Below are 108,285 nucleotides of genomic sequence, written 5' to 3'. Positions count from 1 at the left end.
ACTTTGACTTTTAATGCCCTACCGACTTATGACATCAAATGTCCCATATTAAATGTACGAGGCATACCAAGATAAAAAAATACCAAGTATCAAACGTTCGTACTAATCATATAAAAACCTAAATGTTGATCCAATTTTCCTAGGTGACATTAGGTGTTTGGGGGCTCCAGGGGCTGACCAGTGTGCAATAAGTTGATGCTTTTGATTTGATGAAGAGGTATTCATGTTTACCTGAATTGAAGTCTTTGTGTGACAGTGTTCGGAGATAATTGCCAACTAAAAAAAAATTCTTTCGTATCTCGCCAGTGAGATTTACATCTTACCGGCTTAATTTGAAATTTAATTTGACTTTTAATGCCCTACCGACTTATGACATTTAATGACCCATATAAAATGATACCATTATCAAAAAAATACCAAGTCTCAAACTTCTGTACTAATCATATAAAAACCTAAATGTTGGACCCAATTCTCATAGGTTGTATTGGATGTTTAGGGCCTTCAGGGGTTGACCAGTGTGTAATAAGTTGATGCTTTTGATTTGATGAAGTAGTTATTCATGTCTACCTGAATTGAAGCTTTTGTATGATAGTGTCCGGAGGTGTTTCCTTTTAAAAAAGATTTCTTTTGTATCTCGCAGGTAAGATGTACATCTTAATGCCCTGCCGATTTATGACATCAAATGTCGTATAGAAAATGTACAAGGCATACCATGGCTGAAAAAATACCAAGTCTTAAACCTCCGTACTAATCATATAAAAACTTAAATGTTGACCCCAATTTTCCTATGTGGCATTGGGTGTTTGGGGGGGCTTCAAGGGCTGACCAGTATGTAATAAACTGATGCTTTTAATTTGATGAAGAGGTATGCATGTCTATCTGAATTGAAGCTTTTGTGTGATAGTGTTCAGAGGTGTTTCCTTCTAAAAAAAATATCTTTCGTATGTTGCTGGTGAAATGTATATCTTACCGGTAAGATGCAAATAATTTGAACTACATCACTTAATTTAGAATTCAGTTGGACTTTTATTGCTCTACTGCTTATGACATCAAATGTCCATATAAAATTTACGAAGCATACCATGGCCAAAAAATACAAAGTCTCAAACCACCGTATTAATCATATAAAATCCTAAATGTTGGTCCCAATTTTCCTTGGTGACATTGGATGTTTGGGGGCTCCAAGGGCTGATCAATGTGCATTAACTTGATGCTTTTGATTTGATGAAGAAGTATTCATGTCTACCTGAATTGAAGTCTTCGTGTGATAGTGTTTAGAGGTGTTTTGGCTCCTAAAAAAATTTCTTTCGTATTTCACTGGTAATTTGTATATTTTACCGATAAGATGCTAATAATTTGGACTGCATCACTAAATTTGAAATTTTCTTTGATTTTTAATGCCCTACCGACTTGTGACATTAAATGTAGGATATAAAATGTTCGAGGCTTATATACCATGGCTGAAAAAATATCAAGTCTTAAACCTCCGTGCTAATCATATAAAAACCTAATTGTTGGCCTCAATTTTTCCGGGTGGCATTAGATGTTTGAGAGTTCCAGGGGTTGACCATTATAGAATAAGTTGATGCTTTTTATTTAATGAAGAGGTATTCATGTCTATCTGAATTGAAGCTTTAGTGTGACAGTGTTCGGAGATGCTTGCCTACTAAAATAAATTTCTTTTGTATCTTGCCGGTGAGATGTATATCTTACCGTTGAGATGCTAATAATTTAAACTACATCACTTAATTTGAAATTTACTTTAAATTTTAATGTTCTACCGACTTATGACATTTGATTTTCCATATAAAATGTACGAGACATGTCATGATCTAAAAAATACCAAGTCTCAATCTTCTGTACTAATCATATAAAAACCTAAATATGGGACCCAATTTTTCTTGATGGCATTGGATGTTTGGGGCCTTCAGGGACTGACCAGTGTGCAATAAGTTGATGCTTTTGATTTGATGAAGAGGTATCCATGTTTACCTGAATTGAAATTTTTGTGTGACAGTGTTCGAAAGTGTTTCCTTCTAAAAAAAATATCTTTTGTATATCGCCGGTGAGATGTACATCTTACCGACGAGATGCTAAAAATTTGAACTGCATCACTTAATTTGGAATTTACTTTGACTTTTAATGCCCTATCGACTTATGACATCAAATATCCTATAGAAAATTTACAAGGCATATCATGGCCAAAACTATACCAAGTCTTAAACCTCTGTACTAATCATCCTCAATTTTTCTGAGTAGCATTGGATGTTTGGGGGCTCTAGGGGTTGACCGGTATGCAATAATCTGTTGCTTTCGATTTGATGAAGAGGTATTCATGTCTACCTGAATTGAAGCCTTTGTGTGACATTGTTCAGAGGTGTTTCCTACAAAAAAAAAAAATCTTTCGTATCTCGTCGGTGAGATGTATATCTTACCGGCGAGATGCTAATAATTTAAATTGCATCACTTAATTTAGAATTTACTTTGATTTTTAATGTCCTGCCGAATTATGAAATTAAATGTCTCATATAAAATGTACAAAGTGTACAATGGTCGAAAAAATACAAAGTCTCAAACCTCCGTACTAATTATATAAAAACCTAAGTGCTGGTCGTAATTTTTCTATGTTGCATTGAATGTTTGGGGGCTCCAGGGGCTGAACAGTGTATAAGAAGTTGATGTTTTTGATTTGATGAAGAGGTATTCATGTTTATCTGAATTGAAGCTTTTGTGTGACAGTGTTCGAAGGTGTTTCCTTCTAAAAAAAAATATCTTTCGTATATCGTTGGTGAGATGTACATCTTACCGGCGAGATGCTAATAATTTGAACTACATTACTTAATTTGAAATTTACTTTGACTTTTAATGCTCTAACGACTTGTGACATCAAATGTCCTATATAAAATGTACAAGGCATACCATGGCCGAAAAAATACCAAGTCTCAAACCTCTGTACTAGTCATATAAAAACCTAAATGATGGTCCCAATTTTCCAGGGTGACATTGGATGTTTGAGGGCTTCAAGGGCTGACCAGTGTGCAATAAGCTAATGCTTTTGATTTGATGAAGAGGTATTCATGTCTACCTGAATTGAAGCCTTTGAATGACTATGTTCAGAGGTGTTTGACTTTCAAAAAAAATTTCTTTCGTATCTCGCTGGTGAGATGTACATCTTACCAGCGAGATGCTAATAATTTGGATTACATCATTTAATTTGAAATTTACTTAGACTTTTAATGCCTTACCGACTTGTGACATTAAATGTAACATATAAAATGTACAAGAGATATATATCATTGCCAAAAAATACCAAGTCTCAAACCTCCGAACTAATTGTATAAAATCCTAAATGTTGGCCCCAATTTTCTTGGGTGGCATTGGATGTTTGGGGGCTCTAGGGGCTGACCAGAATGCAATAAGCTGATGCTTTTGATTTGATGAAGAGGTTTTCATGTCTTCCTGAATTAAAGTCTTTGTGTGACAGGGTTCAGAGGTGTTTCCTTCTAAAAAAATATCTTTCGTACCTCGCCGGTGAGATGTACATCATACTAGTGAGATGCTAATAATTTGAACTACATCACTTAATTTAGAATTTATTTTGACTTTTAATGCCCTACCGACTTATGACATCAAATGTTCCATATAAAATATATGAGGCATACCATGACCGAAAAAAATACTAAGTCTCAAACCTTCGTACTAATCATATAAATACCTAAATGTTTGCCCCAATTCTTTTGGGTGGCATTGGATGTTCGGGGGCTCCAGAGGCTGACCAGTTTGTAATAAGTTGATACTTTTTATTAGATGAAGAGGTATTCATGTCTACCTGAATTGAAGTCTTTGTCTGACAGTGTTCGTAAGTGTTTCTTTAAAAAAAAAAAAATTTCTTTTGTATCTTGTCGGTGAGATGTACATCTTATCAATGAGATACAAATAATTTAAACTACATCAATTGATTTGAAATTTACTTAGACTTTTAATGCCCTATCGACTTATGACATTAAATGTCGCATATAAAATGTATGAAGCATTCCATGGCCAAAAAAATACAAAGTCTCAAACCTCCGTACTAATCATATAAAAACCTAAGTACTGACCCCAATTTTCTTAAGTGGCATTTGATGTTTGAGGGATCTAGGGGCTGACCAGTATGCAATAAGTTGATGCTTTTGATTTGATGAAGAGGTATCCATGTCTACCTGAATTGAAGCTTTTGTGTGACAGTGTTCGAAGGTGTTTCTTTCTAAAAAAAATACTTTTCGTATCTCGCCGGTGAGAAATATATTTTACCGACGAGATGCTAAAAATTTGAGCTACAACATTTAATTTGAAATTTATTTTGACTTTTAATGCCCTATCGACTTGTGACATCAAATGTCCCATATAAAATGTACGAGGCATACCAAGGCAAAAAAAATATCAAGTCTCAAACGTCCGTACTAATCATATAAAAACCTAAATGTTAGTCCCAATTCTCCTGGATGACATTGGGTGTTTAGGGGCTCCAGGGGCTAACCAGTGTGCAATAATTTGATGGGTTTGATTTGATGAAGAGTTATTAATGTCTACCTGAATTGAAGCATGTGTGACGGTGTTCGGAGATGCTTGCCAACTAAATTTTTTTTTCCGTATCTCGTCGGTGAGATTTACATCTTACCGGCGAGATGTTAATAATTTTAACCACATCATAATTTAGAATTTAATTTGATTTAATGCCCAACGATTTATGACATATAATGACCCATATAAAATGTACGAGGCATATCATTGCCGAAAAAAACCAAGTCCCAAACTTCTGTACTATTCATAAAAAAACCTATGTGATGGTCGCAATTTTTCTAGATGACATTGGATTTTGGGGGCTCCAGGGGCTGACCAGTATACAATAAGCTGATGCTTTTGATTTAATGAAGATGTTTTTATGTCTATCTGAATTTTAGCCTTTGTGTGACCGTGTTTAGAGTTATTTTCTTCTAAAAAAAATATCTTTCGTATCTCACCAGTGAGATGTACATTTTACCGGAGAGATGCTAATAATTTGAACTACATCACTTAATTTGGAATTTATTTTGACTTTTAATGCTTTACCAACTTATAACATAAAATGTCCCATATAAAGTATACTAGCCATACCATGGTTTAAAAAATACCAAGTCTCAAACCTCTGTACTAATCATATAAAAACCTACATGCTGGCCCCAATTTTCTCGGGTAGAATTGGATGTTTGGGGGCTCCAGGAGCTGACTAGTGTGAAATAAGTTGATGTTTTTTATTTGAAAAAGAGGTATTCATGCCTGTCTGAATTGAAGCTATTGTGTGGTAGTGTCCGGAGAAGTTTCCTTAAAAAAAAAAATTTCTTTCGTATCTTGTCGGTGAGATGTTCATCTTACGGGCGAGATGCAATAATTTGAACTACATCAATTAATTTGAAATTACTTTGACTTTTAATGTCATACTGATTTATGACATTAAATGTCGCATATAAAATTTACGATGCATACCATGATCGAAAGAATACAAAGTCTCAAACCTCCGTTCTAATCATATAAAAACCTATGTGTTGGCCCCATTTTTCCTAGGTGACATTGGATGTTTGGGGGTTCAGGTCTGACCAGTGTGCAATAAATTGATGCTTTTGATTTGATGAAGAGATATTCATGTATACCTGAATTGAAGCTTTTGTGTGACAGAGTTTGGAGTTGTTTCTTTCTAAAAAAAATATCTTTCGTATCTCACCGGCGAGATGCTAATAATTTGAACTACATTACTTAATTTAGAATTCACTTTGACTTTTAATGCCCTACCGACTTGTGACATCCAATGTCTCATATAAAATTTATGAAGAATCTATGGCCGAAAAAATACTAAGTCTCAAACCTCCGTACTAATCATATAAAAACATAAATGCTGGCCCCAATTTTTCTGGGTGACATTGGATGTTTGAGGACTCCAAGGGCTGACCAGTGTGCAATAAGTTGATGCTTTTGATTTGATGAAGAGGTATTTATGTCTACATGAATTGAAGTCTTTGTGTGACTGTGTTCAGAGGTGTTTGTCTTCTAAAATAAATTTCTTTCGTATTTTACCGGTGAGATGTTAATAATTTGGACTATATCACTTAATTTGAAATTTACTTAGACTTTTAATACCCTACTGACTTGTGACATTAATTGTAACATATAAAATATACGAGGAATATATACCATGTTAAAAAAATACCAAGTCTCAAACCTCCGTACTAATCATATAAAAACTTAAATGTTGGCCCCAATTTTCCTGGGTGACATTGGATGTTTGGGGGCTCTAGGACTGAGCAGTATGCAAGAAGGTGATGCTTTTGATTTGATGAAGTAGTTTTAATGTCTACCTGAATTGAAGCCTTTGTGGGACAGTGTTCAGAGGTATTTCATTCTAAAAAAAATATATTTTGTACCTTACCGGTGAGATATATATCTTACCAGCGAAATGCTAATAATTTAAATTACATCACTTAATTTGAAATTTATTTTGACTTTTAATGCCTTACCAACTTATGACATCAAATGTTCCATATAAAATATACGACGCATACCATGGTCGAAAAAATATCAAGTCTCAAACTTCCGTATTTATCATATAAAAACCTAAATGTTGGCCTCAATTTTCCCGGGTGACATTGGATGTTTAGGGGCTCCAGAGGCTGACCAGTGTGCAATAAGTTGATGTTTTTGATTTGATGAAGATGTATTCATGTCTACTTGAATTAAAGCCTTTGTGTGACAATGTTCAGAGGTGTTTGGCTTCTAAAAAAAATTTCTTTCGTATCTCACCGATGAGATGTACACCTTACCGGCAAGATACTAATAATTTGGACTACATCACTTAATTCGGAATTTACTTTGACTTTTAATGCCCTACTGATTTGTGACATTAAATATAACATATAAAATGTACGAGGCATATATACCATGGCTGAAAAAATACCAAGTCTCAAACCTCCGTACTAATCATATAAAAACTTAAATGTTGGTCCCAATTTTCCTGGATGACATTGGATGTGTGGGGCTCCAGGGGCTGACCAGTGTGCAATAAGTCAATGCTTTTGATTTGATGAAGTGATATTCATGTCTATCTGAATTGAAGCTTTTGTGTGACTGTGTTTGGAGATGCTTGCCAACTAAAAAATATTTCTTTCGTATCAAAAATCTCACCGACGAGATGCTAATAATTTGAACTTTATCATTTAATTTAAAATTTACTTTGACTTTCAATACCCTACCGACTTATGACATTTAATGTCTCATATAAAATGTACGAGGCATATCATGGGCGAAAAAATATCAAGTCTCAAACTTCTGTACTAATCATATAAAAACTTAAATGTTTGACCAAATTTTCCTAGATAGCATTGAATGTTTGGGGGCTTCAGGGGCTGACCAGTGTGCAATAAGTTGATGCTTTTGATTTGATGAAGAGGTATTCATGTCTACCTGAATTATAACTTTTGTGTGACAGTGTTCGACGGCGTTTCTTTCTAAACTTTTTTTTTTCGTATCTCGCTGGTGAGATGTACATCTTACCGATAATATGCTAATAATTTGAACTACATCATTTAATTAGGAATTTGCTTTGACTTTAATGCCCAACAGACTTATGACATCAAATGTCCTGTAGAAAATGTACGAGGCATACCATGACTGAAAAAACATAAAGTCTCAAACCTCCGTACTAATCATATAAAAACCTAAATGCTGGTCCCAATTTTCCTCGGTGACATTGGATGTTTAGGGGTTCCAAGGGCTGACCAGTGTGCAATAAATTGATAATTTTGATTTGATGAAGAGGTATTCATGTCTACTTGAATTGAATATTTTGTGTGACAGTGTTCAGAGGTGTTTGGATTCTGAAAAGAAAATTTTAATTTTATTTTCGAAACATAAAATCAATAGACTTTTAGCTTCTGTTAGCTTTCAATTTGTAAATTTTAATTATGCTAATAAAAAGAACCATAGATAATCGATTACTTCTTGGGCAAAAATGAAGAAGAAACCAAATAAACAATCACACACGAATACAGAGAATTCAACGTGGTTTCACAGGAATGTATACGTCCACCCCAGGAGAACCATAGAATTTCTCATTAGCTTGAAAAACTATCTAGAACACTCCTCACCTCACATTGTGATCTCCTTTGCTGATTTGCGATATCGTAGCAATGTAATCCCCTCGGTACCTCTCAAATTCTATATCAACTTTTTTATTGTATAAAAGTGACCTTATTGTTACGATCCACTTATTGTCAAATCATTTTTTCTTTCCTTTATCATAAAGAAAAAGGAGACAAGAACCAGTGTACCACCCAAAGAACACTAGACTACACTTAGTAATCATTTAAAAAACTCAAGAGTCCCGGACAAGGTTGTGGAATCGGCAATGAGGTTGACCTGCATGCACCGATTTGAGCCAGCTGGTTCAAATCGGCAATGAGATTGACCCTGCATCGATTCGAGTCAGCCGGTTCAAATTGTCTGAAATCGAACAATCGACCAATCAGATTCCGATTATTCCCAGTTAATATGCTGATTTGCCCTCCCACGACCAATCCAAACGTGACAACTGGGTTCAAATTCTCTCTCTCTCTCTCTCTCTCTCTCTCTGAAGTTCTTACAAGTTATAACTGACATTGTAATTGAATGTAACTGCAAATAACTTCCCACCAATGGATCTGGTTGGGTGGACTAAAAGAAGCAGACCAAGACTGGCCTTTTTAGTCAGTGGATCGGCTCATCCATTGTGATTTGTGAGGAAACCCAAGAAGTACGGATGCAAATGGATACTAGCCCAAAATCTGGATCTATTTTAAAAAAAAAAATTTCTAAAAAGATTTTTTTTAATGTTAAATAATTAGATATTGGATACTAGGGGGTGAAACTGACCGGGTTAAGCCGGGTTTTATAGAAACACAGTCCAACCCTGTCGGGCTCAAGCTAGCTCCACCTAGATTGACCCTAATCAAGCCAACCAAATTGACCTTGATTTTTGCCGGGGCTGGGATTAGGGGTGTAAATGAATAGTCGAGATCCGTTTTTGAATCCGTGTTCGTATCCGTTTAGCACTATCTGAATCCGTCCGAAAGCTAAACGGATGCGGATATGGATAGGCTATAGCTATCCAAGAAGCTATATTTATATGTAAACGGATAAAATATTCGATCTGTATCCGTGTCCGTATCCGTTTAGCATTATCTGAATCCGTCCGAAAGCTAATCGGATGCGGATGCGGATATAGCACTATCCGAGCCGAATCCGATCCGTTTACATCCCTAGCTGGGATGGCCATGATGACCTTGGTAGGCCTTTTTTTCTTTGTCATTTGTGTCCTTATTATATACACTAAAAATCACGTGGCCTTCCGCTTGACACAGGTGGCGCACAAAATGACCGCCACACCCCCCATGGAAAGACAAAAATCTTGTCCCCTGTGATGCTAGGGCACATGCTCCCCAATGGTTCCCGCATTGGCGTAGGAGCCATGCGACCAAGTATCGTTCTCCTGCCCTTCTTACTTGAACCACATTATATGTAATGATTGATTACAAAAATATGTAATAATTAATATATAATAATATATTTCTAAAAAAAACATAGTTATGTCAAATCAAGGTCTCTTACCAAAAATAAAAAATCAAGGTCTGGGCTGGGTGTAGCTCGAGGCTTTAGCCTAGGCCTTGTCCATGCTCAAGACACGCTCGAGTTTACAGGGCCAAACTTACACCTTTACTAGATTACAAATTTGAATATTTTGTTCCAACAATTTTTCTTTTTAATATTTTTGGTTTTGCTATCGCTTGTATGTGATGTGTACCTTTTGTTGCGTATGAATTTAAAAACAATCAAATAGATGGGTTCTTCACATAATGATGTGGCCAAATGCATGTCCACAAGGAGTGGATTAATGCAGGCAAAAATAATTAAACATTCAAAGAGGGTTATTATAATAACAACAAAACTCAGCCTTATCGAACCAAAGGGATCATCATAAAATATATATTTTACTTGTTATCTGTTAATTTTATTTAAAATATGTTTAATAAAGTTATTAACATGAACATTAGTAATCATTTAATTTCGACAATGTAAAATAAAATAAAAAGAAAATAAAATGAAGAAAGACTAGACTCCTATTCCCTCCATAACCAAACCCCGTGACGAATCAGTGGGTTGAGGAGGGAATATTACATTCTCATAAAGAAGAGCAGCAACTGCTGCACCAATTAATGGTCCAACCCAATAGACCGCTTGGTTCTTAAAATGCCCACTTACAACAGCAGATCCAAATGAGCATGCCGGGTTCATCGACCCACCCGTAAAGGGACCCGCTGCAAGGATATTGGCTCCGACTATAAGCCCGGTTACAATCGGGCCAATAATCCCAAAGAACCCTCTTCTTTGGTCACCAGCCGCATAAACCGTGTAGACCAAAGCAAATGTCATGACACTCTCCAAAACCGCCGCCCCGAAACCCGTCATCTCCTCTCCGATTGCATGCGTAGGTACAACCTGTAAAAAAACCCAAATCCATCGGTCGGGTCAGAATAAATCCGAATGATAATAAAAATTAGGGTTGATGAATTTTGTGCCGTAGCGCATGCTGCACCATACACATGCGCCTGCCATTCAGGGAGATAGGCTGATCATTTCACCCACTCCCATGTGTCTGGGCGTAACTTGCAGTACCCCCGGCAGAGAGAACATTTGTCCTAAAAATTAAGATAAAAAAATTTCATACTTGTGAGACAGTAGCCACTCTCAGGAGTACACAAGCCATGATAGAGCCCAATAACTGTGACACCCAATAGAACATGGCCGTGGGGATGCTGATGTGGCCGCCAACGGCCATTCCGAAAGTGACAGCCGGGTTTACGTGTCCGCCGGAAATGTTAGACGAGATGTAAACCGCCGTCGATAAGGCAAATGCATTTGCTACGGCTACGGTAACCAGACTGGATGGGTTTGATGTTGTATCCGGAGTTAGCCTACCTGTTAAGAAAGAAACAAGTTGCAAATTTTCACTACAAACTTAAATTGGTCCAACCAGTGATCTGAACCGGTTCATGGAAGTTTAGAGTGTTCTTCTATGAGGAAATTAAAGAAGGAAAACTCACGGGCAGACATGGTGGATCCAACAGCGGCGAAGACGAAGAGGAAAGTGGAGATGAACTCTGCAAGATAAGATCGAAGAGCGGCCATTGTTACGGATTGCTCGAAACGGGCGCCTAGTGAGGTTGAAGCCATTTTATTAGCAGTGATGGTTGAAGAGATGTGTTTCAATGTATTAGTGATTCTATTCATCTGAAACTGCTACTCAGTGGAGGCGTTTCTTTGAATACAAAATATATAAAGAGAGAGAGAAGAAGAAGAAGAAGATGGAGATGGCGAAGGAGAAGCCGAGAAGGAGACAGGTGTCTTATTTATATAATGAACGTAATCCAGGGGTTGCGATACAAAGGGCGCGACCCTCTTTTTTAAATTTCAACCGGTAGTAACTGTTGGGACACGTGGAAGCACGTAAACTGCTCATCGGTAAAGTACCGGTTTTATGGTTGATTCTCATTTATGCCCTCTCGCTACTGGCCATTCCAAATTGTCTGGAATCTGGATATCTAATCGTACATGAGGGATGTTTTGGTCAATTCGACCACCATCCACTCGGTGAATCGGAAAATCTTTTGAATTGGTGGCCTACCTAGTCTTACCACCTGGTGAAATTATGTGGCATTTTTGTTTTCATTCCCAATCATTAGTTAAAGGGAGGGATAAAGTTTTCCTCCACCCATAGAAGACTGTTCACCAACCATTCTAGGGTTTACAAACCACTCCTAGGGTTGTCCAAAATATCCTCCCAATAGCCATTTCTGCCCCTCAGTGAATGAGATTCCATTCACCATGAGTAGAGGGAAACTCGATCCTAAAGGGAGTTTCTGAATGACGATAGTGTATTTAGAACTTGACACATTTTTTTAATTATTTTCAAAAATAATTAAAAATAGCATATCATTATTTCATTATTAAAATGTGTCATTGTCATACATAGTTTTTCTGGTACGTGTGTGAAATAAATTGTTATCTTCATTGAAAAAAATTGTATGTCATACGAAAAGGGCAAAAAAGTGAGATTATAAATTATTTGACACCTTAAGGAGGATAGAAAAGAATTTGAATTTGTGGAGAGATAGACATAAATCAATCATTGTATCATCACAATTTTTGCCTTATTATGTTTTTTTTTTCCTTGGCTTCTAAACATAGCCTTAATTAAATGTGTTAAGATTGAATCAACCTCAACCATACGATGAATTCTAAACGAAAATTAATCATATGCCCGCATGTATCGAAATGCATCCTCTTCAAGTCTTGATCATGTGTACCCTCTTGGTAGTTTGGATCTTCAAATCTCTCTCTCTCTCTTTTTTAGCAACTTGGACCAATTCTCATTTGGCTAGGAGGGTTGGTTTAGATACAAAATTTGGGACTATTCGACATGCCATTTGGCATATATTATGGTCCAATTAGTTAAATCTTTCTAAGGGGGGGAACACGTACCGTAAAAAATTTGCAAGTTGAATGTTTCATTACGTCATCTGCTTACTTGATCATATTGCACAGTCGAAAGCAGTATTTTAAAAGTCTTATATAAAGAGATTTTCTTTTTGACACCCCTTAGATGTCAAATAATTTGTTGTTATATTATTTTTTGCATTCTTAGTGTAATACACTTTTACTTTTAGCGAGGATAAAATTATTTCACATGTGTACTAAAAAAAGGTACAAGACAATGATAACTCTAAACAATGGCATAATGATAATACACTTTTTAAATAATTTTGAAAATTTTACTTTTACCTTGACTTAAATAACTTTTGGAAATAAGGCATAGGCAATCAAAAGAAAATCACATATTCTTAATACACTTATAGAGGTATCATTTAGACACCCCCTTATATAAATGCACACATGAATATAAGTTTAATTATTGAAATTCCATAGGATACTTTGATTGATGAATTGCCAATTAGTAAACGTACAATGATCTCCATTCTTAGAAAAAACAATGAATAGATGAATCAGAAAAAGCATCTGAGCTGCCTTTATTCGAGTAGGTGATTACTTGTTCTTCTTTATAAAACTAATTATTTATTGGAGAAAGAATGCTGCCTGGTCGCGTGTCCCCTACACCATCCCAGCCAATGGGAACATCGAACACGGGCCATGCATCCAAAGGGGGCAGGGTGGCCATTTTACACCCCCTGTGCCTGGGTGCGTGAACACATGACCAAACATCCTCCTTTTCTCCTTTTGCTATTTTTAGAGTGGAAAATTTGCCAATCAGTCTTTTAAGAATGGAGAATATGATTGATTTTCCCAACTCTTTTCTATCTACACTTTTAAAATGTGGTTCCTCCAAATCCATGGTCGGAACAATTGGATAGAAAGATTATTCATCTAGATTAATCATCTGTCAAATTTTAGAGAGTAATTCAATCAACATCCACTGATGTATTAACATGCACCTCAATGAATGTTTTTTTTTTTTTTGGGTAAACACCCCCATGTATGTTCATGCATGCTTATATTGCTCCTGCCACCACTGTGCACTCTTATGTGGCCTTCAAAGCTCTATAGGGCTGAAACTTTAAATGTGAATAAGAGACTTAAGGGTGTATCTATACACAAAACTTGGCCTCATCTAATCTATCACGACAATTGTTGACACTTAAAAGCCAACATGTAGGAAAAGTTCTGGGGTGAGTAAGAATCTCGTTACCTAAACGGTTGTGTATGGAGTTTTGCTCAAGCCACACTGAGGGAATTTCTTCATCAATAGCCATCATTGACATTGGATGGGTGTCAAGTAACAACGGAGAGTATTTCAGACCTACAACAAATAAGGAAATTAATAACCCTAGGGAAAAAAGAACACTACCATAGGGATAAAGAACGTTACTTGATCACGTGACTCCTGCACCAGACACAGGAGCATGCAAAAGTACTGCCTTACCTAGGGATGTCAATCGATCGGTTGCGGTCGGTTTCGGTCGGGCCCAATCGGGCACCCACAATTTTAACACTTGCACCGTTCCCGATCGATTATGTAAACGGGCCTTCCTTAGCTGGGCATGGACTGATAACATTAGGTCGGTCGGTTAGCGGGCCATAAACGGGCATGGCAACTTTCAACATATGGTCATCAGCAATCATCATCATTGTCTGCAAATCAAGAAATCATAATCCACTATGAATACAACACAATTACAAACCCAAATGAAGAAAAAAAAAACGACCATAATCGACAACACATTATAGATCCAAATGGAAGAAAAACAAAAATCAATCCCTTCTCAGATTCCACACAAAGTTGGACAAACTTCAACCCAATCAAAACCAAATAATTATATAACAAAAAACCCATTCAGAGAGGGTGAAATCATATCACAGAAACGTTATGTTTTGTGACAATCGAGTGAAAAAAAAATCTCAATCTGTTCTAAGGTCTCTCATGTCAATAATTTCTCAGTTTAAGATCCAACAAATGAGAGAGTGAGAGAGAGAGTGAGAGGGATCTCAGATGCCGACTTGGGTAATCTCTTGGCCCATCATCAGTCCGGAATAACATTCTTGACGATGTGATCCAGTTTGCATTCTTCCTACATGAGACCCTGTTGGAGATTTCAATGCTTTGCATTTGGCACTGCCTTGCCGCTGCATTTGCTTCCGTTTTAGGTTTCTGATTTTGCCTCTGTTTTATCTAAAAAAGGGTTTCACACTTTCACTTTCACCTCCGTAAAATTGGAAATGAAGAGAGAGAGGAGAGAAGAGACAAAGAAAGAGATAGAATTTTGATATTTGAGTACAGTTGTACTCTTTAGTGGTGAGGTGAATAACGTGATGGGACAGGACATTAAATGTATCAATTCATGAAAAATGGTGAGTTCATTCCACCATATTAAAAATCAATTTCGGTCAGTCGGTCGGTTTCCAATCTTGCACAAGGAACGACCGATTGGTCCATAAGCCCGACTTGTTTGTAAATCGATCTGTCGGTCGCAGTTTTTGATCGATCAGTACCGGTCAGTCCTGCCGGTGCGGGCCTGTAATTGACACCCCTAGCCTTACCCCTATGAAATAAATATGGAATCTATGTTGAGCATGGCCGCGTGGGTGGCTAGGATCACAAAAATTTTGGACTTTTCCGGTCAGCACCACGCTGTCACTAAACCCTTTGTGGAATTGTACCAGTCATCAACCTGTTCCTTCGATCGGGTTCGACTTCGACACTACTGAACTGCGTCGAAGAGGATTTCTCTTCGTTCTCGAACTGGGAACAAACGACAATTGGAAAAATGCAGAGCTTGAAAGGGCTATTACTCAAGCGTTCTCTTGGAATTCCTAGATTTCTCCCTTATCACAGAAACCTCTGCTCCCATACCATCAACCCAGATGATAGCGATGAACTTAACAATCAAGTGAGCTTTCTAACTAATAATTTTTTCAATTTTAAACTATTATCGCTCATCTATATATGTCTATTTTGATGTTTCAGGTGCTAGTAGAAGGTAAAGATCATTCTCGAACAGCTATTCTCTACAGGCCCTTTGCCCTCAATGCTCTTACTACTATAATGGTGTTCTCCTTTTGCTCTATGTTTATAGTTTTGCTTTTTGGGTCTCTTTTATTTTTCTTATTCCATTAATTCTCTGGTTGTTTATGTTTATCTTCAGGCAGCGCGTTTGAAAAAACTGTATGAGTCCTGGGAAGAAAATCCTGATATTGGTTTTGTCGTGATGAAGGTTAGTAGTGGTTCTGCTCCGTTTTTGGCCTCCGGTTTCTTCCATTCCTTTCATTTCTTCTACCCTCTTATTATCTGCTATTAGTGTTTGCTTCTTTCTATTCGTGTTGTGTAAAGGCCTCATTTGGACATCATTTTTGGAACCTCAAGGGCAGTGGCAGGGCTTTTTGTGCGGGTGGAGACATCGTTACCCTCTTTCGATTACTTAATGAAGGTAAGACAAGTCATTTTCTTCCCCCTTTTTGTTTATAATTTATGACAGAGAATCTTGCACTTCAATCCGTTTTCTTTCATATGTGTTTTGAAATATTACCCAAATTCCGGTTATCGTTCGTCTTGAAAAAGGAAAAAAGGTATATTTCATTTTGTGGACTATGTCACCGATGATGTTTTTCTTCCAGGTTTATTCATTTCATTTTTGTAGATAGACAAACTTTTATTAGATTAGCAAATAATTTTTCTTGTAAACTGTTGTTCATTCTATGCAGGGAAGATGGAAGATTGTAAGGAATTCTTCAGGACATTGTACAGTTTTATATACATTCTTGGCACATATATGAAGCCACATGTAAGTATCTATCTTTCCTTCAGCATTAGAGCAATTGATATATGCAGTTGGGTTTTAGCCAGCAATTTCCCTTTTCTGAGGTTATTTGATATCAATTTAAAAAAAAAAAATAAAAAAATAACGGTAGTGCTGTGTTATGGGATTTGCCATGGGATGCTGACCTAATGGTAGTTTTTGAAGTAAAACATATTCAGCAAAAGAAATTATTTAAGTAAAAATGCAAAACATTTTGCGGGGAGGGTTTTATACAAACAAGTTTTCGTTTTTGTGCATCCTGATATCTTGTTGATACTTGATACCGTAGATATGTAGTTCTCCACTCTTAAATTTCCATTGAAATACTATTTTTGGGGCTGCAGACATTAGTTGGAGGAGCATATTTTTGGTGGAATTATTTTAAAATGTATATGCTCCGCACCCCTCTAAATAACATGCCAGTGGTAAAAAAGGGGAGAAAATAGCATTAAAAAATGCTTGATATTGAATTAAAAGATCCAGTAAAAACCAATGGGATAGGATTTACTTTCATTAGGTCTAGGACTGCTTGATCGATTGGATTAAAGTTGTGTCTATGCAGCAGGTAGACAGAACCGAGGAGAGGGAAATGAAAGAAAAGACAGAAAGGTACAATTAAATTAGAATGAGATAAGGGCTGATGGGGAGGTTTAGGTTGCCAAATTTTCAAAGTTTCTAATGAATGTAAGGCAAACAATCAAATCATTTGGCGTGTTTTTCCATGGTACTAGCTCCAAATTGTAGAATGACAATATGGCTTATGAAGTCAATCTACTTCTGCACGAGGTGTTGTCCAATTACCGAATGATGATATCAACAATTATAAATACATAAAAGCTCCCAGTCGATATGAAACATGGAGATTCCTTTTTGAAGGGCGATGTTGCAACTTTTTTTTTTTTTTTCCTTCCTTTGTTCAAATTGCATATTCTCCTATTTAAATCCCCTTTGTAGAATAAATTGTGCAATCATTAAGTACGATTTGAAATTATTTGGACCTGTTAATGAACCTCTGTCTTTTGTGTAAGCTACATAAGGGCAATGCTAACCTTCACTTATGATTTTTCCTTGTTAGGTGGCTATTTTGAATGGTGTTACCATGGGGGGTGGGGCAGGAGTTTCAATCCCAGGGACATTCCGTGTTGCAACCGAGAAGACTGTATGTATATATGAAAAATACATGGATGTAGTGTTATCTCTCTCACTCTCTCTCGTACCATGAGCATAGTTGTCAAGGTGTCACTTAGGCCCCACCTAGGCATCAAGCGGGTTTCCAAGGGCTGGGCGGTTGCCCGCCTTTTTTTTTTTGGGTGAATAAACGGTTGCCTGCCTTATTCTAACTTAACACGGCGGGTGCCTTGGTCCCTAGGCGGTCATTTTTTTTTCTCACGTTTTTTTCCCTCTAAATAATTTTGTTGGCTTGTGTATAGGTGAGAAGCATGGGATCATTTAGCACAAAAAAAAAGATAAATAAATTAAAAAAGAAATCAAACTTCTCTAGTTCACGTCTCTTGTTTACTTACGTTTCCCCCCTCTAAATAATGCAGTTTTTAGCGTAATGTTGTTGTAATGTTGTAACGATGTTGCTAGCTATATTGGCAAATTAGTGCATAGATTCAATTTGTTTTGTTGTTGCTGTAATGCTGTAAGCATAATTTTATTATGAGTAAATTACACAGACCTCCCCTGTAACTATGCCTAATTCAAGGGACACCCCTGAATTTGAAAAAACTCTAGAGACCTCCCCTTGTAACTATGCCTTGGTTACACTCAGCCCCAACTTCGTCCGTGAGTTGCTGTTAAGTAATGACGTCATATAGGAAATAAATTATAATGACTAAGTTACCCTTATTTGGAAGTAACATTACCCTTTTGCCCTTTCAAATGATTTGCCCCAAATAGCCGAGGCTTTTCGTTTTTTCACTTCCTTCTATATGCAACTCATAAGGAAACTCCTTCGAGGAAGAATATCGACCAAACTTGAAGAGCTGCAGAGCTGCTGTGTTTGTCGCCCCAGTTGGTGAAATACATCCACGAAACATTTCTCTGCAACTCCTACCTTACTTCAAATCCTTTGGATTCACCATTCATCGTCCTAAGTACCTTCCTTTAAATCGTGTGCGCCCTGCAACTGCTTCAATTCGGTCTCGATACTCTTACTATTTGGACCTGCAATCCTCAGTTCCCTACAAGCCTCTACCACTACCGCTGCAAGCCATACCCAACCCACCGCCCCTACCATCACCCTGAAATTTCTTCACCAGTTTCTATTATCATACCTAATCAGATCTAATCATATCAAGCATCAGATTAGAATTTTATTTTACCGATCCTTACTTGAGCCCATCACTAGCAGATCCATCTATTTGATCTGTATTAAATGGTGTTGCCTCTGGAGAATTGATATGTTTGAAACTGATTTCGGTGGAGGTAGATGGGTTGAGATAAAAATGAAGTTAGGATTTGGAATTAGGAACTGGGAAAGAGAGAAATGGGGAAGATGACGGTTGTGGGTGGAGTTAAAAAAAAAGGAAATAAAGAGAGGAAGATGGGTTTGGTAGAGGTTATGGTGCTGATGTGTTGGTGGTGGTTTCAGTAGGAAAGGGGGAAAACCAAAATCAAAATGAAAAAAAAAAAATGGGAGCAGAAGGAGCAGAAGAAGAGGAGAAGAAACCGTGGCAGCAATGGATTTCTTCCTGGCTCAGGGGGCTTCGGCGTTACATCGCAATGGGGGATCATCTTAGGGTTTTCAAGGAAACAACCACCCGCTCAATGAGGAAATCGCAGGTCACAGGGGGTGGTCGTCCCCGGAGAAGATGATCGGCTTAGGCCAAAGTTGTTTGATACACAGAAGGAATAGAGAGCACGGGAAGGAGAACCTCGAGAGGAAATGCAGTCAGAACCTCCGTTGATGGTGCTCATTCAGCTATTTTAGGTCGAAGTAAGGAAGAAGAAGAGAAATAGGTGTTTTAGGTTTAAGGGTGGTAGGATCATTTCATAATTTTAAGTGGTTTTGGTGTAAGGATGGTAGGGTCATTTCATTATTCAACCTAACAGAGTCTCATGTTTTGGGGCCGACTATAGTTTTTAAACTAACAGGGGTGTCCATTGAATTAGGCATAGTTACAAGGGAGGTCCGTGTAATTTACTCTAATTTTATTGCTATACTGTCATAATGGATACATAAAAAATACAAGGACGCCTTGTCGCCTAGGCGCCTAGGTGACCCTTCAACGCCGTGGGATGCCTAGGCGTCTTGACAACTATGACCATGAGCTGTTGATCTTCAAACATTTCCTTATTTATCTTTTCTCAGGAAGTCCTCAAGTCGAGTTTCTTATATTTAATATTCAGCTGAGGGGGCATGTATTCCATGTGCAAATGCTTAGCTTTCAAAGATGATCAAGAAAGTATCTAATGTGATTTCTGCATGAAGATTTGTGCTATGACATGTTGGGATTAATAATTAGTCTTTATTGAAACGAACATGTCAAACAACATGCATGGTTTATCCAGGAAGGAGTGATCTATATAAGCAAGCTGTGCAGAGGCATTGTAGTTCAGATTTAGTCGTGGAATACTTTTAAAATGGTTTTCGATATTACCTTCTGTTAATGGTGCTGCTGTGGGCTTTCTTGCTTATGATTCTTACTCTTGTTTTGTTGCTATCAGGTCATGGTCTTGACCTGTTTCTTACTTTTAGCTTTCTTTTTCCTGCATCTCAAAGAATCTCAGCGAATATAGTTGTCATGGCACCGAGGCAAGGGTAGATGCTGGCTATTAGAGAAAGGAATTTGCCCTTGCATTGTTGATACATTCTGTAGTTGAATGTTCACATTATATGTATATGTGATAGAATAAACTGTATAAACTGTGGGATTTTTGGTTCATTTTACTATGTGGCATTCTTTTTCTCCCAACATTATTGTCATTTAATTATATATGAGTTGTAGGGAGTTCCATGTTAACATTTCCTAACACCATGCAAAAAAATTGCAGGTTTTTGCCACACCAGAAACTTTAATTGGTTTCCATCCTGATGCTGGGGCTTCCTTTCACCTTTCACATTTACCTGGCTACATAGGTATTCTTGTGTGCGTTCTTTTTGTTATAATTTCCTCATAAAATTAAGTTCAGCTGCCTATATGATAGACACGGAAATTGAGATTATGTGACATGACCCCTTGTTACCTCTTATCTATATTCATTATGACTGTGGCAGTGATTCATTCCCTCTATTTCCTGTTATTTTTCTTCAAATGTGATTCTTATCTATTTTATTTCTTTGCAGGGGAATACTTGGCTCTAACAGGAGAGAAGCTGAATGGAGCAGAAATGCTGGCTTGTGGGCTTGCCACACACTATGCACTCAGTGCAGTTTGTTCTTTTGGTCTTCCTTTCATGTTTATTGTTACATCCCTGCTTTTTCTTGGCCATGTAACTAGTTGCTCTTTGTAACAGAGGCTTCCTTTGATTGAAGAACGACTGGGTACGTTAGTTACAGATGATCCTTCTGTCATAGAATCTTCTCTTGAGAAATATTGTGACCTTGTCTATCCGGAAAAGGAGAGTGCTCTTCACAGGTTTTTTATTTATTCGTTCGTTAGATGTATATCTGTATCTGTTTAAATCGTCCTTTTTATGGTTCTATTATTTGTTATTTCATAAAGTTCCTTCTATACATTGTTACCTTGACCACTAAACTCTTCATAATGTTGCAATGGGAATGATTAATGTGTCCCAAGAAATGTGCTAGAACTAATAATGGAGTCATCCCCTTCCCCCTGGTGTGTGTGTTTATTATAAGTGAATTTGATGGCTTCTAAGCTTTCGGCCTGTTCAAACCTATGTAATCCTTTGTCTCACTTCCATTCTCTTTTCTCTACTGCCTCAAAACTCCTTTTTGGGAATGGATCCTGCAAAGGTTATGTATGGGTTGTTCTGCTTTCGGCCTGTTCAAACCTGTGTAATCCTTTGTCTCACTTTCCATTCTCTTTTCTCTACTGCCTCAAAACTCCTTTTTGGGGATGGATCCTGCAAAGGTTATGTATGGGTTGATCTGATCCTGAATGGGTTTACTTTCCACTAGGAGATCTCTTAGGTGGTATTCGTTGAACAATAAGTTGGAACCCCGAGTGTGTGCAATAGATGTATGTTATGTTATTGACATTGTAGCTATGTGCAATTTTCTTCTATGATGATTTAATATATGTATGCAGCTGATCTTTTGTTTTCACTTCTGATTTTCAGGATTGAAAGAATCGATAAATGTTTTGGCCATGATACAGTTGAAGAAATTATTGATGCTCTGGTGAGGACGAATTGATTTTCATCATGACTTGTGAATACCTCCATGTTTCTTAAAATTGTGATAGAATTCCCATGATTCAACATGATTTTGGTTGATTTAACTTGGGTGTTGGGTCAAGTGTCAGGTTGTGTAGTTGAGGTCATCATACTTTCACTTCTCATGTGAGAGTAATGTTTCTTTTGTTTCACTTTTATCCTGACATGTTATACTGTCAGTAACGCTGTAATCTCATGATATCCTTGAATCACTTTTGAAGCATGTATTTCTTTCAGTAGATCAGTTTTCTCAATCAATTGATTTATTTTTCCACTTCTCATTAAAATATCTTAAAATTCCATGCAATTTTGATGTTTAAAATTTGTTGAGCTAATATCTTTTGAGTTTTCCATCTTCACACACACAAACACATCCATACATGTATACCTAGATGTGTTTTTTTTTTTTAATGGCCAGTGCATAATGTATGCTTTTTCCCTCTGTAAGAATCTCTCTCCCTCCCTCCCTCCTTGTTTTTCATTGTTTTCTTTCTTTTCTTTAAGGAAAAAATATAATAGTCGCGTCCTGTTATACTATGTTTATCTGTGTTCATATGTGCTCACATGGACTATGTATTTATATGGATACTCAATACTGTATGGCAAGTCCATAGGGCAATGATGTGGCAGCTTAGTTGGCGGCCCAAAAGGGATCCATATGTTAGCCATGCCACCCCTAGCAATTATAAATTTCATCCAAGATGTGGAAAAGTAAAGCTGACAATGGGATAAATCACTGGGTCATGTTGTTGAGGTGGATTATGAAAGTTGACAAGCGACCAATTCCGAGGTCCCTATCTTATGGTTTGGATTGGCCACACTTTCCTGGCTCAGATTGGAGGGGAATAGAATTGCAAATCAGTCTGAAATTTACTTTGTGATTATGTTTCAAATAATTGAACTTTTTCAGGAAACCGAGGGAACTGGATCAAATGATGAGTGGTGTACTTCAGCACTCAAAAAACTAAAGGAGGCCTCACCTTTGAGCTTGAAAGTTTCTTTAAGATCTGTGAGTTCCTTATTACTTGTATCTTTTTGCTTCATTCTGCACCATTAGCATGATTTTTAACATTAATCAATGTTAGCAACTGGTTTAGATACGAGAAGGTAGATTCCAGACTCTTGATCAATGCCTGATCCGTGAGTATCGAATGTCCCTCCAAGGAATATCCAGACAGCCGAATGACTTCTGTGAGGTATCACCCTCATCATTCAATTAAAACAGTTATAGTTGTTTGTATCCTGTCCATCTTATTTTCCTGTAATTTCTTAGGGAGTCCGGGCACGATTGGTGGACAAGGACCTTACACCACAGGTATTGGCGGTACATGCTCCTTTTGCATGATGAACTGACATAATTTGGAGATGATATTACTAATGTGCTGACTGTTGGAAATATGCAGTGGGAACCTCCAAGTTTGGATCAAGTGTCTGAAGGCATGGTGGACAGCTACTTTTCACCACTTAACAAGTTAGAGCCTGACCTAGAATTACCCACAAAACTCCGAGAAGCATTTACCTGATTGGAGATCCACCCTACAGTTTCCATTTTTCAGAATTGACATTTGGCATAATCAAAGAAACCATTCACCTTTGGAATACCTGCCATATGGAACTGGTAAAAAAGAATAAGAAAGAATACCTGACATATAGTGATTTTACCCAATTACCCATTGCTTGGTGTCTCCTCTGCAATTCCACCTGCAGATTATTTGTCCCAGAAGACTGATGGATAATTCATTGATAGACACTTAAAGTGATATTTACAATCTCTGCCCAATTGCTAAGATACCTGAGACCCACCTAACTGTCTTAGGTCATCCACCTTAATGTCCTCATATACTGCATGATTTGGGTTGATGCTTCCGCTGCATGTTTAGTTGGAGAAACATTCACTATTTGTTAATAGATTGTCATTTTTGGATTTTTCCTTGTACTTTGAATGTGCAGATGGACCATAAGTAGTGAAATTGAACTCTCTTTGTCAAATTCTGTGTGTGTGTGTTGGACTGAGAGTAAAACATTCCGATGCCTTTCAACTCTTCAAATTCATCCTCTTCTATTGGAAATTTTATGCCTTAGTGGCTCATAGGGAATTAGTTTTGCAAATTTTGTTGGGATTCAGCCCTGTAGTGTAGCAAACTGTAGTTTATCTCATAGGATGTGTTCAAGAGTTTAGCCAAGTGTACATTTGCAAGGGCTGACCAGGTTGCCACCATTGCAGCTTGCCTGGTCCTTGGAACAAGCTTATGCGGGTGATTATGCGCCTTTCACCCAGTTGTTGCGTTCAACCTACTCAGGCAATAGATCTGCAAACCAGATCAGATCTTCTGGTCATTCTGTGATTTCCTGAACTTTACCACAATTCTTGTTCCTGGTGTTGGGGAAAGAATGGAACTAACTGTTGAACCTGGACAAGATCTTTCCAGGTTTATTCTCTGGTCTGGTTTTTAAAATGATGCCGAGTCTCAAAAATTTACAGATAGAGAATGAACTAAAGTGAACAACAATGAATGAACTGGGAATCTAGGATTGAGGCTTGCTGATGCCAAATATTTGGAAGGTGGAATGTTTACCTTTTGTTGACTTCTACCAGAAGGACTTATGGGTGACGTAACAAGGAAAAAAGGAACATCATAAAAGATGTAAAAAAAAAAGAAGCTTTTAGTGGTGGTTGCAAGTAAGGTATCCAACATCAAACTTCTCTTTGATTACATAGTGGCTGTCACGGTCTTTAAAAGAGAAGATGTGAAGTGGCTGTCACAATCTTTAAAAGAGAATTTGTTATTAGTCTTTGTATCTTTAGCACTCGATTAATCATGCTCCACCTTCCATATCAAACAATCAATTTGGATCCTCAAGAAATTTTCTGGAACTGTTTCTTCTTTCTTGAGATGCCAAAATAGGTTTACTACATAGGAAACCAAGGACAAACTAATTGCAGTTTACGACATCATATTAAGCTGAAATGCTAAGATCTACATTTTTAGTGTAAAGGTTTGGATGAAAACTGGGTCTCAAATGACTAATAATCATCCGTAGGGGCTTTGATCGAAATGAGAATGAGCTTTAGAATATATTCCTTGCGTTGTTGAGACATGCAAAAAGATGATCATCACTTTTAATGTGGAACTGATCATTTGATGAATACGGAGCTCTGATACCATATTAAATAAAGTGGGATAACTCATTAGAAGGAGATAGCCCAATAGTATATGAACATACATCCAAGCTACGAAAGTGATTGCTTGAGCAAGATTGGCCCATCAACACTCACACAAAACCTTATATCACCATCTTTCAAACAACCCAAAATCTCAAATGAGGGAAAATTTGTTGCAGTGTCATCAGTTATGATCGGGTCCTTGTGCCACATCAACCCATAGACAGGATGTCGAGTATTCGGGTTGACCGGAAGTTTTGGAATCTGTTGGCTTGACCCCTAGTTTGACATCAGGAAGTCAAGAATCTAAATGGGTTACTCCTAGATTGGATTAGTAGTAGTTTATAAGGATTAAAGAGTTCAAGCAAAAGAAAAGCAAAGAAAACGTTTCTTTTTTTAGCTTTTCTTAGGTACCTCAAAGCCCAAGAGAGACTGATGAGAATGGAGTATGGACTGTGGGACTAGATTCATTCATTCACTCCATTTCTACTGTTGTCTCACGCTTCCAGCCACCGACAGTCATAATGCACTAAAGCCCACAAAAGACTGGAAAACAGAACCCACAAGCGTCACAAACACTTCTCTTTTACTATTACTAAAATTAAGTATATAAAATCCATACACATGGGGAGAGGTGATGTGTTGCACGAGCGGATGCCCGTATGACAAGGAGAGTGTTTTGTGGTGATTAATTTAGAATTGAATCAACCAATGAATCATTGGGTCTGCGACATTTCCTGAACTTCACCAGTCTTCAAGGTCAGATCCTTAACAAACAAGCAAAATTTATGCTGGAACACCAAGCACAAGGCTTCCTTCTCTGTTACAGAATCTAAACCTGTCCCTCTAATGTCTACTTCAACCGTTCACCTATATATACTTTCTGTAGGGAGTAACTGAAAGTAAGTAAAATTTGTCACTTCCTTGCTTTTATCAACTCTGTAGTTGATGCTCTTGATTCAGTCTTTGTTTCCAGGAAAGTTGTAGTACAGATAGAGAATTAATGGAGAGTGGTCGTTATTTGAGTTGGAAGAATAATCCTATGGGACTTCATTGGTTAGAGAGTGCACAAGAGGATGAAGAGATGGGGATACAGTCATTGTTGTCACTATCGTCTATCCCTCCACCGCAAACACCCAAAGAGCCCATGGAGTTCTTGTCGAGGTCATGGAGCCTCTCTGCTTTTGAAGTCTCCAAAGCTTTAGTTCATAGACAGAAACATCTTCTTCATGACAAGAATCCAGATACAGTCTCAATACCGGAGACGATCAAGGAGCCGCAAAGTGTAAGCTTCCCCCTACTCTCTCTCTGGCTAATATTTGAATTGCATCCATTGAGTGTAGCTAAATCTCAGAGTCCCAAACTGAGATTTCATTTGATCTATGATTTGGATGAATGGAGCATCAATTGGAATGTTAGCTTAATGGGCAAAAAAGAGATCAATTCTGTTAGTTTTCTATATTATCAGCATTAGTGGATAAACAATAGATTGTAAACTTGAATCTGATCAACTGGTTGTAAAAATCCAACTGATCCCTGTAGTGGTATTCTTTTTTCTCAGTTTCAATTAGTTCACAGTTTACCTCTTTGCAGATGAGCAAAACAGTTAACCCAGTGAATGCACGGCGAACAGCACTGGTTGGAAAATGGTTCCATCACATGGATTTTAACCATAACAAGAAGAAAGAGAAGGCACGTATAGAAAATGCTCGCGTCCATGCTACCCTTTCAGTGGCAGGAGTTGCTGCAGCCTTGGCTGCTGTGGCTGCAGCAGAGAACTCCAACGGCCAAAGTTCAAGGATGACTGCAGCTGTGGCATCAGCTACAGAGCTCTTGGCATCACACTGCATTGAGATTGCTGAATTAACAGGAGCTCATCATGATCGAGTGGCTTCTGTTGTCGGATCAGCAGTAGATGTTAGAACTCCGGGTGATCTAATGACTCTGACAGCTGCGGCTGCCACAGGTATATCTGCTACATTATTTTGATTTTTGCTATTGATCATGCAGAAATATGATAGATTTGTTCACTACTATTCTTACCTTATGTAATTTTCAACAAACATATGCTGATGAATGATCCATATAGTTTACTAGAAATTCTTCATTCACTAATGTAATTTGCTTTTTCTTAAACTAAGCTTTGCGTGGAGCTGCTGCCTTGAGAGCAAGAATTTCCAAGGAAGTGAGGAACCATGCAGCAATAACTCCTTATGATAGAGGTGCCAGTCCAACCTGTTCTGCTGCTTGTCAGAGAGAAATGGAGATCCAGAATTCTCCCTGCAAAGGTGAACTCCTTCAACGAACACGAAAAGGTATCCAATCTATCTTGAATTTCTGGAATCAATGAAGTTTGTCTGCTGACAGACGGTCTAGTACTCCCACTTATAGCTACTGTGAAAACTAAAATAGAACAGAGATGAATATTGTGTATAAGGGGTTATTACAACTCCTATGTTGAAAACGAGTTTGCATGATCATCCAATCGCGCATTCACAACAAGCTACTTGAATCACAAAGATTGCCAAGCTCTACCTAACATTCACTGTGCATGAACCAATGTAGGCTTGTTGGGAAAGATCCAGTCACATCCCTTACAGACAGATTTGTGTCATATGCTGAGTTCATTCAAACACAATTAATTCCTAATTAGTAGCAAAATTATGAATAGATTGCAGATCTGTTATTGAGTGCGAAGGTCCTTGTGCCTTGTCTAATTGAAACTTTTCCTCCACTAACAACTAATCAACAGGAAAAACTAAACCTTAAGAACTTGCTGCTGGAATTTGCAGGTGTGGTACACTGGAAGCGAGTCACTCTCTACCTCAACAAGAAGTCACAGGTAAAAGAAAAGTTCATTAAGATGAGAAAAACTCTATTAACTGATAGTTGAATACCATCCAAGAAATGCACCCAGCCTCCCTAATTCACCTCTTTATTGAACTTACAGGCCATTGTTAAGCTCAAAAGCAAACATGTCGGAGGAGCCTTCTGTAAGAGGGATAAATGTAAGCTTTCATCTCTAACTGTTTGTGCTAGATTGCTTAATTTTGATGAGAAGGCTGTGAGATTTTTGGCTCCCAATCCTCTAGTAACAAAATAACTGAGCTACATGCCTGACAAAAAGTATGGTCAAGGATTGGACTATATTATGATTCATGCTGAACATAGAATTATTTTAAATCATATCACAACGTAGATTGTAGACCAATTGACCTTATCAATGAGTCATAGACCAAAGTTGATGCTAATAGCCATTTCAGAGTATACATTACCTAGATGAACAAATAAACTATTAAGAAAAAGAAAATTTTGATGCCATTTCCAGCTTATGGCCCATCTAAGGATTCAATTATAAATTGAAGGGTACAATTAAAAGCTTATGCTATCCCTTTCTGGTATTGGAGTATTAGTATAAATCCAGGAACAGGAAAATTCACTTCTCCGAAAAACTTACCTGGTGAATGTCATTTGATCCTAACCTTCCATTGTATGCTTCTGGTACCAGGTATCATTTATGGTGTTTGTGATGAGATTCCAGCATGGCCAACGATGAAAGAGGAGAGTGTGGAAGGAGGCTACTTTGGATTGAAAACTACACAGGGTCTTCTAGAGTTCAGGTGCAAGAACAATGTCCATAAACAGAAATGGGTTGATGGCATTAGAAGTCTCCTACGCCAAGCTGGCTGTATTGAAGAAACAGAGCACTCTATGCAACTGTTAAGCATTAACTGAAGAAGTTTTCTGTATATTTGTTTCATAAAAGAGGAAACAAGTGAGAGGCTGGGACTGTAGATAACTATATACTATAGAAACTTCAGACACTTTCTGTTCTCCCAGACTATAGATCCACTTTATCTGCATTCTCCCAAATGTATTATTTGTTGGATATGCAATTGTGTGCATTTACTTATCTTTTCAACATCATTTGGCAATATTACACTGGAGTGAACACTACTTAAATGTATGTATTCAAATGTATGTCTGAGATAATAAAAAAAAAGATAGAAACCCATGAGTACTTTTGATGTAGATGATACTAGAGTGTGGGTAGTAAATTGTGCTCTCCAAGAAGTATAGTTAAGAATGTACCCAACCTTCACTTCCAATGGTTGGGGAGGCCATTATGCCATCACAAAAGCTCCAGCGAATTTCTTCACTGTCATTGCTAAAATATTGAATCGAGACAAAAGTATCTGGTCCTTCAATTGCTGTGTATCCCATCAGTCAGGGCCAAGGGCTATCCTGCAACTCTGTGATCATGTTTTAAAAACTTAGCTTGGGCCATGAAGGTGGATGCAAAGGTGGGCTTGTGCCTGGGGCCTGACCAAGTCCTAGCCCAGCAAATTGTGGTGAATATGAGGCCAAACCTGCGTTGATCAAAATCTTTCACTGAATAAAGAAGATTAATTAGCTGGTAAGAATAATGTCACCCCAATAACAATTTCCAAAGGAATAGATAGGCAAAAGCTTGATAGGACTGTGGTTTACCCAGGCTTGAACTTCAAGCACACATGGGCCTGAACTGAGTATCAGGCCTCAAAACCAAGCCCTGGACCAGTCTGGGAATATGACAATTGCACTCTAAGCCGGGCCCTGCCAGGCCCAACAGGGCGACAGACCCTGACACTGGAACTACCAGCAGAACTGGCTGATTCCAAGCTGACAAATTGGCTAAACAGCCTGTGGAACTAAGGTAGAGCTAGAAGTGGAATGTATGTTGTTCTTTTTTTTTGGTCATATGTTTTGGTTTAATGACACCATCAATTTAACTTGCTCATTGAATCACCAGATAGGATTGATTGGCCCCGTTAACTGATTCGAGCTCTACTCCAATTTAATAGGCTGCTTTGAATTGACTCTCTTTAGCTAACTTTAGATTACTCTTCCACTTCGATAATAATTCTGTTATACTACTTCCTAAGTTACTCCTTTTTTCTTTTACTTTTCCCATGAATCTGTGCTGAAATTCAAGTACTCATCCTCAACTAAGAGCTCATCCCATTGACTAAGTAAATTGACTAGGCTGAATCAAATAGCTATCCAACTGTGTTAAGACAAAAATAACATATAATTCTCAACAGGTAAGGTCAAAGATATCTTCATCCAAAATTTGCATAGTCAATGCTGATTCTTCTGGGCATTTTGCTACGAAGAGACTTATCTGGAGTGAAGATGGACTCTACAAATTCTGAAAGGGAGAAAAACTATTTACACATCAAATTTTTTTTTAATTAGTATTTAGTTAAGGCTACACAATTTCTAAGACCCTTTCTTTGAGGTTAGTAATGCTGATCGGTGCAAAAAAGTTCAGCTGAGTATTAAAACCAATGGTAGATCAGAAAATAGAAAGAGGAAACCAAACATAAACACTTTACTCCTTTTTTCTTTTACTTTTCCCATGAATCTGTGCTGAAATTCAAGTACTCATCCTCAACTAAGAGCTCATCCCATTGACTAAGATCCAAAATTTGCATAGTCAATGCTGATTCTTCTGGGCATTTTGCTACGAAGAGACTTATCTGGAGTGAAGATGGACTCTACAAATTCTGAAAGGGAGAAAAACTATTTACACATCAAATTTTTTTTTAATTAGTATTTAGTTAAGGCTACACAATTTCTAAGACCCTTTCTTTGAGGTTAGTAATGCTGATCGGTGCAAAAAAGTTCAGCTGAGTATTAAAACCAATGGTAGATCAGAAAATAGAAAGAGGAAACCAAACATAAACACTGATATTGATGAGACAATAGAAATGAGGAGAATTAACATAATGATTGGCAGCAGATACATCGCACAATTCCTCTAACTTTAAATTTTCTCCATTCCATATTCCCTTCAAAATACAACAGTCTTGATTTTTTCATAGGGTTGCACTCGAAGCTCACAATATGATTTTATCGCCTTTTCCAAGCATTGCTTCTCCAAGTTCTCTGATTTCTGAACAAAACTCCGCAGGTTATCTCGGTGGGAGACTCTCTCTACCTGCACAACAACACTGACATACTTCATAGAGTTCTTAGGTTGGACATACCATGTATACAATTCTGACAATCCTACACTCACATTTGATTAAAAGTTCAAGAACAATAAGTCAAACTGGTTTATTTCATGTGTAGGAAACTGGTATGACAGTATATAACCCAACAAACATACACAGAGGATCAAAGACAAAGCACACAAAGAAGAATACATATCTAATGCAATATCATTTGGGAGGGGGGGGGGGGGATGGTTGCACCACATATGCAATCTTAAAATGGCCCAAAACTTGAAAGCCAAAAGAGGAAAAAAGCCTAAAACTATATTATCAAAAACCCAATTTAAATTCTAAGATTTCACACCACACTGGCATTACAAAAATGGCCAAAAGTTACACTCAATTCTACCGAATTTAATCTACAAAGCATCTTCCATGGAAACAACTTTCTCATTTGGAGGGACACTGCTGTGAATGTTCAAAGATAGTGTATATGTGGAAACCAAGAATATAAGAAACCCATATCTCGGTGAAAGTGGACTCCTCTTGCTTCCAAGTTACAAGGGAAAAGGAAAAAAATGACAGAATCTGAATGACACTTGTCTCTATCCTTAAACAGTCTTCTGTCATTCAGTACCACTTAACTTTTTAGAGTTCAGAACCAATCAAATACCGACTAAGCCAACCAAATATCAATTGTTACCCTCATCCATCTTCAAGCACATACAAGGAAATAGGCAACATAGAGTTTAAGAACCAACAGAACTCCTCTCCAAACTTTACTAACACTGGAAGTTGCAAAAACAACTCATCTCAACAGTCTGCAATGGAGATCAAAGTTGACAGGGAAAATGCTGTGAATGTTTAAGAAACCCATATCTTGGTGAAAGTGGATTCCTCTTGCTTCCAAGTTACAAGGGAAAAGGAAAAAAATTGACAGAAGCTGAATGACACTAGTCACTATCCTTAAACAGTCTTCTGTCATTCATAACCAATCAAATACTGACAAAGCTAACCAAATATCAATTGGTACCCTCAATCCATCTTCAAGCACATACAAGGAAATAGGCAACATAGCGTTTAAGAACCAACAGAACTTCTCTCCAAACTTTGCAAACACTGGAAGTTGCAAAAACAACTCATCTCAACTGTCTGCAATGGAGATCAAAGTTCACAGGCCACCCCTTCATGCCATTGACCTACAGTAGCAATGATGAACAAAGAGCATAACGGGCAAGGGTATTTACTTTTCTAATCTACTTGAGAAAATCCTCAGGCTCAGGCATTCTCTGACTTCCCCTCTGTAGGCTCAGCACTCGAGCCGTTTACATCCATCACCTCGATGGGCAATTTCAATACGTTCTGTCCCAAGCTTAATGTCTTGGCATTGTCACTTTTGATGAATTTGGTTCAAGGTGATGCACAAACTACTCTACAATAATCTATTGGAATCAGTAAATTTTCAATTTTAAGGTGCTAAAGAGGGAAAATGTCCTATGGTTTAGAGTTTAAGCACCTTGTTGTATTCAGTGATGACATGCTTCTAGATTTTCCAAGTATTAAAATGATTCTACCATCTTATTAGATTCTGGAAGAAACAGGCATGTCCATATTCTCCAAAAATTTTCATGCTCCCCTTTAGCGGAAGTACATCATCTCCATGGCCTTAGACATACAGGAATTGTCATGAATAGCCTCTTGGCTGTATTAATTCTCCAATGTCCTTATTAATGTAGGGTGAATAAGACTTGTCTTTGCTACTGGGATAAGTTACTTCCACTGATTTAAGGAGCCTCCTTCAATTCCTTGATTTCTTTCTATTTTCCACTCAAAGATAAAAGCACACCCTTCATTATCATTTTCCAAAAACAAAAAGCACATTATTCTTTCTTCACTCAATATTTGATGGCAATGAGAGGTAGTTTTTCTGCAGTCAAGAATAGCTTAATCAAGAAGGCGACTGTGAAGATGCCACCTTTCCTGCTCTGCTGTATACACAGAAACACATTTAGCATACTGTAGAAGATCTGGCCCAATATTGGAAATCCTCCCCCTGTCAATTTAGTTGTATGTCATTTGAATATTCATTAGAAACATTTAAGCGTTCAAAATTTTGTGGCTTTGTGAATCTCCTGGTAAGAACTAATCCTCCCACAAATAATTGGATATTCTTCCTGTTAACATTTCAAAGATCACACAATTTTCAAGTTTTATATAAACATTTTTTAACGGAGAGGGATCTACATGCTGGCTGCTTATATTGGCATCATACCTGCCAAGCCAATAGCGGGTAGTGAAACAGTGTATCGAATGAGGCGAGAGAAGGGGTCCACATTTAATGAGGAGATGGGAGAGAGAAGAGAGGAGAGAGGAGAGAGGAAAGAGACTGAGAGGGAAGTACACACTGACAACGTGTACTTCCTTTTCCCTTTTTATAATTGACTGTTCAAAAGTAAATTAATACGTAGTTCAAGCAATAAGTAACCAGGCACAAGAATTACCATCTGCTCAATAATTGGCCCCGCATCAAGTTCTTCAGTTACAAAGTGACTTGTTGCACCAATCAACTTTACACCAGCATCAAAGGCCTGTCAAAACTGTAATGCAAATCAGACAACTACAATGACAAAGGCAGACAGTATAATTAAAATAGTTCAACTCCACAGAATACACAAAGAAGAGACAGGACCTGTCTAGCAGGATTTCCACCCTTGAATGATGGCAAAAGGCCATGGTGAATGTTAATTATGTCCTTTCCATAGTTCTCTAAAAAATTTCCAGATAAAATCTGCAGATATATACTGATGTCATGCTCACAAATAACAGAAGGAAATTAAATCAAATCATCAAATCAATACCTGCACAAAAGAGAGAGTAGCAGCAAAAAATACAAACGAGATGAAGATACCAAGATAAATGATTTATCAATTGATTTGGCAATAGAAAGGAAGATTGTCCCCCCTGCCAGTGTCATTTCAAACAACACATGCAGAGGGTTTGGAAGCCCATTCAAAAGGAAATCTTCTGTACGAAAAACTTATTCATTATAGTGCCACAGTATTCCTATGTGGACCTCCTCCCTTAACCTACCCAATCCATATAAGGGAGAAGCACCTTCATCTTAAGTAACAATATCCCAGTATCCTGCTTGATTGAATAATGGACCAGAGAGTGACAAATTTGAATGATGCAAAGACATGTGTCTCTTAATTACCTGCATATATCTAGCTAGCACTAGAAAATCAGTGTGTTGAACCAAATTCAAGATTTCACTTTCTCTTTTATTTGTTGGAGCCGTGCACAAGTAATGGTATGGAATTCCATGCCTTTCAAGAAAACGAATAACATGGGTATTTGGACCTCTGTCATGATTACTGTAGGAAGTTGAGCCCTGTAAGTTGGTACTTTTGAAGCCAAAACTTCTATCAGGAAAATAAATTTTCTTAAATATCACCTTATAACACGAGTTATATCAACAGGAAGCCTCCCGTCTTGCCATGCATGTAGCAAATCAACCAGACAGTGGTCCTGCAACAGCATAAGAATGAATAGTTCCAATAAAGTGAGTTGCAAACAACATCAAATATATTACACAGAAATTAGCTGTAATGATTTTGCCCCTTTTCTCCTTTTGAGAAGAGGTGGGGGGGGGGGGGGACAGGAAATTTACCTGCTTTGAAGCAAGAACTGCAATTTTATATTTGGGGTCAAAGTCGGGCACCCGTACAATGGATTTCATTGCATTAAACATCTTTGACAGTTTGAAAAAGTCCCCATCCATTTCTGCCCGTGGCCATCTGATGGGGTCAAAGACAAACTCGCTGCCAAGTTGTATTGGTTCAGTACTTTTTAGATTCAGTTAAATTCATGTTTAAGATTTACAACAATTTCAATCAAAATTGAACTTAAAACTGTAAAGAACAAGGATGGCACATGCGACCCCAAATTCTGAAATACCAGATATTGCAACTGTGATACCAAATGATACAAAACTCCATATTCAGTCCTTATACAAGCAGTAGTGATAAAACATTGTACTCAGCTCACATTTTATCCATGTAATTTCTTCCCCTAATATGAATTAAATTCAGGACTTGGAGAGTGATCATTTGGTTTTATCCAAGATCAAGTACAGCTTAAAGGTTAAAACCAACCCTTTCTGTTGAATTCATACAAGCTAAGCACATAAATGGATACAGTTACTAACAAAAACAATACAGAAACAGTTATGAGTAGTAAAAGTGGACCTTCGACAATAGAACTGCTTGTTTTCAGGAACAAACACGTCTACGTTGAGAATGTTTCCCCCTCTCACAGCTATGCACTCCGATAGCTTGGCGACAATCCCAACTTCATCCTATACAGTATTTATAGAAACCAATTCAATCCCATTTCAGAAGCTGAGATCCAATCCCTAAAGTCTCACCAGCAAACCGATCCTAATATAAATGATAATGCATTGGAGAAAGGTAGTAACAACACATTTAACACAGTCATTTGTCGTCCTCTTATCAAAACAAAATAAGATCTGAAATGAAGAGATAAGCTTGGAAGGGAAGAAGAGAGAGAGAGAGAGAGAGAGAGAGAACGTACAGGGCAGTGAAAGACGTGGATTCCGAGAGTAGTAGCGGACGTGGAAGGGTCGGCGGGAAATCGCCATGTGCTGACGGCCCTCCTTGTGAATCCTATAACCTGCGGGAAACTGAACAACACGTTTCGGAGAAGTTTTTGAGTCATCGCTTCTATCTCCCCTCTCCTCTTCCAGGAGAGAGACTAGAGATTGCAACTATAACTGGGAGAGGCCAGAGGGAGAGATCTCTGCGTTGCTGGTTTGGTGACCGCCGGCGTAGCTACTCACCCACCACCACAACCTCCGGCCTAACTAAATCAGTTAATTTTACATCACCAACAACTAGATACCGTTAGATTATCCAACACGTCAGGTATGAGATGGCTATTCGGGCCATCGGATATGGTGGCCCCACCACCATGTCCCCATGTGGGTCTCACTCTCACTCAATGGTGGTCCTATATCCGATGGTTTTCTTCCTCCGCGGAGTACTGAGTCTACTGAACCACCACGCTTATTTACTAAATTGCCATTCGACCAAGAGAGTCGGAGATCCCCTTCTTCCTCTTCGAAGATATTGCGAGAATCTCTTCTGTTCTACCGCTGACGTTAATGATGCCTGTAATGATCTCTCTCTCTCTCTCTCTCTCTTAGATTTTGTTTCTCATTAATTCTTCTGGAGTGAGATCTACATGTTATAGAAGAAATGAAGAAAAGCTGAAGTCTAGGGTTATGGTGTTTCTTAAATCTAATTCAGTGAAAACTGGTTTTTGTTTATTTGTGTTGCAGCTAAGGAGGATATTGGAGGTAGAATCACCGAGCCCACTGAGTTACATAATGGGAGCATTGGTTATGATTATCGGAGTCGTTTTGCCTGTTGGCTACATGATGTTCCGAAATAAGCGTGTACCCTTGTCTTCCTCCTACTCCAAGCAGACGTAGGTGTGCCTTTCCATTTCTTCTTGTATCCATTTTGAATGAATACCAAATTTAGAATCTGTACTGGATAACCTTTAGGAAGTTTGGATCTTTCCAGGCATAGTTAAGATCATGATAAGGAATTGCAGATTTTGGGGTATTTTTTCGTTTTCTTCCCTTTTGGTGTCAATAGTCCGCTTTTTTTTTTGGTGTTACACTTGAGATGTTTTCAGAATTGGATCGAGTAGTCTGAAATTTTTGAAATTTGGGTTGCAGGAGTAAAGGATTGATCTAGAGATATTGGGGCATGTTCTGTAATCCAGAATTGTTTTTTAGGCGTTGATGGAAGAACTACCGAGGCTTGTTTGGAGATGAAGAGAAAGAAAGAGAAAAAAAAAACCTGCATTAATCTGTACACTACTAGTACGACATTGTTGAACTGCAATTGTGATGTATGGATTGTGAGAAATTTGAATGCAATGATGAGCTTATTGATAATATAAACATACATATGCATTGATTCTTTTCTTTCTTCTCTTTTCCGGATCAGAGATTAACATATCATTTACCATGTATTTCCCCCTTCTTGTTTGTTCTTTTTATTTGAATAAAGTTATCATCCATCTGCCTTTCTTATTGTTCTCTGTGATGTCAATCTGTAGTTTTGTAAACTCCACAACATTTATCCGTGGGTTCGTATGAGGCAATGCTTTATAGTTTTGGCGATGTTAATATGAAATGTCTTAACTTTTCACACTTTTTGTTCAAGATATTTATACTATGGTCAGCTTCTGGATCCCTATCAAATACACCTTCTAGGACATGCCAGTTGTGCAGTGGATTACTCTCTGAGTCTCTGTGCTTGATGGGTCATAGAGATATCTTGTATGCATGAAAGTTACACTTTGCAGTTGGACAATGAAAGGGCTTCGACAGGGAGACACCAAGAGAGTAATTTGAACACTCTGGTTGTTAAATGTTTAGGATGTGCTTTGCTGCAAAGTTTTGGATGTGTTTACCTTCAGAATAGTTTTATCGCTCGGTTGTTATTTGTAGGATGTGCTTTGCTGCAAATTTTTGTATGTTTATGATTAAATTCAAGTAGTTTCCTGTGTATTGTCATTCTCTAGTTGATTTTCCACACTAATTTATATTAGTAATTTTTTTGGGGGGTTAAGGGGATTTTACTGAATTTGGGAGTGTATACAACTAGTAGCTTCATGAGCACATAACTCATGAAGCCACTGAGTGGATAAAGGCCAATCTGTCACACACACACAAAAGTGACAGGGCTTTCCTTGCTGGGGCATTGGCTCCACCATTTACAGCCCGTGGAATACAAAGGAATGATACAGAAGAGAAGAAAGTAGATAGTCTTCTAATTTGTATTAGTACGAGTCAACAAATTTTAACATTTCACTACTGCCTTACTAGAGCAAAATGAAGGTGAGATATGGAAATGTGAGAATGGACACTACTTCATATTATTAACATGGGCTTTAAAACATTCCGCATGCTTCATGTCCTGCAATTCTATAATCCTTCCTTGCTTCATTTTCGTGTAATTGTTCTGGCAGATAGAGGATTTACATGTGTTTTTCTTGGGCTGTATATGGAGATGCCTGTTATTTGAGGATTGGAGTGGCTTTTTCTATCATGGTTATCTTTGGAAATGCATGCATAATTTATGTGCTTTTACTCTGGTTTACATTTAGTAGTTTTGATTTGAAAATATTTATTTAATCCCCATAGTTAGTTATTGCTTATTGTTTCAAGAAAAAACAATATTAAACTTAAAATACCCTAATATCTCATCTTCTCTCCGTTTGTTTTTTTAACATTTTTATTCAATTCTTTTATTTTTAATCACATTTTGTGGGACCCACCACAAGTCCACAACCTCTTCCTCCTTTCTCCTCAGAAGGCCGCACCATCCCCGTCGTTGCAATCCTGCAATACCCCTTAGCTCCCTCTCATACTCTTGCTCTCACTCTCCCCTCCCCTGCAACCCCGCCTCACCGTGCTCTCATGGCAAGATGAAATTTTGGTAATCTTAAATCATAGTCCATTCGTTGTATAGAAATGTATAGAGACACCTTCATTTCTTTATACAGTCAAAGATTTAGTGTCTTTGTGATTTTGTCCTTCAATCATTCCAATTCAAATACATTTTTATCATGTTTGGATGGATTCTGGAATTCTGAAGAGATCATAGAATACAGTTCCCTTTTCTCTGAGAATCCGCACAAAACCACATACTTTGTGATTGATTAATCACCCTCGTGAATCAGCTCGAGAAACCAAGAAATTCCAAAATCATTGGCAAAATTCACCCAAATTGTGACGTTCAACTATCCAATTCTGTATCTGGCTTAGAACCCAAATTTGAATTCCATCGAAACTGGACTATAGAATAGGGCTGTAAATGGATCGGATTCGGCTCGGATAGTGCTATAGCTGCATCCGCATCCGATTAGCTATCGGACGGATTCGGATAGTGCTAAACGGATACGGATCGGATATTTTATCCATTTACATGTAAATATAGCTTTTCGGATAGCTATAGCCTATCCGTATCCACATCCGTTTAGCTTTCGGACGGATTCGGATAATGCTAAACGAATACGGACACGGATTTTGACTATTCATTTACACCCCTACTATAGAATTTGATTAAAAAATGGAGAGAGATGATGAGAGCACGGTGAGGTAGGGTTACAGGGTATGGGAGAGTAAGAGTGAGAGAAGGATAGGGAGGGGTGTTACAAGTTGGGGTTGAATTGCATGGTTGCAGCCGCGAGGAAGGTGCAGCCTTGAGGAGAAAGGAGGAGGTGATGGGTCCCACAAAATATAATTAAAAAAAAAAAATTTGAATATAAATATAAAAATGGAGAGAAGATGAGATACTAGGGTATTTTAGGAAGTTTAATTTTGTTTTTTTTTTCCTTTCTTGAAACCATAAGTAATAACAACTACGGGGATTCAAAATTAAAACTATTATGTGCTTGTTGTTTACGATAATCATTAATACATAGATTCTATAAAAAAAACCAAAACAAAATACTTAATACATAGATGGCAAACAAACCTCTATTTAACTTAGATGTCATGGAATCGTTATCGTCTCCTGTTCGTTGTTCAAATAGGACCGTCCTGTCCCCTCACATGGGAGCACAAAATGACAATCTAACCCTCTGCCTGAACACACTGTCCGAGGGAGATTAAGTCGTCATTTTACACCCCATATGAGAGGACAGGACGGTCCTGTTCGGGCAGAACAGGAGAGGATAAAAATTCTCTGTGACCATAGACCAAAGTGCATAAACAGAACAGTAAACACGTCCACCACTCCCCAAAATTAAAGTGCATAAAAAGTACATATCCCCACCACCACCACCACTTTTTTCTCTCTTTAATTGCTATCACGTTCACCTCCTTATCATGCTCAGAAGGGACCTCTGTTGAAAGCAACTACATTATTATCTCCATATCATTTAATTCATAAACCAAACCAAACCATTATTTGTCTCAAAGGTTTTTTTTCCTATAAATAGGAGGTGAAGCTTGATCAGTTTTCATAAGGTAGCTAGGTTCTAAAGAGAGAGAAAGAGAGATGGCACTATTGGAAGTTAAGCCAAGTTTGAGCACTGCCATTACCACAACTAGTAGTGTCTTTGAAACAGGAAAGTATGAAGTGAAGACCATAAATGTAGATAGTGAAGATTCATCAATCGCTACTCCTCCTCCCAAGTCATTGTTAATTTTCACACCACTGAAAGAAGGCACTTACCCTGTTCTCCTCTTTCTTCATGGCTTCGCTCTCTACAATTCCTTCTACTCACAGCTTCTCACACACGTAGCTTCCCATGGATATATATGTATAGCTCCCCAGGTTTGTCTTCTCATCATTAATATATTGACCCTATACATAGTTTTCTTCATCAGTACACTTTTAATAAGTATGTACTATATAGTACTATATAGTGGTGATTTGTAGGGGGTCTGATGTCTTATATTTCTTCGCTTGCATAAGTGGGCTGATTCCGAAGGGCCGTTAAGGGATGAAATTTTGTTACTACATAGGTTGTAGGAATTTTCCTGATACCCGGGTTCACATTCAAAGAAATGAAATCTCAAAGGGTATTTTTGAAAAATACTAAAACCTAGGATGATATTGTGAACCGAAAGGGGAAGTGAATTATTCCATTTGTTTGGCTGTAAGCCCGGGTAGTAGCAAATATTTTTTTTTCCACCCTTAAGTGTGGCTGATTCCAGAGTGCATTTCTCTTCACCTTTTTTAAGATTATTTGAGTATTACGGTAAAATTCCTGTATAGGGTTTTGATTTAAATTTGTAACGAGGGTTCTTTCTCTATAAGTAATTTGAGAAAGGTATGAGGGCAAGTTGCGGCTATAACTTATTCTTCATTTATAGTAAAGCAAATCTCGTCTCACAGTGAACATAGGCAATCTTACTGGACCACATAAAATTTATGTGTGCAACTATGTGCTTGTAGTTTACAATTTCCATTCTTTTTCTGCATCATTTTAAGTTCACGTTCTTCTACATGCACGATTCACATGAAACAGCTATACAAGCCCCAGCAGTTGTGGACTTCGGGCAGTGACAAGATAAACAATGCGGCTGAGGTCACAAAATGGTTTTCCGAAGGCCTGGAATCGTTGCTCCCTGAAAATGTTACAGCAGATCTCACCAAGCTTGCCGTTACAGGCCATAGCAGAGGTGGCAAAGCAGCTTTCTCTCTCGCATTAGAAACCCACCAAGATCAGACGACGATCAAATTGCTTTTCTGTGTTAATAGGAATCGACCCTGTTGCAGGGGGAAGTAAATCTACACAAGTGAAGCCAATAATCCTTACCTACCAAGAAGAATCTCTCGATCTTGTAATCCCTGTAATGGTGGTGGGAACAGGGTTGGGAGATAAGGGGAAGAATCCCTTACTCCCTGCTTGTGCTCCTAAGGAAGTGAATCATGAGGAGTTCTTCAAGGAATGTAAGCCCGGTAAGGGACGTCATATGGTGGTTACTGATTATGGTCATATGGATATGTTGAATGATGATACATCAGGAATTATTGAGTGGGCTATTTGGTGGCTTACAGGGATTATGTGCAAGAATGGAAGTGGTCCTAGATAGAAAATGAGAAAATGTGTTGGTGAGATTGTTGTTGCAACCATAAAAGATTATTTGGAGAGTGACACTACAGATCTTAAAGCCATAGTTGATGACCCAACCATTGCTCCTACCACGCTTCATTCAGTTGTGTTAGATGAAGCATAGTGGTCTTTCTTAATTGAGTCCTCTGCATGTAATACCTTAATGAAATTGTCTCTAGGATGGTGTGAGTGAACTATCCTTTTTTTTTTTTTTTTTTTTTTTAATATTTCTATTGTATTCTATTTCAACAATTAAGATGTACTTCTTTTTGGATTCGATGCTATAACCGCTTTGATTTCTAGTCCTACAATTAAGGTGCACTTTCATCAGATTTCACAGTTTTTTTTAAACAGTTAAATTAAGTTGGGGCAATTTTGAAAGTTTTCTTTTATTTTATTCTAACATGGCATAGTACTAAGTACTAACCAACTTTGGGGATTAAGTAAGTATTTTTAAAATAAAAGTAGTGGGGATGTAAAACAAATTTGAAACCTACTTATCTTGTAATTTTCGTTCTTATCTAATTGATTTAAGTAATTTTCCCTAAAAAAGGAACAATGACTTACCCAGGTAGGATTCACACGGCATAAGATTCCATTTACTCAAGAATGTGATTGTACTTTCTAAATTCATCTCCTGGGTTCTCCTAGGTAAATTAAGCCAAACTTCTATTAAGATTTAGGGAGAATGTTCTCTGTGCCGGGGGTGCAGGTTGCACCCAGATACATGGGGATGGACACAATGACCATCCCGCCCCCCTAAGTGGCAGGCCCATGTGCCTAGGCGCAGCCTGTGCTGCGGCACAGAGAACATGAGCCCTAAGATTTAAGATTGCTCAAGTTTGGTCACATTATATATTAGGAAATTTCAGAATAAAAATCAGTAAAATTTAAGGTGACAATTTTTTGGGGTTTCCATTTTCCCCTTGGCAAGAAAAATTTTACCCATATAAACCAGGGTTGCAATGTTATACTTCATCATAGCAAGGAAAGGATGGCAACCATTGTGTTTTGTGTTTCAAAAAATTGGTTCTAAGTAACAGAATTGATTTTTTTTATTTCTGGATTTTTGAAGTAATTCTGGACAAACAAATGCTGTATGGTAAAAAATTGTTTCTGACTCTAATGTAAGCTTGTTGTAGAGGAGCCAGAATAGGTAAGCGTGTCCTCTTAACATAAAAGCATAGAGCAGATGAGTTGCAGAAAACCTTACACGTATCGCCATGGTTGTCTCTGTTTTAATTCCGTTCACTCCTAAAAGGCTAAAACCCTGTGAAAAATGCTAAAACCCTTGGCCAGGGCCAACGGCCCAACAATGAAGTGTGAAGAATCAAAAGTCTATTATGCCCTTCAAGGTTATTGGCCTGTGCTTGTGGACTGTAAGACTGTAAGCCTGTAACCCTGTAATAAGGGCCCAAAAATTGGTCATTTCAGTCTAAAAGCTATGTCAACCAACCGAGTCGATAATACCTCAGCGCTCAGCCTCTTCCGCTTTCAGGTTCAAACTGTCTTAACGAACCTCCTTCGCTCTCTATCTCGTTCTCTGGCTTCCACTCACCCTCTTACATGAAACGAGCTCCCATCGAGGCTGCGAAGATAATAAGCAATGCACTCATTTCCGCTTCGAATCGTTCGAGACCGAGTCGTTCATGGAGCCCTTTACTCGAACAGACTCTACATCAACTCGGCTGCCGAGACTCTCTCACACCGTCACTCGTCGCCCGGGTCATCGATCCGTTTCTCCTTGACCATCATTCACTTGCAACAGGCTTCTTCAACTGGGTTTCTCAGAGGCCCGGATTCTCACACACTGCCATTACCTATCAATCTCTTCTTAAATCCCTCTCAATTTCGCGCCAATTCAACTCCGTTGATAAGCTCCTCAAACAGATCAAAACCCAGAAGATCATTGTCGACTCATCCGTCTATCGCTCTGTAATTGCTTCACTAATCATTGGTAAGAAAGCTCAGAACGCCTTTTTAGTCTTCAGTGAAGTTAGAGAATTAAGTCATGAAATAGGACCTGATACATGTAATTCGCTACTTGCTGCCCTTGCCTCCGATGGGTGCATTGATTCTGCAAAAGAGGTGTTTGATGAAATGGGTTCTAGAGGTATCCCTTTTAGTACTCTGGGATTTGGTGTGTTTATTGGGAGGTTTTGTAGAACCGCAGAATTGGATGAGACATTGGGTTTGTTAGATGAGATTAAAAGTGGCAATTGGGAGATGAATGGGTCGATTGTAGCGCTTTTGATAGTTGATGGGCTTTGCAGGGTGTCTAGGATATCAGAGGCTTTCAAGGTATTGGAGGAGCTCCGGAGCAGAGCATGTAAACCCGATTTTATGGCATATAGGATTGTGGCTGAAGCTTTTCGTTCCATAGGGGAACCAGAGGAAACCGAGGTGGTCTTGAAGAAGAAGAGAAAGCTAGGGGTGGCACCTAGGGCCAAAGATTATAGAGAATTTATCTTTGCTTTGATTTCAGAAAGACGGGTACAGGAAGTAAAAGATTTGGGTGAAGCTATTGTAAGTGGAAATTTTCCAATTGAGGAAGATGTTCTCAATGCTTTGATAGGATCAGTCTCTTCCATTGATCCTGAGTCTGCAATCATGTTCTTTAAGTCCATGCTTGGGCAAGGAAGGTTACCAACTCTTCTTACTTTGAGCAATTTGAGTAGAAATCTAAGTAAAAGAGGCAAGATTGATGAGCTGTTGGAGGTTTTTCAGGTTCTTTCTTCCAAGGATTACTTCTCAGATTTGGAGAGTTACAATTTGATGGTTTCATTTCTTTGCAAGGCAGGGAGAGTGAAAGAAGCTTACGCTGTTCTACAGGAAATGAGAAGGAAAGGTTTTGGTCCAGATGTCTGTGCTTTTAATTCTTTAATGGAAGCTTGCTGTAGAGAAGATCTCTTGCGTCCTGCAAAGAGGTTGTGGGATGAGATGTTTGCCAGTGGGTGTCCTGGAAACCTGAAGACTTACAACATTCTTATTCAGAAGTTTTCGGAAACAGGTGAGGTTGAAGAAGCTGAGCACCTTTTTCACCACATGTTAGGGAAAGGAGTGTCTCCTGATGCCACAACATACAGATCCCTCCTTGAAGAACTTTGTCGAGAAGCAAAGGTGGAAGCTGCTTATGAGATCTTCAACAAGTGTGTTGAGCAGGATGTTTTGCTTGCACGAACAATATTAAGTCGATTAGTGCTTTCTCTATGCAAAGAAGGTATGTGTCTCATGCTTTCCAGCCGTTTTTATTTCACAATATGAGTTCTTAATCAAATTCCTTACAATTGCAGTTTGCCAAGTTATATTCTTATTTTTTAGTGGTAATAGGTTTTGTTTTGTCATCACAGTGAAGATTTCACTTGATTTGTTATTGTTTCATCCAAGATTATGTTCTCCATACAGGTCACTTTGTGGCAGCCTCTAAGGTAGTCCGTGGTATGGATCCTCATCCAGAAATTTCTGACTCCCACGTAATTTTACTGAGGTGTTTAGTGGATGCTGGAGAGTTCAAGATCGCAATAGAACATGTAAAATGGGTCAGGGACACTTCACCCTCTATATTAAGAACAATATCTTCTGAACTTCAAGCATCTCTTTCTTCTTCTTTAAATCCAGAGCCGATCCTACAGCTGCTTTCAAAAATAAAGGAACCTCTAGTTTCTAATAATGATGCTTGGATGGATATATCCAAGGGAGCATTTAAAGGATACTAAAAATGAAGTGTGATTGCTCATTATTCAGTGGTTGAGTATCAACTGTAGATGCAGATCCCTTCTAAGATCAGAAAAAGGCTAATCACATTTATCTTTTTATTTTTCTGGATGAACAATGTAATTTGTATTAATTTGAGGGAAAAGAGTGGAGCAGAAAACCCAATCTGGAAGGGATTGAGCACCAGCAGAGAAAAGATGAGATAACAGCAGGTGGAGTGAGCCGCCAGATCCCATTTGAAGGCTGTATTGTGAAGTGCATTTAACTAAGAGATGAACCACTGAACTCATAGTCCTTCTAACTGGTATGAAGGATAACTTTGTTGAGTGAACTTGCAATGGACTTGAGACCCCAGACTACAATGTCAAATTTCCCAGGTAGACCTTGTTCCTGTTGTTGAGATTTGAGATTAAATGTTGCAGAATCACTTTCCATGTCAAATACTCACCCTCAAACATATACAAAGTAGAATGCCATCTCAGCAAGCTTTGACTTCTGTTTGTAGAGCAGACCAGATGGTAGCTACAATTGATGCTCTTGCAAAGTAGCAAATGTAAGCTATGATACCAGTTTTTTTTAATATACAGCATCATCGATATCTACTTTGAAGCAACCAGCCGGGGTGACTTCATTACCAATGGATGAAATCCTAGCTTTGCAAATTGGTGATGGGTTATCAAGATTTTCCCTTGCTTCTAACAGCTCAATGTGAATGGCATTGCATCTACCTGAGTTGTTTCAAATGTAATAGTATGAGACTGCAAAGGTGCAAGGATGTCTATGACTAGCAAGGATGTTCAGACTGAAAAGAAATAGGCAGACCATGAAACACTTCATGGTGGTAGTGAGTTAGCATCTCATCACCTTTCGAAGCAGAGGCAGCCAGAGGAATGGAATTGCATATATTTATGGCTAAGGTTGACAATGTGGCAACATCAAGCATCAGCAATGATAAAGCTCAAGGGGATTTGGTCCCTTTGGTAGATGAAATGCAAAGCTGGGAGTTAATTGAGGCTAAGGAAGTTGGTCTCTCTTGCATTTGATGATGCTGGTTGCTGGGCCATCATTTTTCTTGGTTGGATAGGGGCTCTTTGATTTCGTACCAGAGCTATCATTTCTATCATTCACAGAGACCAGTCAGAGAAGGGAAAGGCCAAAGGAGTAGTGGTTTTCTACTCTTCGACTGTTGATTTTTATTTTTCGGCTTATTTATTCATACATTTATCTTTGGGAGAGGGTTCCGCACGACGCTAGTGTGTGGAGGAATCTGTTTGCCGCACCAATTAGTTATTTACATGAATTAATTATTATTTTACATGTATTAATTATTATATTGTATTGTGTGAGTTAGTATTGAGTGTGAGTTAGTTATGATAACTATTAGTGTAAGTTAGTTATTTAGATGTGGAAAGAGTCATGAGTGGTAAGTTATGTAACGGCAACACAACCCTATTTAATAGTGATTGTGAATGAATAGATTAGTAGAATATCATCCCTTAAGTTATCTCTTAAGAGTTATCTTGAAAAAGGATTGGCAGCCTCTCAATTGCACCAGAACGTTCAGTGGTTGCGTTCGTAAAACCCTAAATTTATTTCTTTTCTTCTCTTTCTCTCTTTATTATTTTTTTTTTATTTTCAGATTATTTGCACGTAACACAATGCCTCGAGTGTCACATGATTTCTGCTATCTCAAATACTATGGCAACTAATGAAGGAGTAGGTCAAATATTGCTTGGGAAGAAGTGAGAAACTATATGGTGGCCTTGGGTTAAACAGAATTAAATGGCAAAACAAGATGTATGTAGCTGACCCCATTCTGTAAGGACCATGCCCAAACCCATCTTGAGATTAAACCTAGATAAAATGGACACTGGGATCTAGCCAAATCTGCTTAATGCCCTAGGCTCATATGCTACTGCTATTTCTTCTTCTTCTTCTTCTTCTTCTTCTTCTTCTTCTTCTTCTTCTCTCTCTCTCAATGTCAAAAAGACAAAAAGGCAATATATGTTGGGATTGGTTTTATGCTGGCAGTCGTTGTGTTTGTAAGTTTTTGTAACTTCTATCAGTCTTATGGTTATTTTTCACAAATTTGACCTACTTAGGTTCTTGAGCAATTGGATCATCGATGTATATTTTCATTGGGAGAAAGAAAGCCACCTAGTCACGCCAGACAGGCAGTGAGACAGGTCACCCTTGTGCCCTAACACAGGGTGTATTCGAAATGACTGCTGCATTCTTGGTCATTTCTGGGATTCCAAGGGGTACAGTGGTCATTTTGCACATCCCTGTGTTAGGGTGCAAGGGTGGCTTGCACTGCATGATCGGGAAGTGTTCTCTTTCCTATTTCATTATAGAGCCATCGCTTTAAGCTTTCAACTTACCTGACCTTTCTACCAAAAAAAATAAATAGATTTACAAGACCTTGGGGAATAAGTAAATTGACAAATTTGTAAAAATTCATTATAGCTTGTTCTCACCCTGTGCCATAAGGCACTCCTTTGCCTGTTGAAGAGTTTGACCAACCAAAACCCTATCAAATTTTTATTTATTTATTTATTTATTTATTTTTTGTGTTTGGTAGAAAAAAAGCCCTGTCAGATAACCACCAAATTGCATGAAGTGGGATCATAGCTAATTAAAATGCGTAAAATGCCCTATTTTATTTTTTGCCGGGCAAGCATTCTTTGTGGGAAGGGTGGCTCCTATGTTCATGGGACTAATGAGAGTGCACACATTGGCATTTGAGGGAGGGCATTTCTGCTTTTTATGGGGGTGAGGCGATCATTCTCCACCTTTGTCTGGGGCCTCTAGGCGTACGTACACTCCACTCTCCCACCCCCAAACAAAAAAATCTAAGGTGCGGTGCACTGCCGAGATTACAACTTACTTCTGCATCCGACGGTTATCCATCCAACTTTGCAACGGGGGACAAATGTTTTCTGCAAATGGGAAAAATTACAGGCCAGGTGAGTCGAATCCATTACCTAGTGAGATACTGCATTGTACTCGCACAGTACCAACCAACTGAGCAGGCAGTCTTCTTCGGTCTTGTTCTTCTTCTCATGTTTCTCATGTAAAACCCGTATTTTGTTTTTGATGACGATCTTCTCTTCAGTCTTCTTCTTCTTCTCTATGTTCAAGAGAGCATGCTACCGACTGCTCTGACTTAGACATCAAGGCCTGGCCTGAACACAAGTCGCCGGTCATCCTCGCCCCTTCTCTTCCGACGATGGTTTGATAAGAGTTTCAGGCTAACAGTACCGGTACTGGAGGAGGTAAAGTTCCTCTCTCTCTCTCTCTCTGCTTCCCGTCTTCGTTTCCTCAGATGTACGTTGCTGAAACCCTAAAAATGTTGTGAGTATGCTACTATTTTGTGTGATAAAAGCTAAAACCCTATAACATTTGGCAATTTTAATAGCAATCATGGTATGAATCGAAAAGTGATTCACTTTAGGGTTTCAGAGCATATGGTTCTAAATTACATTGTTTTGGCTAATTCCCTTTTGACTCCGTTACCTATCCTTAATATGGCTGAATGGTTACAGGAATGCGTAAAAGCAGAATTCAAAACCATAGTGCGCTAGTAAATTAACAGTTAGAAGAGTTCGAGAATTGAGAGCTTAAAATTGTTCACAACTAGAATCCACAACAGAACCCAATTCATGTGTGTCTCTTGGAATCCCTTCATGAATAATTGTACACCAGTTGGGCATCTCCAAACAAAATGTGAATTCTTCACTGTTACCCAGACTGTGAGTTCCATTCCAAAATGTCGTCTCACCAAAAATGAACTAGTCATTGTTAACATTGACAATCTGATTATAAATGCATTGTTCAATCAAGAAAAAACCCATTAAGGAACCTGTGGGTATATCTGTGCATGTTCCAAACTCCCAAGTCCCATTATCATTTATAAGTTAGATCAGGAATCTTGAAAAGTGTTCACTTGAGATGCATAATCCTACGAAGTAATAAGGTAATACTTAATTTCAGGTGGCAAGCAATTTTTAGGAGCATGTTTTGGTGTTTAAATGTTAGCAAATATTTATTTCAAGTGTTTTGTGATTAATGCTATTGCTATTTCAATAAGAGATTGCCAGATAAAAGTTAGGTTCTGTTTAGTGAAGATTTACTGCAGCTACACCTTTGAAAATGATCAAAGGAACACTAGAGATATCTGTGATTCTGTATTGCAATTAATAGAAAGATTTTGAATATCTTGTTTACTTCAAATGTGTCATTGAAGTTGATATACTTCTTTGATATATGATGCTTGGTCTTGGAATTTGGAATGGGTTGTGGAATTTGGAATGACTTGTGGAATTTGAAATGGGTGTTGTAGACGCTGAATTTTGTCACCCCTTGGCGATGATGACAACAGGATACGGATAGACATCGATATCTCTTTCAAGAAGGACTCTTGTCCCTACATCTGAACCAAATCACCCTAACATCCCTAAAATGACTTATCAAACCCTTTTACTAAACGCTAAAGGAGGTACTACTCACCCTCCCCCACCACGGCCGTCCCGCTAGCCGGTTAGCGGGCCATGGGGGTCTAAGGGGGCAGGCAGCCCCCCTGCGGGGGGTGTAGGGGGCAGAGCCCACGACAGAAAATTTTCTGAAGAGTCAGAAGGGAGCCAAAAACCCAAAAAATAAGGAAAAGTGGTACTGCGCCCCCACGGCGCCGTGGGCTCCTTCCCACGGCACCGTGGGGACGTGTACTTGATTTCTACGGCGCCATGAAGGGGTGTGATATCAGCCTGCTGACGTCACCCATGGCGCCGTGGAAAAGTCCCCCACGGCGCCGTGGAGGGCTTATCCGGCCAAGGGTGAGGGTCTCCCCTCCCTATAAATAGGAGGGTCCCCCTCCCTCATTTCTCAAGCTTTTCTCGGGTAGGGAGACCCTCCAGGGCTTGTTTTCCCCCCTTTTCACCCTCTTTTCCCCCGTCTTTCCCTCATGAGTATGTGAGAGAGTGGAGTTCGTCGACGTGGGTAGATCCTTCGATTACCCATCTAAGCATAGAGCGATTCTGCTCTTAGGTATGGTTATCCCGTCAGTGTACGGATAACGAAAAACCCCCTTCACAGTCGTTATTCTGTCTGTGTACAGATAATGAGAATCTCTTATATAGCTGTTACTCTGCCCGAAGTTTGAGTAGTGAAACCCATCTCATATAGTTCTTACTCTGTCCGACAAGAGAGAGACAAGCCGATCGTCCGTCTCCACCTGAGCCGTGGGACATCACATATTTTGACTCGATGCGCTTTCATTTATTTTGTGTATTTCTTGACAGGTATTTATCTCTTTCCTTCTTATTATTTTTTTGGCATAATATAGACAATTAAAGTAACTTGTTTTAGTGTACATAGTAAATGATTTTTCCTTCTTTTTCATGATTAGTGCATCATAACTTAGCCTTACATGTTAGTATAGGATATATTATCAAGGGAGAATATTCGAAAACCAGCATCTAGTAGAAAGACCGGTTTATCCGGGCGAGGTGGGTGCCTAACACCTTCTCACCCTCGTAACCTGACTACTTATCCTGAATCTTTGACCAGACCATATGGAATCACGTAGCCCTTTCCGCTGACCCCGGATGGGGGTACACCCATTGGGTCCTAGGCCCTAATCCTAGGTAGCAACTCCATTCTTTTATAAAAATATGATCCCAATCCCCATGATGATATATCGGAACAATACGCCGTTATTCATCGAAGCCAATCCTTGTCGCCAAGAGGCTGAGGAACCTTCGTCCCGAGGACCATGGTACTTACAGCTGCTTGATAATATAATTGCTTTGAACTTTGGATACAGTCATTTAGATAATAGTTTATCAATTTATGGGTTTATAATGCTTTTTTATTGTCCTGTATTTGAAAAATCTAAACGTTTAAAGCGTGTACCATCCATTTTCGTTTTTTTTATCCGATCTCAGAATGTTTGACCATCCCGAACAAAATATTTTTTCCATTCCTGTTTTAACTATGAGTGTGACTTGTGTGACTTGTACTGTAGTGCAGTGAACCTGAATATCGAGAATGGCTTTCAGCTTATCTCTTCGTCGTGCCCTCTCTCTCTTCTCTCCTCTGCAGTTCTCCTCTCGTTTTGAGATGCGGCTCTTATCCTACACCTTTCACTCAGAGGAACTCTCTGAAGCTCCAGAGGCAGAGCTAGGGTTTTCAGAGACCCCAAAACCTTCACTTCCTTCACTGCAGACCTCCACAGATGCAGACTTAGTTTCCGAGATCTTAATCCAGCACCATAATCCATTCCACACAATGGAATCCTCTCTGCAACTGAACGGAATCAGGGTTACTCCTCATCTGGTTCACCAAATTTTAATTCGACTTAAGAATGTCTCGAAGATTGCGCTTGGGTTCTTCGTTTGGGCCAAAGATCAGGCGAATTACAAGCATGATACAGCTGCCTATGATCTGATGATCGATATCTTGGGAAAAGTTCGGCAATTTGATGTCGCTTGGCAGTTAATTATTGAGATGGATCAACAAAATCTGAGACTCACTTCCAAAACTTTTGGAATTCTGATTCGTAGGTTAGTGGCTGCAGGGCTTACTCGGCAAGCGATTCGTGCCTTCGACGACATGGAGAGTTTGATAGAGAAGGAAGCAGACCCAGAAGACTTTCTTTACCTTCTTGACACCCTGTGTAAATATGGATACGTGAAGGTTGCTACGGAGATTTTCAACAAACGGAAATTCAGATTTGAACCCGACATGAAAACTTATACCGTTCTGATTTACGGATGGTGTAAGATAAAAAGACCCCAAATGGCTGAGAAATTCTTTAGAGAAATGGTGGATCGTGGATATGAACCAAATGCTGTTACCTACAATGTTTTATTAGATGGGATTTGCAGGAGGGCAAGCTTGCACCCTGATGACCGGTTTGAGAGGACCGTTCAAGCAGCAGAGAACTTGTTCGATGAAATGCGGAGGAGAGGAATAGAGCCTGATGTCACTAGCTACTCTATCGTACTTCATGTTTATAGCCGAGCTCATAAACCAGATTTAACTTTGGATAAGTTAAATCTGATGAAGGAGAAAGGAATTTGTCCAACAGTGGCAACCTACACTTCGGTTATTAAATGCCTCTGCTCCTGCAGTAGACTCGAAGATGCCGAAGAGTTGCTCAATGAGATGGTCGCTAATGGAGTAAGCCCTTCTGCTGCAACTTATAACTGTTTCTTTAAGGAATATAGAGGAAGGAAGGATGCAGATAATGCTTTGAAATTGTATAGGAAGATGAAGGATGGATCTTCGTGCACTCCAACTATGCACACATACAATATATTAGTGGGCATGTTTTCGAGGTTAAATCAGATGGAAATTGTGCAGGAGATATGGAATGATATGAAGGAAAGTGGGGCTGGTCCAGATTTGGATGCATATACCTTGTTGATTCATGGGTTGTGTGAGAAACAGAAGTGGAGGGAGGCTTGTCAGTTCTTTGTGGAGATGATAGAGAAGGGTTTTCTTCCACAGAAGGTTACATTTGAGACGCTCTATCGAGGTTTAATACAGTCTGATATGTTGAGGACCTGGAGAAGATTGAAGAAGAAACTTGAAGAAGAGTCTATAACATTCGGTTCTGAATTTCAGCTCTACCATTTCAAGCCTTATAGGAGGTGATATGCCAAGTCTAGTATGGTAGTATCTCAACTCGTCCTACAGAAAGTGCTAACCAGCTGATCCAGTTTAAAAGATTGTCAAATGGATGATGGTACTCTTGTGCTAGCTTTATCTGGATTCTGAGGTGTGAAACTAAACTGGGAATGGCTCAATCATGGCATTGCCAAGAATAGCGGTAACGAGTTCAAGCTTGGGAGAAGCTTATCATTGAATCAGTCCAAACGCAGGGAGGATTGAAGAAACGTGGCTGACAATTTTATATTGAAGAATAAATTAAGCATAGAGTATTTATATATACAACAAAAAAGAAGAGTTGTACTGCAACATTTATTGCGTGGATCTTGCACAGACACAGGAGTATAGAAAATTATCATCCCACCCCGGTGAAATAAAAAATCTCATTCAGATAAACGTGAAATTACAGCCCTATCTCATGAAATTAAAAATCCCATCCAGATGCCTTTACGCATGTTTTCATTGGATCCATGCTGATGCAGGGATTACATGATGAGGCAGCTCTCACTTGCCCTTATATGATTGTTTTCGGGATTAAGCTCCTCTCTAGGGAGCCCAGCACGCCCATGGGGTATCCAGCCATTGGGGTGTGCCGCACACATCCCTGGGTGTGCACCGAGATGTGTGCGGCACAGCCCAACCATGCCCTCAGGGCACTCCCTGGTGCTGAGCTCCCTGAAGAGGAGCCGGATCCTTGTTTTTGCAAGGTAGGTGTACTATTCATCCAACACAACGGCCAGCTTTGCTTTTCAGGTGAAATCAGGAGTTTGAGTAATGAGGAGTGAGATTCCCGTCCGCCCTCACCAACTGTTTTTGCTTTTTTTTATTCTCACAGCCGATTCGTAAAATCAGTCCAAGTTTTGGTTGATTTACTCTCTCGCGAGGTTCCCGCACTGGTTTTTCTCTCTACATGCCTTGAGAGCCAGAAGACTCTCCGATCCCACCAATGTTCTGCAGAGCAGAGCTGGGATACTACCCTCGTCAATCCATGTGTACCTGGTTTCATGTCACTTGCGGCTCCAACAACAATGTCAAATCTGGACCCTTCATGAGCGTTTACTCCTTATATGAAACCATTGCTTCAAGGTATACATACTTAAGTACTCAAAGCGAAATATACAGGAATTAATATTGCTTGGAGTATTTAAAAGTCTACCTTGTAATTTGAGTACTTAAGCAATGGCCAAATCACCAATCCTTCTTTTCAACCTCACGGCAAGATATTCTTTGCGTGGTCAACTTTAAATTGACCTTATCTTTTTGCTAATTTCTTGAAGGGAAAAGAAACGCTAGAATAATCGGCACACCTCTGTTCCTTTCCGCCTTTCCAAGGGATGTACCGATCATTTCGTACATGACTCTACCCGGGCACAGCACCGGTTAGCGTTCCCTTTCTTAAGTTAGTTGGTAAATGCCTGTTTAATCAATTTTTCTGTTAGTTATTATCATCTAGAAATAGCGGGTGTGTTTGCTACGGTACTGATCTCTTGGGTTGTCATTGGAAGTTGAAATGAGAAAGATCTAGAGGCAACTTTCATTACTATTCCAATTTTGTGTGCAATGCTGGAGATTCATATTGGTTTCATTCCATGACTTTATCTTGTAGTGAAATGACTGATGCAATTCCATTGGATGTTCAAGTATGAACAGAGATAAAAATCATGGTTCATGGCTATTGCTTCTCGGTTTAGTGAGATAAAAATCATGTTAGGGCAGGCCTCAAAAGGCCAAACTGGAGAAGGCATTTATTTTCCGGGTGCAATAACCTCACCAAGCAATCTAACTAAACCACCAAGAATAGCACGTGAACCAGGACAAATGCCAGTTTAGCCCATCACCAGTAAATCCCAGCTTTGGCCTGGTTTACATTTCAAATCATATTACATAGCACTTAGCTCATTTGATTGCTATAATGAAGACTCAGATAGGGCGGCATTCAATAACTTCTACCATTCCTTTCCTGCCGTCCAGCAGTTTGCCTTAGTTGAAGACATAGCATTTACCTTGGTTAGGTATGATGACACCATCATGCAGAATCAGTGGATGAAGGCCATGTAGAGTATCAGTTTCAAATCCTTTATAAAAGCAGATTTCTTGTCAATACAGTACATTAGTATAGTGTCATCGACCAAGAGATAGCATATATAGTGTGTCCATGCATGGTGTCCCTACCTATCATCAGTCCATCTACCCAGTGCTTCTCCTACACGGACTTTTTCCCCACGACCAACGCAGAACTTGAAATCTGATGAACCATTTTCTTGGTGTGATTTTGATGCAGGGGCTTGGAAGACAAGCACCACAGTTGATCCCATGTTGAATGCTGCCATCTGAAGGGAATAAAACATATTAATCGTAGTATCAAAGAAAGCACAAAAATAATATACAAGAACAGCAATTATCTTAACTAAAGAGCAAAACACACAATTATTAATGTTTCAGAGTATTTAGAATAGGAAATAGCCTCTCCGCAAAGCGGGTGTAAGGCTGCGTACATTATGAAACTCCCACGCCCTGGAGTGGTAGCAGCCTCGTGCACTGTATCCACCCTTTTTAGTAGTTAGGATCGGAAAACATGTAGGTGGAGTAGAACCTGAATGGATGACACCACTATAGACTCCAATAGCTAAATAATCAATGTTGATGCATGAAGCAGATCTCGGAAACATCCAAGTGGTGAAGTTTGCGAAAATAAGATATAGATGCTTAACTAACCTCTTCACCCTTCCTGAGCGTCAAACCGACACCTTCAGGTTCATAGATGCGTTCATCTGGAGGCTCTGAATGCGGCAATTTTTTTCTTGGCCTGTTTGTCTGAAGCTCTGGTTCAATGAAGAGCTGGCAAGTGAAAGTTCAAGCCAAGATCAACAACTCATAATCTGCACAACATACACTTGTAATAGAGTTTTTTAAGCAGATCTACAAATCCTGAACTTTTTCCCACATCATGAACCGTGAACACATTTGAAACCACAATCAGTGCCATGTATGGTAGATTTATTGGTTAAAAGAAATTCAAAACTGGTTTCTAATTTATTTATTTGGCAACAAAGGATGATAGCTTATTCATTTACAATTCAATAAACAAGAAAAAGATCTTGTCCTGTTTTTCTTCTCCCTTTTATTCAATCTGTATTTATTTTCATTTCAGTTTTTTAACGCCTTTACTTGCAAATGTCTTCCAGCTTATTTCTCCCATTAACTGCACAGGATCCCTATCTGGAACAACATAGTGAACCTGCACAGTCCAGAATCATTGATGCGATCTCATAACTATACTTTAGAAAGGTGTAAAACTTAAGAGGGAAGGATTGCCGGCTTCCCACACAAGATAGCTTGGCACCTAGTTCTGATGCCATGTGGCAGGTTGAATGGTGCTAAAATTGTAGACAGGTAAACCCTAAGGTCCCTGCTGACAAGTCAAATTACAACTTAATCAAAGTTGGCAATGTGGCAACCCTCCCCCCCACTAAAAGAACCAAGACTAGTAATGGGGTGCACGGTCATAAATATAAGGTATGCCACTACATGAGAAGGTAAATGATTGCATTTGCAGCTGTATTTAACAAGTAGCCAATCCAATGGCCACAATTGCTGCATCAGTATTCATGATGCAGATTCATCACCGAAATAAGCTTGTTTTATAAGGAACAAATCTAGGGTTGGGTTATATACATGTTGGGCCTTTGATCCCATGGATTTTCAATGTAATAGTCCACTCTTATGGGCCTAAACTATGGGTAATTAGGTTGCATACGGGATTAGTTGTTTTAGGCCATCTTTGGTATAGTTTTTATTTTTTATTTTTGCTTTAGAAAACATTTTTGGTTGCGTTTGGTATCGTTTATGGAGCCTGTTTCTATTTTAAAAAGATTGAAAAAAACCAAAAACCAAAAAGAGATTGAGAGCCGTTAATGATTTTTGGCCAAAAATTACTTTTGACCATTTATGCGGAGACTTTAATGAGCATGTGCTCATAAGTCTCAAAATCGAAGGGTAAGAGTGTCATTTTCTTGTTTAATTAGAAATACCGAACTTTCTTCTTCTTCTTCGTCCTGCACTCAATCATCGTTCTTGCTGCACTCAATCGTCGTTATACCCTCGCTGATCTTCTTATCCTTTGACTTCGCCGCAACGACATATGGATTATTGGATAATTTTATAGTTTTTAGTTTTGACAAAACGACCGTTAAAGACCCCATTCTAGGGTTTAAGACGTCAAACTCTGTGTCCTACTCTCCTCTGTTTTGCCCCTTCAACCTCATCGACAACCTTTTTCCTGTGTGGACCCCGAAAGAGTGTGCGTGAAGAAGCACAATGGAGCTTCGGTTCGGATTTCGGAATGAGTAACGGAGGTAGTTGATAGAATCGAAGGGCCTGTTTGCTGTTCCCATGAAATTGGCTGTAATTTATCCTTCCCCATGTTGTTCTTGTTCTGCTCCTTCATCTTCCTTATCTGTAAAGGTCAGGACCAAGAGCCGGACGCCCGACCCAGGTTCTGGTAAGGGTTCTGATCCAACTCCTCCACGGATTACATCAAATGTCAAGCAGAATTTGCAGTTTTTAAGGTTGTGGAGGGATTTCCAAAGATGAAAGTCCAATACACCTAAGCCTGCTACTAGCTACCGTAGAAAGAAGGTGTAGAAGGAGGATCTTCCAGAACATAAAATCCAACTGTTCAGTTTGCATCGTGTTCACAATTGGTAATGAAGGTTTATTTAATTTCTTGCAAACTCTCCAATTAATTTACTAAGAAGACTATCTAAAGTACATTAAACTGATTAACATAATTAATGATCTTAATTTTGCACGCTCACAAGGAGGGTGTGGACAATGCAGTCCCAGTGTTGCTTCTTGATGGGTACAATGTCTGTGGCTATTGGATGAAATTGAAGAAATATTTTATGAATGGAAGACTCGATATTGCTCGCCAAAAGCTTATCGATGAACTGATAACATTCAGTATGCTGCAAGAGGTGAAAGTGGTTGTGGTTTTTGACGCTATGATGTCTAGACTCCCTACCCACAAGGAGACATCTGGGATTGATGTAGTATTCTCAGGTGACTCGTGTGTTGATGCATGGATTGAGAAAGAGGTTATAGCTTTGAAGGAGGATGGTTGCCCAAAAGCCTGGGTCTTAAATCGCATATGGATGGATGATCTAAACCGAAAATCCCAAAATGAAATAAGGAAGACAAGTAAAAGTGGCATCTCTCCACCCACCAATTTCAAAAAACTATTATGCACATAGGTATGCCAAACATATTTCTTTGTCAAAAATCTATTATGTGTAGTGGTTACCAAACGTTTTTTATGTTTTGATCAAAAATGGTTTTCACAAATGATTTTTGTTAAATAGGCAAAAATCAAAAATAAAAAGCATACCAAAGACACCCTTAGTTCCATGCTTAGTTTTATTTTGGTGTTTTTGTTCATAAATTGAACCGGTTCAACCAATGGTTCAATTTAAGTGATTTTATTAGTTTTCTTTTAATAAGTGTTTAGTGGGGCTGGGCTAGGACTCTGTTTTGAGTCTATGTCAGTTTCCTAGTCAGTTTAAGTTACCTAACAGGTTAAGGATTGAGTTAGGCCTTTCTTTTTTAGTGTAAGAGTCTATTTTTGAGCCTTTTATATAAGATTGTAAAGGGGGCAAGTATTGGACACAAATTTTGATAATAAAAAGGTTTTTTGCTGCTCCCTTCCATTGAAGATTTGTCTTGTGTTTGATCAAGGCTGGTGGGATTAGTGTTTGAGCCAATCAACAGCTAGCTGTGTGAAGCCCGGGTGGTTCCTTTGAAGCTCTACTTTCAAGTTCTGATTTTTATTCAAGTTTTCACCATCAAACAAGTTGTTGCCAAGGATTTTCTGCAACAACAGTGAGTTTGAAGCAGACGCATCCCCTACAATTCTTCTTTTAATCCTCTCACAGCCAAACCCTAAGATTCCCCCTTTTGTTTTCAATTTTCCCAATACCTAAATTCTGTTCAAACCAAACCAGCCAGCCAAATCACACCAAACTTTGATTGAATTCTCCTCTCATACAAGGGAAAACTCAATCCAAGTTGCTCCCTCATCTGACCATACTAAACCCTAGAAATCCATCTTTTCCCTTTTCCAAAAACCTAAAACCCTAATCTCTACAGTGTTGTCGATTCTAGTTAGCATACCTAGAACCATTAGAACCTAACATAACCTTCACTGGAAGACTTCCCTACCTCAACTTAGCATAACCCTACCATCGAACCCTAGGTCCCCTTAAACCCTAACCCTAATTTAACCAAAACCCCTATTTTGACCTAACCTAACTACCCTGTTCTTAGCAGATCCTGGTTATTTGGCTCCTAGTTTGACTATTCAAACCTAGGACTACATTACTTCCATGTGGCACAACTATGTATGGCCCACCCATCCATTCCATATAGGTGTGCCCGTCCATAAAACCTTTTGCCAAAAAAGTACCAACAATTAAGATGAACTAATTCTAAAACCAGTGTGATGCTGTAGTAACTAAGGTAGTTTCTAAGAATGTAGAATTCAATTCCAGAGAAGAATGGGAACATTGTTTAGATCCAACTTTGCTAAAAAATTTCTCCAATCAATGTTGTTGTCCTAGAATGCGTAATGTGCTCGGAACATGTTCTAAGAATGCATACCAAACACTCCCTAAATTTGCTTCATGCAAGAACAAGATTTGAAAAGTCACTTAACCTCAATAGATCCAATGGTTGTTGCACCGATCGCTGCAATCGCCATATAACCTTCTGCCCATTGGCCTTCAAGAACAACCTGTTGACAAAAAGATCTTAGAAGCACAATAAATTATACCATAACTTCAATGAATTAAAATTAGAGAATAACTCCACTAAACCAATTCATATGGTTGAATGGAATAAACATACTTAAAGAAGGAACTAGAGAAATCACAACATAATAGCAGAAAAAGATGTAGAATAAATACTCAAAAATACTCAAAATAAGGTCCTTGCAAATTAAATCTGGGGAAAATGTCTTGGGACCACAGTCAGCCACCTAGAGGACCATACCTGAATTTGATTGGGCCTTATGGAATAAAAAGTTCATTAAAAAAAGCGAGAAAAGAAACACAATGCGGTGTAATACATTAGCCCAGGGGGAGAGGCGGAACGGTGGCGTCCTAAAGGCACAAAGAAACTGGTTGCAGTGGGAATTATGCCAGCAAGAGTTTACATATTGGTGATGATACTTTCAAACTCACAGCTTGGAGAATTTTCCATTACTACCTCATCAAGTCCCATAAAACCTTAAAACAGTGCAGAGCCTAACCCAGAACAATCAGACCAACTTGTCTCTAGGGTGACATGTTGAATGTGTAAGATGGTTAAACAGGCCCATTCACCCTACTAAAAAAATGACCTTAGGGACCTTGATCCAGATGGGAGGGGGATAAAACCATGTGAGGTTCATCCTAAGATTCCTCGCTCATCAACTCAGTTAAAAAAAAGTGACTTCTTGAATGCATCGGATGGTTTTAGAGAGTCCACCTTTCATAGATCAAACCATGAGACATTCAACAAGCCATGTCCAGAAATTATCACATCAGAAAATCTTACTATTACAGCAATCAACAAAAAAAATGGTTTACTAATTCAACTGCCTTCTCTTTGCTTGTTTGATCCATTGTAAAATTTTCTGTGCAAATTACATTTAACATGGAAATTTTCCTCCATATATATATACTTTTTCGGTATCTCTCTTTTTTTTTGCATTTTACGTTAAGACAAACAGTAGAAATCCTATTTTATACGGACTTTTTCCTTCACCACCTTTTCAAACGGAAACAAACAGAGCAAAAGGAACAAAGAAGAACACGTAAAGATAATTCTATAAATATTAATTACATAGTTCAATGATTCTATACAAGAACTATATTAACCAGTAAGATTACCCTTTCATTCTCAACATGGAGGTTTCTGATAGTTCTTGTAGCACGTTCATTCAAGGGGAAAAGGCGACCTGCAAACAAATTCTCCACATAGTAAGTAGACATATCATGTTCATGCCAGGGGGGTCATTGCCGGCCAAAATTCTTGTTGCAAATAAGGTAGGTAATCTGCAGCTACTTTTGGTTGCAAATAAAACATCAACCAATGAACTCATTCTCTACTCAGACATGCATTTTTAGATTTGAGATTACATTATTATTTGCCAATTCCGGTACCACTGTAAATGTCTTATACATAGTTTAAGGAACAAATGCTTGATATCTAAATTACCTGAGAAGTGGCGACGAATAAATACATTCCAATCAATGGGAGAATGTACTCGATGATAGTCCCCAGGCTTCAAATATATTACGCAGTAGAACACACCCTTCACTGGACTGCAGTTGAACATTCCAACACGTGGAAAAATTTCAGCATGATGACTAACATTAGATTGCAAAATACACTACATATTCAAGTGAACTTGTATCTGTGTGGCATGAAATATAAATCCTCTAGACCTAGAAATGGAAGGGGTGGGGGGGGACTTCAATGATTAAAACTTAAAAGAGGAGAATACGTTTAAGAGGAAGAGGAGGGGATGAACAGAGTTTCCAAGACCAAAATAAAAGAGAAAATAGACACATTGCATGGTTGCACCACCTAGGCATATATTAATCATTTGGGACTCTTCTCCTACTTACAAAGGATGATATCTAATTGGGCAAACTACATTTCCAGAAGAATGAGCATTGGGAAACTGAATAGCTAAGTCATCCCTCACAAAGAATTCTCCTACTATCAAGTTCCAAAAACCAAGAGAAAAATTCAGTGTCCCCATATAAGAGAAACTAGCATCGGCAGCAACCACATAATTACCATGCAGCTGCAGGGTTCCACATTTTAGGAGAAGCCAATGAAATTCGCCACCATGACTTTTTGCTTCTATCTTTCATAGTGCTTTTCTGCTCAGTACTTTCTCCATGTATATTCTCTTGGACTATCATTGGGAGGAATGAATTTGCACCAAGAAGCGAAGTCGCTGAATAAGAGAAGCCTTTGACTTGCTCAATCATAGCTCCTGATTCCTTCAGCTCTCCAAATCTCAAAATTGTACCATCCACAGGGCTGACCTATTGCAATGAATGGGAACTAATAGTGATTATGCATCAGTTGGCAATATCATACCGTTTGAAAACGGACGCAACACTCATAAGAAGTTGCAATAGCTGGTTACCAGTTACCAGACAATGTGGATCAGGGTCAATGGGCCTGGAGCCCTCTTTAAGAGAGTGAACAAAAAATTCCTGCAGAGATCTGTACTCATCAAGAGGCAGAGCTATTTCTTCTAAATCTGCAATAACGGACAGTTCAGGAGCTTACCCTCAGATGCTCAAGGAAGGATGCAACTTCGAACTAAAATATCATGAGTGTTCCCTTTCCTCCCCCTCACAACTCCAGGTGAATATGTGCATGTGAGTGCAAAAAATAAAAGCAAGAGTCTCCCACGAAACCAAAGTCCCAAGATAACACATACAGAATATAAATAAAGTTCAAGCCGACACAATTCCTCACCAACCTAATCAAACCTTGTATGGTCAAGGAGTTTCACCTTTCTATCATCACAAACATTCTAAAATACTGCATAAGTGGATGATGAACTAGTAATTTAAACAATAAGACTTGCATTCACTCACAATGATTAGAATAATGATACCAGAATGTCTTATACTATTAGACGGTGAGCTAAAAAACTTATCTTCTGTTTCCATATTTTCTTTCTTTGGGCTGGGGAGAATAATCATGTAAGCTAAGAAACATTCACCGCAAGCTGGTGAGAATAATCATGCCAGCTGTTCTTTTCTTTTTCTTTTTAAGTTTATAGTTTTCTTTTTGGAAAATATCTTTTACTTATCCTCACAAATAAATTACTGCCAAATACAAGGGAAACTATTCGTAATTTCACTTTGATAAAAATTAAAAAAAGGTAAGAACAACAATACTTGAATGAAATGCCCGAGCCCAAGCATTGTAGATGTAAGGACGAAAGACGACAGGGATCTCCTGAGAAAAAAAAAATTATCATGTAGAATGTTAGTAAATATACCATCAGAAACATCACAATTCAGTACCTTGAAGAGGGGAAAATTTTCCACCAAAGAGAGTGTACCTAAAGTTTTTGAAGGTTACGAAGAGATGCAGAAGAATAAATAACCATATAAATAGATATTTTAATAACAAATGATGAAATTGGAAGAATATGAAGAAGGAACAACGATGTTAACAGAAGATGATGTCAGAGTTACATAAGAATGAAAGTTCAATTATCAAGAAGGCAGAAGCAAGAATATTCAAAGTCATTGAAAGAAAACAACAGTGACAGTGTGACAGATGATAAATAAATAAAAATTACACTGGTAAGGATGCAAGTATCTTATTCCAACAAATAACTCTTCTAACTAAATATCATATTTTACTATCTCTTCAAATTCCTTGACATGTGCATTCATATGCAAGATTGCGATGATATATATATAGAAACCGAAACACTAACTCTATATATTTAGTGGAATATTTGAAACCAAGATATATTTGAATATTTCCAAAATATAACATTCCACATTCATTTCAAAAGGTGAAAGAAACAACATTGGGACTGTTTTGAGGTTCAGATGGTGAAACAGTAATTTTCGTGCCCTTGCATATTGGGCCCAAGATATATTACCTTGTTTAGGAAATAAAGCAAGTCAATGCTATGTGAAACTGAGGCACCAGACTAATTTTAAAATAAAATTGGCATAGTAAAAACATACTAGTGAATCAGATCAAAGGAAAAGATCTACTATATTAAGAACAGAAAGGAAACATCAAAACAGGACCATGTTAAAAAAAAAAAAGGTTCTATACAAGAGATGCAAAACTATGCGTCCAAAATATAACATTCCACATTCATTTCCAAAGGTGAAAGAAACTATAACATTGGGACTGTTTTGAGGTTCAGGTGGTGAAACAGTAATTTTTGTGCCCCTGCATATTGGGCCCAAGATATATATTACCTTGTTTAGGAAATAAAGCAAGTCAAAGGTATGTGAAACTGAGGCACCAGACGAAATAAAATTGGCATATTAAAAACATACAAGTGAATCAGGTCAAAGGAAAAGATCTACTATATTAAGAACAGAAAGGAAACATCAAAACAGGACCATGTTTAAACAAAAAAAGGTTCTATACAAGAGATGCAAAACTATGCGTCCTAGAGTCCAGTAATGGCCCACATGCATGTCCAAGGTGAAAACAGTGGACATCCCAAGGTGCCTCACAACATAGAAGATTACCGAGGGTGACATTTAATACTCACCAAACTTGCCATAAAACCCCAAAAACGCGAAATGGAACGCAATGGTAGCAATCTCAACAATGTGGCCTGTATTTGGAAAGATCAAAAAATTTATTTATCAGAAGCCAGACATGCAACTTTCAGCATTTTGGGAACCCAACATTAGTTAGTGAATAAAATGAAAGTTAAATGATGCAATATTAAGAAACATCAAATAAAAGAGTAGTTACTTTTAAATCAGGAGAGAACTCAAATTCAATCCCTTTCTCCTTTGCTTCTTCAACCTATCAAAAAAGAATGATACAAGTAACAAATAGACAAAAATGTGTAAAGTAATGAACAACAACTATATTTACCAAGAGCAAGAGATTCCAAATAGCAAATCAATACTTATAAAAATTTTCAACTCTCTCCATGCTAATATTCAAAAATATTTGCATGAACATATAGGTACATTTAGTTAATCTCGTTGAACTGCAAAATGTCAGTAGTTCAATTGTTTGGCATCATCCGAGTGGCTATGGCTGCAAGTCCAAAGACTGGATGAAGAAGTACAAAATTAACATGTCGAGATGTAAAAACTCCCAAACAATAAAAATTTAATTCCATCTCAAATAATGATTGTAGCAAGTAAAACCCAGTGACAAACCACTGAACAGTCTAAACCAATTCAAAAAGGAGACCAAATGGGCAAAAAGTTGGTGTATCCAACGGTAAAATTTGCACGATTATTATAACTCCATTAATGGATCTGGTACACGGTGCAACCTAGCTTTCAGGGAATCCACTCCATTTTATATATTATCAGGTACATTTGCTTCAAAATTAAATAACTATATTAAACAAAACAAATACTCCATAATCTCATGGAATGGAATACTATAACAGTGACACATCCACACACTGCAAGAGGAGTGATAGACACGGGTTTATAGCCAATTCATTGGAGAACTTGTTATTTTTAGGAACTTATTTCAAAAGACATGCACCTTGTATCAAGGCTCAACTGTCAGATTAGCATCCAACTAAGAGCCGCATTGTTACATGCATGCACCATTGCACGGGAATGTCCTACGTGGCTGAGAAGGAATGCATGGGCTTATATGTAGGATAGTAGTGGGGAGTTATTGGAAAGTTGTTTATTTATGTAATTGGGAGTAGTTTACCTATTAGTAATGGGGAGTTAGACGTAAGTGAAGGTATGATGTACAGAGGTGGGAGTAGTTACAACTCCTTTGTCATCCTTGTATATAGCCATCGTATGATAATGAAGCAAATTATTATCCCTATCCAACTACTTCGGTAGCAGAGGCCAGGCTTCCTCAATAGAGCCTTCCATTTTTATCTCCTCGTTTTTCTCTATTCTTACAACCCTATCACCATAGGGAATAAACGAGGTATCAAGTATATACCACTCATCCACATCTATTTTCATAAATGCTGTTTGTGTTCTAATTCAAAAGCATCAATACCTAGACTCACTTCATTCTCAATCACTGATGTAGTATCACTTGGCTGGTTGGACCGGCATGATAGGCTTTGGAGTCCCAAATCCAAACAGAACCGGTGTCCAATGGTTTTTAGGCCAACAAGGGTTGGAATTAGTTCATTTAGTTGTTTATTTATTTCAGTCTTTTATTTGTTTCGAATTGCATACCTAGGAGTTAAATAGAGTTTGAGTTTGAGTTGCAAGTTATTTTAGTTTCCTATTTATTTTCTTCTTTAAATACTTGCATGTAACCTAACATTGGGAACAGTGAATTGAATAGAAGTTTTTGAGTTTTACTATGTGAGATTGTGTTTGTGTGTGTGATTCCCCTTCCTCCCCTGCAACTTTGAGCTTCATCTCAGATTTCTCCCTATTCCCTACAGGCCCTCCACCAATTTGGTATTAGAGCCGAAGGATCCATCTCCTTCCCTTTTAGTCTCTCTCATCCCATTCTTCTACTTCTTCCCCGTTCCCTACCGGCCCTCCACCAACCACTAGTCTCTACTCTTTTCAAAAGCCTCCTGTTAGTGGAAAATTTGATGTTTGTGATTCAACCCCCACCCCCCCCCCCCCCCCAACACACCCACCCACCCACCCACCTCCCAAAACGAATATGGAGAACTAAACTGTAAGATATTTCAAAGTTTTCCTCATTAAAAAACAGGACAGATCTATTGGTCTACAGACATGTATACCTTTTTGTCATCATAGAGACGTCGTGCATGAAGAATACCAAGCATAAGTATAGTAGCAACAGTTGCACCAGGCACCAGAAAAGAACTACCTGAAAACACATGAGATTGTGATGACGTGTCTCACTAAATTGGGGGAAAATTTACTGAGAATTCTAATAACAAGATTGCTAGAGTCCAAGTAGAATAGAACGATTGAAATACAAGAAGCACAAACAAACTGAAATAAATCACTTGATAACAATAAACAAATTCAAAAATAAGTATTTGAGTAGAGATTTAGTAAATTTACTCTGGAATACCAGAAAAAACTATAAATGAGAAAGCAGAGACGGAGAATGAGGTTTGAAATAGTACAAATACCAAGAAGCGTTTTACGGAAGAAGAAGCTGACCTTCGGAGTTGCCAGTTCCGCCAGTGACGGATGCTCTGGTTTGGAGGTTCCTTGCGATGGAATCGAAGCAAAGACGACGAGAAAGAGGATGACGGAGATGTAAATGAGCGGGAGAGACTGGCCATTTTGGGCGAACCATAAACCTCATTCTTCTGAACTCCCTAGTTTGAACTTCAGAGTGATTTCAAATTGCAGACTCGAACGATGAGTGATAGCTTCTCTCTGGAGAGGATCCTGGTGCCTTCTAAAGTGGCTAATGGCAAGTGCGAATGTCCAATTAGGGATGCAAATAAATAGCCGAAATCCGTTTCCGTATCTGTTTAGCGCTCCGAATCCGTCGGAATGCTAAACAGATACGGATAGACTATAGCTAATCGAAAAGCTATATTCACATGTAAACAGATAAAATATCTGATCCGAATCCGTCTCAAAGCTAATCGGATGCGGATATATAGCACTATTCAAGATGAATCCGATCCATTTACATTCGTATGTCCAATGAGGTTATGCGAATTGGGTTCTGCGAAAAGTACGGTATTTTGCAGGATTCGACTCCTCTCCAGGCAACGCAGTGCCCAGGGAGTGCCAAGGGGGCATCTAAGGGTTGGCCCGTACACATCTTGGTACACACCTAGGGATGTGTGCAGCATAGCCCAACGGCTGGATGCTTCCTAGGCGTGCTAGGCTCCCCCTCAAGCCTCTTTTGTACCTAACGGTCGAAAATTAAAAAGAGTGCTTCGCTAATCTTTCTTACGCTATGTTAGGCTACAAGTTTTTGTCAACTCTTTGGTCAGGGTTTAGTTCACAGTATCAGACCAATATCAATGACCGGTTCACTGTTGATACCAAATACTAATATCGATACAGATACCGTTACCAATGCTAATATTGATCTGGATCAACCATATCGGTCTGTATTAAGCCGCAATTAGAACAAAAGGTCATTTTTTAACCAAAAATCTAGGGTTCAAGCTGATTCACCGATTCTGCATCGATCAAGTATCGATATTAGGCACGATCGACACTGTTATGAATCCATGTAGAATTAAGAGGAATTTGGGCCTAAATACGAGCTATCTGCTAAATAATGTTAAGTGAAAACTTTCATGTCCGAAAGCATGGCCTATGCAATTGCTCCCCTTTGTCTATTTCTCTCTTCCTTCCTACGGAATGACATCTTTGCCCCTATTGATATAAATGTAACAAATGGGAGTGTGACATTTGGTCATGTCAGATTGCATCACTGAATACTGATACCATTTCAATGTAATTTTCGGGTTGAACTCACTTTTAAGTTATCAACAGGTTGAATCTGGTGATTTACTGGTTTTTTTAAAAAAAAGTCGGATTAAGTTGGCTCCAATCTAATCAAAATATTGTATATAATCATATATAAATTACTGATATTGTATAATATAGCATGTCTAATACTCATCTTACATGGAACGGGTTCGAACTAACAACTGAAGCAAAATTGAAAGGCGTTCCAGTTAAATCAGTTTTAGCAACATGACTATATTTAATTGGGCCTAAATTTAATGGGCATATTGTCCTTGTCATCATCTAACCATGAGTCTATATGAAGACTTCAATTGAGTTACGGGGTAGAACCATAAAACCATTGTTTGGGTTCATTGGAATATAGCAAAACAAAATGAAAGATTACCTAGATGGAGAACCTTAACAAAGAAGTGTTGGAAATCAACTTAGACTCAAGAACAATACCTTCAACTTGGACTTGTTCGTCTAAGAGCAAGTGAAACAGCATGTTGTCACTCCGGTTTACTCAAAAGTTAGAAAACTCTGTGGAGGAGAGCTTTCTCTAAGCAAAAAACAAAAAACGAAGAAAAATCAATAGAGATCCCCTTCAACCTGAGAAGAGTGTTATTTATAGATTTAAAAGTCAAAAGAAAGAAAGATTGGCAAGCGATCATCGCACTTCCATTAGGCACTCTTGGCTAGCAGTGAAAACAAGCTAGTCGAAGCAAGAGATCAAGCACCTTTTCAGCTCAGGCTATCAATGAATCCTAAATGAAATAGTGATCAAGCTAGTCCATGAAAATTGCTATAAGTTAAACATTCCAAACAATAGATGATAATTCTCCTTGAGGTAACTGCTGGCCTAGATGGTCAGTTAAAGAGTTGTAGACAATGATGTCAATTTCCCAAAGGCTTGAAGGAAGAGAAGAGTAGGAGACAAAACAAGGGGAGATTCAACAGGGAAGGAGACAATGATGTCAATCTCTCTGTGGCACTTGCTCTGTCCGTGGAGTTGATTCAACAGTAGAGATTGGAGTAGATAATGGTGGCACTTGCTTGTAGGTGGAGTTGATTCAACATCAGTTCCCTCTACAGGCTCTTCAACTGACTGGGAAGAATCAGAACTGTTCTCTTTGAACCCAATTCCTTAAAGAAACTGAGGAGATTGAGTGTTGATTGATCATATCCGAGGGAGGATTTTATGCGATTTGAAAACATCCCAAACATTTAACTGGCACAGACATAGACATAATGACGAAGGAAGCAAAAACCATGAACCATCGCTCCAAGAGCAGCTGCACAACCAAACTCTTCATCTCTCTTTTCTAATTGATACTACCTCACTCACCACCACCACCAACCCTCGTCTTATAATGTATTTTTCCAGCTATTTGGACGGAGAGTGATCCAATATTACAGTAAGAAATTCTTTAAAATTTCAGCTAGCTTAGTTTTCTTTTATTAAACGGTTCAATTTTGGTTTTACCTTGAATAACTAGCACCTGCGTTCAACACCCTTACTTACAAGGAACGGGTTCAAACTAACAACAGAAGCAAAATTGAAAGACATTCCGATTAAAGCAGTTTTTAAGCAATATGAATATGTTTAGTGGGACTTAAATTTAATGGACATGTTGTCATCATCTCTAATCATGAGTCCATCTAAAGACAAATTTGATTCTTTCTCAATTCAGGTTTAATGCTTTAAAAAGTTTGCCTTTTGTTCTCTACACAGTCTGGTATAAGAACCATTTTTTTTTTTTTGGGGTAGAGGTATAAGAACCATTGAAAATACCTAAAATCAACATTTGTCTAAAGACATGTTGCAAAATAGTAAGATAAAACAATGAAGGTTAGTTAACTTGGATGAAAGCGTGATTAAGAGGCAGGATTTGATCAGTTAAATGTTCCAAACAATACATGATAATTCTCCTTCAGATAGCTGCGGGCCTAGATGGTTAGTTAAGGGGAGAATTGGGATTTCCACCTAAGTAACCCAGGTTTTGTATCATATTCTGTAAAGATCGCTGTTAATTGTCATTTGCAAGCCTATAATGTTGGAATGTCATAATTAAGATACCAAAAGGAAAATATGAATTCAAAACATTATAAAGGTGATGCTATCAACTGGTGCATCTGTATATATAGCTCATCTAATGTATGGCAGGTTTCTCTCCCAAGGATGCCTGCATAAGCATCCCACAGTAGGGTATAAATTTGACACAAGCAATTTAAGAAGAAAAGAACAAACACGCAAAATCTCAGTTTCTAATTTAACCTTCGTACCACATATTCTGAATCCTACAAGGCCTGCATCTCCAAATTAGAGTGTTCACTACCATTTGCTTCGGCAGATGCAGACTCCTGGTTCTCATTTGCATTCATTTCTTGTACTGGAGGAGGGTTGACAATTGTCATAGGCATTGCAAGATTATCAGACAAGCGTCCTTTCATTTCCCTGTGCTCCTGACACAATGCGCACCAGTGCATGCAGCAATGTACCATGCATGGGTCACAAGGGGAGTTCTGCACAAAGTATTAGTCAGCAAACAAAAAAGCAAGCAAAGCTATTTTGATATCAGAGAGTTGTCTACATGTTTAGGTATTGATTCCAGCATTAACAAAGACAACCTTTGAGATGATATCAAACAGGAGTTTCGGTTCACTAGATAGCATTAGTTAATGCCTGTGTTTTTTATTCACCAGTCTTACTGAACCATCAAGTCATCAACAACTAACTTTAGTAATTTTATTTAACAACTAATTGTGGGTGTCAGATCTAGATATGATTCTGGTAATTCAGAAATATTCAGAAACCAGTCTTATCAAAGATACAGGCTTTGGAACAACGAATATCCATTCATTAACTAGTTTTATTAGCTAATCTTGACATTTGAGTATCTTATTTGAGATGTCGTTTAAAGGTAAGATTTTCCATCCTTCACATGGAAGTTGCACAGGTAAATGCTATCATTGTATCAACTAAATTCCGGAAAAATGCATTTACCAAAAAACCTACAAATCTAGTTTTCTCATCGGTTTTAGTCATCTTCACGAGTCCTTTTAGCGGCTATATTTGCTTACATATTCAATAGCACCTATCACTATTGTCTCTGATGAAAATATCCTGTTGAGATTGTTAACCTCCTGAGCAGATATGTACCCAACTCCTCTTATGATTGATGCTCCACATCTTGTGAAGCGGCAATATGAAGGCACCAGAAAATCTATACTGGTAACACACAGATTCTTATCCGATACAGAATGTGTTCTCAATCCAATATTTGGTTTTTTAATGAGGTACAGTGGAAGAACTAATAGCAACTCTGTCTGCAACGCTTTGTGTTTATCCTTAAGGAGAAGACACCTGTTCCTCACAGAGCCACTGGGAGATCCAAGTCTGTCTGAAATGAAGCTCCTAATTGGGAAGGTGCTCATACAAAAGTGATTACATGTGAAATGCACCAGAGGCAACCAATCAAAGTCATCCTTCTTAAATTTGCTTCATGTGTATGACTGCCTGGCAGATGAGAAATCTGCAGCATAATTTGTTCCTTTCTGTGCCCTTACATTGAGAATCTTGCACCATTTTCTAACAGTGTGATACTTTGTTAGAATATAGACAATGGAGTTGCCGCCCAACTGATTTTTATCTTATTCTTCAACAACTGATATGGTTTAACAGATGGCTCCTTTGGTAAATGAAGAAAGTACCTAGTGGCATTGGTGTAGAACCATGAGGGATAGCCACTGTGTGGCCCATCTAGGAAGACCAGAATGCTAGATTATTCTAAGATGCCAGCGCAAATCAGAAGGTAATCAACAAGTTTATTCACTCGAGTGGTTCATCAGGAAGCAGCAATATATCTGCTCAGAGGAATACCTCCAGGGTATTTTCGGGGTTGTGAATCCAGTGATCAGACAAATCCGAGAAAATAAGCTTATATTCACTTGGGTTGGGTTATATGTGTTGGGTCTTCAGTCCAATGGGTTTTCATTGTAATAGACTACTTTAATGGGCCTAAAATATGAATAGGAGTTAGGAATGCAGGATTTACTTTATTTTAGTCTAGTTAGAGTCTTATTTCTTTATTTTAATTGTTATTAAAATGTTTAAGTTAGGCTAGAATAGGTCTTCTCTATGAGTTCAGCCTAGTTTAGGGTCTTTTTGGTATTGTTTTTCATTTTGATTTTTGTCTATTTAACAAAAATCATCAATGAAAACCATTTTTGATCAAAACATAAAAATCATTTGGCAATCAATAGACATAATAGATGGTCTACTAAGAAATAGGCTTGGTATACACAATGTGCATAATGAATTTTAATCCATCTGAGGCATCACTCTCTCTCTCTCTTCTTCCTGAATGGATGGCTGCAACTGTGGCAGCGTTGAGACAGTATGATGAAGCTCAGGATATTAAACTCGCCGGCCAGGGATGGAGATGAACTCAGGAGAGATGAGAAAGAGAGATTGAGATTGAGAGATAGAAATCGGTTTCAGAGATGAAAGAGGGAGAAGAAGAGATGATGTCGGCTGGATTTTTTAATAGAAGATAAGCAAAAGGGGAAAAGGGGGTTTGGTCATGGCTTCTGTTCCTGATTGCAGATGGATGTGATGGGATGAGAAGAAAAGCGGTTCTGAGAATAAGTGGAAAGAAAGAAGGGTTTTAACGATGGTTTTGGTCGATGTAGAAAAGAAATAATTCAAAAAAAAAGAAAGAAAAAGAGACAAAAGAATGGAGGAGGAAATGATGATGAAGATGAAAAAGGGGTTTCGGTAATGAGGGGATTTGGTTTTTGCAGATTAGAAGATGGGGAAAAAATAGGACAATGGTGATGGCGGCAGGGGGAAAGATGGTTGCTGTGGTTCGGTTTTGGTAGATGGAGGGAGAAGAAGATCAGAGCAATGGAGAGAAGCAGGTCCATATTCTTGGTCGGGTTGGAGGTTGAGCTCAGTTCTGAACTTGGACTGGGGGAGTTGCAGGGAAGGGAGAGTGGGTGAGGGTGGGGGCTGGCTTGGGTTGCAGCAAGGGGTGGGGGCAGTGGGGTTCAAGCAGCAGGAGGAGGCGGCGGGTGGGGTTGCCGGAAGAAGAAGACGAAGAAGGTCAGGACTTGTCTTCTAATTAAAGAGGAAGTGACGCTTCTACCCTTGACTTTGGGACTTTATAAGCACATGCTCATTAAAGTACCAAAAAAATGACTAAAAAAGATTTTTGGCCAAAATCAATAATAAGGTCTCAACTCTATTATGAATTTTCTATTATTTTGATGTTTTGCAAATAGAAATAGGGTCCATAAATTGTACTGAACACTTGTAAAAAGATTTGTGTCAGAAAAACAAAATGAAAAATGATACCAAAAAGACCCTTAAATTGTTTCTTTCTTATTTCATTCAAAGTTTTAGTAGTAGTAGACTACCTCCATAGAAAGCTATTGGTTGGAGAAGTTTTAGACCAACCATCGAATCTGTTTTAAGAAGTTTTATTTAAACATAGGTAAGGGTTATGCTCTATCCACAAATTTGAGAAATAGAGAAGCCTTGATTTGTTTTGGTATGTGGATTCAGGTGTGACTTGTGGATTCAAGAGTGATATTTCTGCTATGAATTCGGTCAAAGACCCTGGTGGATTCCGGATGGGGGCATTGGTGGATTCCTCATCATATCCTCTCTTCTTATCTCTTCTGTTTTCTCCATTCTATTTCCACGTCAGATCTCTGTCATTCCCATTGATGCGACCTTGGGTTCAAAAGCCCTGATTATGGGTCACTATGGGCCCAACCAATGATAAACAACTCAAGTAATAATGATAGTGGCAATCTAGTAATTAAATGGAAGTTTTAAACCAACAAAAGAAAAACAAATTGTGGCCTTAAATGGAGGTACTTATGTAAACGGCTGGTATTTTCGGAAACTAAAAATAGAAGGGTTAATAAGTGAAATAACTAAGGATTAGGGGCTTTAGTTGTAAATATAGACAATGGGTTTAACTACATTAAAAAAAAAAAAAGGGGTTGTCTTCTACTTTTTGATAGCATAACAACAGCGTGGGAGCCGGGAGAGGGGTTTGCTTCGAAGAGATCTTCCTCAAAATAGAATAGATCAAGCTGGGACTTTGGGACCTGAATCGCAACCTTGGACCTCTGAAATCCAGCTATTAGAAAACCCAATCTTCAACTCTAATCACAGTTCAGACTTCTGAGGTTCTGAAAGTGTCAGTAGCATTGGTCCTCGACTTGGATCTCACAGAATGGAGTTTCTTTGGGGATGGGATTCCAGAGATCAAATCTCCTAGGGTAGGGGTTCCTTTAGCCCAAACCTCAAGAGAAAAGGGACTGAATAACTAGAGTTCGATCCAACCTAGGGTTGCTAATATTGTTAACTACAGAGCAGAAACAGAATAGGGACAAGAGATAAAAGAAGAGGAGGGATAAAAGAGAACAATAAAATGGGAAGGAAGAAAGAAAATTGAACCAGAATGAAATGGAAAATGAAAGAGAACACCTAGAATGGAGAAAGGATAGAGAGGGCAGCAGCCGTCGACCAACTTCGACGTGCAGAACACACACACAACAATTTCACCATGATGAGGAAAGTCAACTCTATTTAAAAGAATACAAGTAATCCCCAACTAAATAAACAAGTAAATCACTACCAGTCCCCTTTGGACCAGAAACCCAGTTTAGTTCCGATTCGCCTTGGTTTGGGTCGCCAAATCCGATCGTGTTGGTCCCGCCACAATAGTGCTACTGCATCACCTACCCTGCAAATGCTATTTTCTCTACTCTTTTAAATTCTGTCTTGCTATATTGATTGCTATTCTGTTAGCTAGAGTTCTGCTTTGCTAATCCTCAGTTTTCTATTCTGTCCAGAGGTTCTCAGTTCTAGTTTAGTTACTGTTTTCAAAAACAGTAAAGCACATCGATTTTCAAGAGTCCTTCTACTAGTCTATTTCTTCTAAATCTCTGTTTTCTGGTTTTATTTTAGATTACTGTTTAAGGCTCAGACTACTGTTAATCACTAAATCAATTCATTTATTGGTAACTGTTTGAACCCTTAAAGATTCCTTCCATCAAATTCTGTACTTAATCAGAGTTTCAGTTTCCTAATTCAAGTTGGATTCTTCCATATCTCTGAACATGTCCATCAAATTTAAATCATCTTTTGCGGACCTATTATATTGATTGATTAAAGCAATTAACCAAAATTTTATGCACTACAGATTTGTTCTGGTTGAGTTATTCAATTTTTCCTAGTCTGGTTCTTATTCTTTTCCCTATGATCCTGTCGCAAGTTGATCTCCCACTGGATTTCACAGGTTCGGGATTAGCACTGCATTATGTTGACACTTGGCAGTCATTGATGGGCCCCAAACCCTTTGTGAGAAAGATAATTTTTCTACGGGCATTACTTTCAATAGGGTTTGCAAAGCAAAATTTCTATGGGTTTTAGCAGGGGACCAAGAGCCTTGTAGGATTGGATGTTTCATCAGAGCACATGATGGCACAGTGGTAGTAGGACAAACTCGGGGCCAATGGGGAAGGAGATTCTACTAGACCGGAGCTTCATTCTCTTTATCATGGGCTGGATTATGTTAGGGATAAAGGTTCACCTAGCTGATGCAGAACTGGAGGTGTACTCACATAGGAAGAATAAGGGAGCAGACCAGTATTAAGGTCCTAGGCAGAACCTGGCTCATATAGAAAACCACGGCTCTGGTTCTGGTCCTTGATTAATCCAGCCATAGGCCGTCTGTGTGTGACCAGAATAGGTTTGCGTATGGCTTGGTTATTTCTTGTGGCCCCAGTGAAGATTGTATGCATGGAATGCAGCTTATCCTGTTGGAACAATCTTAGTAGTGCTAGTATCTTAATTTTCTAATTCTATAATCAGCTAAGTTATTAGCTAACTAGCTGTTTCTATTTTATTTACCTTTTATTTCTATGTAGTAACTTTGGTCTCATTCTAGAAAATTTTAATTAGTTTTGGCAACCAAGTAACCCCGCCCCACACATAAGAGGTTACTATTTTTGCATTGGGTTGATTGCTATTATAAATAAAGAGGAGGGGCATGTTGCCTACGATTTTGGTGGAACATTATGCTCATTTGTGAGTTTTGCTGCTGTGGTGATTCAGTCGCAGGCCAAAGGTGATGATTGCTGAGGTTGGTTGGTGGTGAAGCTGACCTAGGCTTGGTGGTGATACCAAGTCATATCCCCTCTACCCTTCTTCCATATTCTCTCTTTCTCTTTCTTATTTCTCCCTACTGGCTACTGTATTGTCGATTTCCAGCAACTTCTCTCCTTTCTGTCATTGCCATCAATAGGTAACTTCAACCCTCTTTTATGTCTTTTCTTATATCTATCATATCTCTACATGTTACTCACTGTCTCTGCAGGTTATTCTCAGTTTTTCTCCTTCCTAGTTCCTACGACTTCTGGGTTAGTCTTTCTTCTATCAGTAACTTTATCATATTATTTCTCTTAATCTAACCATTGGATAGGCTTTGAACTTTCATATTATCTTCCCTTCTCTCCTCGCTACATTCGACCAGAATTTGGCAGGTATCTGATTAGTAGATTGAGAGTCATGGCTTTTTTCTTTGACCTACAAATTCTGTCTTCTTATTAGTTTCTATTTTCTGTTCTTTCCAGTTTCTCCTAATCCAAACGTTGGTTGGCCTTGATGTTTTAAACACTTATCCTGCCCGTTTGGACCTCCATTCAATCCAGGTTTCAGCCCCATCAGCAAGGAGACTTGAGAGATACTATTCTGCCCTGTATTCTCAATATTGTCTCACTGTGATTTTGATTTTCTAGTAGGTTTTCTGGTGTTGTATTTTCAGCCTAGTAAACCTCATCAAACATATAGTGGAGGACTCATCCAATGTTGGCTGGATGAAGAGACAGGTGGTAGACCATGGAGATTCTCACATCTTGTTGGACAAGCATCGCGTGTTGCTTCCGCCATGAAAAGCTTATTCAAATGTAAGATTTAGGGGTGTCAATTTGGAGGCCAAACCGAACTAAGAGACCCAAAACAGGACCGACTGAAATCCTTATTGGCCCCAGTTTTGGTTTTGATTTTAGAAAAATATTTAATATCGATCCGGTTTTAGTCTAGCCTGATTGGACCAATTAAACTGACTGAAACCAACCAAATGGACTGAAACAAAAAAAAAAAAAAACCCTGATAAAAAACCAATAGTTTTTGTTATTTATTTACTTAATCATTGGGTTATAATTGATTATAACTACTAAAATCAAGATATATGATGTATAAACCTATAAGAACACAATAAAGAGCTAACTGAAATATATATTGGTTATATGTATTTTTATATATTGATACCCGATAGGGGGCTGATAAGAGACATTAAGAGAAACCGATGGACTGAAACAGAACAGACTGATAGCTAATTGGTTGCGGTTTAGATTTTAAAGACCGATTAGCTTATCGGTTGGTTTTTCAGACTGGATCAATTTGTGCTAAGTTCTCGGTCAGCCCAACCAAAACCAGCCGATTGACATCCCCTACTAAGAGCCAATCAACTAATGACTTGGCAGCCAATTGGAAAGGCAAGAAGTTGTGAAACCAGGATTTGTAGTGTGCTTGCCATCGTGCTGTAGATCTCTTGTATTCCTTAAATTTCCAATAGCATTTCTTTTTGTATTTTACCTGGTTTAGGTGACTTTCTTTGATGTGCTTTGTACTGTACATTATTCTGATTCTTTGTAATAAAATTTGTTATTCATTAAAAAGAGAAAAGGAACAATCACGGTCAAATCCTCTGGAAAGGTCCAAAGATTCCACAGTTATCAAAGTAATGTCAGGTAACAGGCAAGATTTCATCAAATAATAACCACCAACATGAGCATGCTCCTAATCCGTAGTGACAGGCCTCATGCTCATCAATATTTGAGGCCTTCAAGAAAATAAGTAGAGCCAATGTATACATGAAGGAACAGAGATCACCTTGAGATGATATTTCTTCTGTAATGATTGTCGGAAAAGACCAGTGTAGATGCCGCACATCCACCAAGTAAACATCAAACCCTCACAAATGAGAAATGATGTCCTTGGATCGACACCATGGAAGACTGCTGTTGCTGCAGCTAGTGCAATTCCACCTTCAACACAAATGGCATGAGAAACACATGGCTGCGTCCAGGGGATATCTTCTCTCAGGCGTTCCACATTACGCCCAAACAACACACAAGGGCAAAAAAGTCCAGTCCAGCCTGTAGAAAGGAAACAAAAGGTAAAACAGGTTTCTAGGTTAGTTAATGAAGGAATACTATAAAGATCCAAATTTACGGCAGGAGAGAAGAGAAGAGAAGAGAACTTCATTGAAGAGAGAAAGGGGTTTAACTTGACAAATGAATTTGTTGACACTATTGGATTTTTTTGTTTTTCTGTGTGTTAAAAATATCTTTCTGGTATTCAAAAATCAAAACTAACTCTGATACATAACAGATGGAAGTGTGAATCTGAAAAATATACTAACAATTATATCTACTTATAGAAACTACAAAAACTGCCAATTCCGAGTACCAAAATAAAAATCAACTGGTATTCACAGCAACAGAACTAGATAAACCAGCATTTCAATTTGGAAAAAAGGGTTACAATTTGCGGAATAGAGTGAGATTAAATTATTTGCCTTTGTTGAAGGAGGTAGCACATGATGACTCCCTACTTCCCCCTCTCAGTAATTAACATTCCATTGAGTGTGACAAGAAATAAGTGAAGAAGCAAAAAGGTTCAGAACAAGAGGGGGGGGGGGGGGGGGACAAAAAAAACCCAGGTTAGCTATAAGTTCCTTATCTTCACAAAAAGAAAGTAAATCAATTAGACTTGTTTATCACTACTCAAACTCTTGAACTCTCCACAATTGGATGGCCAAAAAGAATCAAGTCCTCTAGTTTTGCAGCCACCCTTGTGCTGGGTCAGCATAATTTTTTTATGCTCTACATTTCCTTTTCTGTCGGATGCACCAGTTAGTAGCAGTTGTCAATGTTGTCCAGGACCCCCACCATTTGGACCCCAAGATAGTTTTTGCCAGATCTTGACAACCTCCACAAGCCTTATGGATTCACCCACTTTAGGACAAAACCGAAGACCCTGCACTTCTATGGGGGAGAAGAGGAAGGCACAACAACTGGTCAAAGCTATGAAACATATAATCTGGCAACTTGATCATCTTTGTTAGTCTACCATGTTATAAAATTATGGAAGAGCTAGGCAAGAATGACTGTCAAATGCTACAGTTACTCCCAAAAGTTGGATACATTGCCAAGGGATAGGCCAATAAGAAAATGATATATTATTCTAAAGGGAGGAAGCCCTAGGTCACAAGGATAGAGACATTGCCAAATGCGAAGATCTCACTCTTAAGAGGAAATAATAACTACCAAAAAACATCCTGGCACACACCTTACATTTTTTTTTTGATAGTTAGGACCCAAAGAGAGTTGAACTCATGACCTCTTAAATGTGAGGTGTTGATCTTTGCCAACTGAGGGGTTAGCTCAGTACACACCTTACATATTTTAAATCATGCTAAGAGGCTGTACAATCAAAGTACTGTTCATGAATTGAACATAAGTAGTTCTTATCCACTCTCCAGGTAAGGAAAGTCACCCTATATACCACCGTGTCTATCCCCTAAAGGTGAGAACACCAACAGCTTGTGTAACAAGAATTACAAGAAATAGAGATAGTGGATCGCCTTGGTCTAACCCTCTTGAACAGTTGAACTGGTAAAACCTATAAGAGTTTCATCAATTAGGATACAGAACTAAACATATGAATTAGAGGATTCTATCCAATTCCTCCATTTAAAGTCAAACTTCACATTTTTAATAGAATATTCGAAAAGTAAAACATTCAACCTATATGGTCAAGCCTTTGCCATCTCAATTTTGTGTACCATCCTAAGCAACACTGCAACACAAACTGAAACCCTCAAGTCAATGAATGTACTAGCTATGAAAGCTCCATCCAGCATTTGATATCCCTGAACAAATGGCTCCTTGCAATGGCAAAATAATACCATCCAGGACTGACCTCAACCTAACCACCAATACTGCAGACAAAATTTTATAAGAAGTGAAAATAAGGCAAATGGATTAGTGGTCCTTCAATTCTGCAGCCCAATCTCCTTCACGATCAGTGTGACATACTACTGTTGCGTCCTCAGTTTAAGTAGTCATCCGCTGAACTTGAAAAGACCTACACAAGATCATGCTACACTTTTCCCAAAAATAGAGGAAGAAAGCAAGAGTAACCCATCCGTGGGAGGGTTTTTCACATCCAAGTGCATCTTTACTACCCATAGTTGTCAAAGCACTAGGTGACACCTTGACAACTATGTTACTACCTGTGAAACAAATGCCATTTCCAAACAGTTCCTTTGCTCGTCAAAAAGTAAAGGTGAAATGCAGGGCTCCACCTTTTTCTCTATGGCACTGATTCCAAGTAAATACTTCTCTAAAATGATTCCATATGAGTAAAATTTCTACCTTATTTTCCAAAACATCAGCATCCACCTGAGAGTCTAGAAAAGAAATTAACTTTGCATTTGAACTGCCTCTATGAGGAAAAAACATGCATGTGTCTGTATGTGAGAGAGAGAGAGAGAGATTTCCAGCTCATTCTCTTGTTTTGAATTGTTAGAGAAATCCAACTACAAGGGTTCTGGTGCAGGTTTAACAAGAATTCGGATTGAGCGTGTCAGGAGAAAATCCTGCGGAGGATTCGACTCAGTTCAAAAATCGTTTTTCCTTAATTCAAAACTGATTTCCAAAAAGTCATCCTGGAAAAAGGCTACTGTATTAGAGGAAGCAGCATTATTTCAAGATGCAATAAATCTCAACTCAATTACTAACATGAAGACGTTATACTCAAACCACAGAAGGGGGATTCATGGAATTAATTCAATGTTTAATCAGAAATCAAACTTTGTCTCGCACATTAACAAGTTTCAGGTATTTAATGAGGCTATCAAGTAAATGGTTGCCAAACTAACAATATAAGCTCAATTATTAATTTACATTGTCATATTTTTGTGCATTAGCTAGTCATCAAGTACAGCCAAGTATTATCCAGAGTATGTTGTCAGACCCAAGTTGGATTACATTATCCAGATTAAACTTATTTTAAGTAATGCTTGAGATACGTAACTTCACTAAATTTTCCAAACATATCTAACACTAAAAATTACTAGAAATGGGTTTTGCCTCATTGCATGAATTAACATTTATAATTTGAAACAAAAGTGAAAAAGGAAGTACGTCAATTAGACAGAAAAAACAGAATGTATCCATAAGATTTAATGTAAAATGAAAAGTAAAAAGGAAGGGGACACCTACAACTATCTGTATCCTCAGCACAGTTAAATATCCCAGTTGACCAAGGTTCATCTGCGGGAGGCTCATAGCTCTCAGGAAGGGGCTGACCACACTCACTGCACCGGTGAACATTTAACTGCTCGATAACACAAGCAATCAGAAATTACATTGAAGACCTTCTGGAAGAAACTTAAGCATAATAAGTACCCCAATGTGAAAATATCTGAAACATCATATGCACCACAGTTACGTGAAGGAATCGTTGTACCATTACATTGAGGAGGTGATCTAACACTACTATACACTTCAATTCCCATCCTTCAAATAAATACATAAATCAGAAGTCACAGAAGCAATGGGATCAGGCAGATCAAACTCATTTTCAAATACCATTGACCATGCACCATAACTTCATGAAAAGGCACTGCTAATTTAAATTTTCCACCCATTTACCATTGGAAAACAACTTATTATCACTGGCCACAACATAGAGTAACTCAAAACATGCGTCCAGCAATATATTAACTAGCAAAAGGAAAGAAGGATTCAGGTTATAATGGCAGTCTACAGAACAAGCTCTACAAAAAAATTAGCGAAAACCTGGATTTGCCAAAAATAATTCAACATATTACGTCCCATTATTCACAAATTCTTCCAGATTTGCATCAATTAACATTGAAAAACGGAAAACAATACAGCATAACACCCCAGAAACTAGCTCATTACCATATATCTTCAATAACCATTCAAAATTAGAACCACCATGAAAGATTACAATGAAGGCAATAAGAATAGACCTGAGGAACCTGAATGGGCTGATTGAGCTCCCCTGGAGTAATTTCTTCATCCACGGGAGCTTGTTCCTTCGTAAGCTTCACATAACGAGATTGCGCAGTCCCTTCAGCCATTGGATCCAACAATGGGAATCAATTGAGGAACCCCCTGAAATTCCCAAGCTATAAATTATACTACAGCCCTCCAAATCTGGCAAATCAATCTGTCTTTCTGTCCGTATTTATCAGGAGTAATCTCTGCGCGCGTTAACAGACCAATCCACCACGGCAACCAAATCTGGCGAGGCTTCCAACAATGGCGAAACTTCCCACGAAGATCACTACTAATCCGATATCGTCAACGCACGAACACACCACCGTCCCCTAAAACTACTTGAAACGCCAATTTTCAAGTCATTGGACAGAGATTTCTAACTTGAAGACCGACGTCTTGAACGGTAGTGTCGACTACGGACCATTTATAGTATTCGGACGAGAATACCCCCTATTATCACTTTTGTTCCCCTTAACCGTCTCCTCCACCTAAGGTTATATATGTAACTTCAATATACAGGAAAAATTGCAAAAAGAAGGTGTGGTCCACCAATTTGAGCCACATAAATAGATGATGATGTGACGATCTAATGGCTAAATATCAAATTTCATGGCCGAATTCAGTCAAACAACATCCCGAGAATTGATGGCAGCCCATGTACATCAATTCAGGACAATACTATCCACTCTACCATACTCTTCGATTTCAATGCTCTATTTTGCCACTTGGCAAATTATTATTCAACTAAAAATTTCATATGTGAGTAAAGGAACTAGGGGTTTATTGATGTAGCGTGTTCAGATCCATGGCTAGATTGGTTAGTAGTGTGCCATTGTTAGGCTTATGACCCTAGAAAGGGCCTTTTCACCCTGAAGCTTGATCTTTTGAGTTGGATGCTGTCATTGGACCAGGTTATTTGTGCACCCGTCATGTGAGGGCTTATTATTCAAAAGTTGGGGAATTGATATAGTGAATGTAGCTAAAAATAACCCTTATCACAAACCTCTTCCTAAAACTAGGGATCAAGAGCCCTTCCATCTCTAAGAGGGCCTATATCCCAAGGCCCATTTGAATTCCACTTTACCGGCCCAATTAGAACTTGGATTTTAAAGAATTCATGGGTTGCCCAACCATTGATATGTTTCACCTATCTTATCCATTTACTTTTGGATAATCCGAGTTTTAGCTCTACTCTTAAGGGCAAACTTAGTGCAACCCTGTAGGGTAAGGATCGGAGCCCCTTGTATGTCTAAGATCCCTTCTATTAATGGCCAAAACTCTTAAGCTTTCTCTGTCTCAGACCTTCAAGGAATTGAAGTTTTTGTTATTCATGAAGATTTCGTTTTAGGGAAAGAGAACGCTACTTGGCCGCATGTGGTACATTGCTCCTGCGACCCAGACGCAGGGCATGCAAAATGACCACCGTACCCCCACAAAATTTCTTTTTTTAATGGGGGCACGGCGGTCATTTCACGCACCCCTATGTCTGGCACAGGGGCAGTGCACTGCACGCCGCGCCCCAACTAGTTTTCTTTCTCCCTTGGTTTTATTCTTCAAAAATCTAACTAGATTCTTTTCTTTTCTTTTCTTTTTTTTTGTGAAAAAAAATCTAACTAGATTCTCCCTTGGTTTTATTCACCAAAGTTCTTGGTCAAGACCAATTCCGATTTTTTACATCCAAGTTGGGCGTTCGAAATCTCCACGTACCGACTTGAGGGGGAATCTTACCCATGCCAACGCATGCCCTCTCCTCATCCCCATCCATTGTATCTATATTTGTTAAAGTATGATTGTATAGCCTAATTAGTGCATTAGATTAGGGAGTCAATCTTCCTACCGATTCCCATGATTTCATGTATGATTTTATGTATATATTCTCTCCATATCTCAATGAAAAGATAAAGCTAGAATTAACTCCAAATTCTGGTATTTCCTTACTAACAACCATAAAATTAGATTTGGTGAGTGAAATCTGGCAACTAAAATCAAAATTCTTCCAAAATCTAAAACAGCACCTATACTTTTTACCCCAAAAGAAATAAAATGTTTGTTCGCGAATGAATCAGATAAGATCAGACCCAGATATTGTGTCTTCCTTCCTCTTAATCAAACATTAATGCAATGCTTTTACCAGCAACTATAAAAGCTGCATCACTGTGCAACCATCTTCTCCAGGTTCATTTTATTAGTTTGGGAGCTCTACTCGAAGATGGCTCAAGCAATCAGGTCAGGGGTAGTAAGTCAAGCTGCAGGCCTAGGGATCGTTTTGTTGTTTCTACTTCTCCAATGGGAGATTGTTCTCTGCAGTACCACTTATGTGGTTGGGGGTTCGCAAGGTTGGGGTCCTTATCCAGACCTTTTCTATTGGACCAAAGGGAAGACTTTCCAAACTGGGGATACGTTAGGTATATTCTTCTCTAACATATCCGTTGACATTATTACCGTTTTATTGATAAGGAATAGGGTTGAGACTTGAGAGTTCAACAGTCTTCTTAGTCTTTTATTTTCTTACGTTTTATTGAATTGTTTTGGACAGTATTCAACTACAAGAACCCAGATTATCGCGTGGCAGTTGTGGACGAGACTGGATACACTAATTGTGCAGTAGGATCAAATGCAAAGATATATAAATCAGGGCATGATCAGATTCAGATTGGACCTGCAAACAACTACTTCATCGCTGCTGTACCAGAAAACTGCAAGAAGGGAATGCAACTTATAGTTTTCGGAGAGACATCATGAACATGTACTTAATAAAAACTGTTTTTACATAGAATTAATTTCTATGGGTTAATTCTGGGGTCATGCCTGTAATATATTTACCTTTTGAAAAGGAATTAAAATAAAGACTTCAGCCACTGAGATTTCAGTGTAGTTTCTATGCAATTTTATGTATATGGGACAAGACATTATTAACAGATTACTAGGCCTTCAGTTTTGGGGAAAAAATTTCCTGCAAACCGGCAGTAATCTCATGCGTTGAAATGGAATAATCCTCTTTTATTATAAGTTCGCAAATAATCCCTTTGTTTTTTGTTTTTGTTTTTCCAAAATACCTCTTTAAATTGAAGTGGGATTCTATTTCGGTGCCTACGATTACAAGTAATAGGAAAATTCTTGTTGTCCGATTTACACGAAAATTTATTGACCATATAGATTTTTTGGGAGAATTACAAGATTAGGCAAAATCAGGTTTGCTTTTACAAAACTAGCCGCTCATTGTTTGGGTTTACAGTACTAGCCAAAACAGTGTCGTCTCTCAATTAAGAAACTTTTTTGACAATTTTGCCCCTTCTCCCCTTGTCCGATTACGTTTCTTCCATGGGTCCACCCGCTCCTACTCCCCTTCTTCTTCTTCTTCCTCTTCCTCTTCCTCTTCCTCTTCCTACCACCCACCTGCCATGCCCCTGCGCCCGCACACCCCCACACCCTGCTGCACCCCAACCCCCTTCCCACTCACCCCTACCCCACCTTCTTCTTCTTCTGTATTATATCTTCCTTGCATATTGAAAGCAATAATTTAAAAAAAAAAAATAACAATTTAGAGTGACCCAGAGATTACTCAGAGTATCAGTAACTTGGAACCTGTTTCGTCAGCCCAGTGATTGTATGAGAAGGGTTCATAACTCATCCATCTCTTCTTCCAACACAGAAATTATAAGCTTGCGATGAACACAGGGAACCAATTAACATGGCAACAAAAAGGCTAGAGGGTGTCTGCAACTCCATGGCTACAGAGAATAATAAGTAACAAAAAACCCAGAAAAACAACTGAGACTCTCAAATTCAGGCCGACTTTATAAGCGAGAAAGAGAGACAGAAAGAGAAGAAAAGGAAACTAATTACAAGAACAGAAAATCTTTCCTTTAGTAAAGAAAGGAAAGATTGGGGGAGGAAAATAGAAAGTTTAAGAGCTACAGTAGGTGGCGAATCAAAGTGTGCTTGTATATGACATATATAGCAAGATCCGCTAATGATATTACAATTGCAAAGTGGTGAAGATTTCAGAATCATCGCCTGCTCTATATTTTTCCATGTATTGAACCGTATATAACTACATTGACCAAACTTAAAAGACTAGATAATTAAGAGATTCAAAAGGATGATTTGTATTGAAGTATCCATATGAATTTATACAAGTGTTGGAGAGAGTTTTAACTCTACTAGAACAGCTGAGTGGTTTACATGAGATAAGACACGTCAGTGATGTTATGGTGAGTGGTTCCTTTGGATAAGGAAACTAGTCCATACAAGATAAACATTAGGTAGAGACGTTAGTGATTTAATTGAGATTGGTTATTGACTGATTCTTTGACAGGTGTAATTCTGTTATTACCCCCCGTCAAACCGATGGGATTCCCAATCACAGTGAGTTTGTCTCTTAACAATTTGAATCTGGTTGACGATAATCCCTTTGTAAAGATGTCTGCAACCTGATTTGTTGTGGAGATATATCGAACATGCATGTCCTTACGAGTTACCCGATCTCGCTCAAAATGGTAGTCCACCTCTATGTGCTTCATCCGTGCATGGAAGACGTACAGGATTAGAAGCAAGACTTGTTGCTCCTATATTGTCACACCACAGCGTTGGAGTTGTGGTAATGCTTATACATAGATCTTTGAGCAAACTACGGATCCATGAAAGCTCGGCGGCTGTAACGGCTAGAGCTCGGTATTCTGATTCTGTACTCGAACGAGACACGACTGGCTGTTTCTTTGCAGCCCATGATATTAGGTTTTGACCCAAATAGATACAGTACCCTGTTATGGAACGTCGATCATCCACATCACCGGCCCAATCGGCAACTGAATATGCTGCAAGCGGTGATAGAAGTCCACTGCGGATGAACAATCCATGGTTGATTGTGCCCTTTAGATATCGCAATATTCTCTTGACCGCCCAAAAAGTAGTTCAATGGACTTGGACTGAGTGAGATAGATACCCATATGATCTCGATGAGCATGAATGCCCAAAAAGTAGTTCAATGGACCAAGATCTTTCATTGCAAATTGGGTACCAAGCCGTTGTAGAAGTGATGATAGAGTAGAAGCCGAATTTCCTGTTACCACAATATCGTCTACATATAGTAGGAGATATATCAGAATGTCATCTTGACTATAAATAAAGAGAGATGAGTCAGCAGTGGAGGCAGTGAAACCAATTCCCAGTAGAAATGTGGTAAATCTATTAAACCAAGCCCGAGGCGCCTATTTGAGGCCATATATAGCTTTGTGTAAGCGACAGACATGGTTGGGATATTGAGCATCAATGAATCCCTATAGAGACATGGTTGGGATATTGAGCATCAATGAATCCCTATAGTTGCTCCATAAATACCTCTTCACTAAGATAACCATGCAGGAAAGCATTGTCAGCATCTAATTGTTGGATTTTCCAATTTCGGCTTGCTGCAATGGTCAATACAGTTCGAACTGTTGTGGGTTTAACCACAGGACTGAATGTATCCTCATAATCAACCCCTGCATGTTGATGATATCCTTTAGTGACCAAACGCGCTTTGAAGCGCTTGACACTTCCATCTGGTTTCTGTTTGACTCTATATACCCATCTACAACCTACAACATTGTGCTGAGGGTGTTTAGGTACTAAAGACCAAGTACCATTTCGAAGTAGAGCATCAAATTCACTAGACATTGCACGGCACCAATCAATACACTTATTTGCCTCGGTGAAGCATGTTGGTTCATTTGGAACGCCTGTATGAAAGGCACATAGTAATGGATATTTGGTGGCACAAAGTACTCTAGGGATTCTTGTGCCATCTCTCGACCTGGTTACCATTAGATGAACATTCTGATTTGCTTGCTGAGGTACTAATGGGAGAGAACCAAGCAATAGATGGTGTACTTAGTGAAGAGGAGGATGGCATATATGGGGCCATGGGAGCTGGTGCTTCAACATTTGTAGGCAAGTGCTGGTGCTCGGTTGGTTAGATATCCATTAATGGAGCTGGTGCAACATGAGTAGGGCCACGAATTGGAACATTTCTTATTGTGGGCACTATAGGATTGGCACTTGGCAAATAACCAAGCTGTACTTTGGTAGAGGTGTTGGAGCATATTTGACAAATAGAACGACCATCATTGTTGCAACGCCCTTGTGACTGGTGTCGTCCTCGTCCACGACCGCGCCCTCTATATTGCATGTCAGAGGGTTTTCCATCATTTGCGGTTGGATGATTGAGAAGGCTGACCTTTATATGGTGGTGGTTGTACCGTATTGGTAGAAAGAAGAGCCATTGTGGATGATTCGATCACAGGTTTGAACTATTCTAGATGCAGCTCATGACTTAATAGGAGACTATGTAGGTCTTCCAAATTGAATGGATCAGTCCTAGTCATAATAGCAGTGACAAAGGACTCATAACCAGGACCAAGCCGAGGACATAAAGGATGAGATCACTATCAGGTGTATGCCTTACCACGGTGGAACCTTCCATAAGGTTCGGGGTGGCATTAATCCAGTAATATGGTCATGGAGTTCAAATGGATGGTTCGTGGTTAGTGATGGACATGGCAAAGAACCATCGAGGTAGCCATACATCTGGGTATCACGAAGGATCGGCACGAACTGGGAACGCCACAATAGGAAGTTATTGCGATCTAGTTTAAGAGAAACTAGATTTGTGATGTTGGCCAAAAGATTTAGTCCTGAGGACAGATTGGAAGCAGAGAAGGGATTGAAATTTACATCAGACGTGGAAGAGTTGGTCGACATGACGTTGAAGAAGGAGAGAAAAAAAAGTTGCAGAAATAAAAGTGACGCTAGTCAGAAGGCTCTAATACCATAAAAGACTAGATAATTAAGAGATTCAAAAGGATGATTTGTATTGAAGTATCCATATGAATTTATACAAGTGCTGGAGAGAGTTTTAACTCTACTAGAACAGCTGAGTGGTTTACATGAGATAAGAGACTTCAGTGACGTTATGGTGAATGGTTCCTTTGGATAAGGAAACCAGTCTATACAAGATAAACATTAGGTAGAGACGTTAGTGATTTAATTGAGATTGGTTATTGACTGATTCTTTGACAGGTGTAATTCTGTTATTAAAACTCCTCTACAATTGATAGAGAACCATAATACAATCATGTTTGATAATGGAAGAAGATGGAGATCTGGTGACACCCTTTTGGCTACAAACCAACAACACTCTACATCATCTCTACAATCACCGTTCATCGTCTCTCCTTAATCATTCTTTGTCGATCGTGTTGCTCTCCATTGTCACATTCCTCCTTTTTTTTTGTAATTTCTTCGCTTCTTAGGGTTTCAAACCCAATTCAGTGAAGAGGAATTGGGATTCAGTCAACCTCTTGCATGTTCTCTTCGCTATTGCTTGTGGGTTTCTCCTATAGGAGGAACGATGATAGTTCCTCCTCCAATTCCTCCAGCACGGGTGAAGTTAATGGCGTCGTTGCTCATGTCTTAGAAGCCGTCTCAGAGAACCCACCTCAATCAACAACTCCAAGACATCAATGGTTAAAATTCTTTGGATCTGAGGATCTGTGGTTCTATGGGGACTACTACTTCCAATTCGACCAATTCGATTTTGACGAACATTGTTCGTTTGAGGAGAAATCTACAGGAAGAAGAAGAAAAGGGTATCGTGGAAGAGACGCGATTGGAGGAAGGGAGGTGGGGGTAAAGCTGTCCAAAAAAATCTTTTATTGACAGAGAAATACTGTTTTGGTTAATTTTGTAAACCCAAACCCAAAAGAGTATATTTTTGTTAACTGAAACAATGAGTGGCTAGTTTTGTAAAAGCAAACCTGATTTTGCCTAATCTTGTAATTTTCCCTTTTTTTTCTTCAATTAGTTTTATCTATAGTGAACTTTTTTTTTTTTAGGACTATCCTACTCAAGAGCCCATAGGTCAACTACAAGCTAAGGGGAAGGCTAAGACAAGCCCACAATCTACAACTAGGGGGGGAGGGGGAGAAAGGTGCCTTTTTTTGGCACAATATGCAATCTAGGAGAATCGATCCCTTGACCTCCTGGGAGGCATGCTCCAACTTGCAATGCCACCAACCAACTGAGCTAGTAGTTGTTTGCCATAGTGAAGTAATATGTACATGTAACACACAATACCCAAAAAAAAAATGTAATATGTAACACAAAAGGATATAAGACTAATCTCTTATGTAGTAAAATCCACTAATTTTACCCCCCAAAAAAATAAATCCACTAATTAAAGAAACAGTTTTTTCTCCGCTGGATACCTTCATACCAACCCCAAATGGAAATTCTAATATGGGACATTGAACTTTCTACCAATCAGAGAAAAGAAAAACAAAAAACAGGGGACCAAAATCCAAACAGTACCTAAATTCTTTACCGTAAAAGAAATTAAATATTTGCTCATCAAATCCTCTATTTCGAGGATATACCCAAACCCTGTTTTCCAGTCCATCCATTGATTGAAATTTGGGACCCGCAAGCTGAGAGAGCTTCCCAACCCACGAGTCTCATCTCTACCCATCACACCCTCCAATGCTCAAGCGTCCGGTATTACTTGGAAAAATATCACCTCAATCTGTCTGTCCGGCAATTTCCTCAATTCCCTCTAATAGAGGGAAGTGGACCTCACCTTGGGCAGTGTATTCGGGCAAGAGATTAGGTGGTCATTTCTGTTCCCCTATTCGATGGAATTGAGGAAATTGAGGGGCAGACAAATTGAGGGGATAAAGATCCGTATTACTTGTGGTCGATTTGAACTTTGAGTTGTTCAATCCTCTACTTAGGGGTGTAAGATTGGCTCTGTTGCCCCGAGCTCGTCTTAAGCCTGAATAGGGCTTGGGCGAATTTTTCAACCCTAAGGATGGATTAGAGTTGAAATTTTCAGGTCCTAGCCTTGGGCTAAGCCCAGTTTGATCTGACCCTGTGTTAGATTATGATTTGCAATTTATTGTTTATATTTTATACATTTTTTTGGTATATAATTATTTATTGATTTACCAAAAAAGGCTAATTTATCTATTGAATGAATATATTTACATTTAAAATTTGGCTAAATTTTTTAATCCAATCACATGTGTCTCATTTTTTGAATGCATTGGATGACATAAATGGCAAAAAAGCAAGGCAAGTTAGGGCCAACCATGCCTTAACAAATTTCAGGGTCAATTAGGGCAAGGTTGGGTTAGGGTTTAAAAAACCCGGCCCAGTTTCACTCCCACCTTTACCTACCAAAAAATCTCCCCTCGTGTTGTTTTTCTTTTTTATTTTTTGGTTCTATCTTATCTTAGAGAGTAGGGGGGGGGGGGGGGGGGAGGGGGGAATCAAGCCCATGATCTCTTGGAAGTCTGCACTTTACAGACAAGGCACCAATCAGTTGTATGGTGTCCTAGATTAAGGGCAAGAGATTGCTGCTTGGTCATGTAACCTCTCCATCAGAACAGAAGCCAATGAAAGCATGCAGGGACATCAGCATGAATGGACATTTTATTTCACATGGGACATGAAAGTAATTTCATACTCTTATGTCTGAGCGCAGAAACCACGTGACCACCTACAGCATCCTTAGATTGTAGATTGAATATAATCAATATTTAATAAAAAAGACATTAATACAGTTGTAGACCAAATACTATTTGATAGTGTGAAGTGGGAACCCATGATCTCTTATGACAAATCTGAATCAGAAATCAAAGACCCATCCAACATTTTTGTCAACTAGACCTAGTAAGTAGTTAGCCAGACCTTAACATGTCAGGTGAGCGGGTTAATTATTAGTTCTAAAACTGTATTTTAGGATGCATTTGGTATGCATTTTAGGTCAATTTCACGTATTCTCGGATGATAAACATAGATAGGGTAAATTCAAACGAAACTCAGATCATCTCCTGATTTTTGAAAAAATTCAAATCACTCCCTGATTTAGACCCCAATATGACAAATTAGTCTCTACCTTTAGTTTTATATTGTTAAGTGATGATGTCGACCAGTTAAATAAATTTAAATCCCTAAACTATCCTTGACTAATGTTGAAGATGAAGGAAGAGTAGTATTGTAAATTTAATTCTAATATTTTAGTATAAGGGTAAAATAATCCTTTCACACTAATAATTAACAGTAGACTAACAGCGTTACCGTAGAGGAGGTGATTTGAGTTTTTTAAAAAACCAAGGGATCATCCGAGTTTCGTTTGAAAACCAAAGAATGACGTGTAATTTACCCAAATAGATAAGTATGAAGAACCTGATTCCATTAAAAAAAGATGTTTAGCCAGCAATACACTATATAAGGTCCACACCATATCACCCCTATTTCCTGATTTTGTGAGGAGAACACAATTTAACTAACTGCTTGTTTGCCAAAAAATCTCTCTCTCTCTCTAGCCGTCTATAATAATACATGGAAATAAACTAAAGTTGGAAAAATAAAACTAAAGTTGCAGAAAATTGTTATTCTCATTCAAAGATGGCCGGAATCCTTGGTGCTGCCGCCCTGAGCATTGCGGTGCTCTGCCTTCTCGTCCAATGTGAGATCGTCCGATCTCAAGGACAAGGAACCGTTTACACTGTGGGGGATAAAAAAGGTTGGGACCTAGATTTCAAGATTATGAATTGGCCTAATAACAAACACTTCAAGGAAGGAGATGTTTTAGGTAATTAGTAACTTTTGATTCATCATCCATTGTCATCAATTTAATTTTCTTGTGGTCTTTGTCTCATTAGAAATTAATTAACTTCCCATTTAATTGTGTTTTTTTTTTTAATTATAGTGTTCAAGTCCAAGAACCAATATGGTGTGGCTAAGGTGGATGCAAAAGAATTCCAACAATGCCAGACGAACAATGAAACCAAGAGATACTACTCCGGGAACGATAAGTTTACGCTCCAGAAAGGCTCTAATTACTTCATTTCTACCGTCCCAGATTATTGTGGATATGGGATGAGAATAAAAGTTGATGTACTATGATCGATCTACCCCGGCCGGCCATCTTCTCCTTATTATTTTTTATTTTTATAAGAAGAACGATGGAAGTACTACTTATTAGTAGTCATTACTCAACCTTTGTAATTCTTAATTTCTCTTTTTATAATAATATTTCTAATTTTAATCCTATTTCTATTTTACTGGAAATAAAGGTTGGCTCACTATTGATGTCCTTCCATGAAACAAATCACCTCACCTTACATGGCTTTTAAGAAAATTTTGAAATGAAATTCCATGACAAAAAATAAAAATAAAATAAAAAGAAGAGAGAAAAAGAAAAGAAAAATTCCTTGTCCTACACTCCTATACTATACCAATCCCCACAATTTTAGAAAAGAAAAAGAAAACAAAAGTAAAGCACGAAATCCGAATTATATTATATTAACAGTCTGGCTTCTCAACCAAAGGAGCACCACCACCACAACCACCACCGGCACCACCGCCATGGGTGGCATTGTCGGCACCGCTGGGCAACTTCCTTTTGGGCTTGGCTTCGTGCAACATTGAGACAACGTCTCTCATGGAGGGCCGGTCGGCGGGATTCCGACTGGTGCAGAGCAATGCAACTCTTAGTAGAAGCATCATCTCCTCCCTCACCGACACACAAGACGCGCCAGCATTCTTGTCAAGGATATCAGTCACACCATCTTTGTTCTTTATCTTAGATCTCACCCAGTCTACAATGCTATTCCCATCACCGAATTCTGCTTCCACTGATCTCTTCCCACTTAATATCTCCATCAACACCACTCCAAAGCTGTATATATCACTCTTCTCGTCTACCTGCAACGTATATGCGTACTCTGCAAACATCAAACAAAAAGAAGAACCTCTCAATCCATATCTCGATGCGAGCTTCACTTTTACAGTCTAGTAATATTCTTTCAGAAAAGTTAAAAAAGAGAAAACAAAAAAGAAGGTTTAAATCACGAGAACAATATCACAAGATTCACGCAGATGAACAGTCAAAATTCACGGCGCCCAAAAGGCCAAATAGCCGAAAGGAAGAAAATCTGAATCTTCTACAATCTCCAGTTGTCTCTAGACTCTAGAGGTGCAAGTTTGCCCCGAGCCTACCCTGAGCACGAACGAGACGTGGGTGGATACAGCTTTACCCTCAGGGTGGGTCGGGGTTGGAAATTTTCGGCCTAAGTGGGTCAGTCGAATTAAGGTTAAAACCTCAGACTGAGCCTAGCCAGGCCCAACCCAACCCTGCCTTCTTCTTCTTCTTCCCAGCCTGACCAGACCAGCCCATGCATCTTACTTCCTTCCCATGATAAGGGCAATCAGGATGAGCTAAGGTTGGATTTTTCTAACCTTGAGTTAAGATCGAGTCAAGTCTGAGTCCAATTAAGAAGCCTTAGGGTTGAGTTGGGATTTTAAAAAGATCGGTCTATCTTGATCCTGTTGCAACACTAGTTGTCTCGGTCGCTCTTGAGTCGCGACTGACCAATGCTAACATGCGCCTATAATAGCGCAAGATAGCACGGTTTTGAACCTTCTGTCAGTGACCAGGGAAGGGATTGCACGTAACAGACTAAACAGAGGAAATGCCAAAACTGGAGTTACAGGAGTATAGGACGGGTTGTACCTGGCGCAATGTAGCCATAGGAACCGGCAATGACCGACATGGATTCGTCGATCTGGAACAACTTGGCGACACCAAAATCAGCCACTCTGGCTTCCATCTCAGCATCTAACAAGATATTACTAGGCTTCAAATCACGGTGCACGATAACAGGGTCACAGTCGTGGTGAAGGTAACAGATACCCTGAGCTATGCCCATTGCTATCTTGTACCGGGTGAGCCAATCCGCCACCAGATTCTGTGCCTTGTTCTTTCCATGCAACAAGTCATCCAAACTCCCATTAGGCATGTACTCATACAACAGCAGCGTGCTCTCGTTGTTGCTGCAGTACCCTAACAATCTCACTATATTACGGTGTCTCACATTCCCTAACACATCAACCTCTGCCAACACCCCACGTCGCTTCCGCACCGTCTCTTTGTTCTTACTCCATAACTTCTTAACCGCTATGATCTCGCCACCTGGCATTTCCGCCATGTACACCGTTCCAGCTGACCCCATCCCGATAATCTTATCACTCATCGATAAGCATTCCATTACATCATCCGCCGTAAAATCCAACCTTTGGAACGCGGTCAACTTCCATGGCCCAGTCCGTTGTTCATCAACAGATCGACGGTTATAATTCATGCGGAAGCATCGACTACCTGCGATCAGGATGAAGAGTCCTACCCCAAACGCTGTAGCCACGATCCACACAATCGCTCCGGCTGTCTTCTTCGGTTGCCGCCGGGAGTTTGAATCGTCGGTGTTGATCTCAGACGCGCAAGGCTTCTCGATGATACCGCCGCAGAGGCCTTCGTTGCCAGAGAACGACGATGGGTGAAAGAGTGTACCAGAAGAGGGGATCGGCCCGGTAAGCTGGTTGTTCGAGACGTTGAAGCTCTCCAAAGTAGTGCAGTTGCCGAAGTTGGACGGAATCGTACCAGTGAGGAAGTTGTGAGAGATATCTACGTCTGTTATCGAAGGCAGCGTTGAGAGCTCCCAGGGAATGATTCCAGTGAGAGAGTTGTGTTGAAGACTCAAGTAGATTAGCTTCTCACAATGCCCGATGTCCCATGGAATACTTCCATTTAGTGAATTACCCTCCATTTGAAGCTTATACAAGCTTCTGCAACCGATGAAATCGGGAATTTTCCCTTTAAGTTTGCAGGAACTCGCAGAGAAGATCTGTAAGTTAGGTGCGCTCCATATGTTAGAAGGCAACGCGGTTCCTAATGGGTTTCGAGAAATGTTGACAAGCTCCAACCTCACAGAATCGCCGAGATCTCTTGGGATATCACCGCTGAGATTGTTCATGCTGAAGTCCATGAAAGTCAGGTTCGGTAATAGACCAAAACCGGGAGGAATCGCGCCTGTGAGTCTGTTATCTTGGATGCGAAGCCTCCATAAAGAAGTGCAATTTGCGAGTATTGGAGGGATTTCGGAATCGAACCTGTTGGAGAAGAGTATGAGCTTCGCTAGTCTGTTCCCGAGGCAGAGACTCGGTGGAATCGGACCGCTGAGCGAGTTCGAAGACACGTCGAGCTTCTTTAACTTTGCATTTGAGCCTAGCTTATCTGGGAGATTCCCACTGAGAGAATTGTTCCAAAGATTTAATTCTTCAAGGTTGATAAACTCGCCGATTCCGTCGGGGATTTCACCAGTCAACTTATTGTCCATTAAGCTCAAGATGGTCAGCTCCTTCAATGAAGAAAACCCTTCTGGAATCGGGCCTGATAGACGATTATCTGATAAATCAAGAGCTTTCAGAGCTACCAAACTGGAAAAACTCACCGGAATTTCACCAATAAACCTGTTCTTGAAGAGAAACAGAGACTCGAGAAGTGTTAAATTCCCGAGCTCGGATGGTAGATAACCAGATAGACTCGCATTCGCAATGTCGACGTATTTGAGATTCGATAACAGAGATAACTCCACCGGAATCCCAGCAGAGAACTCGTTGTAACCGATCTCCAAGTGTTCGAGCCGAGACAAGAAGCTCAACTCAGTTGGAATCGGTCCCTGTAGCAGATTTCCAGCTAAATGTAGAAACTTTAAACTCGGCAAACCACCATAAACTGCTGGAATACTTCCTTGGAAGAAGCTCCCACCGAGGTTGAGCTCTTCGAGAAACCGAAGCCCAATAATTTCTTGTGGCAACGAACCCGTAAAACTGTTGCTGAAAGCGTTAAAAACAGTTAAAAACCTGAGCTTGGAGATCCCTGGAGGGAAAATGGAACTAAAGTTGTTGCGGCTGATGTCAAGAGTCCTGAGCTTATATAATTCAAAAATGGTGGTCGGGAAAGCTCCATCAAAGGCATTCCAGCTGAGGTTTAAGTTGTTCAACTCAGACAAAAATCGGATTTCGGGTGGGATCAATCCGGAGAGGTTTCTATGAGAGAGATCAAGAGAAGTAACTTGTGAGGTTTTCTGGTCACATACAACGCCAGACCAGGAACACCAGACAGGGTTAGATAAACCAGTATTCGTAGAGAGGGTGTTTGGATTCCAGTCATGGAGACTGGAGAGAGGGTCTTTCAAAGAAGCTTTAAGGGAGAGAAGAGAGACTAGTTGAAGAGGGAGAGTTGCAGAGAGGACCAAAGTAGCTTTCAATAAGAAGATGAAGAAGAAGAAGAAGGAAACTGAGAAAGGAGAACTGGGTTTCATGGTTTTTTGGGTGTGAATTTGAGAATTGAATGGAGTTTACAGAAGTGGATTTAAGAGAGGGGAGATTTCGATGGAGAGAAACACTTTTTGGGAGTGCTGCTGGGTGCAGAGGGTGTTTCATGATGATTGCTTCAGTGGGTTTGTGTTGTCTTTGGAGAGGGAAAATGAAAAGAGAGAAAAATATTGCCTTCTTTCTCTAATCTCTTCCCTGTAGATGTCTATTACTACTCATTTCCTACTTCCCCTTTCTCTATCTTTCCCTTTTCTTTTGTTGGCTGATGTTCTCTTTTTCATCATTCCTAGTTTCCTTTATATTTGGATTAACAAGAAAATGATAAACCTGTGTATTTCACTGGATCCGAGAAGGTATTTAAATCTTTAAATCTCCCATCGATTTCCTCCCTGTATTTAATTTTAGTTGTTACTCTTATTCTCTGGTTCGTTGTCACTTATTCTTAAAGACGGAGATAATAGAAAATATATGATGATCATTAGCTGAACTGTTTCATGGACATTGACTACCTAACTGCTAACCAAGTGGACATTTCAGTGTCATTCTGATAAGGTTTCAAGAGAAGGAATTTGGAAGGGATGGGATCCCCACATGAAATCAGTTAAAACTAGTTTTTTGGAGTTTTTGATTCAATAATCTCAGAAATCTTATTAAAATTTACAAGAATCAAGTTATAAGCTATCAATTCATGGGATCTTATTCTAATTCCTCAAATCATGTTTTGATTCGTGTTATGGGTTTTTTTTTTATTATCAAGATATACACATACGACCCATCAATTGGGTAGTCCTTAGGAATCGGTATCAGATATTGGATCAGCCTTGGTCTGATACTGCTCTGGATAGCCCAAACCAGACAGATTTATCTTTAGTTTTCATTTAAATTTTTGTTTTATCCTTTTACCTTTCATTCGTATTCCGTACCAATCCATTGATACGAAGTTGTTCCCAAAATCTAGATCGTTCTTGATCAATACCTATTCTCTTTTTTTGGTTGAGAGAAAATTTTATTGAAAGAAGAAACGGTTTACAACAAGCTTGAAGTTCCAGGCGGAACAACGAAGCAGGGATTGAAAATGGGCCAAACAATCCTCTCCGTACAGGATTGAATACCTATTCGACAAGGGTGATTCTGTTGATCCAATATCGATTCCTCAAACTATGGTCCTAACTCCTGAGTCCTTGCTTACCAACTAAGGCAACTAAGGGAGGTCTGGATCATGGTTCGAAGATTCGTGACTGGAATTGTAATTGAAGGACACCGATCTCTATTCCTACCAATGCTTACATATCCCTGAATTAAATCTGATCCACCGATCCGATCCAATCCCATTTTCTTCATCTTTTAGTTAAACCGGATCGATTCTAGGGCCCCGATCCCGCTTCTACCCAAATTGGCTTGGAATTGATCCTCCTTTAAATAAAAAAAGAAAAAAAAAAAAACAATAATGATAAACGCAAGATACATATTGGCGCGAGTCTTTGAAATATGTTAGAAAGTCTACAATGCCTCATAATGGATTTGAGCAAGAGAATGGTTTGGAACGTTGATGGGGATATATTTGCCAAACTACTGAAATAACTTTCCCAAAATCTAGTTGCTTTATTATGTCAGTTAGACTTTAGTAAGGTTTTGTATGATGAGCATTAATTTGCTTTGAAATTATTAAAATGGTTAATAAATGTTTAAAGTACCTATAAGATAAGATAGAGGGGCAGCCAGGCAGCCATAGCTAAAGCCCATCTCCTGACAAAATCTCATTCCCTTCTTTTACCCTTTTTTTTAATCGTAGCTTTCTAAAGATTTGAATTTTGAATAATGACAACAAACAAGTCCTTTTTCTTTTCTTAAATTCGACTTGCACAAAGGTTAAACCCCCCACAAAAATTAAAAAAATATACTTGAAACAAAAAGAATGCTTAGATTGTACAAATTGTAAGTTGTAACTAAAATTACTTTATACCTACATTTTTTAATCATGTCATTAGTAAGACAATAATTTCTTGGTAACCTCCATTGGTTACATGTTCAACAACTTCTCTTTTCCACCAACCATTGTATTTTGAGGAAATTGAATTTATATTTTTGAAAACCATAAAAACTGTATGTGTGGTTTTAGTGCGTATATCGGAACAAGTATCAGTCAATCTGGAAATTGATACGATATCGGATTGATATCGCCGTAGCGGATAAATTTACCCTTGATTCTCCTTTAAAAATGGATTTTTTTTAATTTTTTTTTATCTTACCTTAGATCTCAGACCATCATTTGCTTGAGCGCTCCAGCAAAGAAAGGCCTACCGTTATGTAAAGATGACTCCTTGACAACAACCACTAGTTGACAATGTTCATGACTATGTAAGAGTAGGGAGTAAGACCGTACCATAGCTACACCGAATCACTGCCATATTTTGTAAATCCACCTTTATGTTGCAGCACAATCTAGAACCTAAGACCTGTGCGTAACACTATGATGTCTCTAGCCATTAAAGCATGGAAACAGATCCTCTACGGAGCAGCTTCCCTAGCAGCCTGAGTGGCACAGACACAGCCGCGTGCATAATGACCGCCTTACGCTTGCCCGAGCTGGGGTAAGGCAATCATTGCACGTACAACTGTCTACACCGCTCAAGCCTCTAGGGCAGCTGCACCGTAGAAGATCTGGATCCAGTAAAGCATGGGGCTATTGATGGTCTAAAACCCTTTGTAGTTTTTGCCAAGCCCATATATGATAAATGGTTGGGCATCTGTTGCCTTGTTTCAAGATAAGTTTTACTTTGCTTCTCTAAGTTATGATTTTATTGGAAGTTTGTTGGCATCAAAGACTAGAAGTATCCTGCAAGGTTTGCTCCAAGTGGTGACAAAAGGGTTCAAGCAAGTATAGATATGGGTAGACAGTGAAGGATCCAGATCCTCTATCGCCGAGCTGCCCAGTAGGACCATGCTGCTTAGACACGGTGAGGTATGCAATGACTGCCTTACCCTCACTCGGGCAAGGCAGTCGGGTAGGGGTAAGGCAGTCATTGTATGCCTCACCGTGTCTAGGCAGCTCGGCAGTAGAGGATCCAAATTGGACAGTGAAGGGTTACTTGGCTAAGGCAGAGCAATCAGAAGGATTGGGCATGGGAGTTGTTTGATATTCTGAATCAGATTTCTGTAATTATGTCTAGTTAGATGTCTCCGTTAACCATAAGACAAGCTCTATTAGTTCTATAGCGTCTAGGCTGGCTATCAGTGCTAGCTAGAGATAGGAATTTAGATGCTTGTGTTAATAGCAATGTAGTTTGTTCTTATTTTCTTAATTTTAAAGTTTATTTACCATTGCATATATGATATGATAAAGACCTATCGGGAAAGGGGAAAAAAGAAAGGCAGGGGATCTATACACCACTCATATGTAATAGAATCTCTCACGCCTAACCAATGGATATATGGAAGTAAGGGTGTCAAAACTAAATCGAAACCGTTTATTGAAATCGTATCGAATCGTTTAAATCGAAATCGATAGATCGTTTAGTTAAATGGTCCGATTATGGTTTTAGAAATGACACCGTTTATTTAATCGGTTTGGTTCAATTTAGATTGATTAATCCAACAATTTCAAATCGTGTAATCCAATTAAAATCGATTATAATCAAACTGCCTAACCGTTTGAAAGCTTAACAAAAAAAAAATTTTATAAACGAAAAATCAAAACCTAGGAAGTAACAACTACTAAACAGTCATGTTTCTTCATTAATGATTTCTTTTTTGCAAAAAAACAAACTAATAACTTAGTAAGTAATAAGTAATAATTATTAACTAATAACTAGTATTAATAAATAAAGTAGAAAATATGTACAGAACCATCTAACCAAAACCGTGTAAAATCGTATAGAATCATTTAATTGAAACTGTTTATCAAACGGTCCAGGTTTTGATTATGAGATCGTTTAGTTAAATGGTCTAATTACGATTTCTATCCTCAAGAAGTCAAAATCGAATTAAACCAAATCGTTTAACCAAAATCAGCCCATTTAACACCCTTACATGGACGGGATGCATCACAATTCATATATAAGGGGCCTCATAAGATCATGAAGGAGAGCGTGTGTTACAAGGTGAAAAAGTGTGAGAGTGAACCAAACCACACAAAAAAAAAAAAAAAAAAACAGCGGGATTTCACAAAGACCGCAGCTAGCTAACCAATTGGACTGTCCTTGATTTGTTCCTTTTCTCCCTTTTGTTTTATTTATGCTTTTTTTTGGGGGGCGGGTGGGGGAGGGGGGTTGGGCGGAGGTTTGGATATGCCGCCTCTCGTCAGTAGCAACATCATCGGGTTAGACACAGGAGAGCAAAGGTGTCTTTTCTGAATGAGAGGGGAGAGGATGATACATGCTCGACACCTTTATTAATAATCAAGTCCAATGAAATAGAAAACTCAGTATTTTTTTTTTTCATTAATAGAAAACTCAGCATTTCACACCTAGAAGTTTGAGAGATAAATTTTAGGAAAATGTTCTCTGAATTAGGGGCGCAAGATGCGCCCAGACACATGGGGGGTGGGTGCAATGATCGCCCCGCCCCTTGAATGGTTGAAATGACCCCCCATTCCACCCCATGTGTCTGGGACTCTGGACACAACTTGCACCCGCGTGTGCTCTCAGGTAGAGAACATCGCCTCATAAAAATTTTATTTGAAAAAGTTCTCTGAACCACCAACACAGACCCGACAAGGCGCAATAACACCTTTGTATTAATTTCTTTTCTCCTCACATGAAATGACCTGTTTGCCCTCATATTTATGCCACCATTTTGTTGCACCACATTGGTGCACTCTCCTTAGGGGTGTCAATACCCAACCCGAATCGGTGAAACTGGCCCAAACCAGCCCGGACCACATCGGACCGAACTCTTAATGGTTTGGTTCGGTTTGTGGATCCATAAAGGCAAACGGTTTGGTTTGGTTTGGTTTGGGCTAGCCCGACGGTGCACCGGTAGCCCGAACCGTTAGGCCCGAACCCAAACCAAACCGACCTAACCCGATAAATGAGTAAATCACTAAATGCCTAATGCCCCATTGCCCCCTAAATGTGTTGTGATAGTTTCTCACTTTATCTCATATCCTTTGTTAGTAATTACCCAACCAATTGTATCCATAGGCCATAGGACATAGGATACAAAGATGCATTGTATTTGAAATATTTTATGTACTTAAAAGAGAAAGAGAAGAAAAATTAGCACTAACCGGACCTTACTAGTTATATAAAACCGGTACCAAATCGAATCTAAACCGATATCAACCCGTTATCATAAACCGAAACTGACACGAAACCAAACTGCACCGAAACCGAAATCGCACCGAAACCGAATATTTCTTAATGGTTTGATTTTGGTTTTTATAAAAGTCACAACGAAACCAAAAAACCCGAACCAAAACCGGCCCGTTGACACCCTTAGCTCTCCTATATCGCTTGCTCGCAATTTTTTATTTATCAAGTGAAAATAAAAGAAAATTGATGTTTTTCACTGAACTAATTAATTGGGATTTGGGAGGGATGCTTCACTTTTAACTAATTGAAGATTTTTTTACTTCCTCCAATTCTAATCAAATGGCTCCCATCTTTCCCTACATGGATATATGTTAAAAGAATTTGACACATGGCAGGCATAAAACCATCGAGGGACGTAATTTCTTGATAACCTCACCAAAAAGTGTAAATATAGTAAAGTTAGTAATGCAGTGAGATTTCTTCTAGTTCTCAACCATTTGATTTTCTTTCAAGCGGATCATGGCCGTTCATGAGTCCACTGCGGGTCTTGACCCACAGTAAATGTTGTTTATGGTAAGTTTATGATTGGTGCTCTGTTTTCAAGCACTTAAGCTTAACCTTCTCATAAAGATCCAAAGTTGAAATGTTATTTTAGATTTGCACCTTTTTGTTTCAATTTAAAATTGAAAAGAAGTATCACTTTCATTCTTTATTAGCATTTAAACTAGCATATTCCAAACATTCCTATCAAAAAGCCAAAATTTATCATTCATTCAGGGACAAGAAAGTTCTTCTCTGAACGGATCACCTAGAGGAGATCGAGTGGTTCCTTAGCTGAAAATTTCCTACACGAGAAGTTTAGACAATAGGAAGCTTTGGATGTCAATATAGAACTGAAAATCGAAACTGGTCATTTAAAACAAATCGAATCAAATTAGTTCGGTTTTGGTTTCAAAAGTTGGAATCTTTTCTTGGTTCATTTTAGTTTCATGACTAAAACCGTGAATTGAATCAAATTATCTATTTTCAAAAAGAGAAAATTGATCCTCAAATTCAAAGAGGGATTGTTGTCTAGCCATGTAGTGCCTAGATCAACACGGGGGACCAATAAGAATGCTTACAGTAGCATTTGATTGAATAGGATTTCTTAGTTCACTAGGGGTAGAGTGATAATTTCACACGATCTTGTGTCTAGGCACATGAACCACACGGTGATTAGTTAGCATTTTTTTTCCCTAAGAATAATAAGGGTTGGGCACACCGCTTGCTTTCTGCAAGCTAACGACATACACCAATGGAGAGCACAGGATAGATTGGGCAAGGCGTCATTTCACAAGAGGTAAGGTGAGAGACAGACACATGGCTGGGCAGCCCGGCAGCATGCCCAGCCTTTTTCCAAGTAATAATAACACGTGTCTTCATCTGATAATTTTAAAAAAAATTTCTTCTTTTCTTGCCAACCAAACATACCCAAAAGGCCAAAACCATGCTTGAAGCTTCTATCCCTTCCTGAAACCCCTCACTCCCTCCAAGTTGCTATGCTTCTTACTGGAAGGGGTTCAGTCTCAATGTTTCTGTTTGGCAGGGGGGATACAGAATGACAAAAAATGCCCTCCAATTACCTGTGTTGGCTTGGCCCATTTTGGCCCAAGGATCAAGGTAATGATTGCAAAGTGGGCCTACAGTTGAGAGTGGACCTCTCTCAGTTAAAGCCTTAAAAGGGTAGGGATCAGGGAATGTGGGTGCTCGGGGGCCCACAAGGACCTTTGTCCCCTTCATCCCCTCCATCTGGAACCTCCCAGTCCTCCTTCTGCCTGTGACGGAGACCCGTAATAGCGAATCTGTGACTATGAAGCAAGCAACTGCGAGCTGCCTTGGCATCATCCGTCTCTTCGCACATGCTACTCCATACTCTCACGCATGACGGGACCTAACCTAACCTGACTTGAGATTACCAAAAAAAAAAAAAAAAAAAAACCTAACCTGACCTGAGTACAGATTACGTACCTGACCCCACTGCGCATGATAGGGTTAAGCCTACTCACGCGTGATCTCTTAAAATTCCTCCGCGCCCTTGTAGCTTTCTTTTGTAAATTTGACGCTTATAACCCTGCGATTTTCATCATTTAATGAGTGACGAACGGATGACACTAGGATCCTGACACCCGTTTCCTAATCCTCACCGTACGATTCTCTCACGTAGAATTCCTATGGCAATGTTTGCAAGATAGTAACCACACCCCCCCCAAAAAAAAAAACTATGTTTGATGCGAAGAAAAGAAAAAAAAATAATGATTGATTATTGTATCTATTTTTCTTTTCAAATTCAAAATTTTTGGAATCATTTCTTTTCTTGTTTGGAGCCTAAGAATATATTCTATACCATAAAGAGGTAAACCACAATGAGAATTTGAAATACTCAATTTCAGTTTGGCCAACCTGGCTTGTCCTACTCCTACTAGTTTGGAGATGAATGACCCTGAACCAAGATCTAGAGAGTGTTGGTTAGGACTTAACATAAGATAGTACGTTTTAATGACTTTTGAATTGACCAAAATTCCAATTCAATGACTCCACGCCTTAGTCAAGAAATTTCATTATTGAATTGATAAATAATCTGGATTATGAATATTAATTGCCTTTTCTAAACCATAATTAATGGTTTGGGTCTTGATGAGAGAATTCTAATGAAAGAATTGAGAGAGAAGCTAGAGTCCTTCAGCAGACCCCACGGCTACACTCTCCCTGTTCACTCATTAGACCACTCCAATCGTCAAGAGTTGTTCTTGTGTCCATAGTTTTATGAATCTGTATAGGATTAGTTGTTTTTTTTTTTAATAAAAAGAATATAGGATAATCAATCATATTGATTGACACCAATATCGATACATGGTCAATAGTGGATTGATAATATGGTACGAATAGAGGGTAAAATGGAAAAAATACAATATATATAACATCAATATCTTTGAGGGCAAAATCGCCTAATACGACTGCTACTGACCAATACATATTAGATATAATATCAATTTTGGGACTAATCGATACCCAAACTGAGACCATGCACTAAAACTATGCTTGTGCCACAAAACTAATATAATGAGTGTAGGGGGCCGATTATTTGCCATGTTTTTAAAATCCTTAGCCTTGGAGATCTTATTTTGAAAATATTATTTCGAAGATCGTATAGTTAAAACTTCAACATGAGTAGATGATTACCCACCCACCCATCGTATTGTATGCATTCTAATTTTTTATTTTCCTACAAATCAAGTTGATGAAGTAAAAATTATCCCATTATAATCACATGTTGACATTGGTTTATCCTACACCTTTGGTTTCTATAGAGGCTACAATTTTAGCGATATAAACCTTTGTCTATATGTCAATTCTCAAAGGAGAAGAAATTTTAAGGTAATTTGTAGATTTTGGCATTTTAGAAAACAAGGGAGATATGCATAAATATCTAAAACTCACATGTAGATCTATAATTTGGTCTTATCTCAGGGAAAGTATGTAAAATTTTCAAATATTATTGACTCCATAGTATAGGGAGCAGATCGAACATTTATGACCGTAGATGAATGTACTTTTCCTTTACTCACTGTCCTTTACTCACGGTGCAGGTCTATAGGAAAATTTCTCTCATCACCTTAAGAAAATCCTTTTAAATTTAGACATACAAGAATTGACAAATGGATTTGTTAAGATTTGGCCAACTTCAACATGATTGTTTGCTCCAATGAATTCGAATATCGATACCAAACTTCAAACATGATTGAGACATGACAGGGTAACCCCACAAGAAAATCAACATCAGAAATATATTTAGTATATGCAAGCTATAAACAAGATTATAATTCAAAGAAGAAAACGACCAAGCAGAGAAGACCCCAACACTGAGAAAAGAGGAGAAACTAATCGAGTCTTCCTAGAGAATGATGGGAGGGAAACTTGAACAGACACTGGTATATGCATTATCTGCTCAAAGCAAAGCAAATTTGGTGTTTGGTAAAGGAAACGGTGCATGGGGACAGTTTGTTCCCACCTTCTTTGATAAGAAAAAAAGCCTGTGGGCACACCTCCTCTCTTGTTTCTTGGGCCAATTGGCATGCTTGGGAGTTTGACTTCATAGACCACTGTGTTCCCTCTCTCTATTGCACATAAGCTTTGACGAAATTAATCATGGCCTAACCCCCACACCTCTTCCATCCCCTTTATTTCCTTTCCTTTTTGTCATGAATAATGGTTCTCTTTCCACATCATAACATTTCTTACTACTCCAAGTGGAGAACCAAATTATGAAGGTTTTGAAGGTGAATAAGAGAGGAGCATGTGAAACCCTCTATTACATTGACATTCCCTTTAGTAATCCCAATTCCAATCTCATTAATTTATTACTTAATCCATCTTTTAAGATTTTTTTTAATCTTTGTAGTAATTAATATTTGTATACTGCTTTTTTTTTAATGGTAAAAGAGAATTCATTCAAGAGAAGATATATCATGAACAACGTAAGGTCTCCTGAACAACAAATTCATGAAGCCAAGGAACAGAATGCGGCCATTCTGTCTTACATGAAATCGACAAGGCCTTCTTCACGAGGTTATCAACAATTCCATTACTAGTCCTGGAAATACAAGAAAACGAAACTGAACGAAATGTGACTGCTACACAAATAATATTATGGCTAATTGGCGCAATGGTGAGACGAACTGCGGCTTTCCCTAGATTGGCAATTGATGATATAACCTCTAATTTGTTCGATTCCACTATAATATGATCCCAACCCATTGATTTGGCGTGAAGCAGAGTCATGGATCGGCACAGATTGATAGAGCTTCACCCACTATCACCGAGTTAAACAAAACATGCTTTGAGACCGCTTCATCTTGGGCACCAAAACTATCTCGATAAATATATCCAATAACCCCATGAGAACCTCCTTTTAAAAGGGCTGCATCACACTTTGCCTTTAGAAGATCCACTGCAGCAGGATTCCAAGGAGCTGCGCCGGATGAGGATGAAAATGTACAAGTATTCACAAATAACGACAATGGCTATTTGTATATGTTGAGTTCTCTCTGGCCATTCGGCACTCGGGACATATGTACATGTTATTGCACAAATTATCTCTAAGTCTTCCAATGGTCATGAATACATTTAAAGAGAGTGGTAGAAATGTTTCATGCATTAAAGCAAAAAACGCTAGTGCCACCTAAGTCCCTTACCCTTTTTAAAGAAAGAGAATATCCTTAAGCCAAGGTCCCCTCCCTTGCAAATAACCCTAACTCATCTCACACCGTCCATAGGGTGTGGGGACCACTTTTGGGATGTGGGGTCCACACCTCATGAATGGTGTGAGATGGGTTGTAGTGGTTACCTGCAGGAGAGGGGATCCAAATTCAATATCCTTGACAAGAAATGAGAAAAAGGTTTTTGGCACAAGGGCCCATATTTATTATCACCTGTCATTGTTTTAGTGAGATGCTTTAGTGGGAATGTAGAAGGGTTTTAAATCACCTTAGATTCTTGGAGAGTAAAATTACAATC

The 108,285-nt window shown here is 38.7% G+C and overlaps 11 protein-coding genes, 1 long non-coding RNA gene and 2 pseudogenes across 18 annotated transcripts; 8 read left to right on the top strand and 6 right to left on the bottom strand.

Moving 5' to 3' along the window:
* Positions 1 to 10,155: 10,155 nt before the first annotated feature.
* On the bottom strand, positions 10,156 to 11,373 carry LOC122665232 (probable aquaporin TIP5-1). The gene is made up of 3 exons (XM_043861322.1): positions 11,148 to 11,373; positions 10,772 to 11,022; positions 10,156 to 10,542 (listed from the first exon to the last, which is right to left on the bottom strand). Exons 1-3 carry the CDS (start codon positions 11,332 to 11,334, stop codon positions 10,156 to 10,158), a joined length of 825 nt encoding a protein of 274 aa, XP_043717257.1. The 5' UTR covers positions 11,335 to 11,373.
* A 3,947-nt stretch (positions 11,374 to 15,320) lies between these two features.
* On the top strand, positions 15,321 to 23,682 carry LOC122666238 (3-hydroxyisobutyryl-CoA hydrolase-like protein 1, mitochondrial). Of its 3 annotated transcripts, none has more exons than XM_043862394.1 (14): positions 15,321 to 15,506; positions 15,584 to 15,664; positions 15,762 to 15,830; positions 15,980 to 16,043; positions 16,318 to 16,397; positions 17,488 to 17,571; positions 20,412 to 20,496; positions 20,704 to 20,789; positions 20,874 to 20,995; positions 21,663 to 21,723; positions 22,669 to 22,767; positions 22,856 to 22,954; positions 23,032 to 23,073; positions 23,162 to 23,682. In XM_043862394.1, the coding sequence occupies exons 1-14, from the start codon at positions 15,384 to 15,386 to the stop codon at positions 23,279 to 23,281; spliced, it is 1,215 nt and encodes a 404-aa protein (XP_043718329.1). In that variant the 5' UTR covers positions 15,321 to 15,383; the 3' UTR covers positions 23,282 to 23,682. The 3 variants fall into 3 exon arrangements, with proteins under 3 accessions (XP_043718329.1, XP_043718328.1, XP_043718330.1); XM_043862393.1 differs by having other exon boundaries at positions 15,971 to 16,043; XM_043862395.1 differs by lacking the exons at positions 16,318 to 16,397; positions 20,412 to 20,496.
* Positions 23,683 to 25,345: 1,663 nt separating this feature from the next.
* LOC122665203 (VAN3-binding protein-like) lies at positions 25,346 to 28,845 on the top strand. Of its 3 annotated transcripts, none has more exons than XM_043861290.1 (7): positions 25,349 to 25,823; positions 25,898 to 26,206; positions 26,500 to 26,887; positions 27,063 to 27,236; positions 27,714 to 27,763; positions 27,872 to 27,929; positions 28,430 to 28,845. In XM_043861290.1, the coding sequence occupies exons 2-7, from the start codon at positions 25,925 to 25,927 to the stop codon at positions 28,654 to 28,656; spliced, it is 1,179 nt and encodes a 392-aa protein (XP_043717225.1). In that variant the 5' UTR covers positions 25,349 to 25,823; positions 25,898 to 25,924; the 3' UTR covers positions 28,657 to 28,845. The 3 variants fall into 3 exon arrangements, with proteins under 3 accessions (XP_043717227.1, XP_043717225.1, XP_043717226.1); XM_043861291.1 differs by having other exon boundaries at positions 25,350 to 25,823; positions 26,515 to 26,887; XM_043861292.1 differs by lacking the exon at positions 27,872 to 27,929 and having other exon boundaries at positions 25,346 to 25,823; positions 28,430 to 28,657.
* Positions 28,846 to 30,661: 1,816 nt separating this feature from the next.
* On the bottom strand, positions 30,662 to 35,766 carry LOC122665204 (formyltetrahydrofolate deformylase 1, mitochondrial-like). Its single transcript, XM_043861293.1, has 8 exons — positions 35,493 to 35,766; positions 35,147 to 35,256; positions 34,570 to 34,720; positions 34,354 to 34,427; positions 34,114 to 34,273; positions 33,589 to 33,687; positions 33,401 to 33,487; positions 30,662 to 30,904 (listed from the first exon to the last, which is right to left on the bottom strand). The coding sequence occupies exons 1-8, from the start codon at positions 35,634 to 35,636 to the stop codon at positions 30,758 to 30,760; spliced, it is 972 nt and encodes a 323-aa protein (XP_043717228.1). The 5' UTR covers positions 35,637 to 35,766; the 3' UTR covers positions 30,662 to 30,757.
* A 184-nt stretch (positions 35,767 to 35,950) lies between these two features.
* Positions 35,951 to 36,883, top strand: LOC122665205. 2 transcript variants are annotated; one of them, XM_043861294.1, is made up of 3 exons: positions 35,951 to 36,090; positions 36,259 to 36,411; positions 36,664 to 36,883. In XM_043861294.1, exons 1-2 carry the CDS (start codon positions 36,082 to 36,084, stop codon positions 36,409 to 36,411), a joined length of 162 nt encoding a protein of 53 aa, XP_043717229.1. In that variant the 5' UTR covers positions 35,951 to 36,081; the 3' UTR covers positions 36,664 to 36,883. The 2 variants fall into 2 exon arrangements, 1 of the variants encoding a protein (XP_043717229.1); XR_006333453.1 differs by lacking the exon at positions 35,951 to 36,090 and having other exon boundaries at positions 36,266 to 36,407.
* Positions 36,884 to 39,961: 3,078 nt separating this feature from the next.
* On the top strand, positions 39,962 to 41,544 carry LOC122665982 (annotated as a pseudogene).
* Positions 41,545 to 43,077: 1,533 nt separating this feature from the next.
* Positions 43,078 to 45,512, top strand: LOC122665199 (pentatricopeptide repeat-containing protein At5g14080). Its single transcript, XM_043861285.1, has 2 exons — positions 43,078 to 44,784; positions 44,970 to 45,512. The coding sequence occupies exons 1-2, from the start codon at positions 43,131 to 43,133 to the stop codon at positions 45,278 to 45,280; spliced, it is 1,965 nt and encodes a 654-aa protein (XP_043717220.1). The 5' UTR covers positions 43,078 to 43,130; the 3' UTR covers positions 45,281 to 45,512.
* Positions 45,513 to 51,303: 5,791 nt separating this feature from the next.
* Positions 51,304 to 53,145, top strand: LOC122665201 (pentatricopeptide repeat-containing protein At2g13420, mitochondrial-like). Its single transcript, XM_043861286.1, has one exon. The coding sequence runs from the start codon at positions 51,324 to 51,326 to the stop codon at positions 52,932 to 52,934; it is 1,611 nt and encodes a 536-aa protein (XP_043717221.1). The 5' UTR covers positions 51,304 to 51,323; the 3' UTR covers positions 52,935 to 53,145.
* A 1,886-nt stretch (positions 53,146 to 55,031) lies between these two features.
* Positions 55,032 to 67,037, bottom strand: LOC122665202 (phosphatidylserine decarboxylase proenzyme 1, mitochondrial). Of its 2 annotated transcripts, none has more exons than XM_043861287.1 (12): positions 66,822 to 67,037; positions 66,433 to 66,522; positions 64,479 to 64,532; positions 64,270 to 64,335; positions 62,915 to 62,975; positions 62,156 to 62,265; positions 61,791 to 62,044; positions 61,203 to 61,309; positions 60,875 to 60,942; positions 59,659 to 59,736; positions 55,662 to 55,787; positions 55,032 to 55,276 (listed from the first exon to the last, which is right to left on the bottom strand). In XM_043861287.1, exons 1-12 carry the CDS (start codon positions 66,969 to 66,971, stop codon positions 55,118 to 55,120), a joined length of 1,323 nt encoding a protein of 440 aa, XP_043717222.1. In that variant the 5' UTR covers positions 66,972 to 67,037; the 3' UTR covers positions 55,032 to 55,117. The 2 variants fall into 2 exon arrangements, with proteins under 2 accessions (XP_043717222.1, XP_043717223.1); XM_043861288.1 differs by having other exon boundaries at positions 55,032 to 55,279; positions 55,665 to 55,787; positions 66,433 to 66,521; positions 66,824 to 67,037.
* On the top strand, positions 57,247 to 58,201 carry LOC122664423 (annotated as a pseudogene).
* Positions 67,038 to 70,372: 3,335 nt separating the features above from the next.
* Positions 70,373 to 82,501, bottom strand: LOC122665148 (cell number regulator 6-like). Its single transcript, XM_043861224.1, has 4 exons — positions 82,234 to 82,501; positions 81,458 to 81,572; positions 78,060 to 78,325; positions 70,373 to 70,609 (listed from the first exon to the last, which is right to left on the bottom strand). Exons 1-4 carry the CDS (start codon positions 82,342 to 82,344, stop codon positions 70,385 to 70,387), a joined length of 717 nt encoding a protein of 238 aa, XP_043717159.1. The 5' UTR covers positions 82,345 to 82,501; the 3' UTR covers positions 70,373 to 70,384.
* On the bottom strand, positions 75,497 to 78,025 carry LOC122665150. Its single transcript, XR_006333443.1, has 2 exons — positions 77,622 to 78,025; positions 75,497 to 75,654 (listed from the first exon to the last, which is right to left on the bottom strand). It is a non-coding gene; the product is annotated as an uncharacterized LOC122665150 (long non-coding RNA).
* A 10,209-nt stretch (positions 82,502 to 92,710) lies between the features above and the next one.
* On the top strand, positions 92,711 to 93,211 carry LOC122665981 (basic blue protein-like). The gene is made up of 2 exons (XM_043862098.1): positions 92,711 to 92,897; positions 93,015 to 93,211. Exons 1-2 carry the CDS (start codon positions 92,711 to 92,713, stop codon positions 93,209 to 93,211), a joined length of 384 nt encoding a protein of 127 aa, XP_043718033.1.
* A 367-nt stretch (positions 93,212 to 93,578) lies between these two features.
* Positions 93,579 to 97,728, bottom strand: LOC122664904 (leucine-rich repeat receptor-like protein kinase TDR). The gene is made up of 2 exons (XM_043860929.1): positions 94,821 to 97,728; positions 93,579 to 94,032 (listed from the first exon to the last, which is right to left on the bottom strand). The coding sequence occupies exons 1-2, from the start codon at positions 97,465 to 97,467 to the stop codon at positions 93,611 to 93,613; spliced, it is 3,069 nt and encodes a 1,022-aa protein (XP_043716864.1). The 5' UTR covers positions 97,468 to 97,728; the 3' UTR covers positions 93,579 to 93,610.
* Positions 97,729 to 108,285: the final 10,557 nt, after the last annotated feature.

Source organism: Telopea speciosissima, chromosome 6 (genome assembly GCF_018873765.1).
Source record: "Telopea speciosissima isolate NSW1024214 ecotype Mountain lineage chromosome 6, Tspe_v1, whole genome shotgun sequence".
Classification (NCBI taxonomy): Eukaryota; Viridiplantae; Streptophyta; class Magnoliopsida; order Proteales; family Proteaceae; genus Telopea; species Telopea speciosissima.
This window is presented reverse-complemented; position numbering and strand designations above follow the sequence as displayed.

Bases quoted from the DNA above. Each gene is read 5' to 3' on its own strand.
- LOC122665203 (XM_043861290.1), top strand. From the start codon at position 25,925: ATGGAGAGTGGTCGTTATTTGAGTTGGAAGAATAATCCTATGGGACTT. The intron at 27,237-27,713 runs GTATCCAATCTA...TGGAATTTGCAG, and splicing joins CCTTCAACGAACACGAAAAG to GTGTGGTACACTGGAAGCGA. The intron at 27,764-27,871 runs GTAAAAGAAAAG...TTGAACTTACAG, and splicing joins ACCTCAACAAGAAGTCACAG to GCCATTGTTAAGCTCAAAAG.
- LOC122665199 (XM_043861285.1), top strand. From the start codon at position 43,131: ATGAAACGAGCTCCCATCGAGGCTGCGAAGATAATAAGCAATGCACTC. The intron at 44,785-44,969 runs GTATGTGTCTCA...TTCTCCATACAG, and splicing joins GCTTTCTCTATGCAAAGAAG to GTCACTTTGTGGCAGCCTCT.
- LOC122666238 (XM_043862393.1), top strand. From the start codon at position 15,384: ATGCAGAGCTTGAAAGGGCTATTACTCAAGCGTTCTCTTGGAATTCCT. The intron at 15,507-15,583 runs GTGAGCTTTCTA...TTGATGTTTCAG, and splicing joins GCGATGAACTTAACAATCAA to GTGCTAGTAGAAGGTAAAGA. The intron at 15,831-15,970 runs GTTAGTAGTGGT...CATCATTTTTGG, and splicing joins TTGGTTTTGTCGTGATGAAG to AACCTCAAGGGCAGTGGCAG.
- LOC122665148 (XM_043861224.1), bottom strand. From the start codon at position 82,344: ATGGCTGAAGGGACTGCGCAATCTCGTTATGTGAAGCTTACGAAGGAA. The intron at 81,573-82,233 runs GTCTATTCTTAT...GTTATCGAGCAG, and splicing joins AGCCCATTCAGGTTCCTCAG to TTAAATGTTCACCGGTGCAG. The intron at 78,326-81,457 runs GTAGGTGTCCCC...TCCTTTCTACAG, and splicing joins TGCTGAGGATACAGATAGTT to GCTGGACTGGACTTTTTTGC.
- LOC122665232 (XM_043861322.1), bottom strand. From the start codon at position 11,334: ATGAATAGAATCACTAATACATTGAAACACATCTCTTCAACCATCACT. The intron at 11,023-11,147 runs GTGAGTTTTCCT...CTTTCTTAACAG, and splicing joins TGGATCCACCATGTCTGCCC to GTAGGCTAACTCCGGATACA. The intron at 10,543-10,771 runs GTATGAAATTTT...GTTTTTTTACAG, and splicing joins GAGTGGCTACTGTCTCACAA to GTTGTACCTACGCATGCAAT.
- LOC122664904 (XM_043860929.1), bottom strand. From the start codon at position 97,467: ATGAAACCCAGTTCTCCTTTCTCAGTTTCCTTCTTCTTCTTCTTCATC. The intron at 94,033-94,820 runs GTACAACCCGTC...TGATGTTTGCAG, and splicing joins CTATGGCTACATTGCGCCAG to AGTACGCATATACGTTGCAG.
- LOC122665204 (XM_043861293.1), bottom strand. From the start codon at position 35,636: ATGACTCAAAAACTTCTCCGAAACGTGTTGTTCAGTTTCCCGCAGGTT. The intron at 35,257-35,492 runs GTACGTTCTCTC...AATACTGTATAG, and splicing joins TCCACGTCTTTCACTGCCCT to GATGAAGTTGGGATTGTCGC. The intron at 33,488-33,588 runs GTCCTGTCTCTT...CAGTTTTGACAG, and splicing joins GTGGAAATCCTGCTAGACAG to GCCTTTGATGCTGGTGTAAA.
- LOC122665981 (XM_043862098.1), top strand. From the start codon at position 92,711: ATGGCCGGAATCCTTGGTGCTGCCGCCCTGAGCATTGCGGTGCTCTGC. The intron at 92,898-93,014 runs GTAATTAGTAAC...TTTTAATTATAG, and splicing joins CAAGGAAGGAGATGTTTTAG to TGTTCAAGTCCAAGAACCAA.
- LOC122665202 (XM_043861287.1), bottom strand. From the start codon at position 66,971: ATGAGGTTTATGGTTCGCCCAAAATGGCCAGTCTCTCCCGCTCATTTA. The intron at 62,976-64,269 runs GTGAGTATTAAA...TTTTTTTCTCAG, and splicing joins GGGGTTTTATGGCAAGTTTG to GAGATCCCTGTCGTCTTTCG. The intron at 55,277-55,661 runs AGTTAAGCATCT...TCCCTTCAGATG, and splicing joins TCAGGAAGGGTGAAGAGGTT to GCAGCATTCAACATGGGATC.
- LOC122665201 (XM_043861286.1), top strand. From the start codon at position 51,324: ATGGCTTTCAGCTTATCTCTTCGTCGTGCCCTCTCTCTCTTCTCTCCT.